The sequence below is a fragment of the Pangasianodon hypophthalmus genome, chromosome 21 (assembly GCF_027358585.1).
Source record: "Pangasianodon hypophthalmus isolate fPanHyp1 chromosome 21, fPanHyp1.pri, whole genome shotgun sequence".
NCBI lineage: Eukaryota > Metazoa > Chordata > Actinopteri > Siluriformes > Pangasiidae > Pangasianodon > Pangasianodon hypophthalmus.
In genome coordinates, this window is record NC_069730.1 from 2664896 (window position 1) to 2809074 (window position 144179).

The window sequence follows — 144179 nt, forward strand, 5'->3', positions numbered from 1 at the left end:
ACGAGCTTGTGTGTGAAAGCGATGTCATGGCATTCCTTGCTAATACTAACTCTAGCATGCTAACTCTAATTGAACCACCCTTAAGGAGTAAAAAAACCTTCACCTAATTAACCATTAGCTACCCAATCTTGCTCAATATCGACAAATCTTGCCTAATGCTCCTTTAATTTCTCAGTTTATAAGCTATTAGACGTCTGTAAAATAAACTCTGGGTAGACTTTCATTTAAAGTCCACAGTGCTAAAGGCGAAGACGAGTTGCTTCCTTTCCAAATCAATCCCAATTTGGCAGCTTTCATTATGAACTGCTCGATCGTGATGTTTTACTGCGACTACAAACACCGTAACAGATTGTCAGATTTAATGTAAGTACTTTATTGCAAAATTTGTCTTGGCAATTAGGCTTTCACTCCATGCCAAGCGGTAATTCCTTTGCCAAGCGTAAATGGAAAATTATGTTCAATATCACTCGTTCATCATCATAAAATCGCAACGTGTCGAAGATGTTCTGCGAAGAGGCCGTTTCAGGAATCGATAGACGCCGTTGCTTTTATTCCTCTTCCGTCAAAAAAAAAAATGTGGAGAGTCACTGGAGATGGAGACGGTGAAAAGTTCAGAAAGTTACTTTGAGTCGTTCTCATGAATCAGCTGAAACTTGAGATAAATGAAGAAAAAAAGATAAATTCAGACCTCCTTGCGTATTCATCACAGCGCTGATTAAACATCTGCGCAGGTCACGCATCTCATCTGCCAACAAAAACAAGAGCATGGAGTGACATTTCGATATGAGAGTCCTATTTTAAGAAGGCTGGTTAAGAGAAATCAAAAGTGCTTCGGTGATATCACACGATTCGAGTTAAAGCGAAGAAAATGCAGATTTATTTCACTAATCTAATTTTAAACAATCATCATTCAACCCGCTCTCATTCCCTTATTATTCCTCTCTGCCCTTCATTTTTCTTCTCTGTCTACTTGAGAGAAAAAAAAGAGGCCTAATCTTTATCCTTAATCTAGCTGCTTTTCAGACACCCACTGGATTCACAGGATACACAACATTATTTTTTTACAAATTATATTTTGTGTTTGTGTTATTTTTTCCCCTCAGGAGACGTTCTCCTCGACACCTTTAGTGCTCTTTTCTGGTGCGCTCTCTTCATCGGTGCCAGCGTGCGATATTTCCGGACTGCTTAAATGCCTGCTGCGACCTCGGAGCGTGTCTTCTTTTCAAGTCGACGCCTCGAAGCGCTGCTGCTGCTGCTGCTGCTGCTGTTGCTGCGTCAGAGATGGCAGAGTTCAAAAATATAACGTAGAATGCAAAAAAAAAAAAAATGGTGGAAGATCTCAGAAGAATGGAGAATGCCGCTATCTTTTTTGAGTAGTAAAAAAAAAAAACACCTCGATCCTTATATTGCCAAATCACTTTCTGAACAAACGTGGTGTCATACTGGTACGATTTATCTTTTTTTTTTCTTTTTTTTTTTTTTCAGTGCCCTGTTTTATTCCATCCTTGCAGGAGCCGCTTATTTTCAGATGTTAATGTATGCATTATAAAGAGTCTCCGTGCGTTTGAAGCGTGCAGGGGTTACACACACAGAGACTGTTTGAAGTGAGCACACTCCTCCTCTTCTATATTCTATTTATATGCAGGAATATATTAACCACATATCACAATATAGTTCATTTCCATATGGGTTATAACTATGAATTATGGATTACAGCATAGGGGATTCATAACGCTCTTGTTTTCACCTCATTCTTTCTTTGAGTATATACCTGTGTTGGCCTGAAAATGAAAAAAAATCATTATAATTGTGGGTATTTCGAAGGCTGAGAGCTTTCAGAGAGGTTCTAGAGGTCACTTAAGTTCAAGTGAAGCTTAAATTCAGGTGAAAGGAACGAGCCGTCTTTATCTCTAATCTTGTCAGAATACTCTGAATTCAAAATGTGATGTGGCAGGATTTTATTCGATTTCACACGAATTAAGAAAAAAGAAAGGCCACAGAAGCTGACCCCGCCCCTAATGTTTTAACATCGTGCTTGTATTTTTATCAGAATTGAATCATGTAAAAATTGTTTCAGATTTGCAAACATACAAAATGATAAATCAAAATAAATCTTCTTTATTGCCATTATGCTACCCAAAGAATCAGGATAACTGTCTGAAAGCGTTAGCATTACACTGTGCGTGCTAGATGTAGTGCTAGATCCAGCTTCCCTATCAGATAAACACATTTTGGTAAAGTGTTACCTTTGATACTTCAAAAGGCCAAGCTACTGTAGAGACAATTTTCTTACAATGACAAATTCTACTAAGAAAGCTAGCTAAATATTAGCTAAATTAGCATTACATGCTCCAAACTGAGCACCGGATCCTAGCTAGCTCCTAGCTTGCCAAAATGATGTTGCGTTAACGTCACGTTACTTTATGGCTTACTCTAGATTTGTCATCTGTAACTCCACCACTTCCCGCAATTCTGCTTCCTCTTTTCTCTTGTCTTCTTGTTTTCTTTTTCTTTTCTGGCTTCCAGACAGGTAACTTCTCTTCATTTTGAAAACAGCGACAACTCAAAATAGGATGTAGCTGCGTCTTATTGTTGGTTTTTTATGTTTTATCGTTTATGTACTGTTTTAAAGGAACGATTAGCCGAAAAATCAAATGTAAACAAGTGTAGCTGATTATCTGTTATGGTTTAGTGTCTGACAGGAGTTTGCGTTGTTTTATCACTTGAGCTATAAGGCTAACAAGTAACGTAACAATCCAATGTACTCGAAACGAAGAAAATTCCAAGTCAATTTTCTCTAGTTCCAATCTAAAAGCTTTGCTCGGAAAAACAGGGATTCCCAGAGCAAGGTCATGTTACTCTGAATTTGATAAACATATAAAGAAGATTGTGAATTATAATGTTGTATAATGTGAATTGGAATGTAGGATAAGTGATACAGAAAATGGATGTTGCTATAAAAGGATAAAAATTACAATGTGTCATACTTTTATTTAATAAAAAAATGTAATCGCTGGCAAATTGCTATGGTATAAAAAAAATGAAACATTTTAACACTATAACCGGACATGCTGCTATAGGAAAATAATCAACTTTGGAGTTGTAACTCTGCTTCATCACACTTTATTAAAAATAGCTGTTCAAATCTTACGTGAATTTCACTGCCGCACGTGAGCTCTGGGCGTATCCCATACTCCACTGTCTGTGACTTTATTCCTTTCATATTGTAGCGGCACTCCGTCAGTAATTTCTTTCAGTAACATTGCTGCTGGAGACACAGTAATTGTGCATCATATAAGTGCAAGAATGTTCATGTTGAAGATTTACTGAAGTGAATAAATTCTTTTTACAAACCGTTCAGGCATATGGTCAAAAACCTGTGTTGCTCCCAGGCCTCACAGCTCTGTACTGGTAGTAGCTAGGTGACATCGCTACAACTAAAGCGGCATCTAACTAATTAACATTAAAATATATGTTAATATTTTAATCTACTGAATTGTGGCACCTACACATCTTAATTTAAGGGTAGAGTTTTAATTATGGCTAGATACAGCTGTTTTTATTTTGTCCACTATCAACAAATGAATCCAGAATACACATTAATCAACATGCTAGTTAATCAACATGCTGGCTTTTAGAACTTGTTTATCTTCTCTGTTAGGATTGGACTCTCACTTGTCTAGACGGCAAAAGAATAAATATAAGTATCTCCATAGCTAACGTATAAACCAGACAAGCATGTGTAAGACTTGTATTATGCACTGGGAGAGAGAGAGAGAGAGAGAAATAAAAGCCAAACAAGCAATTTGTTTGTTCAGTTCTTTATGCTGTACCTCTTTGTGATTTATGTTGCTGGCTGTTTGGGTTAAAAAAAAAAAAAAGAGCTGCAGCTGCAGCCAGAGTGGCTCGGTGCCGGAGCTGAACTCGGCAATGAGGCACTGTCAGAGTGTTCACGCTCGGCAGGAGGTTTCGTCAGAGACAGGAAGAGCTGCTGCTTAACGCGTCTGCAGAGGTGCTGCGAGCCGCTTTCATACCCAAATCTCTGTCACAGGTTGTGCTGCTTCCTGTGAACAAATTGAGAAGTCACAGAGACAGAATTATAAAGACACTTCAGTCAGGGGAACGTTACGGCTCTTGAGATTTAGCTAAGGGGGAATATCCGGAGGGCATTTTTATTCGGATTGTCACCAAAATATGGTGGCGGTTGGCGGTTGCAAAAGGCACGATGACCTGCTGGTTCTGTTTCGGGTTTATTTCGTGAAAGAAACTGGAGACTTTCTGGTGTTTAAGAATTTACTTCAGCCACTAAAATGTCAAGCCAGGAAACTCAGGAGAAAAAAACATTTCTAACCTGTTAGACTTCATTTGAATAAAGTTAAACTATAAATAAACTATTTCCACAAGTTCACCACTGGAAGCTTTTTAAGCATTCATACAAATTTGTGTGAATTATCATAAATCTCGGCATCACTTATTATTCATAATGAAATGATAACATATCATAAAACATATACAGTGTAATACCTTACAATGCATCAAATAAATGTGTATAAATGCTCATGTAGGAACTCTATGGGTTAGTGAGGTCTTTTAAGTTTCTTTTTAAGGTTCAAATTAAAGTTTGCAAGAAAACTTTAACTTAGTTTAGAGCATTATTTACTGTTTGCCAGAATCTTCTATGGCTCAGAAAGTGTTTTTATTACACATGTCAAAAAAAAACAAAAACAATTTCAAATTCATCAGGAAATCTAAACAAGTCATCCACTGTTTCATATCTGTTCCATTATTTCTATCATACCTTCATTCAAGTATATAAGCTGTCACGGTGTTAAACTGTTCATCCACCTACACTAATGATGAACACAACTCACCATATGTTTCTGAAAAATATATATATATATATATATTCTGTTAGATGTCACTTAAAGCTTTGTGGTTTTAATCAGTTAAGTAAAACTCAATATGATCAACAAAAGTTTCAAAAAGAGAAAAACGGTTTAATATGGAAATTGAGTACATTGAAAAATAAAATGCAAATGATAGGATGCTGGATCAAGTGCTATTTTAAAAGCTGATGAATAATGAAGGTAGAAGCCATGTTGTTAAATTAATCCAAATTACACAGTGATGAATGTGCTAATTACAGCTAGGACAATTCACACAGCAATATATTGGCAATAAACTAGTTTCATAGTTTCCTAAATAAATTGTTGTTGCTTTTATGTTTGTGACCAGATGTATGACTGGTGTAGGGATTGAAAAACTAAACTGTATGATTGGAAAAATGGTTTAGTTTGAAAGCTGTGGGCTTTGAAAATCATACAACAAATATATAATAAGTAATCTAGATCATATATGTAATATATTAAATATTCATATTTTTATACATAACATACAAAATGTATAAATTAGATATAATATAAATATAAAATATATGAAATGTTTTTTGGAGTGCTGATTTACAATCCAAACAAAATAACAAAAAAAATAAATAAATCTGTCAAGCAGTATGTAAGACATGATTTTTCATGTTATTCATGGAATCACAACATTTTCTGGGTTAATATCAGTTTTCGTGGATTTTATGTTTCCAAGCCTGTATAGTTACTGCTAAACATGTAGACTAGCTAGATGGACAGCTACCTATTTAACTAGCTGTGCAGATGTCCACCTTTCGTTTCAGCTGTGTGATCCCTAGATGATTAGCATCATGTTAGCGCTTCTTAAGGTCAACCACGGTGAAGAGTCTGAAGAAAGAGGGTAAAATCAACAAAACGTTCTTCAGAGCGATTAGCTCGTTCTTGCTAACCTCTGTCAGGACTGCACTGTGCAGCTTATAAATATTTATTTGACCTCAGTGCAGTTCAGAGGCTGAACTGAAAGCACAAGACTGTTTTGGGGGCGTAAATACTAAATAAGCTAAATATGAAAAAATGATCATTTCATCACACGCATGAGTAAATGCAGTGTCTGCAACCCCGTCTGTTAAAGAAATGCGAAGTCATCCCTCTGGATGGTGGAGAGAAATAAAAATGGAAACCTATTCATCTGCACTGCCTCGTGCTCTCTCTCACACTCCCATCCTCTGTGAGCTCTAAATCCGCTACACAGCGATACGGACTCCCCCATGCAGGGAGGAGGAGAGCGAGGCCTTGCTGAGCCTGCGGTGTGTTATTGAAACGCGGCCGGCGCTCGCTCAAAGTCACGAGGCCCTAAATCTCCTCAACGCCAGGTCACGCAGGGCGAGAATGCAAAGAGAGCGAGAATGCGAAGAGAGCGAGAGCGCTCGACTGAGTCAGCACGGCCGGGGTGCGCGGGGGAGTCGCGGACAGATTTATTAAATTAATACAACACTCAGCAGATTACAACCCCGGGGAAGGGGGAGTTGATATTTATTCCATTCTTACATGTTTATTATTTGACAGAAAAGATGTAGGAGATTAGGAGGGCAGAAAGGAGACAGTTTTTTGTTTGTGGGTCACAAACTGTTCTAAGACTGTTGCTGAGAGCATGGAGGCATTTCAGGTTTGTTTTGCATTGTTTTTTTTTTTTTTTTGGAGAATATACTCATTAGCATTTGTTATTAATTCTGCAGGAAGCAAATTAAATTAATTGTTACTGTTATTCCAGTGCAGCTCTTTTAGTACTAGGCGGACGGAGGGAACGTGACCTTTGTACAGTCTCATAGAAGGAGATGTGGCCTTTGTACTTGGCTCTGTCAATGAAGAAGATGTGGTACTTGTACAAGTCAGTCTCAGTGAAGGAGGCGTGGCCTCTGTGTCTGTCAGTTTCAGTGAAGTAGGTGTGGTCTGAATGAAGTAGGTGTGGCCTTTGTACTTTTTAGTCGAAGTGATGGAGGCATGGCCTTTGAATATGTCAGTCTCATAAAAGCAGATGTGGCTGTTGTACTTGTCTCTCTCAGTGAAGAAGGCATAGCCTTTCTCAGGCATAGCATAGTCAGTCTCAATGAAGGAGGCGTGGCCTCTGTGTCTGTCAGTGAAGGAGGTGTGGCCTTTGTACATGTCCATACCAGTAAAGGAGGTGTAGTTTTTTATATGTCATTCTCACTGAAGGAGGCGTGACTTTTGTCTATGTCTGTTTCAGTGAAGATGGAGTGGCCTTTGTACATGTCAGTCTCAGAGAAGTAGGTGTGGCCTCATTGCATGTTAGTGTTAGTGAAGGAGGTGTGGTCTCTGTACGTCAGTCTCTGTGAAGGAGGTGTGGCCTTTGTACATGCCAGTCTCAGAGAAGTAGGTGTGGCCTTTGTACATGCCAGTCTCAGAGAAGGAGGTGTGGCCTTTGTACATGCCAGTCTCAGAGAAGTAGGTGTGGACTTTGTACATGCCAGTGTCAGAGAAGTAGGTGTGGACTTTGTACATGCCAGTGTCAGAGAAGTAGGTGTGGACTTTGTACATGCCAGTGTCAGAGAAGGAGGTGTGGCCTTTGTACATGCCAGTCTCAGAGAAGGAGGTGTGGCCTTTGTACATGCCAGTCTCAGAGAAGGAGGTGTGGACTTTGTACATGCCAGTCTCTGTGAAGGAGGTGTGGCCTTTGTACATGCCAGTGTCTGTGAAGGAGGTGTGGCCTTTCTTCTTTGTGCATAATAGCTCTAAATTGTATTGTACCAAATTGTAGGTGACTTAAAATGCCTTAAAAATCTTACATTGTATCATTGATTACTTATTGAAGAGTGCATTGTGTCACTGAGGAGAGACACCTGTAGTGTAAAGCACATGATAAAAGTAGTGTACAAAACTGCAGTTTCACGAGAACATTATGAGGATCTACAGGAGCAGTGTTGAGATAAACAGGACATCATTAATAACTGTTAACTGTACAAATTGCAATGTAGATCATCATAAGTACCATCATATGAATGCATCTATAGTTTATTGTGCTCATATAATCTGCAGCATTACGTCTAATTCATGGATAAGTCAACATCATTAAAAATGAAAAATATAAAGAAAGCAAGCAGCACCAAGTATGAAACATGAAATAAGGCTTCTAATTCATTCCTGCCACCGCCTTTACAGTCCACAGTCATTAATGATAATTGAAGGGAACACTTTTTAGCTTCGCATTCCATTTGTGGGGAAAAAGCCACATGATACTGCATGAGGGCCGGGGAATTTACCAGAGCAAAGCGTTTTATTTTCCCCCAACACATGTGGAGCTTAGAACTTTAAATATATCCTTATGGTCTCAGAAGTCAAATGTGTGACTTTGTGATCTCACTCTTCCTCACACACGCTTTCTTTCTCAAGCTGTAAGTGCATCATCAACACAGATGCAAATTCATAGTAACTTGTGTTATGAAAATTTTTAGCTGGTTAAAATTAGGGACAAGGGCAGGTTTAGTGGTCAGAGCTGACTGAAATGCATGAAACCCGGCAAAATGTCTCTTGTTTTTTTTTTTTCGTAGAATTTAGAGCAACTACATGACCATGGTCTGGATGCAAGTACTTAAAAAACTACTGTATCAGACCCAATAAACCTATTTTTTTTTTAAAACTGTCCATAGTTCAGTGACTCTAGTTTTCTAAACATGAACCAGCTTGGCTTCTATAGCAGATCCTCTGCTGCGGTTTATCCAATCACATGCATTTATGTCAATTATTTAGCTGAAGGCAGCTCATCAGACCAGAGACTAGCTACATGGCTAGAGACGGTACGTCACGGAGGGGAGAAATTTCTCCAAGGCAACAACATGGTTTGTTTAATAAAGTCAAAGCCAAACAGCATATTTAAAGACAAAAATGTTTATTCTCCTTGCATCAAATTCTAAACAGGTATCTCATCTGTTCAGTGTCTATGGCGCTAGTCAAAAGTGGTAACTCGAAGCATCACTACAGAGCAAATCATAACAATTTCAAATTTTCTTGTTTATAATTTTGAACAAATCATGACTTGTTAAGAAAGAGAAGTTAACTGTGTTCACCATTCAGCCATGATATATGTTTAAATAAAAGAAATTTAATGTAAATGAATCATTATGAACATTTCGTTTTTGTGTGAGATCACGTTGGTATGTCATTTGGTATAAATGATGTGCCAAAACTGGATATCAGAAGATTTTCTGACCAGTGCGAGTCTTTGTTTGAACACCAAGTGTAAAAGAGAACGTGAACTGTCCTGAAGACCTCTAAGGACACGCTGACCAATTAGTAGCTCAGATTGTGAACTGGAAGCACAGACCCTCTGAGTGCTAAAGACTCAGATCCTTTTCCCAACCGAATGTTAAGCATTTGCAGGATTTCTCCACATGTCTTGAGCATCTTTGATCATCAACTTGCAATCTGAATCTCAGTCCTCATTCCGACTGATCTTGTCTAAACCACATCAGAGGCTGGCACATGTAAAACATCTGGATCTTTGTGGCGCACGTTTCCCCTCATGTTACTTTTTATGTTAGCTGGTGTAATACCGAGCATGCTCTACAAGCTTGGCGAATGTACACATTTTTTTTTTAAAGATACGTGACTGGACTTCCACCCAGAGTTTTCTAACGTAAGAGAGGCAGCAACACAGTCTCTGTTTCTCTGATCCCCTCCAATCCTGGCGCGCTCTGATCACAGTGTGCTCTTTGTATTAATAAAAATAGCCTGCTTTTTTCTTTTTGTAGTCTGTTTCATCCAAAAACAGTCCCGGGATTTGTACTAATAACCTTTCAGTCACTAACACAGAACCTTAGCCACTGAGCTTACATTGTCCACACCAATAATTGTACCTCTTTCATCAGATAACATTTTATCATACCATGGACATTCAGTGCATTTTAATATGGTTTAAGCTCAGCACTATTGTAGCACATCTAATGATATATTCTCCTCCCCACACACACACACACACTTACCTTAACTCCTTGAATTTAAACTGGTATTGTTGTTTTCAGCCATTAATCACAGCTAAGCACTTACATTACCTCTGTTCATACATATACATATATTTGAACTCAATACGCCAACTTGATGAATTCATTATTCCACTAAAATCCAAGAACAGAAGGACTCTTATATTTTTGGAATGTTGCTTTGCATAACTTCTCAAAGAAACTCTGTCTTCCGTGCTCATCATAAGACTATTATTGTCAATATGCTCATACCTTCAACACACTTACTGTTTGTCATTACTCTTCTACACCTGTACACTGTAATGATTTATAATCCCACTACGCAATGTCACCCAGAAGAGGATAGCTTCCCTTTTCAGCCTGGTTCCTTTCAAAGTTTCTTGTCATCTCAGGGAGGTTTTCCTCGCCACTGTCTCCACTGGCTTGCTCATTAGGGATCTAAATCTACATCTGAATTTCTGTAAAGCTGCTTTGTGACAATGTCCACTGTCATACAAATAAATTGAATTATAACATGATACAGTGACTGACCTCCCAATGGAGAAAATATGGGCTATGCAGAATCAAGCTTTTTACATTCAATGATTTGTAGGTGCATTAATTCAAATTAAATGAGAATATAATCCAAACCCAAGGCCTTAGGACCCAGCAGTAACCAAATTCCATGAGACACTGAACTCTCTGTTTGAAAACCACTTTTTTTTTCTCAACAAATGTCACCTTGAAATGTGGAGCCATTTATAAATGACTGGAAATGCGAAAATAAATAAATGAATCAATAAAACTGTCGGTCTAGTTGCCCTTCATATCATATTGTGCGCTGGTTGATATTTGCCTGCACAAATATTTTCCAACATACCGATGACTGCCTAGTTGTTTTAGCACTTGGATATAGGCCATTCAATGCTGACCCGAGAGCAAGCAAATATACAAGATAAATCTGATTCTAAACAAGAGTGCTGAGCCTGCGTCGTTATACCTCCAGCAAATTATCAGACACAATCAGACCTCCTGAAATATAATCAATAGCTTCCGCCGTTTGGTCTTCGGACCCCCAGCCTCTTACATCCACGTCTCACTTTGACATTAAGCATTCAAAACACAACAGTCTGGTCCATATATCCGTCTGCTTAACCTTTTCCTTCTCGGCCCCTAAGTGAAGAGGGACGTGTGTTGGAGACACAGGCGCAAAGCCTAAGGAGGTAAAGCATCTCCAATTAAAATGGATTACAAAATCAATCCACCCTTCTCACTCTGCACAAGGAGAATGGATTAAGTAGACCTATAGAGAGCTGAACCAAGGGGATTTCTACCATGCAATAGATGTGCAAAAACAATGAGGTGATAAAACGCTTAAATGGTTCCAATCGATGTCCATTATGGTTTTAGAATTTATAGGCCATGGGGGAATTCATGAAGTGTAACCATTTTCTTTTAAATAAAGCATTTTACGTCACTTTAAAGGGGAGCATGTGGTTATTACAATGCATCTCAATCCTTTCCGCCTAAATTACTGGAAGGGCTTCAAATAAAGTGAACTCATCTCTGAAACAAATAATGGTGATTAAAAAAACTGTGAAATCATACAGAAATAAAATATTCCATTTTTTACAAACTTCAGCTTGTTAAACTGTTCCCATCTCTCACATAAAAATCTCACAGTTGGTCTGATATCAGTCAAACAACTGTGTATTGCATTGTGTGTTTTTAGTTTATATCAATACTTCAAGGTTTGAACATGAAATATACAGATATATACAGCATATCATCATATCATCACTGTCAACAATGCTGTACATCTGTATTCTTTTTACAGAAGCATATGTATCTTTACCTACCCAATTGTTTATAATAATATTTATACCACAGCCCTGTTGAATGCTCAATTCTTATTGGTCAGAAGGTGTTTTGGAAGGAGTCTCCAGTGTCAGTGCTTAGTGACTTTGTAAGGTAAAGCTGTGACTTTAAGTTTTCTCACACTGAAAAGTCTTCAGGACAGAGGAAGCGTTCAGTTTTTCAGTAAGACGACAAGCTGCGGTTTATTTGTCTTATTATCTTTAGAGCTAAACATTACTATAAATGAATAAAAAATATGTGTCATTCTTTAATCAATAAAATTCTAATTGTTGGCAAATTGCCATGGTATAAGAACAATAAAACACTTTGTGATATGCTGTTATTGGAAAATAAGTGGGGTGGTAACTAAAGGAACTAGAAGAAATGTGACCCAGAAGGGTTTCCCATGGGATCTTTGTGCGGTGAACAGTTCTAGTTTCCTAAAAGTGTTCTTCTTTGAATCTTTTATGAAAGGGAAATGGTTCTACAGAGAATGTTTAACACTTCCAATAGAGGAATCCTTTACAAATTAAGGAATCCTTTAGGGTGCCAGATATACAAGAGTGGAGAGGAACAAGAACTAGGTGATCTAGAGCTAGGAACTAGAGGAAACAGGAACTAGCAGTACTAGTAGAGCTAGGAATAGGGGTCTAAAACTCCAGACCTGGACAACCTTTTACTGCAAACCCAAACAGCATAAAGCACATACTCAAAAGAGAAAAGAAGAAACAATGGTTTATTTATTTGGCATTTTTGTTTCTCTTGCCCCAGACTTCTTCAGGGTGATGAAAAAGAATGTTAGCTCTATGGTCTAGTATCACAATCAGTCTAGCAATGCTACTGAACTGCAAAGTTCTATTCAGTGTTCTGCCTCATTTACCACTCTTTTATACTCACTAACTAATTACCACAGTTGTTTTGGGATAAATTTTCTGTCTGCATTGAGAAATCCCAAATTTGTAGGACCTCCAGAAAGTGCAGAACTAGAGAAGAATCAGGAACCAGTTCATGCATACCATGAAATATGTACTTTGCAATACCCAAGACAAAGAAAGAGATATGTAGATGACAGGTTTATGGTACTGATCCAGGGGGATATGCAAACACTGATCAGAGGGCCAATAAACAGGAAGTTAGTGTTGAGGAAACCAGGTCAACTCAACATGAAGCCATGCTGCAGGGTTTTATGTTAAAACGGCATGCTTTCAGAGAAACAGTCCTGGAAGAGTTAATGTGCGGCTGCAGATGGACTGCTGCTGAGGGCCTGATGCTAAATGCGCTGTGGCAGTCCGGAGTTTCACCAGGGCGTCTCCGCTCCTCCATCCACCCCATGGTGAAAGCAGCGAGTGCAGACCAGGGCTGCCCACCAGCTCTCATTACAAGACTGCAAATCATTATGGATCTCCTCTCTGTCCGCGTGGTTCTTCTGAACCTCTGGCGGATCACGACTGTGAGCAATCATTAGCAGATGACAAACCCCATTACCCAGACCCCCGTGCTGGACTTGAGTGGATCTGACAAGTCCTCTTTTGGATCAAAGGCTCAATAAAACACACTCTTGTTGGATAAACACACAAACGTGCACAAGGTCAGGCCTGGATGCACACGCTTGAACTCCCTTCCCTGGACATGGGGTTTGATTTATTCTCTGTTTATTTCTAAATCCATGGTTCTCTGGAGAAAAATGGAGGAAACAATAAATATCGAGGTGAATTCTTGGTTAAATATGCTTCATGCAAGAGGAATGAACAGGCAACGACAATTTTTCATGTGGCTCTCCTTCGTCTGCTCTTTATTAGTTAGGGTTTTCATTTTTTCCCCCATCTGGTAAGCTCCCACATCACGGTTCCACCCTGGCTGCCAAAAGCCCTCCACCCAATATCAGGTTTTAATTACATCTCTTTGGTCTAGGCCATTAGCTTCACTTTGCACTTCAGTCTAAGACTTATGTTCCCACTAATTTAAAGGTCCATGGGACATTCAAATCCTTTCAGGCAGAGTGTGCATCATGCCTCAACTTTCATGTGGAGAAGCGTGCATGTGTGTGTATTTGACAAAGGCACTTAGCTACTATTAATGTCTCCACTGCTAAGCCTCGCTGAGGTTTTTAAATGGGCTGTCAGGCAACGATGGTCGCTTTGAACTTGCCATCAGGGTTGTGCTGCCAGACCAAGAAGCGGCAAAGGAAAAGCTGTGGTGCCTCTTCTGTCGATCTCCCTCTCTGCGGTCTTAAAATGCAGCTGGGGCGATTGCTCTCCATTTTTGTGAGCCTGATGATTCTGCACCGCCTCCAGAGTAAAGTGCACCGAGCGCCAGGGTAATGAAGTGTGCTTCTATTGTCTGGAAGTAGGGCAGTGGCACAATGTGCGCTAGACACACACTTGCACGCCATCGATAGAGTGAGCTATTATACTCCAGCCAGGTGATGCACACTTCACACTGAGAGACTTCACAAAGCTTTTTTGCAGAAGAAATGAAAAAAAAAAATTCCAATAGCCATGATTCAGACAACCGTGTTGCAGGAAAAGAGCTGCCTGAGACTCTGTAAAGTGTGTTTATAAGTACTCAGTCAACATAGAGTCACAAATGAAAAAGAGCAAGAATAAAGGACGTGTCGAAGTCACAAACAGTTAAAGTTATGGTTACAGGCAAGGTTGGGTTTTTTATGACTTTGTTTGTTGAGAAATACAACGAAAATGCTCTCACTTGTTAGAATTTTTCATTTGTTGATGGGGTCAGTGTCAGAGATTTGGCACTAAATTTGGCACCTTTCTTCAAACCCTTTAGCAACTTCATTTTTAAAAAGAGCATAGTGAAAAATCTAGTGACTTTTGAGCAGATGTTAGCGACTGTCCTGCTCACATCACAGCTGCTGGTTATATGAGGTGAGACAGCACTCGACTCACCACCAGTATGTAAAGTCTGATTAATTTCATGAACCGATGTTCCTAACAGCCAATTCCTGATCACTATTGTTCCCAAGAACGAGTAACTGATCACTGTTCTTCCCAAACTCCATTAACTGATCACTATTTTGATCATCACTGATCATCACTGTTTCCAAGGACCAGTAACTGATCACCATTGTTCCCACTGATCAGCAAACATGCAGTTCTTTATTCTTCTAACTCCTTTCTTGGTAATATTTACAATAATAAAAGAGAGTTACTCCATCCATTTTGCCATTGCTCTAGCCATTTTGTTTGTGTTTATTTCCTGGCTTTTTCATTTTGCCTGCGAATGATATCTTTCATATGCCTCATCTCATCACCTAAACATCGGGCAGTGACTTCATTTCATCATTTCTCCACTCCAAGAAAAAAAGGGAAAACAATGATCAAATTAGCAAATATCTTGAATAATCTGAAAGCTAGTTTTATTAACTGCACTCATCCCATAACCGTATGTGAGTATCCCTTCAGTGGAAAATCCCTACGATTTCAGTGTGGCTATTAAATCCTCCCTTCACTGTGCAGTAGTTTATGTTCTACTATCTCCTTACATTGACAGTATCGGCTTGGCAGATCCCTGTATCTTGTTTCTTTATTAAGTGCAGTGAGTGACTCAAACAGTTGTGCTCTATTTCTTGTCTTATGCTGCTCCCTACAACCTCCACTGACCCAACTTGTCTCTGTCTTGCAGAAAGACATCGACCCCGGTGTTCAATCTCCTATATATTTTGCCACAGTGCTCATATATTGTGCTTTATAATGACCTTCTTCCTCGCTGATAGTTACTGGCAATCCAACCTCTGGCCTTTTCAGACATTGTTTCTCCTCCTTATCTGCCATCTCATTCCCTTCCACCCCCACATGTGCTGGAGCACACATGGAAAGGAAAGTACGTGTTCTAAGACTAAATAGACTCTGGCAAATTTCCAATATGGGGTTTTGTCTAAATATTGATTGTCCTGACTGGAGTAGGGATGTAACCCAATATGAATACATTATTCAGATTGAACAGAATGTGTTTTAAACTGATACAAATTCTATTCACTACTCTGTTTTTTTGCCAGAAAGTTTCAAAGGCCTTGTTAAAACTAGATGTGCGCGTCAGGACTGGGATCCCATGAAAAGCAGCAAGAAGCGATTGAGACAAACAAAGACCATGTTGTGTAATGCATTTACAGCATTTATTTAGTCATCCTTAGTAACGGCCTGGTCCGGGTTGTGGTGGATTAAAAATAGGCTACTATTTTGTTTATAGTTTAGGAAATTTGTTAAACAATATCCTGTTTAGGCCACACCCACTTCAGCTTCACATCCACAAACAGATACTATTAATGACTTTCAGCTCAGTGTCATAGAGTCTATAAAAGTGTCGTGTTAATTCTTGAATCTGATTGTCAGAAGGTGCTGATTAATTTTCTACAACAGCAGCTCTGCCAGATTTGCCAGCTATGTTCTTTTTTATCGTTTGAATTATTATATCAATTAACCTAGAAACAAATATATAAAACAAAATAAAACACATTTTGGTTCTGAATATAGATTAAATACTTAGAGAAAAATGTGTTTAAATATACACAATGTCATCGTTTTTTTCATTTGTTTCCAAACTAGTAGGTGTGGTTTCTAAGTTTTGTAAAGCAAATTGACACGTCACATGTCAAAATGATGGATAAATTAGCATATATGGCAGGAAACAAACTTTTCAGCAATATATATATATATGACACAACAGGATTGTGCCAGTGTAATGATTTAGTAATAAATAGTACTGTAAATTGTTATTCATGTTCCTAATCAGAAAACTCATTTCCAGTGTGTGCCGGAGGAGACTCGACTGTCCCTGCTGAGTTTCCGATCCTGCCAGGAGTTTCTGTCTGTCGCTCTTGGCTTGTTAACTTTGTGGTATCTGTAAAGTGCATTGTATTAAAAAAGGCGTTATTAAAGTTCCAATTTGTGACATTCCATAAGATGCACAATATGCTTATTTCCTGCTGGAAATCACAAATGTTAATGTGGCACGGTAGTTATGCGTTAATCAATATGACAAATCATGTAATAATATACACTTGCCAGTCATTCCAGTGAAATAAGGAAAGAGAGAGAAGTCACCTAGGAAAAGATGAAAAAAAAAATGATTCAAACTTGCACATTTCCTTGTTTCTCATTTTTCAGGTTTCTTCTAGCATTTGAGTGGATCATAGAGCTTTCTCCTCTTGCTAACCTAAATCGATATAGAAATCGATTTCATTGCACTTCAGAGTCCTTTCTAACATTTACCTGGGCATCTGTAAATGTCATCAGATGTGTCTTTAGATTCTTGTGTTTGTTACAAAAAAATACACGTCTGAAACGAGCTAAAACATCCTCAAAACTAGACTAGCTCGAATGTAGGGTTTCTGTTCAGTTGCATCATCTCGTCATCCAGCCAGTTCACTCTGACAGAAAGCACGAAGCACCTTAGCAGCTATGTACTCCAAAAAACCATGTCAATACTTACAAATACAACATCAGGGAGGTTTAAGTCCAGCACATTCCTCCTGTGGTGGATCTGCAGGCTTTTTTCCCAACAATTCAGTACATGCCACAATGCCCCGAGCCTCTACACACTCAGAGGAGAACACTAAGCACAATAAGCCACAAGCAATTCTAGTGTTCTTATCCGTGTCACCATCTTAAGGGCCACTTTGCTGCTTTATTAGCTGTATGAAACTTATTAGCTGAGACCTCAGATGCCCAAGAGACCAGGCTAACACAACTACAGACTTACGGAACGGAACTTACCCTGAAGGCTTTGCAATCTGATGCAATATGCTTTTCAAAGCAGCAAGAGAATGATGGATGGTGTGTAAACATGAGAGATAAAATACTTAATTAAAAAATGCAGAGTGGGATTTATGTGACTAACTACAAGGCACGACGTCTGACGTATCGTCTAAACTTTATTACTTTGTTAAAGGAAGTACAAATGAGCCGAGCCATGACTTTCAGTGGTTATTGAAGGCTATTGAAACACTAATAAGGCTAACAATACATGAAAAAGTGAGTACAGCAGGTTAGCGGAATGCACTGGACATTTTCCACGTTAGTATTATGATCAAACTATCATGCTAGATACATGCTAGTCAATACAAAGGCTGCTTTCACACGTTTTTCTCATTCTAAGCAGCCATTTTAAACGGCACTATTTTTTATCTCAAATCACAGGTTTGGTTGGAGGTGGGAGTTGGGAAAGTGAGAATCACAACCATGGAGGACAAAGTGCTGGTGAAAACATAAAAGTGCTGATCTTGTTAGTGAGTGAATCTGAAGAGATTTGCAAGACATTTAATGGAAAATATTTCATTAACAATTTTTCAACGTTGCAATGTAACTACCAGAGTTACACCAATCTTAATTTTGTCTGCATTACTGAGAAGAATAACTGTAATCTAGTTAGCAGGCTAGGCTAGCTAGTTAGCTGATACTAGCTAGGTCTGGTAAGACCATTAATATGGATACAGTGTGTGCATCGCTTGAGCTGTTGTTTTTTTTTCCATAGCAAAAGGCGCTCTGAACACTAATTATTCTGAAAAAAAAACTGCCAAGTGTGATAGCATCCTAAGAGTTTATCCTTAGTTCCTGTTATTTCTTATGTTATAGCAGCTATAAACAGTCATTCCCTCACCAGCCTCGCCTTTTCTGTCTTGAAGTTAATAAAGCAAAAAAACGCAGCTTGTCATGTTACAAAGGCTCTGTTCACTCCTGCTATTAACATCCGTCTCGAGTGACCTGCATCACACAGCCGTTTACTGCAGCGACCACTTCTGATCAGATTGCGTACATTTTTTTTTCCGCAGGAGGAAGGGTGTCATGCACATTTATTACATCAGTCTTCAGTTGCTATTGTTTTCAGGCAGAAATGTCCTATGAATCATGTCTGATGAACCTGTATAGGCTGTTTCAAATGTTTTGATCACGTGGTCTGCTTTAAAGGAATGGTTAAATGAAGCTACACACAGCATCTGGTTTCATCTCTGTTGTTATAGTGTCACCTTCATCCATTAGCTTAGCGGCGGAGAACGCAGCCGTTCAGCATGACTTCCGGACAGTTTCACAATGATTACGGATTTAACGCTAGGGCAATGATGCAGTCCATCAGGTGGTCCTTCGTTGCTGTCCAGGATGCATCTGGACGCTCTTGTGTTCACACTACAAATAGGTCATATGCGTCCCACACCACCTCCGGAGGATCACAATGCGTGTCCAAGACACATCGGACCCCGTTCACACCTGTGCGTAGTGCTGTCTGTCCACTTATGATCGGATCACCCAGGATGCACATTAATGCTGGGTGTGAATGATTCCAGAGAAACCACAAAGCCTAAACTCCTCTGTCCTGAAGAATTTCCTGTAGAGGAAGACTTAAATGTGATTTGCCCATAACTCTGATACTTTTAAAATAGTCTTCTTTACATCATTAACAAGAGACCTACCCCAGATTCTGAACAATGTAGCTCAAGTATTGATTAGAAGCAACTAAACTGAATGGTATCGTATCGTTGCAGATTCAGTTGTATCGTCAAATATCGATTCATTACCTTAAAAAATAGTATCATATCGTATTGTGTGGAAGCCTGAGGTTTATAACTGTAATTGTTCCTATCTTCCCAAATGGAAGTTTTATTGCTTACCGGTTTATATTTAATACCTCAGGAATCTCATGTTTCATTTAGGTATCATATTTTGTGAAGGATGCCTTAATTTAGATTAAAAAACAGACACATGATGAGATAACTGCTGATATAGAGCACTGAAATGATGTGGATAATAATTATGACAGTAATTCATATCATCACTAGGAATTATATCTCCATTGCTCGTCTTGGATGAGAAATGTATAAGGCGATATTAAGAGCTCTGTCGTTTGCAGATAAACCTGAGAATCATTATCTTGGCAGCACACTGTGTCACTTCTCTCCTAATATCTCTGCTGAAACTCAGGAAGACCACACGTGTAAGATCACTCTGGTTTTAGCTCCAGGATGCTTGAATAAAAGAAAGAAAAAAAGAAAGAAAAATCTGCTTTTCCATTCTATCTGATCTTATTTGCTCTCTAGGAGAAACTATAGGTGATGTATGTAAGACTTTAGCCCTTTTTCCCCCAACAAGGACTTGTATCCGTTTCTTTCTGAGCCTCGGGCTGTGTTCAGGGTTGCCAGACTGAAAAGAGGGAATGCTTTGAATTATACACAAGGCGCGTACGTGTCTGATGGCCTCCACGCCACATTGAACCCCCATCAACTTTATGTCCCATCAACTATGCCAGTAAAGACCTGCTTGCCTTGGACCGCAGGGTAATAAACAGCAGATTGATTTTAAGACCTATAGTGACCCCTGCTGTCTTTCTCTTTTACAGTAGTGCAAAAGTTTTACCTCTGCGAAGAAAAGCAAATATTTTAGATGATTTAACGATATCCTATGCCATGTATCTTTTAATTAATAACCCATGTAGAAGGAAGTAGCAGTAGTAGTAGAAGAAGAAGAGCTTTATAGTTATTATAGGATTATATTATAGTAACATCATCATCATCAACAACAACAACAACAACAACAATAATAATAATAATAATGTAGTCATTTTAATTTTATTAAATTATTGTCAACACTTTTTTGCATTTTATGGATGAAAGTTGTAATAGTAATAGTAGTAGTAGTAGTAATAATAATAATAATAATAATAATAATTAAGTAGAAAAAGGATAAGGTGTATAGCACATTTCATTCATAAAATCCATAAAATTAAAATAATGTAAATTAAAAATGTATATTAAGAAAGCAAATAATACAAATAATATATTATTATTATTATCATTATTATTATTATTATTATTATTATTATTACACAAATCCTCACTCAGCTTCCATCCCAACAGTGGGCGGGTTTATTTCACCGCTGCTCAGTATCACTAATCTCACATTATTTCTACCCGGAAGTAAAGCTGTGCATCTTGCTCGCGTGTTATTTGCAGATCTAATCCCTGCGTCATTGTACGTAAAAACGCTTCAGAATGAGGCTACGCAGAAACCCGCGTACTTCCGCACTAGTTGAGTGTGTATAAATAGTACGCAGCGTGACGTCGTCACGTACTACCTAGTACGCTAGTATGGCTGCTTCGCCTTTACAGCTTCCCGGTGACGGAAAAGCAACAGAAAGTCGCTCATTAGCTGTCAACTTGGCGCTATGAGGGAACTTGTGGCTGTAGAGTTTCTGGACAGAACCTGACAGGGGTGTAAACTGCTACACGCAGTTTAGGAAGATACTGAAGTGTCAGAATGACTCGTGTGACTTCTGAGTTGGAGTTTAAAACGCTAGCAGAGGTACGCTTTCTGCTTCAACGTTATTTAGCAGGCTAGCTAGCTGGCTAGCTAACAAACATCCTACTTAGCTTTTAGCCGCATTTTGTTCGTTATTAAACAACAACCACTGAATAAACATGCAAGAATAATTTGGTTGGCTAAATAAGTTTGCAGGAAAGTCATTTAGGCTGTGCGTGTGTGTGTGTTTGAGTGTGTTTGAGTGTGTGTTTACTAACAGTATGGCATTACAGGGGGCGTGGCCAGATGGGTGGCACAGGGTGGCAGCTGCCCCCCTAAAATAATCAAATTAGCCTCTGAGCTCAAATAACAGCCCTGAGAGCTTTCTAATCGTCTACACCTCATGTTTATTCCATTATTGTTATTAGAGGTATTTTTGTAATGAGGTTATTTATTTCACCCCAAGTGATAAGTGAGTGCATAAGTTTACACCCCCTATGGTTTGGGTTTTTTGGGACCGGGACCGGGACCGGGACCGGGGGGGGGGGAGTGTTAATGTACCTGTATTTTTTAATTATTGAATTGTAAAATGTTGACAAATGAAATGTTGGCGTATCTCAGAACAAGAGAATAATCCATAATATAATATATTTTGTGTGTTATATAATAAGAGCCGAAAGAAAGACGTCGCTCAAAGTGCCTCTTAGTCTAAAGACATGAATTTGCTCAGAGGAAATAAAGGAGAGTAAATAATGTTATTAAAATAAATAGTGGACAAATATTTATATCACATTCTGAAGCGAAGATGAAAACTTTTTAACTTTTTTGTTCATTTTTGGTGTTTTTTTTTTTTTTTTTTTGCTATTAATATAACATACACTATCTGACCATTTTGTTAATAACAGTGAAGGAACATTTGTGAAACCGAACACTCTAAATGTCATGTTGCATCGATGCATTTTTGTAAACATGCCTACTCACTTCTCGCAGCGGTGACACACACCTCCAGAAGCAAGATTTTCCAGTTTGCACACTGCTGATGAGTAATCCTGCCTGAGTTGGAAGTAGATTTTGAAAAATTATAACTGTTAGGTTATGTTTTGTTTGGATAGATGGCTGTAACTCATTAGACTCTAAAGCTCGCAGGAAAGCACATAAAATATACAGGACGTCCCGAATAATCCTGATACAACCATATAATCATCTACATGGGTGACATGAAAGTTATCAAATGCTAGAGATATTAGTTTTAGCTAGCACTATTTGCAAAATGTATTGTAGTTAGACATTAGTCTCAAAATTTAGGGTCACTAAGCACTATTCGGAAAGTTTAGGGTCACTAAATTTATGGCTGGTAAGCATTATTTGTAAAGTTGCTGAGCACTTTTTGTAAAAAATGAAGCACTGTTCATAAACTTTACATTTGCTCAATATTATTTGTAAACTTTAGGGTTGCTAAATTTATGGTCGCTAAGCATTATTTGTAAAGTTTGCGATTACTAAGCACTATTCATAAAGTTTACAGTAGCTAAATTTATGGTTGCTAAGCACTATTTGTAAAGATTTCTAGTCACTAAGCACAATTTGTAAAGTTGGCCATCACTAAATTTATAGTCAGTAAGCATTATTCACAATTTGTAGGGTTGCTAAGCACAATTTGTAAAGTTTACTGGTGCAGAATGTATGGTTGTAAGCATTATTCATAAATTTTCCAGTTACTAAGCATTCTTTGTAAAGTTTACGGTCACTACATTTGTAATCAGTAAGTTTTATTCCCAAAGTTTACAGTTGTTAAACACTATTTGTAAAGTTTACAGCCACTACATTTGTAGTTAGTTAGCATTACTTGTAAAGTTTGCAGCCACCGAGCACTATTCGTAAAGTTTACAGTTGCTGAGTTTAAGCATTATTCATTGCATTATCATAGTCGAGATACTTCATTAACAATTCATCTGGACCTCAGACAACCATGAAAGTTTGAAAACCGTGAGATTATAGAGTTTTGTTATGATATTTATTCATTCATTAATAATTAAGAAATAATCGTAGCGTTTATAATCAGCTGTTGCTTTGTGTTTGTGGACAGTGTAACTACTGCTACCCAGCTGACGTCCTGGCAGAGGTCAGAGAGGTCACATCAGCGTTTCCTGACCTGCACCTCTACGTGGATTATTACTGTAAGTATTTTTTATTACACAGCAAAGTCCCGAAGTGTTTTACTCCTACATGCTTGTAAACATACCTAATGTTTCTGATGTTTATTTATTTTTTTATAGATTACTCCAACAATGACAGGAAGAAGCTGGTGTATTTGCGTGGCACCGTCCCTGTGCTTTACGAAGGTAACCTCAGCGACAATCACGCACAAATTATTCAGAGACTAAACACAAAGCAGCACAGAAAATGTGTGTGTGTGTGTGTTGGTCTGCAAGGTGTGCAGTACAACATCCCGGTGTGCATCTGGCTCCACAATACACACCCCCAGAACCCACCACGCTGCCTCGTCTGCCCGCTACGCAACATGGTGATCAACAGCAGGAGCAGCAGCGTGGACACTCAGGGTCACGTCCTCCTGCACTGCCTCAGCAACTGGAAGCACGTGAGTCAGGCCTTCATTATTACACAGCAGGACCAGGGGCACATTTACATTTTCAACAGAACAAAATTCATATTCCTAAAAGTTCTTCTGAAAAAGGAGATGCAAACAAAGAGCATGAAAAATAGATGATTTGAAATAAATGGTGCGCTTTTTTCCCCTAGTTATTCATATTTTTGTACATAGGGATAATACAATATGATAAAAAATATCATCTCACGATTCTTATTATTTTCACGATACCATGACATGCATCATGATAAGAAAAACTTTGAGTTTGATGATACTTTTATTTAACGTCTACAAAAATACATTATTGAACACTAAAAGGAGGAAAATTCTTTAAAAAAACTGTAAAAAATCGAGACTTTTAAAGATTCTTAAAGATTCAGTATAAAATTTTAACATCAAATCAGCTGCTTTCAATCATAGTGTGTAATTGTTGTTTAAAAATATTTTTTAAAAGTTGAAAAAAAAAAAAAACCAAGACATCTTGATATCTACTGCACACTATCTCAGAAAAGTGTTTTGCGATATTATTTATTAATTTATCACAATATAGGTATTATATTGTTATTTTACCCAACCATAATTATAGGCGCTGTTTTTATAATTTTAAAAACGTTTGTTTAACAAAAATAAATAATAAATTTAAGACTGAAAATGATCTAAAAATAATAGTTTTTACAATTTTAAAGATCCAGTGTGTTACATTTTTAACAAGACGCATCGATCATCACAGTGTGTAATTGTTATTAAAAAATTTAAATGTAAAAAAATATATCATGATATCTCTGAAAAGTGATGTTGTGTTTATCACAGTGTTGATGTTATATTGCCATGTTACCCAACTCTCTTTCTTTCTCCATCTCTCTCTCTTTAGGTGCTCTTTGTTTAATTTTCAACACTTATAATAAATTTTAATATTAAAGCAGAATAATTAAACAGAACAACTTGAACCTATATTAAATAAATCCTTGAAATAAAGTGACAAATCAAATTATAATTAATTGTAGCTTGTTTAGTGGTTAAACCCACAAGCTGCATGTTGTATTAAAAACTATGAGTAAAGTCTGTGAAATATTTAGAAACATATCTGTATTAAGCCGCTGTAAATATTTCCACATTTCTAACTTCATGTTATTTGATTCACAGGGTTGGTCCAACCTGTCCATCGTCCTGGAGGAGATGGTTGCTGCGTTTCAACGTGAGCCGCCTCTTTTCTCCACTTATCCAAACAGATCTCCAGCGAAACAGCATCCGCTGGTGGAGCAGCTTGATCATCGCAGATCTGATATAAACCCCACGAGGTCAGTGGAACAAACACAAGTACGAAATTTAGCTGTTTACAATCGTGTCTGTGTTTTTGGCTGCTTATCATTAGCTATCATCAAGAGTTCCATCGTGTTCTAGTTATGAACAGAAACTGAGCTTAGATTTAATACAGCAAAGCTATGTTGTTCTCCATTTTCTCCAAAATTTGGTCATCTCCCAATTCCCTCCCATCAGTCAGCTCTCCCCATTACACGACAGTGATCAGCGGGGAGAGTGAAGGCTAACACGAGCTTCCTCCGAGACGCATGAAGCCACACAACCACATCGTCAAAGAGCAGCGTAACACACTCAGGAGGAAAGCGCTGTCTGCCCTCTTCCGCATACATGAGCTCACAGACACACATGACTGGCTAGTGTCTCTGTGATTGACAGGAGAGAGAGTATACCATCAATCCCACCCTGAGTGCGATTGTTTACAATGTTCAGATTGTTTACAGTTTATTATTATTTTTACTATAGTACAGTAGTAGATTTATAATTTTGCACTATCCTTTGTCTGTTCAAAGTTTACAGGACTTTATTTTTGTACTAGTTAAGAGTTTATTTATAAATTTTGCACTGTGTCTTTGGACAATAAAACTTAACACTTGAAAACTTGAAACTGGAGAGCATGGCCATTTCTGCGCAGTTTTGATGGCTGGCTTTGATCAGGATTCGATCTCTCGATCTTACAACGACAGGGTGAGGGATTTTCTTTTGCGCCGCTCAGGAGCAATACTCGTACTTTATCTTTATTTGAACAAGTTTAGTAGATTTAATGGGTTCCGTATGAATTCAGAAAGATTGCATAGGGAAAATAGCAAAATGTACAAAACAGGTCTAAAACTCTGGGGTAGATGGAAAATGAAAATCTTTTGAATTTTTTCTCTGAGCTATCACTTTAAGCAGCCTAGAAGCCTTTTTGTTACAAGTGGGTTGGTTATTTAAACTTTTATATGATTTTTTTTTTAGACATCGCCACTGCCGGCTATTCTTCATGTCATAATGCTAATAAGCTCTAATATTTTGTTAGAAATGAGCTCCTGTAAGTTATTATTATCTGAGCTTAAGCTATTATAGTTTGGGTTTTTTAATGATTTAATGATTTTGGTAAACCACCCATTCCATACCATATTATTTATTCTTCTTGTATTATTACAAACCCCCAGAACTTGTGATTGTTAAAAACAGTATTTTGTTGTGAATCCTAGGAATTGAAAGTTCTCATATCAGCAATTCTTTTTTCCTGCAGTGGGAACTCCATGCACAGGAAGTTCTCCCACCCTGAAATGTCCTCCTCATCTATAGCCCAGTCAGCCAACAGCTGTAAGATCTCTCTATTCTGTATGGTGTTTAATGTATTAGATTATTTAAGATCTCTCTGCTCTCTGACTTGTGAGACGGACATTCTTTATTCATTTATTCATTTACGGCATTCTGCAGCCGTGTGGTGTTCTCATTTTCTCTGTAATGTGATCCTAGCTATGTGTGTGAAGGCGAGTCCGTCTCAGGACGGTGTAGGAGAGCTGAGCAGTGTGAAGAGGTCATACACACAGGAGCTGATGGATTACGGGATTTCGTTCAGAGCGACAAACCTCCAGAAAAACCCAACTAACCCCTTCATCACTGGTAAAAAGTCTTTGTTTGGATGATCCTTTGGACACATTGCTCTGTTTTTCAGACTAGTAGACTATAAGGTGGTATTGTAACAGACAGCAGTTAAAGTTTCAGCATTAAATATAATTATATATATTATATATAAATATGTAATTAAATATAACTAACGTAGATGATGACTTACTCGTACGGAAGCTGTAGCTGTAGATCATAGCTGTAGCTTTTTACGATCGTGGTTCAGCTTTTTTTTTTTTTAACATTTCTTCTGTTATTTTCAGCCCCAAATATGAACGCCTCAGACCCAGATGATATCAGCAACCTGTTTAAAAGCCTTCAGCTGGAAAGAATAGTCAACATGTACCAGCTCGACTACAAAGACAAGGGTACGAAGCGCATTCTCTTTACACAGTTCTCTTTACAGTACACTTTTTCACCCCAGTTTCTCTCAATTTGCTCATTTGTTAATTCGCAAAAAGCAGCTAGTTCTCCACTATCAGACAACCGTTAACAATCAGGGAGGAAAGGAAAGTGCTATCTGCCTTCTTCTGCACACATGACCTCACAGGCGTCTGTGATTGGCTTGTGTTGCCGTGATTGACAGGTGAGAGAGAGAGAGAGAGATAGAGAGAGAGTAATGTCATCCCTCCCACTCAGACAGCATGGCCAATCACTCTGTCTTGGACACCGCAGGCCAGATTTGGTTCTTTCAATGCAGTGCAATGAAATTCTTTGCTTTTTTTAAAAAGAAATTCTTAAACACACATTATCAAATGACTTGAGTGATCCATTGATTTTTTTTTATTGTTTAGAGATATTTTTACATATGTTATTGCAGAAATTCATGAAGAAATGAACAACCTCTTCTGGTCTGTTTCCTTCCAGACATTCCGCAGGCGTGGAGGCAGAGTCAGGGGCATGATGAGGGATCTTTGACCCAGCCGAAGTTGCTCGATGACGGACACAGAGTCTTGGTGAGCCACCTACCCGTGGGCGTCTCTCCTCAGAGGATGAAGAACAAACTGACCATTTACTTTCAGAGGAAGCAGAGCGGAGGCGGAGAGGTAGCGGCCATCACGTACCCTTCAGCTCAGCCGGACCAGGCGGTGATCACCTTCAGAAACTACAGAGGTAAAAACAACTGCAGTGTTGCTGTGAGTTTTACAGAGTCATGCAGAAGTGGTGTGAATGAACAAAAATAGGCAAGTCTATTTCACTTCTACCACAAAGGAAATAGCAACCATCACCATAGCAACCACAGCAAAACAGTGAATCCTATGAAGACACATTACAATAATAACAACAACAAAAACAACAATAATAATAATCGCCATCAGCAATGAAAGTGCTTAGACAATTATTTTATTATTTGTAAAATCAAACAAGAATGAGATTATAGAAAAATAGAAATATTAAAAACACAGTTTGTAACATGAAAACAAGGATGAAATTTAATACAAACAGAAGAAATAATAAAATTAGAATAATGTTCATAATTAATTAAATTGCATAGACAATACAAATTTAATTATTTATAAAATTAAAATTATATAAAATTTAATAAATGAAATGAAACCATATTTAATGAATTAAAGAATTTTAAGAAATTAAACAAAAACAGAAGAAATAAAATTAGAGTTTGTAAAAAAAAAAACATCACAATAATAATAATAATAATAATAATAATAATAATATTAATAATCAGTAAAACTTCTTAGACAATAAAAATTAAATTTTAGTTAACATCAAACAAGGATGAGAGTAAAATAAAAACAGAAGAAGTCAACAAATAAAATAAGAAGAAAAAGAAGAAATCTGTTCCATTCATTTAGGTCCTTGTTGTTGTTCAGTAAAATGTTTACAGATGTAAAAGACGCTGAAACTGTTGCTGTTGTGTAATTTTTCTGAACTTTTGACGCAGATGCCGCGCATGTCCTGAAAGAGCCACACAGGATCATCACAGTGGACGAGCATCAAGTTCTCATCCAGCTACAGAGCTTCAATAGCTCACAAGTGAGCAGATGTTAAATCATATCAGACCCTCTCAGATTCTCCCCCGTGTTTTCTCCTCACCCTGAGTTCTTCCCCGGCAGGTCCGCGTCCCGGAGGGCATCCAGGGCGAGAAAGCCGAGATGTTCAGCATCATCCTGAGTCAGGAGGGCTGCACTTTCACCCCCGCAGATGTGCTGGAGGCGGTTCAGGCGTGCCGAGACATCCCGTCTGCTCTCAAATACCTCTCTCACGACTGCCCCATCTGCCAGGAGCAGGCGTCCTTCAGTAAGGTCAGAGAACACTGCACCTTTTCTTCTCCACATCTGGTCTGAATCCAGTTCTCGAAGGAAGCTCGAACACAGTGCAGATCAGTCTTTCTCCTGCTTTAACACACATGATTCAACTCAACAGTTTGTCCAGGATTATTCAATTGCTCATTCTCAGCACAGGCCATAAGCACTGATCATGATCAAACACCTCTCCTGAAGGTCAGTGCTTATGAAACCTGAGCAATCACTCATGCTCGACGTCCATTTTGACCGAGCGAGGCCTTTAGATATGTCACTCCACACTCATGGAACTTTATAGCTGTAAATTGGTCCATTTTAACGCAATAAAATTATACAAGCTTGCTTCTATTGGCTAAAAAGTAATAAAAGGGTTACTTTTATTACTAAAAGTAGGTGTGGCTTAAGATTTTGAGTGAAACATACTTCAGTGATTGCTGCTACATTATCATTATACCGTCAATAAAATGCTAAAGAAACAAACATCAGACACCAAACACGTCTTTAATTTCTTCAGATTCTGTTTTCTAACCAGTAGGTAACTTGCCTCACCCTAATCTGTAAATAAAATGAAAGTAATGTAAAATGGACACAATTTTATGGCGAATCCAGTGCTATCATGGATCAGTGATTCCTAATCAGTTTTTGAATCAGATAAAGCTAAAGCAGGGAAAACACTGAGCACAGTCAGTTTAACACATGCTGCAATAAAATCCTCAGTCATGATAAATCCTGAATGAAAGTGCCGTCCTCAGATGATCACCATGACACACTGCTCGTGTACGTTCTGCGAAAGCTGCTTCAAGGCCTACTTCTCGTCTGTCATCAAAGAGAAGAGCATCGACTACGCGGTGTGTCCGATGTGTAACGAGCCAGACGTGCGCACAGCAGGACGCAGGGAGGAGTCCATGGAGTACTTCAACCTGCTCGACACGCAGGTCAGACTCACGCCACGACAACGTCATATCATTTAGATTATTATTAACTATTTATCATGTAGTGTGCAGTTATTTTTAGCTAACGTTATAAAGAATGATCCTAGTAGCATATGTGCATGAACATACATATGCACTTTTCATGGCCACTATGTAAACCAGGGAAGCATAAACAGAGCTCAATAAAATCTTCTGTGATTGAATAATACTAAGTAGGTTACTCATTTCAGTATCAATATTCATCTTAACGGATAATAAAACATATCTTTAAACAGGTTTAAGTTTTCTAACACAGTATCGTGATAGTATTTTAAAAGGAATTATTGTTAGTATGCACATTAAATATCAGCACTTCTCATTCTGCACACACAGATCAGGCACTATCTGGACACACAGACCCATGAGCTGTTTCAGAGGAAGCTGAGGGACCGGGCTCTGCAGGAGATGCCTAACTTCCGCTGGTGTGCTCATGTGAGGACTCGCATGTATTTCACATACAGATGTTAATATATTCAACACATACGTAGCAGAGAGTAGAATAAACCTAATGCTAGCTGTCCTGGTTACAGTGGGTATTACTCGCTGTTAGAAATGACAGGTGTGTATTTTGGTGAAGCGTAACTCTCTCTGTTCTCTGCAGTGTTCTTTCGGACTTCTTCACGAAGTGGACAGACTGAGGATGGACTGCCCCAGCTGCATGAAGAGCACATGCTTTAAATGCAAAAGCCCTGTAAGGAAAGCTTCTCCAAATCCAACACCGTGTACAGAGTGATCATTTAGAGGAGTTGTGTCAGCCATGTTTATTGGTCGAAATTTGACCTTTGGCCTTGCACTGAAGCAAAACTATATTAATAAGCACACGGTGTTGTACAAGATCAGGAAAGGAACATATTCAGCAAGTGGAACTTCTCAATTTCCACTTTAATTCCAACTTTAAATTATATTAAACTGCACTGTGGGAGAGTGATTTCTTTCGGTGAAGCTTTCTTCACGTTTATAGATTACAGTCAGGAATAAAACATGATAAGGTGTGCTGTTATAGGAAAATAATCAACACTGGGTTGATGCCAGATGAAGCAGGGTTGCTGTTACCACCACAAAGTTGTTTATTCCCCTTATACCACAGCAATTAGCCAACCATTATAATTTTTTAATAATAAAAGAATGATGTCATGCTGTTTATCCATTTATAGTTACGTTTAATGTTGTAGAACGTCCATGAAACACTTTAGTTATCACTTATGTTAGAGCAGCAATAAACAGTCGTTCCCTCACTTTCTCCTGAACAAGACAAAAAATGCAGCTCTTCATGTTCAAGTCCTGAAGTCTTTCCAACGGCAAAAACTGTTACAAAGCTCTGACACTGGAGACTTCTTCCATTAATGTTATTAAACATTTCCTCACAAAAAGCTTTACCATATCAATGATATACATTTTTTCTTTGTTAAATTACAACACATTGTTATATCATTTTATTATTAGGCTTAGATTATGTGGAGCATACAAGTCCCTGTGCATTAGGCGTTACTATAGAAACGATAATGTGTTAGAACGTGATTTGTAGCTGCACTACAAATCTGCTGTTATAGAAAATTCATCAGTACCTACTGACCAATCAGAACCGAGAATTAAACAGCGAGTTGAATCATCACTAAAGAATTGAATGTGTTTTAAGGAAGATAAATATTTTATGTGAGATAAAATAATTATTAGCTACATTAGCGTCATAACTCCAGTGCGTAACTAAAGCAAACTTCACACACCATGTGACACAATTTGTTCTTTTAATGTCCTTTAAAAAAGTCATTTTGTAAGCAATATGTGCTCTTAATTGTTTTCTCTGCTGTCTCCTTTCTGTCATCAGTGGGCTTCCCAGCATGAAGGACTTTCCTGTGAGAAGTTTAAGGAATGGTTGCAGCTCAACAGCCCCGAGTTCCAAAACTCGCGTCTGGAGCTCCTCCTCAGCAGGAACAAGATAGGTCTGACACGGAAACCTGATAATATTCCAGTTTAACTGCATTACTCAGATGAACTAGTTTGTAATGCGTAAATATGTCTTATCTACTGTATAGACACATCTCTGAGTATTTTAAGTAGTTTGTATTTTTGTTTTTTATTTTGCAGATTGCCCGAAATGCAAGTTTCGGTTCTTTCTGTCTAAAGGCGGCTGTTTACATTTTAAGTGCACTCAATGCCAGCACGAGTTCTGCGGAGGCTGCAGTCGGCCGTTCAGGATGGGCGCTGTGAGTCTTTCGCTCTCCGTCATGTTCTGTCTCTATGTCCGTTCCCAAGTTTTCCACTTTAGCTAAGTTCCTTACATGAACGGAAAACATCACAAGGCTTTCTTGCTTACTTATATTCACTGACAGTTCAGAGTAAACTGTAAAGGTCATGATCTGATTTTTCTCTCTCTCTGTTTGGACCGGGCAGGCGTGTGATTTCTCCGCCGAATGTGCTGCTAAGGGTTTACACGCCCATCACCCCAGGGACTGTCTGTACCACCTCAGAGACTGGAGTGTGGCCAGACTACACAGTCTACTGCAGGTGAGACTTAACTTACACATGTGTAAGAATCGGTTATACGATACATTTCGATATTTCACTTGCACAATTAGTGACGTCACAGTAACCACAATGTGATGAAACTATCACAATGTAATGAAACTGTCACAATGTGATGAAACTGTCACAATGTGATGAAACTGTCACAATGTGATGAAAGTTTCCATAAACTTTGCTTCAGTGGTGTGTGTTTTTGTTGTTGCTGATATCAGAATATCAAACAGTAATAAACTAATAACGACTATTTTATCAATGGATGGGTTAAAGCTTTTATACTTTGCTGTAGATGTGACTGATTTGCATATGAAGTAAGAAATAAAACACTTAGGGGTTTGCTGTTATAGGAAATAAATCAATGACAGGGTGCTGGGATGAAGTGAGTTGCTGTCACCAGAAAAGTGAAGTTGAATTTATGTTATATAATTTCTTCATTCATGATTTGCAAGATTTAATATTAACGCACGCCTCCTGCCAACTTCCTCCGTTTGATTCAGCGATTTCATTCTCCTCTGTCTTCTCTTTTCAGCACCATGGCGTGTCCCATCCGTTCGTGTCCAGACGGAGGGATGACAATGGCCAGAAGGGTCAGAAAGGTATCACTGCTGAGTATTTAAAAGCTTCTGAAAGACCAAAGGAGTGTTGGAATTGGTATTAAAACAGACAAAGCGCTCAAAAATGTGAATGAGCTTGTTTTGTTTTGCTCGTTAACAAGATTTAACGAGCAAAATCTTATATAAATCTAAAATAACAAGGTTGCATTATTTTTCACTAATATCAGTCATAAAAGACAGAAATGAAGGGACACGAGAACAGTTGACATTATGATTTATGTTTTAGGATACAAATGAAATGCATGTTAAAATATATTTTAAACAATAAGCAAACAGGATATTCAGAAAAAAATAAAATTGATAGGGGAAATTATTTTACAGCTTTATTTAAAAATGTTAAAATGGACACCTCTGTATCAGAGTCTAAACTAAACTAAACACAACGGAGCATTTGGCAAGAATTATGATTGTATCATGTAAATCGGGATTAATTGTATAATAATATAATTATCACTTTAGACTACACGTTTTAGTTTTTCTTTTGCTCAGAGTCCATAAGAGACCATACAGACATGAACACAGTTGGTCGAGCAACATCATCTTTGAGATTGGAGAGACAGAAGCTCATGCTAGTTTTACCCAAGATTAGCCTCACCTATTTTACATGAAAAGGGGAGATATTTTGGTAGACAGATTTTTGAAAGTCTGTCAGTGTTGCTTTGTGAGAAGAGTGTGTGTGTGTGTGTGTGTGTGTTCATGGCCTGAGCATAGTTCTGTCTGTCGTAGGTGTGTGTGGAGTAATGGAGCACAAAGAGACAGGCAGTGTAAAAGAAGAACCATGTGGACGCCCGGCTTTCCAAGAATATAACGGCTACTGCACGTAAGGCACACCTTCACTTACTTCACTTCCGTCCTTCACTTCTTGTTCAAGACCACACTTCTTCATTCAGCTTCCTGATTTTAACCTACACTCAGGAAATGATTCTTGACACACGTTCTGTACCAACCGTGACCAACTGCTGCTTATACCACAGCAATTTGCCAACGAATGGAAAGTCATACTTTTTATCAGTTTATAGCTACATTTAATGTTGTGGAATATCCACAGACAAGTTAGTTCCTGTTATCACTTACATTATAGCAGCTATAAACAGCATTATCTCCTCTGTCCTGAAGATGTCAGAAAACTTAAAGTTACAGCTTTAACTCTGACTGTTACAAAGCGCTGACACTGGAGACTCCTTCCATAAACATTAAACAAACACCTCCTTACAGAAAACGTCACTATATCAATGAATACACACATTAATGTGGTGCGTCCGCTGTTACTATAGAAACCTATTTATATTATATATTACGTACATACAATGTGCGCATTAATAAAAACTGATTTGGAGCAATCGAACTAATGTCAAAGCTGCTGTGATTAGAAAATGAATCAACACCTTCTGACCAATCAGAATGGAGAATCCAACAGCGCTGTGTGTATAAACTGTTCTTAAGAGTCACTGCCGAGGCACAGCGCACTGCATTGCTCTGCTTTAACACATCTGCAGTGTTACAAAACTCTGCGCAGCAAAAAGAATGTCCTGTTTATGGCTCTTTTTTTTTTCAAGCCTTCATTATAAGGAGTGTCTAGTGGAGCTGGTTAACCAGAACCGCCTCGATCCGGTGGTGCTGCTCGAGGGACCCGAACTGCGTGCCGAACTGGACCGCTGGAAGATCCCAGCCCCGGAGAAGCAACCCCTGGAGTCAGACAAGATGTACCACGAGCGCCTCAGACAGGTCAGACAGGATCACTACGTCCATCAGTGTAGATACAGTGATAAATTAATTTGGTACGGATAAAAGTCTGATTGGTCGTCCAGTTGATTTCAATAAAATACCCTAAACCACAACAAAGGCAACTGATCAATTTAGGAACGGTACTTTTTCCAAAAACGCTGCACGCACCACTGATTTAGAGCTGATTCATAATTTTGGCATTGAGTGTCATGTGATCGTCTCTGGCAACGTGTGATTAAAAAAAAAAACCTACTTGCAGTAATGAACATGTTTGTGACATGGTGACCAACAGTGACCAGGGCCAGAGGACTAACAAAAACAGCACAGGTCTCTAAGAATACACACAACAAACAGCATGGCTGAAAAAGTCTACGTGTTGTAGTTGCTTTTTTAAATGGGATTTTAGTGGGACTTTAAGAGTATTTTCATTCATTTTTTATATTTTATTAATCTGTTTAATATGCAGGATATATGAGTGTTTTAATTTTTAAAAAATCTTGGTGATACATTATGGTTTTAAAAAGTTTCTAAAACTCCACTGAGTAAACTTATAGAATATAAATTTTTTTTTTTAATTAGCTTATATAGCTGTATTGTTAGCTTTTTAATGCTGCATTCGACTAGAGGTCGTAACTCATGATTCCTGACCTCTGACCAGGAAAAACCAAAGAAAACGCCCCCTTAACTCGGAATTCCTTCTGAGGAACTCGGAGAGGTCTCCTCAGCCCCGAGTTCAGCAAGCAACATCAAATCAACACATCAGTAAACACAGCAGCACTTCTTACCTTTAAATGAGTTATGAGATACTGTATATACAGGTATTTTGCACACTGCTTGAAGAACTTTCCGTACATTCAGAGCACTTATTACCTGCTTTTCCTTCACTGTGTCATGAAATTAATCCAAAGATAAGGAGTAACATACATTCATACGTTTCAATCCGGTGTGTGTAAGACAGTAGGCAATGAATGATGAATATACGGTACATTGGAGAAATACAGAGCTAGTGAACTGAGTTATTAAAGTGTCTCTTGTTTTATCAGATGTTGATCGAGAGGGTGGGTTTGTCCACGAGCGTCACTTCGAGGTCAAACCCGGCTGCTCCACCCACACCGTCGCCTTCACCCACCTCCCCAATGCTCGCCGCCGCTCCCTGGTACTCGGTGCTGAACCCGGGCAGAGCCAAAGCTGAAGACTCGCAACTGCTGCTGCTGCTCAATGATTGAGGAGAGACTTCAAATCAAACTCGCACACTGAGGAAGATCCTGTAGATCTCCATCTTATCCAGTGTGTATCCACAGTGCCCTGAGGTAGCACACCTGATCCACTCGCAGGTACGCTCCTGAAACAGGACTTTTCTATCAGCTGTTGCTGTTAGTTGGAGCTTCAGCACCTCCAGCCTTTTTGTTTAGAAGACTTCCGTTCCTGTAGAGATGGCTCTCTATGCAGCTCTGCACAATGAAGTCTGTAAGTATTTACGCAGTGACTCAGTTTTGCTTTTGGCTCTGTAACACAGCACAACATTTATGAGCACTTTATACTCGAGTAGGAAGAGCTGCCTCTGACCCTCTGACCGTTCTCTCAAGCCTCATGTTCATCCATGTTTATCTCTCACTCTCTAGCCTGATGTTAAATGTGACGTTTCTTCTGAACTGCAGATCCATTTTAAACCAGTACAATTTTTTTTTTTTTTTTGCCGAATGGGAGATAATTACTACAACCTGCTATTGTTTGTATATTTGTATTTAATTGTTATTAATGTTTTGTTTATTTATTGTGTTTTTATGGTTTGAATTGTAGGTTTTAATTTTTTTTTGCTTCACAAATCTCATTGCATTCTTTCTCTAATTGACAACACAAACAGGAAGTAAGAATACAAGATGAACCGATCACTTTCAGACACCACAGGTACGAAAAAGCTCAACTCTGAAGGTTAAATTACATTCTGTTGGTTTATTATGTTTTTAAATTATGTTTTTCTGTAAGGAGATGTTTTAACTTTTTTTTTTTTTTTTTTTGAAGGAGTCACCAGTCTCAGTTTACACTTTCTGGTTTCTTGTTTACATGACAAGCTGCATTTTTTGCCTTATTAACTTCAAGAGGGAGAAAAAAGAGGCTGGTGAAGGAACGACTGTTTTAGATGCTATAACAGACATTCCACGACATTAAGTGTAACTATAAACAGATAAAAATTGTAATCCTTGCTGTGGTGTAAGAGGAATAAAACACTTTGTAATGTGCTGTTATAGGAAAATAATCAACTTTAGAAAAGGAAAAATATTAACCCTGCTTCACCACACCACCGCATCGCTGATTATCTTTCCTATAACAGCACAACAGAGTTTTATGAAAATATTTCATATGCATTAAAGTGTGTTACAGAGCCAAAACAAATGCTAACAGACTGCACTGAATTTTATCTGAAGTTATGCTCTCACTCGTGTGATTTATTTTTTTGATATAAGTGTGAGACTTGTCTAAACCATGCTGTGTTCATTCCTAGCACTCCACACCACACTAAAACACTGACCACGTTACCGTGTCTCCTCCTCCTTCTTTTTCTCCACAGTGCATTAATTTAAAAATAGTTTAGTGTGAATAACCATCATGTCTCACGGTTCTGATTTAAAGAGCACAGGAATGCAGTTTTTATTGATTGTGAAGTGAGCATTAAACACAGATGTGACATTGTGAATAACTGGGATAATAAAATATTTTTCTATCATGTCCTTGTTTGAATTTTCAATATATAGGACTATCTAATATAAAGCATTTATAACATGGTAGAACAAATATAAATATCACAAAACCAAAGTACATCAGATTTACGATGTAAACAAATCTACGCAAAATAAACACCATTATAACATTACAGAGAAATTCAAACGTCAGAGGTGCCGATATTTACGGTTTAGCCATAGCATTTGAGATTTTTGAGTTCTTGCTATGGCGATTCTTGAGACACTTGGTATTTAAAAAAAAAAAAAAAAAAAGGAAAATTGTTCTGAATCCTTTACCAGGATGTATAACTTCCTAAAGAAAAAAAGGGCATCATAAATAAACTTAAACTCGTCATTGTTTAGTCTGCAGAGGGGCATCGTCCCTCACAGCAGGAAACGGCTCGATCTCTTTAATAACTCTCTCAGCGATGGTTTGGTTATTCGCTGCGACGATTCTTCTGGACATCAGGTCCATCGGTCCACCTGCACGTTAAACGCACACTAGCATGAGCACGACAGTCTCATTTACAACGTAAGCATCAAACTATCAGGTTACAGCCGTAACGAATCAGATTCATCTTCTCTCACCCTCAAAGTCCATGAGAACTCCTCCTGCCTCCTCCACGATGACCGCGGCAGCCGCCACGTCCCAGCAGTGGATCCCCATCTCGTAATACGCCTCCACGCAACCGGCCGCCACCAGACACATGTTCAACGCAGCAGAACCCACACCACGGATCCTTACAGAGAGACAGAGGAGAGCAGAGAGACACAAGAGTTCAGAGAGACACAGGAGAGCAGAGAGACAGAGGAGAGCAGAGAGACACAAGAGACAGAAGAGTGCAGAGAGACACAGGAGAGCAGAGAGACAGAGGAGAGCAGAGAGACACAAGAGACAGAAGAGTGCAGAGAGACAGAGGAGAGCAGAGAGATACAAGAGAGCAGAGAGACAGAGGAGAGCAGAGAGACACAAGAGACAGAGGAGAGCAGAGAGATACAAGAGAGCAGAGAGACACAGGAGAGCAGAGAGACACAAGAGACAGAGGAGAGCAGAGAGATACAAGAGAGCAGAGAGACAGAGGAGAGCAGAGAGACACAAGAGACAGAGGAGAGCAGAGAGATACAAGAGAGCAGAGAGACAGAGGAGAGCAGAGAGACAGAGGAGAGCAGAGAGATACAAGAGAGCAGAGAGACACAGGAGAGCAGAGAGACAGACTTTATATTAAAAGTCACTAGTCCATTATTTCAGAGTGTGATAATGGAGTTAAGCGTTAGCCTGCCTCCCTTCTTCTTTATTTTCTTTTCCTTCTTATCTCCTTTCCTTTCCTCCACTTCCCTTTCTTTTGTTTATTCCTCTTCTTTACTTTCTCCTTTACTGTCCCTTGCCTTCTTCCTTTCCCTTCCTTTTTTCTTTTCGTCCCTCCTTTCCAGTCTTCCTTCCATCCAGTTCCTTTCCTTTTATTCCCTCCTGTCTTTTCTTTCCCTTTTCTTTGTTTCTTCTTTCTCTGTGTGTTGCTTTTTCCAAAATTGTAACGCTTCCTTGGATAAGAGAAAGGGTACCAGTGAGGTCCTCTCTCTCTCTCTCTCTCTCTCTCTCCCTCTGTGTGTGTGTGAGTGAGTGTGTGTGTGTGTGTGTGTGTACCCGTGCACTGGCAGACAGAGGATCTTCCTCATGTTGGAGAAAATCTTGTCGACGAGTTCAGGATCTCGGTTTGAGCCGAACTCGGTGGCGATGATGGACTGATTAATCTCTGAAACGGGATTTAGACGGATCAGGATCAAAGTCGAAAACATCTGTTGTGTTTTTCCTCATCAGCTGTATTAATAATAATAATAATAATAATATTTTCAAGAAGATGTTTAATTTAAATCTATCTGAGTTTCTGGTTTACGCTCTGTTTGCTTCATTAACTGATGAAATAAATAAATACTGATCATCTGCATCAGCTATTATTTCCTCCAGCTGTGACTCCGCGGTGTGAAAATGGAAATAAATGAAAGGATGAAGATGAAGCGTGATGAAGTGTGTAACCTTTCTGAGGGGAGACTTGTAGAGGTTCTCCGTTACAGAACGCTCCTTTCCCCCTGCGGGCTGCGTACATCTTATCCTCTATACAGCTGTACACCACGCCAAACTCTAACTGCAACACACACACACACACACACACACACACACACACACACACACACACACACCTGCGTTAAAGCTGAAGGAAGAAGAGTGTAGATTAAAGAAAGTGGTATGAAGTCTCTCACCTTCTTCTCGACTGCAAACCCGATACACACAGCGATGAACGGATATCTGAATAAAAACATCAACACTGATAATGAACACGGATCATTATTCTTCTACAGCCGTTTATACATCAGCTTCCTGCATTCGAGACGATTTAGAGGTGAATCCAATCCGAACACTGAGCACCGCAATGTCATTATTTATGTATTTGTTTGTTTATTTGTTTGTTAGATGATTTTAAGGCGTGGCCAGGATTTTAATGATTAACTGACCCGTGTACGAAGTTGGTGGTGCCGTCCACCGGGTCGATGATCCAGGTGGGATTTTCAGACAGAACGCAGGGCTGACCATCAGCTACTGACTCCTCACCAATAAAACTGAAGCCCACACACACACACACACACACACACACACACACAAAGGGATTTAAAATGTGGTGTTTATACCAAATGTAATTATTTGTTTATTTATTTATTTATTTTCCAGTCATTATTTTAGCAGGCAATGCAATCTAGAAAATCTATTTAATTATAAATAATTACAAATAATATTTTATTGCTATTGCAGCAGTAATGAACTTTGAGAAAATGGAATGTAAAATAAACTGGAAGAAAACTGAAAATGTTAAAAAAAATAAATAAAGTAAAGTAAAAAAAAGTACAAATGAGTAAATAAATAAAATGTATAAAACACATTTTATGTATATTAAATATGATGTAAATAAATGAGTAAATAAATAACTAGGTAAATATAAGTAATTGATTATACAATGAAAAGTACATTTCAATAAGTAAATTTATTTATTTATTTATTTATTTATTTAGTTAGTAAGTAAATTAGCAGGACAGATGCCATGTAGCTAAATAAGGAAAAAATAATTAAATAAGTGAATAAATAAATAATTAAGCAAAATAAGTAAGCATTTAAAGAAAGAAAGAAAGAAAGAAAGAAAGAAAGAAATAAATAAATGAGTGGTTTTAAAAGAGAAATGTGACATGTTTTGGGATGGAGTCAGTGGGTGACTGTTGGTGGGTGTGATTTTATTTATTTATTATTTATTTCTGATACCTGTGTGTAGGAAACTTCTCCTTGACTGAAGCGATAATGAGCTGCTCCACTTTCTGGTCGGTTTGAGTCACCAGGTCCACCGACGTGCTCTTACACATCACCTTCCTTTCATTCTGCAGAGCCTCCCGTACGACCTGCAGCACACAGCAGCACACATCTTTACATCATGAGGATGATGATGATGAAGCAGATACAAAAACACACACACACAGAGCGAGAGAGAAAGAGAAAGAGAGAGTGAGAAAGAGAAAGAGAGAGTGAGAGAGAAACTACTATTTCAGTAGTTTTAGAGTGTATTTCTGTAGTTATTTTCTAATTTATTCCAAGTCGGTATCCAAGCTTTGGCAGTACAAATGTTAATATTTGTCATAGCAATAAAGCAACCTTTTGACTTTGACTTTGAGAGAGAGAGAGAGAGAGAGAGAGAGAAAGAGAATGAGAAAGAGACAAAGTGAGTGAGAGAGAGAGAGAGTGTGTGAGAGAGAGAGAGAGAGAGAGAGAGTGAGTGAGTGAGAGAGAGAGAGAGAGAGAGAGAGAGACAGACCTCTCCTGCTTTTCTGGCCACAGCCACAGCGTGGTCCATGGCTTCCTGCCAGAGATCAGGCATCTCTCCTCAATGCAAATTCTCTCTCGGAGACCTGCGCTGAAACACACAGAGCAGACGCGCTGCAGAGAATCACACAGGAGCACTAATCACAGCACAATAACCTGCTGGAAAAGATCAACCTGTCTATCAGCAGCTGAAGAGCTTCTTCTAAAGAAATCTGTGACGGGGTCACAGCTGGTTCTCTTTCTTAACCCTTTCATGCACTGTGCTCAAAATTCACGCTGTTTTTAGGAGAATATAAGACAGAAATCAGCTCCAGATCAGTCGAGAGTGTTACTGTAATATCACGTGACTCATTATCCTGAAGTCTGTTTCTGTCGTCTCAGTGCAGCACATCTGCATGCGTCTCGTTCACATCTGCAAACTGGAAAAAACTGAAAAAATTCATTTTGTGCCAGACTCCAACCAAAGCCTTAGCTTTTTTAAAACAAGTTTTTTGTGTGTTTTGTTCTTGTTCTTTTTAAATAACTGAAGATTATTTTTACCTGCAAAATCATCCTTAACTGTCCACATAAACTTTCCACATGTCAAGAATTTTGCTATATTTTGTTTTTACAAAAATGGTCCTTTCTATCATTTTTTCCAACATTAAATATCTTAGACCTGAATTACAAACTATGTTTTTATCATAGACCTGTTTACTAAATATAATGGATGACTATTTTTCATTTTTGTAATTAGTTTTATGCTTTTGTACTCATATTTCTACATATGGACAACCCATTTATTTTTTTTTTTATTTAAGTGATATTTAAAAAACCTAAATCCACATGACATGTCATTTTAAGTAATAAAAAGAAAATCTAAAGAATAATATATGCGTGAAAGGGTTAACAGACTTACATCACCTCTAATTAACACTAATAACAGCTGAATTAATATTAATAACAAATATTCAGTATCTGTATAGTGCACTACACTAGGGCCCTTATTTCATTTCCCCTCAGTGCATCATTTTATACAGGAAGCAGGAAACTAGTTATCATTTTAGATATAAACGTTGATTATATTTAATCCAGGATAAAATGCTCAGGAGCCCTGATCAGATGCAGAGAAATCAATGACACTCAATCTACTAATTACAGTCATTTTCTATCCCGGAAGTTGAATTAAACGATTAGTAATGCAGGTTGACACAGACTGCAGTAACACAACATGATCATATTGTCCAAAATTAACAAAAAAATTATGATAATAATGAAAATAATAACTGGAAAGACATAAGTGGAAAAATCACTAACCGATCAAATAAAAGCTCCTACAGGAAGACAGAAGCTCCGCGCTCTTCTTCTGCGGTGAAATGAAAGACCGCTCAGGATGCATGAGGATAAACGTCGGCGCTCGCCGCCATCTAGCGGACAGATGCGGTACTACAACAAGCGCTTTTTTTTTTTTTTTTTTTTTTTTTTTTTAACCCCTCCTTTTTTTTTTAATTAAATGCTCTGTAAAAACGCAACACAACTCCAGGAAGAGGTACACACACTTGCACTTAATCAGCACACAAACACACACAGAGCAACACATATTAAAACATAAAAAAGAAGAAAGAAAAAAGTAAATAGTGTAATCTGACACCAGGGGGCGCTGCGCGTGTCAGCGGATGTGGCAGTCAAACTGTGTAAAATTGTAATTCTTAAAATGATTAAAATGTAATTTAATAATATTATATAATACTAATAATACAATACTTTGACTTTATTGAGCTTTTGAGAATATACATTATTATATTATTTATAAATCAGCTAGATAATAACTATGATTTGTATTTCTGTTGTAAAGAGACTTCATTTATTTGATTTAAATTAATTTATAGACCTTATGTGGTATGGTTTTTTTAATCATATTTAAAGTTATTTGTTATTTCAAATGCTTTTAAATAATAGAATATCTACTGTTATCATACAAGTACAATGAAATTTGGTTTGCAGCTCCATGCAGAAAAGTCCTGAAATACTCAAAAGTAGAAATAAAATCACGGGTGTATATAATACTATAAGTAATAAGTACAATTAGTTCAACCTTTAGGAAATACCAGAGCTAATGATGTGCTATGAAGGATTATTAACCATTCTGTAGTATGGTCAGGTCCATAAATATTTGGATATTGACAAAGTTATTGTTATTTTAGCGGTCTACTACAATATCCTGGAGTTCAGAGATATAGCAGAAACATTAGGCGTGGCCAAATCAGCCATTTGGTACATTCTAAAAAGGAAAGAATGCACAGGTGAGGTCAGAAATACCAAAAGGGATGGAAGACCATGGAAAACAACCATGGAGGATGACAGAAGAATTCTTTCACTGGTGGAGAAAAACTCTTTCACAACAGCTGGTGAGATTACAAACACGCTCCTGGAGGTTGATGTATCTGTGTCAAAGTCAAAAATCAAGAGAAGGCTTCACCTGAGTAAATACAGACGGTTTACCACAAGATGTACACCTCAGTAAGCCACAAAAAGAGTTTGCTAAAAAAAAAAAAAAAAGCTTATGGAACAACATCTACTGGACAGATGAGACAAAGATCAACTTGTAGCAGAATGATGTGAAGAGAAGAGTATGGAGAAAGAGAGAAACTGCTCATGATCTGAAATGTACCACCTCATCATACGGTTTCAGCCAAATTCAGCCAAATGCTTCAAAACCCACCAAGCTGCGCTTCACAGTGCAGATGGACAATAATGTCCTGAAGCTTACTTTAAAAACAACCCAAGACTTTTTAAGGCAAAGAAGTGGTATGTTCTGCAACGGTCAAGTCATTCACCTGAGCTGAATCCAACTGAGCTGCATTGCACTTGCTGAAGACAAAACTGAAGACAAGACATCTCAAGAATGAGCAGGAAGTGAAGACAGCTGCAGTAAAGACCTGGCAGAGCTTCACCAGGAAACAAACCCAGTGTCTGGTGATGTCTGTGAGTTCCAGACTTCAGGCACTGACTGCAAACGACTTGCAACCAAGTATTAAAAATGACAATTTATGATTACATTAGTTCGTCAAATTACTTTTGCCTGCATATAAAAAGTGCTGTAATTCCTACACTGTTCACTTGATTTGGATGTAAATTCCCTCAGATTATTGCTGAAAGTCTGCACTTTGAGCTCATATTCATTATTTAATTGTTATAATATCCTGTTGTAGACAGCTACAAATAACGATAACTTCGTCAGCGTCAAATATTTATAGACCTGACTGTATATGCAAAAAAAGAAAGACATGAAAGACACAAAGAAACATGATTGTTTTTTTTTAATATGGCTTTGATATCTTTATTTCACCGTTATGTTCGCACCTGAAACAAACATTCTGACTGTTATTACGTGGTGAAAATGGCACTGTGGTGAATTACAGGTTCACTGGTAGTCAAACAGCCGCAATGTCAAGGAGCAACTGATCAAATGCTGGGAACTGGGAAACGCTTCTAAAAGCTTTGTTATAAAAATCCATTATTGTGATATGAAGTGGAATACTGGTACATGTCTACTTGTTATCTGGAACAGGGAAAGGAAATAATCCAAATAATCCAAATATTGAATCTGTCACTAATAGACTGTCATACGTTCATACTTCAATGTCGTTGTCGTGTAATACTGCTATCTCTTCAGCGATATTAAGTTTAATGAAACGTGCATCATGTCGGATCTGCGTATGCATCGTTAAATAACAAACCTAACAGAGCGAGTATTCAGCACAAATGTGTGTGAACAGTGTGTAATATTAAACCGTAGACTACCGGATCAGCTTCATGGATTATTGCTTAAATTATGCTTCTGTGTCTCAAAGGGAAACTGCATGTCTGATTGTTCATTCCCTTACAAATTCATTCCCTTTCCAAAAAGAGAAAATACACTTCTGTACATGATCGCTGTAATATAATTAAACACGTGTAGGGGGAAAGTATGAGAAAATACAGATGAAGCATAAATATGGGTTAAACACATAAAAACGAGTCCTTGGTTTAAAAACAAAACAGTCATATAAAATGTGTTGAGAGTGTAAAAAAAAAACCATGAAAAATCGAACTGTACCCAATTTCAGTTTCCTCCTTCGGTAAATGTCGTCGATGTGGCAAGATATGTTTGGTGTTTTGTACTGAAGCTATGAGGTTAATATGTCGAAGAATATACTCAAATCTTTTCCACTAATGTTAAATAAATACATGTGTAAACCAGTAGGGAATTTAGACGTTTTAACCTGCCTAACATCTAGCTTTCTGCTCTAATTCTGTCTTCAAACTTTCAGAGGCGGGGCTTTGAGGACCAAATGATAACAAAATGGCCGTCGCTGTTTCCAGAATTCAGCCACACAGTGAATTTTTGCTTATAGTCCAATTGTGTCCTAAACCACAACAGCAACTCTGCGACACAACTCAACATCTGGATGAGGTTTTACGCAGACAATTCGTTAGCTAGATAGATGAATTCGTTAGCTACTTTAGCCTAATAGTTCCAGTGCAAAACTGAATACCAGAAATCAAACATATCTTCACTGATGGACTGCATTTGAGGTCAGGAGGAAACTTTGCATATATAATCTCTTTCTTTAAGGTCTGGATACATTAAGCTAATTTCGTCTCAACAACAAGGACACAATTAATATTCAATCCAGAGAACTTGGAGATCTGTAATGACAGTAATCAAGATGATCAGATCGATCTTTGGCACTTAGTTGTAAATACATTTTTACTACGCTGTCATGTGGATTGTGACGTTCTCTTAATGTATAGAGACCTCACGTACTGGAATACAACCCAAAAGTGCTAGAATTGCTAACAATGAATAGAAACAGAGCTTGTTAGCATTATGCGTATGAGATTGTCATCGTAGCTGCAGCCGAATGGACTCTTTAAAAAAGAAACTGACATGTTCTTGTGTATCAGACTGTCTATTTCGTTGTAGCTTTCAGAAGAAGGCGGGGTTGGTGTGTTCGATGATGCAGCGCTTGCAGTGGCGCTTGACGAAGCGCAGCGCCTCGAGAGACACATCGCAGTCCTGCACGTTAAGCAGCTGCAGGTCGAAACAGTTGGCCGCCACCACTTGCAGCCCGCGGCCCGTGATGCTCTCGCACGCCTTCAGGCTCAGGCGCTTCAGATTGAAGCAGTTGAGCGCGAGCACTTCCAGCCCGGCATCCGACACCAGTGGGCACTTGCCGATGTCCAGGCTCTTGAGCTTGGGACAGCTCTTGGCCAGGTGCTCGATGCCGTGGTCCGTGAGGCCCTCGCAGCCTCGGGCATTCAGATAACGTAGCCTGGAGCAGTACTTAGCGATGTAGCGCACTCCTACGTCAGTGATGCGGCCACAGTGCGCTATGCTCAGGTAGCGCAGGTGACCCTCCAGCTTGGCGATCTCTCGCAGCCCGAAGTCGCTGATGAAGCGGCAGTCACTAACGCTCAGCTCACGCACCGCCGGGCAGTAGATGACGAGGAAGCGCAGACCCTCGTCGGTCAGGCGCACGCAGCGGCGCAGGTACAGGTGCGTGAGCTGCGTGCAGTGAGCCGCGATGATGTGCAGACCCTCATCCTCCAGCGCAAAGCAATCGCTCATGTCCAGGTAGCGGATGGAGATCTGCTGGCCGTGCAGAGGAGAGAGTTTGATGGACGCTTCCCGCGTCAGACTGATGCACGTCACCTTCGAGCATCCTGCACATGAGGACGAGACAGAAAAGAGATCATCAGGAAGGGTCTTTGATAAACTAATTAACTGTTAGCTCATGAGCCTAGTCTAATGTGAGACACCAAACAAAATCGGAAAGAATTTTATTGGTCTCACGTTGGTAGTTGCTCCTTTAACACAGACTGAATTGAAACAGTGAATTAGACAGTTAAGTTTAAAAAAGTTTACGAACTTCCCCTCGGGGTGCACGGCGTGGTTCCATGTGTGGCTTGTGCATGGTCTCTGTTCTATATGTGCCAGTGTTTATGTGTTGCCATGTGCTTTCGTTTTGGTCTTGTCCTGACTCTGCCCCGTCTTGTCAGTAGTTTGTTACTCAAATGTGTGCGTCCGTTCTGTGTTTAGTCCTCAATTAGTTTGTCTATGTATACTCTGCAGTTTCTGTGTTTCACTGCAAAATCTCATCGTGCAATCTTTATTTTTAAGGTCCAAGTGTTGTTTTTGTCTGTTTTTTTTTTTTTTCAACTTTGGTTCTGAATTCCAGTTTATTGTCTCCTACATGTTGCCTATGGACTACAACCATTGTTATTCTGGTATACTCTAATCACACACTGAGTGCACACATGTGCATCCTTCAAACACCACATTACAATATATAGAGATAAACATGTGAAGATAAATAAACGGCAAGTTAGCAAATTAGCTGATTAACTGATCAACTATATTTGGTTTAAGTGAAAAGCTTTTTTTTATGTCCCATTCATTCCTAAACTTGTATAAAGGTACCACATTTACCAAATCTAAATTATGGAAATTTCTGTAATATAAATCATTTTTAAAAGCATAATTCAACCAAGCACAAATGACTAAAAAATCATTTAAAATATTGTGCCACTTTAAAGATAATAATAAAATGGATATTTTTGACCTGAAAAGAGCATGAGCATTAAAAGAAGCATGTCACCTAACAAAATGCTAACGAGGCAAATGACCTTTATACATGGAGAGCATGCTGTTATTGCTATCTTTGATGAATTGATAGTCATCGTAATGGCTTATTGGAGGAGCTGAAAGGAATACTTCACCCTGCTTACAGACTTTTTGTGTCAGACAAGGTTTGTTAGGAAGGAAACGATAGATCCCAACTCTTCTGCAATCTGGGTTCGTTCAGGGTTGAATTAGCTTTCATAATCAGGTCAGAATATTCCAGATGTTTCAGTTTGAATCGTTCCTTACACAAATCACTGGAGGCTATTGTTGGAAAGCCATAATGTAATACATGCGTTCTGAGACATCAGCCACCTCTGCATTGTTTCAGTTTAATTTACCATATGAAATCTGTCTGCATAGAAAGGTTCAGTCGGGAGTGGATTATACGAAGCCCACCAAGGGTTAACTCTGTGTTAAAAAATTCGCCTTAAACGTTGAAGAAGAGAAACATCTGAAAGGAGTTATTTTTTTGTAGGTTAGGATGGGGGGATGAAGGGGGGGATCTCTCAGCCAGGGTTAGAACACAGAAATGGTATTATTCAACAGAGGGCGCCATGCTGCATTAATTCTCTGGGAGAGCATTAGCTTGTGGAAATGACGCCACTTGTTCCTCGCACTCCAACAGGAAGTGCAGGAAGTCTGAAATAAAACACCAGGAAAGGGTTTGACGGAGGAGGAGGAAGATTTTCTGAATTTCTGACTGGACAGGGATTATAAATCCCATCTTTAGAGTCATATTGTTTCAAGTCTGCAAACGAAAGATGGATGGCCTGGAGGATTTATCTGAACCACAAAATAGAATAAATAAGAAGAGATAAAGCTGACAGTTGTTCTGCTGCAGACTGCAGCCAATAACATGCTCCAAAAAAACACGGAAGCAACTCAGCCTAGTTTTAATTTCTCTTCATCACAAAATCATTCATGTGAGAAATTTTTTAAATGAGTCATTTCACTTAATGAGCAGAGCAGACGATCCCAAAGCACCTTGAGGTCAGAGGTCATGGTCGTGCATGGGCTTATTTTTCCTCTCAGAGAATAAAGCATGCAGGACGGAAAGAGCTATTAATATATTTCCCAGGTCCAAGAGGAAGTCACGGATATTTCAGAATAATCTGTCAGTAAGAAAGACCCCTGCAGCTGTTTTACATGATGAGCAGTAAATGGAGGAGAAACAGTGATCTGTTTGGACCAGACTCTTTTTGGCTGTGTGTACACTTAGCTGTTTTTAAACTTGAGTCAGATTCTGTTTTGGTTAAGCAGTACTTGGCTCAGGATGTGTTTGGGTCAAGCTGAATTCTGTGTAGTGTTTAGTTCATCATATGCTAGACAGAGTCAAACAGTGCTTAGACCAGATAGTATTTGATTCGGGCCATATTTGAGCCAGATAGCTTCTGATCTGTGCTGTATATGGGCCAGATAATATTTTAATCTGGCTATATTTGGTCCAGGTAGCATTCGATTTGGACCAGACAGTATTTGGTTCAGTCCAAATTTGGGACAGATTATATTTTATTTGGGTAATATTTGGCCAAGTAGTGTTTGGTTCAGGCCTAATTTAGGTCAGGTAGTATTTCCTTCAGACCATATTTGGGCCAAGTAGTATTTTGATTCAAACCATATTTGGGACAGATAGTACTTGATTTGGGTAATATTTGGCCAGGTAGTATTTTGGAAATATTTGGCCACATAGTGTTTGGTTCAGGCCTAATTTGGGTCAAGTACTATTTGATTTGGGTAATATTTGGCCAGGTAGTATTTGGTTCAGGCCAAATTTGGGTCAGGTAGTATTTCATCCAGACCATATTTGGGCCAGATAGTATTTGATTTGAGCCATATTTGGGTCAGGTAGTATTTGACTCAGGCTATATTTGGGCCAGGTATTATTTGTTTGAGTTAAAGTTTGACTAAATTTTAAAGGTAAATTTTGGGATTTTCAAACTGCATTTGAGTGAGGATGTATTGTTTTTACCATTATTCAGTCAGTGTTTAAGCATGACTGTGTTTGGGCCTCTGTATTTGGGCCAAGTTGTGTTTTATATTGAAGTATTATGTGCTTCTGACTCACAAAGTCAGGCAAGTAAGTACGTTCACAGGGTTGCCGCAGGTCAGTAAGTTTTTAAAAATATTTCTGATTTTACACGGTTGCATTCCTGGCTTATCAGCTTCAAGGAATTTCAAATTCAGTTAAGAGCAGGCATAAGGAACTTGGAAAATGGTTAATAAATGTTATTCTCTTTAATTACAAGAATTTATGTGAGGATTAAACTTAAAACATAGCCTTCTATCATTTCAGACAGCTACAGGAGACATTTTTTGGTTGTTTTGTTCTGTCTCTGTGGGAAGCTGATTATCCACATACCCTGCTTTTTTTCTTGTGTAAGTAACTTTCCTGTAGGTTTTCACTCAAAGACATCTGTAAATCCCCAAACTCTTAGAACATGTAATTTCTTGCCACAGAAGGACATCAAGGACTATAGACACATTAAATGAGTCCCACGGGCGTGTGTGATGTCTGTTTGATGGATACATTCACTCCTACAACAGCAGACACAGTGGCTAACGTTAGGGAAGAGTTGGACCTAGGCAGTTTATTTTCATTTCAAAGACAAAGGAAGCTTATTTAAAAATAATACAAGGACAACAAAATAATTACATATACGACACTAAGACACAAAAAAGCAAAAAAAAAAAAAAAAAACCTTATAACATATTTACCTGAGACATCCAGGTGTTCCAGGTTAGGGCATCGTGAGACCACCTCGAATACAGCCTCATTGGACACATTGTAGCAGCCGGCGAGGTCGAGGCGCCGCAGCTCGGGGCAGCACTGTGCCACCGTGTAAAGGCCACGGTCGGTAAGTCTGCGACAGCCATTCAACACCACCATCTCCACGGTTAAACATACGTTGGGTGTGTCCTGACATAGACGACGCGTAAGCACCCGCAACGCCCGGTCCACATGTGCCACATCACCCGTCAGACGCACTGTCCTCCAGAGCCGTGGGTCCCATGCCAGGTTGTACCATCGGCGGCATACGCGGGCGCAACGACACAGCTGGTTGGTGGGCAGATGGGCGAAGATCTGCAGAAAGGCGTGGTCAGGCAGCATGTCGATGGGTGCCCCCTGATGATGGTCTTTGGATTGGCACATGCCACGCTGAGGATAAGTGAGACCAACAGTCTCAGGAGCGAAGGACAACGAGGAGCCATTGAAGAGGGCAGGTGAAGAACGAGGAAGGATGAGAGCAGGACTGGGCGTACTCAGAGTGCGCATGCTCACGTCCGAGTCTGAGGAGAGAGATAAAGGAAGGGGAAGAGATTAATTGGGAGTAAGACGGATACAGTGTATTATGATCACGAAGAGAGCTACTTGCATGTAACACAGCTCTATAACACACTATATCAGCATGCGTCTATAACACACTAAGTGCACGCGTTCCATGACCGTCATCTCACATGGCCACTAAAGCCATGGCTGACTGCAAAGGTGCATGCACTCCTGAAAACACTATGGGTGAAAAGGCATCCTTTAAGGACAGCAAGAACCAATGCTCCCCAGGTCCTCAGAAAGGCAAAGAAACCTGATCACTTTGTAGATACCAAAGATAAATACCATATGTGGCAGGTTATCAGGCCATCACTGACTAGAAAATAACACCATGTGTCTGTGGCAGTAATGTTTCCCTCTTTGATGAATGACTTCTACACTGGGTTTCATAGCACAGAACAAGAAGCCTGGAAAGAACACCCCCTCCCCCTATTTCCAATAACCAGGTGATATCTCTTTTCATTGAAGACTTTAAAAGAACTCTTGAGTTCTACAGAGAAGACAGAGTCAGAAAAAATGCCACCTACCCCAAATTTGGCAGGAATCAAATACTACCTTGCCCAAATATGGTCTGAATCAAATATTTGTCCCAAATACGACCCCATTCAACTATTACCTGGCCCAAATATAGCCAAAATCATATTCAGGAATGCAGATAGTGCTTTCCTCCGAGTGTGTTACACCACTCCCAGTTCAAAAAGCTGCTCTGAGGAAGCATGTGAAGCACAAGGACAGTAGCTTACCTGCTTGGTAGTTGTTGTGTGATGGGGAAGAGATGCCTGAGGTATGGGAATTGGCTACATTAGGGAGAAAATTTTGCTTGCTATTGCATATCCAGCAAAAACACTAGCTTGTTTTTCATGTGCACATACACAGTGCAAAACCAACTTACTCACCAGTGTGAGTGTCCATTTACTACAAAGTGTTTCCTCAAGGGTTGTTAGGACCCTCTGTTTTAGGTTTCTGCATTTACTTTACTTTAGAGAACTTTAGACAATAGACTGTAAAAATCACGACATGGAAAATGAAAATGGCTGAGAACACCATCCTGGCCTCTTTTCACTTCATTGAAGACATTCACCGCAGACACTTCATCCGTAAGGCGGTGTTTGTAGTAGGGCTAACAGCATAGCGGATGACCTTTACCACACCTCTGACGGAAATTTTACTCCTCTGCCATCTGGCAGAAGGTACAGGAGCATCTGGTGCTTTTGTGTAAAATCTTCTTCCTTCAGGCTGTCAGGCTCCTCAACACCCAGTTACTCCCCAAAACACAAGGCTTAAATACCATCATGAGTTTCAACCCTCTGAAATTCATTATGTACAAGAGACAAGTTGTTGAAATAATTCAAACTAATGTTGGCTCTTGTCTTCTTGAGTCATTTCCTCAGTAAATCTATTAGCTGTCCTCGCCACCTACTTGCTAGTCTTTGTCGTGTATTAATGGCTTAGACTTCAGGAAATGCCACCAGTTCACTGTGGGCTGTACGGAAGCCATACACACCAACATTAATCTCCAAAGACAGGCGCTACGTTTCCTGAGCCTGCCTGGCCTGTCCACTCCATTCACGTCCCCCCAGCTGGACACACTGACCCAGGCTTTAAACCCCACACAATACACACTGCTTTCCAGTGTGTGGTGGGAATGAAGTCTTTGACACTTAAACTCTGCATGCCATCTATTCCTAGTCGGGTCGAAAAGGGAAGGACCATGACCAAGAACTGTTTTTATTAAACGTTGTTAAAACAATTTTGTCAAATTCTATTTCTTAAACAAGATTATTATTATTATTCAACTTCATTTGAAGTCATTATACCACAGTGATGTTGAATTACTCAAATCCAATTGGTCAGAAAGTGCTGATTAATTTTCTATGACAGCAGTTCTGACAAGTAGTGCCACCAAATCCTAGGTTTATATTATTGCGCTCTCTTTAATACGTTATCATTTCTATAGGAACAGCACATTTACTGGGACGTGTATGATCAATGTTGCACATAATCTAAGATTAATAATAAATACACTTTGTGGTTATTTTACAAAGAAAAACACTAATTTTTGATATGGTGAAGCTTTCTGTAAGGATACTTTTATCTAACGTTTATGGAAGGAGTCTCCAGTGCCAGTAAGTTTTCCAACACAGGAATATTCTCCAGGATAAAGGATGTTGCACTTTATGGTTCTTGGCAACATGTCCAGCTGCGTTTTTGTGTTATTAAATATACTTCAAAAAAGAAACAAAAAGTCTGTTGAGAGAATGACTGTTTACAGCCATTATAACATAAGTGATAACAGGAACTAACTTGTTTTGTGGACCTTGCGTAACTATAAACAGATAAAACATCTTTCTTTAATAAAAAAAAAATGGTTGTCACAGCAATTTGCCAATTTGTTACTGTTACAACACCAAAGTGGATTATTTTCCTAAAACAGTCCACTTTGGTGTGGGAACAGTAACTTCGCTTCATTATACCAGCTCATTGTTGATTATTTTCCTATAACAGCATGCACTGAGTGTTATTTTCTCTATATAACAGACAGCATTGTGTGTTGCAGTGTGTTACTATTAGAACTAAAAGTATGATGCCACAACAACTTTAAAATAAATTAAGCAAGTGGTGTGCTTATAGAATACTCGGATATATTTTATTATTGAACTGCTAAAAAAATCCCAGTTCTGAACAATGTAGTCTTAAACAGGTAATGACTATTGAATGAGTAATGAAATAAAAACAGTTCTCGGTAATGGACTCAGACTTTTGGCTTACACTTTACTTGTAGCTGGATCACAAGAAGCTAAACTGCTATTTCCATGCACATAGCCACAATATTGTTCTCTGCAGCAGATGTTTTTTTGTCCCAAACAGTTATAATAATAAAAGCGGAAAGTATTCGGATTTAGAGAGGAAGCTTGTTTTGTCCCAATAAGTAGTGTTTCCCATCATGTGGCACGCTGGCATGTTGGCGGCTGGGTTTCCAGTTCAGTGCCACCGAGCGTCCCCATATGGAAACCACATCGCTATAAAAACAGCAGTCATGCTAGGCAAGCCCACTCCGGTAGACTGTTTAATACATTTTAAAACGGGACCAGAGATAAGAAACAAGACCATCAAGTCTAAATGTAAAAGCCAGAACATGACGAGAAATGTTAAATACAGATATACGACATATAAGCTTAGTGCCTGTCAGAAAGACAGACAAAACCACACAGCTTTAAAAATTCTGGAAGGGAATGAAGCTAACATATAGTTTTGAGTGTAAGGCAGCACGGCAGTGCAATTCTACGAGGTGTGTATTGTAGCTAGTGTGTGGGACGACATGCTGTGAATCCTGACTGCAGCTGGCAGACGAAGCTTAACCCAGTTACACTTTCAACGCCACCACTGCTGATGCTGCAGGAGAGTGGATGTGGTGGCCGTCGCTTCAGCCTCACACGCTACAATACCACTCTTTCTGTAAGCACAGCTAGGCCACAGTTTCTAAAGGAACTCCTGAAATGCAATTACTGGGAAGTTTTTCGACCCCAAGGGAGCGTGCAGTCGCCTTTATTTTCAGCATGCTAGTCCACCCTGGCGTCTTGGAAACAATAACAAGTTAAAAACAAAGCAAGGCTGGAGAATCAAAGCGTAACATTATAGGGAATATATTGTTTGGAGCATGTTGTAAAATTGTTGCCTGGAGCCCCTCTCAGGGAAAAAAAAAAGCGCCGTGTTGGGGTACACACTAAGGGATGACCTTAATTCACCTCATTTAATAAATGCTGAGAAGAATAAAGAAGGACCGTTAGTTAAGAATCCACTAATCCCCTTTCAGTGGCCCAAACATCCTCAGGGCTACTGTTGGGCCCCTAATGACCTTAAACACACGAAGAGTTCTGACCTGTTAACTCAAGTTTCCTACTGAGAGCCTGAATTTAAAGGAAATGAGCAGCATGTCTCATACAAGAGCTTCGTCTAATGCTATCTGAGCATCTGGATAGTACTTGAAGTCATCTTATGTTTTTTATCAGTTGAAGCTGAATGTCTTGATGGAAAATCTGACTTTGTGTTGAATATGTGACATGCAAGTGTTATTGCATCATAAAGTATAACAGCCTATCGTGTTCCATGTGTCCCGAACGCAGGTCATGCAACACCAGTGTGTATGGTTGGTGGTGTGGCTAATTTAATATATTCAATAGAATCTGGATTTCTGGAGTTTTTTTTTTTTTTACAAAGGTAGAAGTATGTATGTCGCATGTTTGTCAAAAGCAGGGTTTCCCAATCGGGGGTTCATGGTGCCATTGCAGCAGGTTTCATAAGATTGTAACAGAAGTGTCAAGGTTACATTAAAGTTAAAATTGTAATAATAAACTTACAAAAATTTGTGAACATGTTAATATTTCACAAACTGAAAAAGAAACAAATTTTGCCATTCATTGCAAAGGTGGAACCCCTTGGGAAAACTGGGAACCCCTGGTCTAAAAGAATGATCAAGGTTTAATGACTTTAATGAACAAAGATAGTAACTGAGATGAATAAGGGTGCTTTCACACAATTTGTCACACAATTAAATGAATCAAAAAGCAAGCAATGTTGACGTGTAGGGCTGAAAACCTCCTCATAAACCTCATAAAAAATACGGTGGTGGAAAAAGATTAGCAAACATTTACCAGGTTGTTGTAGTAATCACAAAAATAATTACTAGATAGTTATATAAATAGCTAGTTCAAAACATTTGTGAGTTCAATCCAGTGTTTTTGTTCATCAGTCTACATCACCTGACGTACGTATGTGCAGTTTTACAGCTCTGTCCTTTGGCTCCGCTTATCAGCTCGCCTCTAAAAAACAAGCTGGAATCCAAAGTACAAATGTTTGATTCACGTCTTGTGGTTGAATCGATTCAGAGTCAAATCATTTCCTTACTGTGCTAGAGTTTGACAGGAATCTTGCTCATACAGTCTCGGAAAGCAACCTTAAAATAACTACTACCTCAACTAACTTATGAGGTCACAACTGGATTCCTACAAGAACAACCTGAACTTTTTCAAAACCAAACTAACTCCAACAACAGAAAAAAAAGCACTCCAGTCTAAAGACTTTTCATTAAGCCTCTGGTTTTATCGTCCTCCTCTAAGCCTGCCTGCAGTGCATTATGGGTTGTAAATTAGTATTCCAGACAGGTATGATGAAGAATTCAGACATGCCACCCGTCTTTGGATCCCATTCCACCCGAACGTTAACCCTTCCATGTAATCTACATCCGACTGTAGCGTGGTAGAAAGGAAACATTTTTCTTAAAAACTTCTCATCACTCAATCCTTTTCGAGGCGTAAACCTACGATAAGCTGCGATTTTGTAGCAGCACACTTAATCTGTCATGCACAAATGAAGTTTCACATTCCCAGCTCTACATAGCTCATGCAAAATCCTGTGTGATGTCATTTTGGCTTGGCTCACTGGATTGACCTCTTCGCTCTCTGGCTCACAATAGAATACCAGCACAGCGGGAAAAAAAAGCTTAGTTATCCCTAATGCTCTGGTGTTATTTTTAAACATTTTTCACTTCATTTCTTTCTATAGTCTCCTATAACTATAATTACAAGATGTTGTTATACATGTCATGCTTTTTTTCTTGTCCATCTTGTGTTACCATCTCATTCTAACATCCTTTAATTAATCAAAATTGCTTCATGTATCTTTCAGTTTTAAATATTTAGCTTGAAAATCTAAAATCTAAATAAAATAAAATATCTAATATCACCAGGCATTTGACAATCACTGGTTGTACAATATATCATGAAATTCAACGCACACATTGTTCATATCATGGACCGTGTGTAATGTCATTAATTGACATGATGTGACTTTGTACATTTACACAATATTTTGTTATGGTCCTGCACTAAACCAGCAGTATTTTTTAAACACAATACTGTGATAATATCATAAACCATGATCCAGTGTTAGGCAATTATTGTAGATTATAAGAAATTATAAGAGAATTTAATACATTTTGCAAACTTGAAAAAAAAAAACATTTAATTGAATACAATTCTGCAGTGAAACAGTCATGAAATAATGAATATATCACTTTAGTGTCATGCTGTTATAGAAAAATAATCAATGATCAAGTGGAGTTACCGTTACCATCCCAACATTGATAATTTTGGAAAAGTTTAAGCGTTTTATTCTTCTTATACCACAGCAATTTTCCTACAACTACAATTGTTTGTTTATTTAAGAATGATGCCATACTTTTTGTCCATTTCTATTTACATTTAATGTTGTGCAACATCCATTAAAAACATTCTAACTTACATTATAGCAGCTATAAACAGCCACCAGCCCCTCTGTTTTTTCTCAAAAAACAAAACAAACAAAAAAAAAAACCACAGCTTGTCATATTAGCAAGAAACCGCAAAGTGTAAACTCCTCCTTCCTGAAGATTTCGGAAAACCAAAAGTTACAGCTTTACCTCTAACTTTTACAAAGCGCTGATACTGGAGACTCCTTCCATAAATATTAAATAAACGTCTCCTTATCTAAAATGTGTTACACCTGTCATAGAGTGAGCATGCTAACATAAGCCTTGCAGCTGGAACTACTGTCTGCTGCTGTTACAGAAAATGAATCAACACCTTCTGACCAATCAGATTCAAGGATTCAACAGCACTGTGGTATAAACATTAACATTCAGTGATTGTAGATTTGAAAAAATACAAGGTGTCCATCATGAGCAGCACAGGAGCTCACGGTTCAGCTTCATAAAATCAGTGAAGACATTTAAGCCTGTATGTCGGGGTTTTCCCATCTCATATGAGAGAGAAGGATTTTGGGGTGTTATAGGATTTACCACACAGTCCACTGTTATCCTATTTAATACACTCTCCCATACATTCTTTGGGATTAAAACAATCCAGGTCTAGAAAAAAAAAATCACTTTCTGAGTCATTACACAGTTAAATTTCCTCAATATGAACTAGTTCTACTGTATATCTTTAAGCTTTGCCAATTAGTGTGTATTTACTGCTATGATTAGCAGTACTAATGAGCTAGTGACTATAACTGTACTTCATTTAGCACAACTAAATGAGAATTTACCATAAATTATCGTTAACATTCAGTATTTATGAAACAAGAAACATCAGTCTTTAACTGCAGAAAATGGGAAGTAATTTGTGGAATTTTTAACAAATACCTTTTTTTTTCAAAATACCTCACATTAAAACCTCATTGTGTGTTCTTGGTCAATTGCGTGTGCTTGGTCTTTGTGTGTTCTTGCTCACTGCGTGCTATTGGTCATTATGTGTTCTTGGGCATTGTGTGTCCATGTTTCTTGCGGTCCTAGTCACCTTAGTGTTTTCTCCAGTTTTTTAAAGTCTTTGTGTATTTGTATCCATGGTTCTCTTACTTCCATGTTTTGAGCTGTCACTATGAAACACGGACTTTAGACCCTAGCCTGCAGTCATATGAAGAAACCTGCTCACCTCTTCCAACATCACCAGCACCTTCCATTAGAGATGGTTGAGGCAGCAACAATTCTGCTAGTGTTGGTGCTTTCGAGTTTATATCACTGCAACTGGAGCATGACCTGACTCAGCATTTTCTGCTCAATGATATTATTATGATACCTACATACACACACATATGTATACAATTTTAAACCCTAGGCCATTTAGTGGAAGATTACAGCACTTTAGTGGAAGATTACTGTCAAGTATTACTGAATTTTGTCTTTTAAGTGATTAGTGCAGATGAATCATGCTTGATCTAATCAGGGCAATGAGCTTACAATGTTAAAGTAAAAGTCAGTTTGATATAAGGTTGTCTTGAAATACAGTCAAATATATCTAACTAATCATCGCTAGCTTGTACCATATAGTCAGCCTCTATATCATGATATATGGTCTTGCTGATAATCAGTACAGGCCTAGCAAGAATTGATGGATATCAGAGTGACCCATTCCAGCTCCTCTGTCATTAAGATAAGCGATGAAACTGAAGTCGTACTGAGGGAATGTATGGAATGCCATTTAGCCATTTAGCCTGTTTCAAACGGTGCTCCTCCAGCAGCTACATCGATAAAGCATCCAGTTACCGAACCATCTACTGTTAACGACACTGATGTAATGCAGATTCATCATCTTTACTACAGAAATACAGGAAAATGCACGGCACATTTTAAGTAGTTTCATCTCAGGAGAGTTTCAGGGATAATTGCTCTGAAATACGCACGTCGGTGCTTATCTTTAACTCAGACTCTTAAACCCAATCTGAGCAGAAAATCTCTCTTTTGAAGGACGCAAGTGAGATGTGTGGAGCCCACAGTAAGTCTCAGCCGACTACTGAATGCTTGGATTGCAGGTGAAATGGAGGTCACAGACACACACACACACACACACACACACACACATACACACACACACATATTCCCCCATGTTGTTTACTATTTCTCTGATACAACATCAGAGGGTCATGTTTTCTGTGTTTAACAGAGGATATGCCAAAAATATGCAAAAATGTTTTTACCTACAAAATATATTAGTTTAGCAATTTTAGCTAAATTTTAGCTAACTAAGATTGCTAACAAGCTAGGTTATTTTAACACCAGTACCTAAGTTTTCTAGCAAGCTAGCTAACACTCTAGCTAATTACAAACTTGTCCCCAGCAGCAGTTCTTTATTTGTACTTTGTCATTTTAATGTAACACCTCACATAAAACACTGGTTTTAACTACACAATATAATAGTTTAGCAACATTGGCAATGCTAGTCAGCTTCTTAACTTCCCCAGCAGTAGCTGCTTCCAAGCTAGCTAAACATTTTTAAAGTAAACTATTTATTGCATAATTAGAACTTGTAGAGAAGGTTGTTAGCAAGCTGGTTAAGGATAACTGAATTGTATTATTATGTGATTAACACCAATACGTACAATTGCTAGCAAGCTAACAATAGCTAGCATTATCTATTTTAATGCGTAGCCTAAATTTAATACCAAGTTTGCTAGCATGATGGGTAATGTTACCTAAATTATTTCATTGTGTGTTTAACACCAGCAGCCAAGTTTCCTAGCAAGCTAACTAAAATACATTATATTGTGTGATCTAAATTAGTATCCATGTTTGCTAGCAAGCTAATTAACATTATATATTATCTTGTGTTATCTAAATCAGTAGCCACGTTTACTAGCAAGTTAGCAAGCATTATATATTATATTGTGTATACTAACACAAATTACTAGCCTAAGTAGCAGCTAGCAAATTGGCTAACCAGTATACTAATCCCAACTTGGGTAAAAAAAAGGCTAATGATGATGTCACATAATCAATTTTGTCATTATCAAGTGATCAGAATTAATTTATGCTCTGTCCTGGTTGATTTAAATATGTCTGTCACTCAGGAAAGACGAAATAATCGCCTTCTCTACACATTGATAAATTCTTGTGAAAGCCCTCTGGTATTTATTTCAGCTTAAATAAGCAGGATGCGATGTCATGAAGACAGTCTCCCGTTCTGACCCTGGTTCTGACCTCTGGCGGCAGACAGTAACCCGATCTCCCTCCGAGACATGAAGAACTTGTCACATTTCACTGCTAGGGGCCAAAACACAAGACCCCTGCATTTTGATGCACTCAAATCCAATGTCCTGCATCGGAGGAATTCAATAGGATGAAAATGCTACTGTGCGTGGGAAGTAAAGCTGACAAAACGATGGACTCCAAGGTGAAAAATTTGCATGGAGGCGGCCTATGGAGCTGGTGACAGACCTGCTTGAGGCTGACAAACACGCTAGTCCTGCACTGTTTTGCCCCGTGCAGCTTCCAGAAGGGCATCTTGCTTTGATTAAAATACCTTCAGTGCTTCTCATGCGAAAGTCTTCGAGCTGGGCGGCAGCTTGCACTAATGCGCTTGGAAGCAGCTGCGATCAACCAGCCGTCAGCGGGCCCACATGGACAAATCGTTCACAGACATCTATGCTCTGACAACGCCAGCCATACAAACACTCGCTATGTCAGATGTGTTTACGACGAGCTGTGTTAAGTACTCAAAAATGTAAAAGTTAATCATCACGCAGGGGGGAATGCATCAAAACAAATCAAGAACTCTTTATATTCGCTGGCAACACAGCAGTAAATCTTCAGAGGTACAGTAGCAAGATTGTTGTTCTCCAAGTGAACAAAAACCAGAAGGAATCGTTTGGATGAACATCCTGCTGGTGCTAACAGTAAATTAAATGTAGTGTGGCTAGTTCATGTTGTGGAAAAGTCACGCTAACTTACAGATTTTCTAACTTAGAAATTTTTGATTTAAAGTTGTCTTCAATTAGCCATCATTCTAACAAGCAAAGATAGCTAATGAATTTTTGCTAGCTAGCAAGTCACAAACACCGATTTTAACTAGCGCCATGGACTCAACTTGATTAAATGTGTACTTCTCTGTTTTTACTGTCAACATTTTTTTTTTATTAAATGTAGTATGGCTAGTTCATGTAATAGAAAAATCATGCTGACTTATAGTTTGCGATTATCATTAGCTACAGTACCATTTCTGGTCAAACAGGATGAAAGTCATCAGAGACATGAGCTAACAAGGTTTTGATTTAAGGTTGTCTTCAAACAGTGTTAGCTCTTCTAGCAAGCTAAGATAGCAAGTTACCAATTATCGCTTGCTATCCAGTGAGAAACACTTAGTGTTTTTGACTAGCACCAAGTACTCTAAACTTGACTAAACATTTATTTCTCTGTCCAGTTGTGTTTAAACACAAAATTTTCACCATCTACATTTTTTTTCTTACTGTAATTACCAATAGTATGACTAGCAGATGTTATGAAAAAGTCATGCTAACCTATAGCCTGTGACTGTCCTTAGCTCCAGTATCAATTCAGGTCAAACGACGTATCTCATCAGGGAAATAAGGTAACGAGGTTAAAGTTATGATTTAAGGTTCTCTTCAAATAATGTTAGCTCTTGTAACAAGCTAAGATAGCTACCTATTTATCGCTAGCTAGCAAATCACGAACACCACTTTTGACTAGCACCATGGACTAGTCAAGAAAATAAACACATACTTCTCTGTCTAGTCATCTTTAAACATTCTGTTTTTAAAACCAACTTTGTATTTTAATTGAAAATATTATAGCTAGTTCATGTTATGGGAAAGTCCTGCTAACTTAAAGTTTGTGGATATTATTAGCTAGAGTATCATTTCTGGTCAAACTTAAAAAAAAAAACACTGCATGTCATTTCAGGTGTCAAAGTGATCAGGGCTACAAAGCAGAGTGGAATAGGATAGGAAGTAGAAAAACAAGCACTTGTTTGTTAGTTTTTTTCTATCTGCATTTGATCATTACAGAATACTTAAAGGTCAGAATTCCCTCCCCTGCCTAATCCTTGAAGTTTCCGTGTTCTAGCTAATTATGGCAAAAAAAAAATGTATAACAGTGGTGTCACTATAAATGTCAGAGTTCCCCTGACTGTTCAGTGACTCACTCCTTCGAGACCAGGATTCGTTTTATTAAATCAAGGACATCATAAAGGAAATATTCAAACATCTGGTCCATAAACTAGGTCTTTGCCACAGTAAAGGAGGCAAAAGAAAGGGGTTTCCATGTCCCTACCCGGCCTGCTTTGCCCCCCCGCCTTCTCTCCCCCCTCCGCGGGTTCAGGGGAGCCTCGCTCGTGATGTATAAAGCAGAAAGGATCTGGAGAAACAGTCTGAAGCCTGATCGCTCAGCATGTCCCGAACTGAGCCTCTGTGCATTCAAATTAACTGAACACATATTAAGAAAATTAAGAAAATCCAAAAAACAGAAAGGAGAAAATAACATGGAGCTCATGTGGTTTTAATATTCATTCCACCGCTGGTGAGGGTTGCAACAATAACATCAAGTCACTCGACAAGTGTCTAATAAGTAAAACATCCAGGACATTGTTGTCCAAGCTACTCTTGGAACTCAGCTATTAAGCTAAATACAAAGAGTTGATTACTTTAGGAGTGTTACACATTGACACAATCTGTATTTGTCTAGCTATACAAATATTTGTATCTGTATTCAATTTAAGTCTGAAGTGGGCGTGGCCTTTTTTCTAGCTCTGACAGTTCCTCAGCCTCAGCTACCTCATGCAAGTTCATAATAGGTCTCACCTAGACATGTGCGTGGGATTTTTTTAATCAATCTGATTAATGTATTTGTAGTTACATTCCTAATTTACATCTACATGCTAATCTAACCCTTCCCTAAATCAGCACAACCATGAAGCTCATTATTTAAAACACTGTAAAGATGCAACAAATTTTAATTTGCAAACTGGACAACAACAGAGTGTCAACCCAAAGACTGAGAGCTCTCAGGGTTCCTGTGATCTTAAATTCAACACGGTTAAAAGCTATGAGTTCAATGCTAACCCCTTCCCCCTCTCTGGAACACATGGGAACTTAAATAGTCCTTCTCTAGTTTCATTGAATTCCATGTAAAGCCCACCAACTAGCTATCCCTTGGTGGCCACTCTTTAGCTGTCATTTCAATGTTCACTGTGACTTTGTAAAAAGTGATTCTCGGCTGCGTTTTATGTCACAAGTGCATAACACAATCTCACATCAAAGATAACGAGCAGCTCGTGATGCAGCGCAGGGCAGCGGTGGCCTCCTCGAGGAAAACGATTACATCATAGGATCCGTTTGGGCACAATGGAACAGGCTGCCCATTGACTTCCTGTTCTCTCCTCTCTGTTCCACCATACAGGAAACCGCCACAGAGACAAAGGCGCTCATGTTGACCACAAGAGTGTCCAAGTGTTCTGGGAGTTCTGTTCCAAGGGAACTCTATATACACTCTCGGAGAACCCCGTAAATGTTCCATGTAGATCCTGAACCCTTTACTACTTTCAACTAAGGTTCCAAATAGGGCAACAATTTGCACGACTCAATTCATTTGAAAAGTTACAAAGGTGAATTTTAGCAGACCTGCCAACCTTCACACATTTTGCATAGGAGCTCTGAATTGTAATACAGGAGTATCCTGGTACGAGTTATCACTCAAAAATACACCAAAAGAGCAGTTTTCTTTTTCCAGACATATAAATCTGGAATGACCTACAGTTGTGATGTGTTTTGAGGTCTCTGATATTACTCGACAGTGGAAGCCCCGCCCACACCACCAAAAGTCTCCATACAATTACCACTTTTTAGCTTTAATTTTATTTACAAAATATCCTCTATATGATATCCATTTCTTTGTAACCACACATGAAGTCGTCTCTCCCACTCATGATGTACTCGTGTGAGCACAGCTGGTGTTATGCATGTAATTGCATGTCCATTGCAACCTTGTGACAGCTTCCTGATCCGGCCATCAGAATGATTTCAATATGTTCTTCTTTTGTCAATGGCAATCTTAAAGGCTATCTGAAAAAAATATATAATATAAACTATAAAGTACGAAAAATTTTGGAAGACATTTTGCTAAAAAGTGATAATTTCCCCTATGTATGGAGAATATTGGGAGACACTGTACAGAAATTTTGGTCACTGAATATTTTTGTCCAAAAATGGCCAAAAACAACATGGTTTTGTGCACTGAAGAAAGATTAAACAATCCTGTGGAAGTATTTTTATGGTTTCTACCAGTTACATTAGACTTGCACTATTTGTGAAAATGTACTGTATGTTTTTACTCCCTGTCTTTCCCAGGACTACTCATTATTCCTCTGGTCTGGGTTCTGATTAGGTGTTTGGAACTATTTCTTATAACTTCCTATGATATTCATATGAACTCTTAGAAAATCCAGCTGCAACAACCTTGCCCTTTTGAATTCATCAGAATATTCAAGAGATCAGGTTGATGTAAGTGGACACTTGTGCGGTCAGTTGCTTCTTTCGACAGCTGTGTGTTCCTGCATCATTACTTCATCCACAAGAACGCGAACAAAATATCTAGAGTCGATTCCAGATGTGGCATTTGCTGGCGTTTGCTGCTGAAGTCTGCTGCTGTCATCTGTCAACATGAGACCCTAAAAAGTGTAAATGGCAGCAAAATGGTGCATTCTTAAGAAGTAGGAATGCAATGATGAGATCATTCATTGCAAAAAGACCACAGAAGCACACAGAAGACCACAGTAGTCAGATGACGGAAGAATAATTTCAATCAAGAACAAAAGAAAAGCTGGTGAACAAATCCAAAACACTCCCCAGGATGTGGCATAGATGTACCAAAGAGAAAATACACCGGCATAACCTCAAGAGGGTTTACCACAAGCTAATAACTTCAAGGCCAGTGATTTTGTTGGATATGGGTGTAGGATATGGGAACTAAACATGTTGTTGGGAGGTAATTTAAACATATCCTTTCTTTATAACATATAAAAAGTTGTCCAGGCTCTAACAGCGGTGTTCTTATGGTAGTGGTTGCTCACTATTTCACTCAGTTTCACTCATCTGGTTGTGGAAATAAATCCTTACATCCTATCTTTTATGAGTGATAAACAAGCAAGTGAAGAACTGAAACACTTTGTGAAACTACCCCAGCTATGTTAGCTAAGTTAAACAGTTTTGCTTATAGTTCATCAACAAAACATTGGCAACAGTTAAAAATTACTGTTAATCTGTTAAAGTCTCCAAGTAGTTTGAGAGTCATGATTTGATTCTGTATGTTGACATATTTCCTTTTGAAACAGGAAGTCAGAGTGACGGTGTGTTGAAGTTCTGGACTGATTTACACAACAGCCAGTAGCTTCGAGATACAGAACATAAACATAACATGTAGCTTAGCGAACTAGCTAAATATGGACAACAGCAAAAAAGTTTAGCAAGAGCCTTTTTCAACTGTGGAGGTTTTCTCACCACCTCCTTCACCATACCTGTTAGCGATATCCTAGGCAAGGAAATGCAGTTTTTTTTAGCGTTATCCAAGGACAAGGTCCAAGAGTCCATTAATGGTGATGCATAGCCACAGGGAGACATCTGGTGCATCTGTACGGTAGGCTTGTAGCTAAAATGTTAGGGTTAGTTAAATACGGTGTTACTTAATAATTGATATTACTGATTGAGAAGCCTTGACAGTGTACAAAGACGGAATTGTGTTCACCATCAATCTGAGGTAGTTGCATTCTAGCACTGAACAGTCCCCAGTTGGTAAAATGCTCCTCTGAAAAGTCACATAGCTCAAACATGGTTGAAAAAGGGAATAGTGTGCAGGAAGATGCACAGCTGAAAACATATTGATGGACAATGTTTGCAACTAACAAGCTGGTACTGTAGAGCAAGATACTGAGGGGGCGGGACATACTAGAGAGCAATCATTGGACGAACCCAAGACTAGCACAGAATGAATCCTAAAAAAAAAATACATAAACATGGCAAACTATAAAATTATATTAAATGTATTGGTGTCTATATAGAATCTATAGAGACAGGTACATATAACTCTAAACACTAATTTTGGGCTTTTAAGACTCGTTTGAGTACAAGGTCCACAAAGGTCATCACCCAGTCATCACCCAGTGTACACCCAGATACTAGTATGAAATGACCTTCACAACATGATGCTGACATATTTATTGGAACGTATTCATCATTTTTGGGAATCTATACACAAGATCCAGTAAACTGCTCGAGCGTAGAGCTCATGTGGTGCGTCACATCTAAAATCTGGCCGAGTTCTCGGACAAAGTCTTACAGACAGCTGAGATTAAGATTAACCACTACCAGAATGATGGAAAGAGGAAAGTATGGATGGAAAAGAAGGAACCGCTCACGATCCAAAGCAAACCACCTCATCTGTGGAACACGGGCTGCCAGTGAAACCGGAGCATTCGTCTTTATTGATGAGGTGACTAGAGATGACAGCAGCAGGATGAATTCTGAACTGAACAGAAGCATGTGAACAACTAATATCTAAGGAAAAGCTTCAAAACTAGATGGCACATCATGGTGGAAGAGGGGAAAGACCCCAACGTAAAACCAAATATGGAATTTCAGAACCAAAAGGTGACAGACTGAATTCAAGAGTTCATTGTAGAAAGCAGATTAGAAATTTCTGTGTAGGCTTGTTGTCGTTTTCCAAGCTAGCATAACATTGATTAGTTAGCAGACAGCATTATTATCTAGCTAGCTGGCTATTTACTGAAAATCTGCTATGTTTTTGTTTCAGATTTCTATACCAAAATCTTTTCACGTGTTAGATATCATATAAATGTTTTAGTATTATGTACTGTTTTTGGAAAACTAATGTAACTATCAACTTGGCTAGTTTTCAGACTCGCTTAAAAACTTAAAAAGCATTCGTAGCATTTCAACTAACATAGCATTTAAAATTTCATCTTCTTGCTATTAAATTGATTGTTACACAATAGCAATCATACTTTAAGCCTTGAGAAGAGGTTTTGGGAAGTTCTAATCATAAAAGAATTTCGATTTAGCAACTTTGTCATCAAAGATGGCTGACAAAACAGTTCTGGCAGTGAAGCAAAATCTTGGAACATGAATGCTGCTACAGCGAGCATCTAAAACGTCACACTATCATAAACTCTTTTTGAGCAAATTTGAGCAAATTTTATTGGTTTCATCTCATACAGTGTGACACGGAATAACCTTATAAGACCGCTAGTGTAAAGTAACATAAATGAAATCCTAATGGACCAGTATTCCAAAGAAGAACTATTATTTTCCATTAAGAATCACCTCATTGCTTGTAATATCCACTTTTGTAGCTCCAGAACCAAGCGCTAAATCATTGTGTCAACTTGCATAACATAAATGTAAAAAAAATAATAATAAATTAAGGAAAAATTAAAGCTCTAACCACACCAAGGACCGAATCCTGACCGCACAGCTACTACACTTTCCAAACCCAAAAGCTCCTGAGCCTCGGGGTCTGATAAAATCTTTAGAGAGCCACATTTAGGCTGAATGGATGGATGGAGAGTGTCCATGTCATTCCAGAAGAAGTGCATGCTGGGAAGTAGTTTCTCTGTCCCCACTACATCCCTCATCCGGTCTGATCCGATCTAACTAGGCCTCTTTTTCCCTAAGCAGTTATATAATATGGATTCTCTCATTTTTTTTTACAAGGTGTCACATCATATTAGGTGTGTCCAGTGATTTAGTATTCATCCAATCAGTTTTTGTTAAATAGGACTGAATGACTGAGTCACTACATTGAAAAGCTGTCATTATTTTCAGGCTCGAGACTCTCTCTCAGAGTGCGTGAGCATGTTCTGAATCGTACTTTTCCATGGCAGATTTAACGATGACAGACTTCAGCCCTCATTCTCAGTAGGAAAATCTCTCTCGATTCTGAATAGAAGAGAAACGGCTACACAAAAGGCAAAACTGCAGGAGAAACCACACTAAACAGCTCAATAAAAATGACAAAAGTATAAACGGTAACAACAACAAAAAAATCTATAAATTGCTGTGTTCCAAGATTCCACTGAGTCTTGTTCCTAAATGTTCCAGGAAAAATATGTACTTTATAACTTACTTGTTGTACCATGCTTCCCAAGTTTCTCATGGAAAGCAAATGTTGCTTCCTGAAAAAATATCTGGGTTTGAGATACTTGCTGTATCAATGTATCTTCACTAGATACTTTTTCTAAAGGATCTGTAATGGCTAGATTTAAAAAAAAAAAAAAAAAGAAAGAAAAAAACAGCTGAGATTTCATTATACATCTCCAGGCATCAAAAACAGCTTTCTCTTTTTAAACCTCATTAAGGAAACACAGTTGTGCAACAAAGTGGGCTTGCAATAATACTCCAACAATTCAATCAGTATGTAGTTTTGGACCTCTAAAGTTTCGTCTTGTGTAAAACTCCTAACCCTACATTCACACTAGCAAGCAATAAAGCAACAAGAGACTGTTTATTTTTCTATATATGTATGTAGCTCAGCGACAAGAGGCATTTTAACTGAGATTTTCTCAAATCAGTTCAAGCGACAAATCCAAACAACTGGCTTGAACGATTCCTCGGACGAATCATATGGCACGTGTGGTCAGATGTTTCTTTAGTTCCCTATTCATAAGTTTAATTCCTCCCTTTAACTGGCCCCTATTTCACAAATGGAAAAAACGTATAACCATAGTTCCTGTCAACTGAAAGTGTATAGAGACATTACGAAGAAAAATAAAGCTTGGAAAGAAGTAACAGAGATCATTGGTCTCTCGGGTGAGTGTACACAGCCTGTACTGTTAATTTGCATTGCTAATCTACCACCAAACTTGTATGAAGCCCAGCTGAAAATAAAACAATAGTGGCTATACATTTAGCTAATATTGTTTCACAGGGACTAAATAAAACCTCTGGACAGTGCACATCCACAAGCAACAACAGTACTGGTCCATATACATCCACAAGCGACATATTACAAGCAATGCGAATGGCTTGTTGCTTGCTAGTGTGAATGTAGGGTAAGGATTAATAAAGGTAGGCGAAACTATTGCTAGATGATCAGATATGTTCTTGATCTAGTGAGCTGTAATCCCCAATTTTTTTGTTTGTTTGTTTCTGCCAATATCTACTAATCAACACAACATGTGAAGGATGTGTTAAGGCTGAATCCACTGCCAATCCAGAAGCCTTGAGAAATCCATATTCCAGTCCAGACATTATCTCACACTCACTCACTTGCCTATAGAACTAACCTGTTTCCTGTTAACCCTCATTTACTCCAACCTATTTATACCGGTTCACTCAGCACTGAGCTTTCTGAGGTTTTGTCATTCCTGTGTGTAATTCTGGGCATTGGTTGTGCTTGATGTGATTCCTGGGTCTGAAATTCTTGTTTATGCCCTTCATTTTGATTGACAGTTTTTGTTGATTTGGATTTTTAATAAATGACTTGGTCACACTCAAATGACATACTGAAATCCATCTGCCTCCACCTCATTACACCAATATCATTTTTACCATGCCCTCCCTGTTGCCCTCTTTTTTTTTTTGGCTTAAGTGACATTTGTCAGATGACTCCTTTAAGACCAGAGGCCTGAAGCAAATTTTTCTAGAAGATATTGTGGTTTCTTTATCAAGCCTGCAAATAATAGTGCGTAAAGGTGTTTATAAGCTGTTCTCAGTTTGGGTTTTTTTGTACCTAAATGCACCAAATGCAAATGTATGTCACAGATGACTGGATTTCTATGTGGCTCAAGCTAGCTACTAGACATGCAGACTTAATTCTGCTAGCTAGTAAACCACCTTGTTGGTATTCTAGCTAGTTAAACAAGCAAGAGTGTATACTGTTTTAAAAATTTCCTCAAAAATCATTTAAACAACATTATAGTTGTCCATTTGCCGTCTCTACCCACTGTGCTGCAAGTGGCCACGTGTGATGTCAGTGTTGCACACTTCCCAGTGGTGAAGGGAAAGATGTTAGATGAGAAACCTGGGTTATATCTCGTCAGTATATCTTGTGAACAGTGAGAGCATTAATGTTAATGGGTGATTCGCTCTGCAGGTGTTTGGGACCTTCTCACCCCTGCTGTAGCTATTTATTGGTCTCTTCCTTCCACCTGTTTCCTCCAGGAAGCATCAACACTTTTTTCACATGTTACGCTAGGACAGGACTGCTTTTACCTGAAACCACAGCATTGGAGAGTGTCCAAAGTGTTTGGATAAACAAGCCAATAGACTTCGAAGTCACTGAAACACCAACACTTGAACATTGAATGTTTCCCTTTGCAAATATCGTGGTTTCCTTCTGCAGCTGGATGGCTTTCAACACCCATGGAACACGGACCGAACAGCGGTGCAAAGGAAATCTCCTCATATGAGGAATAGCTGTCATACTTCTATCATGAAACCGTGCAGCTCAGCTGTAATTGATAAAACACTGTACCTCTCGGAAAACAAGACCCAGGAGACAAAAAATCTAAAAAGAAAACATCAGCAGGAATTCGAGTACAGCTAGGTTTCATTCTTGGGGATCATTTAAGGGGTTTCAAATCCCACTCGGGTGAATCCAGTGCAGTTTGCATGGACCTGTGACATGAATCTTGGCCTTTGATAGCACAGAGAGAGATGATCCATCCTACAAGCATGAATCTCACTGCGTTTTGATGGAGAGTTAACCACCATTACTACAATTTGAAACCTCTCTCTCTGTCAGCACTTGTTTTCGGAAAATGCATGAAGCCGAGGTCCTGAGCTCACACATCTGATTCTGACCTTCTTCTGAACAAGGCATGGATGAGTTCACGATGCAGCATTTTCAAACACAACACAGATGAGATTTATTCAGCACACGGCGTTGAACCAGTGCTCTGGGTGGAACCTCACAAAGCCTATCGAATTGCGCCGCATACCTCTTTACCCATGATTCTTTTCCAAAACAAATGGCACGTGGAGCCAAAGAAAATTTGCCCAGACCTGGCTTTCCAGAGCCCAGATAATATAAAACCAGTCCGGCCTTTTCAGAACCCGCAGAATATTGAAGTAGAGCCGGCATTCCCGAAGTCTGCCTGATATTAGGCCAGGTTTTCCATATGCAGGAGAAAATGAAGCTAAATGTTTTATGCAGAGGGAGGACTGAGAAAAGAGGGGTTTAATCGGGTATGCAGATTGTCTAGAACACAGGCAGGGAATCAATTTCAGAACCGTGACCGTCATTATGTGATAGTAGTGTTCTTTTTAGACCACACTTTCTAGGCAATAAGTCACAAACCTCTAAATTACGACTGCTTAGGGGGGAAAAATCAGTATGCACACTGTACCAGGCATTTATAATTTACATAATGCTTGTACTGCATTCTTAACTGTTATTTCATTGCTTCCTATTTATACTGTTTAGTATTTGTTGCCATAGGGTACTTTTGAGACTCTTCTTTTTCCAGAAAATTCACTGGCCAAAGTGCGTTTTCTGCTAATATTAAAAAAGTAATATCAGTAGCTAATTAACTAGCTTAACATGCTCTCTAGATTAGATTTCTTATGCAGATGAAAGAAACTGGTGTAGCTCGATGAGGCAGTGAGGAGGTTGTTTCCCCTGCACCGTAGCTTTGAAGGCAAGAGAATCCGAGACACTTGTGCAGCTTGACTGTATGCAGCCACAGTTAAAGTGGGACGTCACATCACGTACCAGTGAGCACTCAGTCCTCCACGTTTGTTTTTCTTGGTTGACACACAACTTACAACCCGATTGGTTGAGAGGTAAAAAAGCACCTTGTGTCACTCAGGTTTTTTCTAAAAAGATGTACTTTTTCACTTTTGGAAGCTCCACTGTGATAAATACGCCAGCAACAGCTCTTTTTAAAATGGCCGCTTCTTTTAAAATGTAAAAAGTATGCTGGAGTGTGAGGGGGAAAAAACACAAGTGTGAAAGTGTGAAAGCACAATTTCAGCCCAGCACTGTATTGTTTCCTAAGTTGAAGTCTTTGCTCCATGCCTGCTGTCAGTCTCATAGTTAATGCAAAAACAGAATTTTCTGCTATGATGATTGTCATTTCCATTAGCATGCTGAGAGGATTTTCATTGTTATGTTGAGGTAATTCAATCAAAGCCTTTTTTGCCGCACAAGTTACACCACTGTTCACAGACTACGTCATAAGGTCACATCGCAGATAAGGTCACGTTGTAATATGATAGTCTGACAGACAGAATTAAGGGATTTCTCTCAATGAGAAGGATCCATGCAATGCTGCTCTCAAATTTGTCCAAAATAAGGAACATTTCATACACATTTTGTAATTTCCCAATGCTGTCATCACACTTTTGCGCTCAGGTTTACATAAATCCAAAAAAAAAAAAAAACTACATCCATGTTATTTTGCGACTACATTTGGTCATGAAAGCTAAAAAAGACCCAAAGTGTCTGTTTATAGCACCGAGTAAACAAAGCCAGGCTTTGCAGGGCAAGCTTTGACATAATAAATCTAGCAAAGCAATAAAACATAAAGGAATGCATAAAGGAAACGCATTGTTTTATACATGTTCTCTGCTCTTCTTGAGAAAGTTCATGCCTTATTCCAAAAGTATTACACCATGAATTGCATAACCTCCAAAGCTCACAAAAACGGGATTATACTCCGTGGAGGAGCTGGCTAGTTCTTCATATAAACGAAATTATCTTTGCAGTATGACAAATAATAAATTTTGCTCCTTTAATGGAACAAGGGGTTTGGAAAAACCCTTTAAAATCCTCATCTAACTTCCAATAACACTATGGGATGTTTGGGTAAACCGAGCTCCGAAGAGTCAAATGAAAGGCTTCGTCCATAAATCCGCAGCGTTAAACTTGACACGAGGAAGAAAGCGGAGACCTCTAGCAAGATATCGTACTAGAAAAGTTCTCATTGTGTTCCACATGTGGCTTTTTTTAACTGATACTTTCCATAAATGCTCTCTGTGAACACATTCCCAAATAAAAACAATGGAATAATATGCAGAGATACTTGTGAAATCTACAATGCATTCATGTATGCGTGTGTGTGTGTGTGTGTGTGTGTGTGTGTGTGTGTGTGTGTAAAATCCCTTGCTGCCTCTCGCAGCATGCAAATGTGTGTGTTTGAGTGAACTGCAGTTCAACCCTGACTCCCCCTCTCCAGCAAGCTCCAGACACAGAGCTCAGATTTCCATTAGGAAGCTCGGAGAGCAACACAACACAACGCTCGATCGGTCCACTTTTAGAGAAACACACAACACATGGCTGGAAATACACACAAACTAAAATGATATTTGTGCTTGTGCTACAATGCGTGCTGAGCTCTCGTCAAATCTAATAAAGGCCCGTAATGAGTGCTTCTCCTATTGGGAGGCAGCTTGTGCTCCCTTTAAATCCGTTCGGATAGGGAGAGTGAATTCCACTCGCCTGACGCACACACACGAGCTCAATCACCAAGAGCTGACCGAGAGGCCCAGAAGCTTCTTACAGAGTCATAAATACTGGAGCTCAATCCAGTTTTATCATGTGTACCATAGTGTAGATGCAAATATATTTCTAGCTCAGTGGTTTCCAACTAACAAGTGGCAACCCAGATGACCAACCACAAAAATTTCTGCAAGCCACAACAGATCGAAATTAGCCGACTAATAAAAATGCCATTACAATGAGCGACATTTGTAATCCACGAAGCTAAAATTCAGCTTCTCAGGTTATAAAAACATGTCTGCCACACTTCTAAACAAGTGTAATAAATGGTCCCACATTACAACTATGGAGCAGAAGAGTATTAAACTGGGGTCTTCTGTCTAATTAGTCTGATCTCAAGTGTATATTGTAATATATAATATAATAGAGGTAACTTCTGTAATGCACAATTCTCAATGGTATATGTAGTTGTATGAGTTAAATATGTATTAGTCACAGCCATCTGTGGCCGGGAGTCCAAGACAGCAAAAGTGGCCATGCTTTCTGGGGGGGGTGTGGCATACTGTTTCTGTGCCCTGTCAATCAAATCAACACTAGCCAATCGTGGGTGCCTGTTAGCTCTGCATGCAGAAGAGGGTGGATTCACCTCCCCCTTTGGTAGCTGTCGTAGGATAGAGGAGACCTAACTGATGGGTTGGAATATATATATATATATATATATATATATATAATGTATATAATTTTTTTCTTTTTAAAAAGTGTTAGTGTTGGGGTCAAGATTTACATGACATTAACGGAAATTGTGCTACTTTGTCACTCACTGTCCTTCAATAGCAAAACATTACAAAAACATTCACACTAGGCACGTAACAAACACGAACCCATTATACAGAATGTGTTCTATTCATATCTGTATTCGTTTAGGAGGTGCAATAGTTAGTGCCAGAAAGGCTTGTTATCCAATGAGATGCAACAAAAAAGTTGCGCAAGCAGGAAATTGTTTTTACTTTCACATTGGCGTTGTCTCTCAGATTAACATGAATGTGCTGCAGTCCTTAGTAACTGCCTGGTCAGGGTTGTTGTGTTTTTAAATTTAGCTACAAGTCCATTTATATTATGGGAAATAGAACCAAATAAATTTATTCGGAAATAGACAGAACTCTGATCAGATATTCAGAACTCTAAACAGATACAGATAGTGTCATTACGTTATGCATGCTTTCAGCCAGTCCTCCTAGCCAACGACAAGCTTGCTGGCTCACACCACAAGCTTATCTGCTAATACTAACAGAGACGGTCCTGGGTTGGCGTCTCCGTCACTTCATTATCTCGTTTATCAAGATTCAGAAACAAAACATCTGTGAGGATCCAGGCTCATTGTTTAAGAGTCTCATTTTACGGTTACATATTGCTTAAAGATGTAGCTAGTATGGAGGTAATGATTGCTTCCAGCACTGAGCTAACTGCATCTGATAAAATCACGCAGCTTGAGTATTACGTTTCAGTGCGCCCTTGAAAGACGTCTGGCAGAGAACATAAAAATAAGTGCGAACACACCCTACACAGGCAAATAAGAACCTGCCATGCCTCTAAACAAGTGCACTGAATGCTCTGGATGTTCTAATTAGTCAGCTCTTATGTGGATACTGTTAATATAAAGTAGGCTAGGCTAATAATGCAACTCATTATTGCATGTATTCACATTCTATTAATGGAAACGATTCAGTATTGCTCACTAACAAACAGTTACACATGTACACTGCATGAGGGGTATAAAAACAGACTGCAGACACACCAGCATGACCGTCATGAAGGAAAATTCCCAGTTAAGGACTTCCTTAGGATTTGGTCCATCATTCTATCTAGTAGCCAGATCATCTGGACTACGACAAAAATATCATCACGTTGCTTCGGGACATTTCTGCAGTATACATTATGTATCGAGGCTTCCTAACAAACTGCCAGCAGGATAGTAGTGTTGAATTTAAAAAACAAAATTTCAAAATAATTAGTTTGACACTTTTATTTAATGTGCACAAAAATAAATTGACACTGAAAGGAAGTAAAAATCTACAAAAACTAACAACTTTAAAGATTGAAAACGTGATCAAATCTGCTTTGAGTTTCTAACTCCAATTTTTAAAAAAAACATATTTATAAAAATATATCATGATATAATCTGGACTTGTGTTTTAATCTTGGTGTTCATCTAAAGCACTTTGGAAATTCTGATAATTCAATATTTTTATTTACTTGGAAGCCTGAAAACATTTAGAAAGTCTCAATGCTGTTCACAGCGACTCATGGTGTAAACTCGCCCACCACATCAGAATCACTTTCACAACATCCTTGGGAGGTTATCGCTAAGGAAATGGTGGGAAAGGCCTCAATCTTGGAACAATGCTATCTTCAAAAGCTGAAAGCTAAACTGTCCCACGCTCTCAGACAGGCTATCAGATGGCACAACTGCCTGCTAGGCATGACTCTGTGTTCAAGTTTCATTTCACAATCATTGCTGAAGCTAGATAATATTTTTTGGAAAAAAAAAGTAGGGTAACCGTGGTACAATTGTTATACGTACATACTAAGTGGAAAAAGCCCTTGTGTGCTGTTCATTGTCTTCTTCCAGTCTGTTAAACCTTATTATACCATGGAACTGCTGACTTCTCATATCTGATCGGTCAGAAGGTGTTGATTAATTTTCTGTAACAGCAGCTCTGACCGCAGTGCAGCTGCAAATCACAGGTTTATATTCATGCACTCATTCTAATAAATGATCGTTTCTGTAGTAACAACTTGCACAGGAACCTGTATGGCGAATTTGAAAAAATGAGTTGTTCTTTAACATAGAAAATATAATCATTGATCTGGTGAAGCATTCTCTAAGGAGATGTTTATTTAATAGTTAAGGAAGGAGTCTCTAGTGTCAGCGGTTTGTAACAAGTTTTCCGCAACTTAGCGCTTTGTCGTTTCTCTGTAACATGACAAGCTTTGGGGTTTTTTGGTGGTGAGGTGAGAGAACGACTGTTTGTAGCTGCTGTAACGTAAGTGAAAACAGGAACCAACTTGTTCACTGACATTCCACAACATTAAACGCAATTATAAAAGTATAAGGACTATGATTTGTTGTTCTACAATAAAAAAAATTGGATGTGTAGGCAAACTGCTGTGGTTTAAGAAGGGGTGTGGTAACAGTAACTCTACTTCATCACACTGCCCTGTCGAAGATTTTCCAATAGCAGCACGTCCCGAGTTTTTTATTCCTTACGTATTGTATAACCAAATGTCGTCCCACAGTAGCGAGTTTCGCTCAGCGTGCTTTTTAGTATTGAGTAAGGCCAGATGAGTCATCTCGAAAGCGAACAAACTCTCCGATTTTTCCAGCAGCAGCAGACGCACTTTAAACCAGTCTGACTCTCTGTATTAATAAACAGAAGGTTTCCTCAGTCTGTCTGCGCACACGCAAGCTCCACATTTTCCACATTTATTGTTTATCCTTATTGCACTAAGCTGCATCCTTTTATTTACAACTCGTCAAGCTATCTAATTTCACGTGTCAGAAATGGAAGAGGTGGCTTTCAGGCGAGTTAGCACATGAACAAGTGTTTCTCATTTCACAGCTGTTTGGGTAGCAGTGTTGGTGCTTAAAAAGCAACATTTTGCTCTGCAGAGATTGAGGCATTGGATGGGAGTTTTACTTGATTGAATTCAGGAGTGGAGTGGAGCAGAAACAGATTGGTACTGACCAGCACGACCATGCAGCAGTAGCCAAACATGACTGGCTGACGGGTGTAAATTCATGTCTCCTGCAAGGATTTCTGTAAGCGAGGGTTGCCAGGTTTTAGCAAACTTTCCAGCTCAACTACATCTCAAAAAATGCACAAAAACACCTGAAACTTCAGGCAGACACATTTCTCTCTTTTTCCCAGCTTTCTTCGTGGGAAACAAGTTAACTGTGGTGTGCATGCATTTTTTATCACCTGGAATGTGTGTCATCTGCTCAAAATATAAGTGTTGCTTGTATGTATATACAATCCCTCTTTTCCTCTCCCAACCTTAGAAATATGTCGTAAATCAGAAATACTTTTGTACATCATAGATACACTGCCTGCAGTTACGCTTTCCCTTTGTTTGCCACAATGTTTTTTTGTGTAAACTGATCAGATTTAATTCTGATTATTTGATTTAAAACAAGATCTTGGCAGCCACAAAGTATTTGTAAACTAACCCAAAAGAAATTCTACACACGGACTTGATTTTTCCACCAGCAACACTGTTTAAAACTAGCCCAATTTGGTGTAAAATATTATAAATCTCAAAACGCTAGCTGTGAGGGACGTATACCACAGTGCTGTCGAAATCTGATTGGCCAGAAGGTACTGAATGGCGTCGAAGGTGGTAAGTGTTAGCATTTTGTAACAGTCAGAGGTAAAGCTTTAACTTTCTGACACGTGAAAGTCTTCAGAACAGAGGGTTTAATATATTTTTTTGTCTTTTTTCATTCTTCTGAAGTTAATAAGAGAGGCTGGTGAGGGATAAACTGTATAAAGTTGCTATAACATAAGTGATAACAGGAACTAAATTGTTTTGTGGACATTCCACAAGGAAGAAAGGCCATTAGCACCATGAAGTTAAATAATGTTTCGCAAAAATGTTATCCAAACGTTATTAAATGGACAACAAGGAGAATAATTTGTGTGAATTTGCTCAATGTTTGATATTTCACCGACATGCAGTAGCAAGGAACAAAATGCATACAGTATTCATTGCTAAAGCAGATATCTTGCCTTGTTTATCTTTCAACATTCAAAACCATAGACTAGGAATAACTACGCAACTTCACACATATTTTGTAATAAATTAAAATGTGTAACATTACAACCTAATCTTTTAAAAATATTTTGTTAAGCATCCTGACCAGGTTTCTCAGTGAGCTGGATTTCCCCAGTCACTCCTCGCTCCATCATTCGAATTTAATCCTCTTTTGCTGTTTTTCTGCACAAACACACGAGCAGCAAGCTGTCAAGCTGCACTTCAGTAAAGTCGCATGAGGAGAAACAGACACTTCATTCATGTGTTTCATGAGACAGCAGAGTTTAAGTATTTGCCCCTCTGGCAGGTTGCAAATCCCACCAGGTCCAAGAACTTGGAATATGTAAACGTTGTGTGTGACTGATGGCGTGGTGTGTGTGCACTCTGACATGACGTGAGCCATACAGGAAATCTGGGACCTTGAAAGCTTAGCTTAACTTGGATTATTAGCTGAGCTAATGATTACTTATTGGGACAGTTGGTAGTATAATGTATCAGCTCACCAAATAGGGTTGTTACGGCATCACAGGTTCATGGATTGTCATGAAGTATGACCACTGATTTTTTCAAAACACTAAATGCACTTCTGTCTTTGTTTTTTGTCTCAGCGTTCTACTTTTCCTCACAACCACGCTCTTTCATTTTCAAGTTTCAAATGCAAGACAATAAAATATAGATGTCATGTGACCTACTAATCGTCAGCTCTGGCCAGAAATCCTACAGGAAGTGCTTACAAAAGCGATCAATTTGTATCACGGCAACCGTCGAGAAGCTCCGCCCATTTCTGTGATTTCTCTTACGGCATTACTTAACAGAATATAATGTGTCTGAAAATCGTATCTTCTTGTTATCTTTTGTTTTTTGTTACATATTGAAAATGTGCAGAGAGCTGTTTGTAAAAAAAAAAAATAAAATAAATAAATAAATAAATATTTCCTTTCCAGCTACCTTTTTATATCACTTTGGTTTCCTTTATATCACTTAACACCACTACCTCGTGTGTTGTTTTTGTGGTTGATTAATACTGCAAAACAGGGATATTTTTAGACTATGGTGACAATTTCAAACTGTAACACCGCTATCACCAAACATAGGATTCATGCTCCATTGTAGCTGATTCACTTTGCATTGGAACTTGTACGTTAATCCTTGAACTTTGATGACTGGCACATGGTGACTGTGTCATGGCTACACCCCAGTGTATCCGGATCACACAATGCCACAGGACGCAAGATAAAGTGTTTTCTCTTCCTTGTCGCTGATGCAAGAATGCGCAGGGACGGGTCAGCGTCTCCGAGGCCGTAGCGCTACTCTGCCATTACTGTGGAGAGACTAGAACAGGCCCCGCAACCACACACACATAAACACACCGCAGCCTGGCTCCGAGCTGGGCCTCCCTGGAGAACAAACCTTCCACAGTCCTCACACACACACTCTCTCCACCCCCTGCAGGCTCTCTCCAGCCTCCCAGCGTCCCGTCCACATGTGCCAGCCTGCTGTTATTGTCTCAGAGAGGACAAAATAGAAGTCTCTAATGACAACGCACTGAGTGTGGCTATAGTTTCTCTCCAGTTTTCTTACCAGTCATGCATAGAGGACTCGGGTCCAAAATACTAATCCATCACAATCGGATTTGAAGCTAGAATTTTGACCAGATTCAATAGAGTCAAGCAATTTTTCTGACTGAGAGATTTCCAGAATCACAATAGCAAACGTAAACCCGTCCAGTGAGTCCCTAAAAAAACTCTCTGACCAACGTTCACTTTGTTCTCATCACAAAGCAGCTCGGAAAAAGGCCTTGGGTTTTTCCAAAAATAGTCAATAAGACAAAAAGGAGGGGTGGGTGAGTGGGGGGGGAGGAAAGGCAGGCCAGTGACAGCTAATGAGGACCAGATGCCCTACCTTCACTGGTAGCCACATTCTTCGGAGCTTTGGTCGACGTCTGATCCGTACTTGAACTCAGGTCGGAGGAAATGCTGGAACTGCCCTTCCCTGCAATCAGAGGAATACGTGAGGGCAAGGCAAGCTTGAAAAATGGCGCAGCATGTGTTAAGTCATCATAATAAATGAGACAAAGAAAGAGAGACGTGTGTGTGTGTGAGGGAGAGAGAGAGACAAAGATTGGGTTTTGGACAAACAGTAGCCCAGAATGCTATCACTACCCTCAATAACATTAAGGAAAATTTAGTAATAATCATTCTGCGTACATTTTCAGAAACTTTGATGATAATCCAGATCTTTTCACTAAACGCAGAAAGTCTGACTCAAACTGGACTCTGGAACTACTACATGAGCTGGAACTGATTAATCATCCTCCACTGACACGGTGCTTAAAGTTTCACGGCTGTGCAACAAGACCTCTAAGGTTTCACCGATGCTTATAGGGCGTTCGTTATTACTGATGATTAAGTGGCATTCTCGAGAAATGCACAGATCAAGAAGTGTTTACAACATTTCCTACAAGTGCAATCACAAGTAGAGCATTTTATTTTACCATACAAGGCCGTTCCAGCGTGCTGTGCTGTGTAAACCAGCTTGTTTTTCAGTAAATAGTTTTGCACTGATATCAATTTGACGAGCTTGTGTTTAGCGTGTAGCAGAATTTCAACATGGCCCCTTTAATGTAACGTCTGGTTGCATCACCACTATTGTTTATTGTCTATTGTCTGAGAAGAATGTGGGCTTCACTGTAAGTGAGATTAATTGGCTAAACACATTGTGATGATGGATTCTGGATAGGTCTGAGTTCATTCCCATGGATGATCTACAAGCGGAGTTCATCGTTAGGTTCAGATTTAGGTCACGGCGCTAAAGGTTAAGAATGCAAAGTCACAGATGAAATTATTATAAATACAGCAAAGGCCTTATTAAGCCATGTATGCTTTTATTATTTCAGCAAATATCGTACTTCAATTTAGACCACATTTGTTACATTAGATTTTATACCATAGTGCTATTGGATTCTCAACTGTGACTGGTCAGAAGGTGATGGTTAACTTTCTAGGAGTTGATAGAGATTCCAACTGTAACACCAATCACAAGTTTATTATATTAATGCACTGGTTCTAATACATTAGCATTTCTATAGTAACGGCTTATTCACAGGGACGTGTTATTTAACAGTCGCTGAAATGGTGAAGTTTTCTGTAAGGAGATGTTTACTTAATCTATGGAAGGAGTCTCCAGTTTCAGAATGTTGTAACAAATGGTAGGTTTTCCTCCATGGGAAAGTCTTCAGGACTGAGGAGTTTATTCTTTGTGGTTTCTTGGTAACATAACAGGAGAGTTTTTAAAGAAAAAAAACACTACATTTTACTACACAATTTTTACAACTTATTATAATAAATAAATCTTACTCTTATTTACTGTATTATATATACAACACAGTGCAGCACATCATGATGTTTTGTTCCTCTTATACCAGCGCAATTTGCCAATGATTACAATTTTAAATATATTAATTAACTTTTTACCCATTTATTGTTACATTTAATGTTATGGAACATTCATGAAACAAGTTACTTCCTGTTATCACTTATGTTATTCCTTCACCAGCCTCTCTTTCTTCTCTCTTGAGCATAAAAAGACAAAAAACTCAGCGTGTCATTTTACAGAGAAACAGGGAAGCGTAAACTCCTCTGTCCTCAAGACTTTCTCGACTGTTTCTGACTGTTACAAAGCACTGACACCGGAGACTCCTTCCATAAAGGTTATAAACATCTCCTTGCAGAAAACATCTCCATAATCACACGTTTTTGTTAAATAACAGCATGTTTTTTAATCCGTTTGTTATTAGATTATGTGGAGTGTCCACTATACAATACCCTGTGAATGAGTTGTTACTATAGAAACGATAAGGTATAAGACTGAGAGCACAAGTGCATGAATTACAGCCGGAAACTGCTGTTACTGTTATATAACATTTATTAGAATAAGGGCAAAATAGGTCCAAAAATGCTGAGCAGTGCACAAAGCAGAGTGAAATTCTTGGTTGATTTTGTATTTAAACCTTACACCTGAACAAAGCTTCTTTGATACATCTTGCGATGTGTTTCAATACCAGAGCTAAGCTGTTAGTACTTTTGGGGTTTGTGGGGTGAAAAAACTTTCAAATGACTTTTTTTTGTCTCCAGAATGTTCCGTTCGTGGCTCATGAAACTCTGTTCTCTCTTCAGCGTGGCACATTTGGCTAAAGTAAAGAGAAGCGAGTCATCCTTATGGTCAGAGAGGTGAACTGCTTCAGTCTCCACCTGTCAACAGGGAAATCAGCTGGAAGGCTCGCTTTCCTCTTAGCGGATTATGGAACGCCAGCGCGCTTTGGATGCAGCTGCCAGGTCTAAAAGGAAGCTGCAACAGAGAGGACTGATCAGCTGGAGAAAAATCCTTGCTATGCGGATAGAGTTCCAAACAAATGACGGACGGTTGTGGGTTCAAATAGCAGGACTGCAATTGAGCCAATGACCTCATTCTGTCTTTGGATAAAAGTATGATTAATCAAATGATCTGGAAAGGAAACATCCACCCTGAACGACTTAACGTGTGATCTTCAACAGCTTCTAAGATTTTCTGTAATGAGCTGACCTTTAAAATAAGCTTCTTTCATTGACATGTTGCTCTAGTTTCACTGTGATTAATGGCTTCCTTCGTTACTCGCAATGCAGTTCTACCTGCTTCATCTCTGCTTAAAGAGAGCGATGCGGCAGCGCTTTAGTCCTTTAGTCTTTCCAGCTCTCTCACCTCCTCATCTGTACACTCTGCTCAAACAGATCAGCTTCCAAAGCTTCAACTTTTATGCTAAACAGCGTTGTATGACTGCATTGAATTCTGGGACCTTGAGTCCAGCATTTGCGCCACCGTCTCCACTACGTCTGTGCTGGGTTATTTTTCATTAATTTGACGAACGTCGCTGGAAAATACTGCGCAACAAAAGAAGCTCTTTTTTTTATATTTGAACTTTTTTTTCCTATTAGACACCATTGTAACTGTGCTAGCAATAATAATAATGTCTCCCTGTGACCTCAGCATGGCACACAACCACTAGCTTCTCACAGCAATAATGAAAATATAAAACAAACCAACAAATTAGCACCAGAATCACTAAACACAGGAGAAATATTTCAATATAAACACACTACTGTGTTTCAGTGTGGACTTCTCCTTTAAGGCTCTGAATTGAACTGAACCTTTGGATTATACCCTCTAAATTGCTCGGGATAAAATCTGCCAGATGAATAAAATGTAAAAGTAATCCCTCCCATCCAAAAGTGTTTAAATCTTAAAACTGCACATCTGCTCGAGCGCCGCAAATTGTGGAAAGATAGATGTGAACTTTGAAAATTCCAAAGCCGTGCTACCATCTCTGTGGAAATTTATTGAAGTGCCAGTTTTAAACACGAGCCAACCCTTGAACCTTCCCAAGAATTATGGCGTGCTTGGGCACACCACAAGACTCTGACACAGCCAACATCTCATTCAGTGGACGAGAGGTCTCTGGCACGAGCGCTGATAATTATGAAACGGTCCAAACACCATCTCGGCCAAAATGCCAGTCATCAGTACGTTAGTGTTTAATGAGTCAGGGCCTGGCTGTGCTTACTGAACTGTACATGACGACCGGTCGGATTTACGCTTGACCTAGTGATGGAGAGCACCAGGCCTGGATTTATTTTATTTCAGCTTATAACACACCTGATCCAGGTAAATCAGTGCTCTACAGTACTCCTTAAGGGTTCTTAGCTTGTTCCTCTGGAACTAAGTCTTTAAAAGTTCTACATATGTTCTGATTTATTTTGGCTTGATCTAAACCAAAATGATATTTTTTATGTCCCTGCTCCAGCATTCCATGTCCTCTCTTTATTTTGAAATTGGAGCAAAGTAAAAGTATGGTTAATAAATTCTATACATATGATAGCCTACTCTGCTTATAGGAAGCCTAGCATATAAATAAAACCAAACACTGCATTTAACCAGAAATGTTTATTTGTAACATTTCAGGCCATCCTTCTATTTTGCAGTGTGATCTTTTGTGTGCAGAATCGTAGGAAAAATACTTTGTACACAGAGTTTTTCCCCCATTTCCCATCTTCAAAAACCTGGCTACAGCGGCTATCTAACATCGTATCTTCCTGTAGCGTCCTGTAGGTGTGCAGGAAGTGACCAATCAGGGCCTTGTTAGGTCTATTAGGGAAATGTTTCGTTTTAGGCTGTATGTTCTTAATCACTGTGGAATGAAAAAATAACAACAAAATAACGTTATTAACTCGCTAAGCTCTTGTAGAAAATAATGTTTTCACTCTGGAACAATTTAGAGTGATTTTGTTATCGTTTTCAAATACGCTCAGTGAATTTTGTTTGTTTTCAGTTTTCATTTCCTGTATCGTTTCCAATCCTTGGTTCCACATGAAACGTTTTTAGTAAGCTAAGAAGCCTTATTTATCGAAGAAACCCCTCTCTGTGCATCTTAAAGGTACACTAATTTCAAGTGAAAATGTAACCATTCCAATCAAAGCTGTAAATAATTGTGAATGTTTTTCCCCATGATCAGCAGGGATGATTAAACATGTGCACAGCAAATCTGAGAGGATTTTGCATTGCAAATATTTAATATTTAAATCATTTACATATTTAAATTGTGTTTAAATTTAAAGGTGTTACCCTACAGTAAATAAATAACACAAGCTGTGTGTCCTTTTTGTCCCGTGTGTGAGAATATAGTGGATTTGACACTAGTGTTCTGACTCTTCAGGCTGTTGGACACGCGGGTTCCTGTGGTAGAACAGCGCCAGAGTTTTGAGTCAAGCATGTAAACAAGTGATTCACTCGGCCTGCTTACCCAGCGCTGCTGGATCTGTCCTTTAATTCAGCAAGAAATGGGGAAATGTGCACATGTCAGCAACTAAATTCTGAAATATGACTACTATGACTGAGCTGAATTTACAGCTGGCTGAGGAAGAAAGCATGTTAGTGAGCATCTTGAGCACAGTATAGAACAAAACGCGTCTTTTTTTCTAGATAACATTGCAAGAAAACAGATTTATTCATCAGACTATCTCTTAATACATTTAATCAGGGTATTTTAGTGTTGTGATTTTTTTTTTAATCTTCGTCAGATATGTTAGGAGCCGAAACGAGAAACACAGACTGGTTGATTTTACTTCATTCCTCTGTCCATGCTACATGTGCTATAAATAAATGCACGTTTAGACATGAGATACGATGCTTATAAAGTGCTTATAATGCAGATAATCCGCCGAGTCCAATGAAACTGTACGAGGAAAAGTACATAAGAAATTCAGTCCCGGAAGAAATCTTCAGTCTGTTCCAGCTCCTAACACACTGAATGATCTCAATCACTCTTAGAAGAAAAAGCGGTTCTTTAAGCGGTTCTTCTCTAAGGCAGGGTTCTCAACCTTTTTGCAACCCTCTCATTATTTAACTAATGTACTTATTACAGCCTTTTTATTCCTTTGGAATTCCATTATAACTTTCCACCAGAAGAACATAGTATGCTTTTTATCCTGGTCAGGATCATGGTGGATCCAGAATCTATCCTGGGAACGCTAGGAGTGACCCGGGAATACACCCTGGATGGGACACCAGTCCATCACTGGGTACCAAACACACACATTCACACCTACGGGCAATTTAGATTCGCTAGTGCACCTACTGGCATGTTTTTGGGAGGTGGGAGGAAACCGGAGAACCCGGAGGAATCCCACATGGACACGAGGAGAACATGCGAAACTCCAGTCAGACAGTAACCCGAGGTCAAAGGGTTTACTTGATAATTAAGGGTTCTTAGCTTTGAAGAGCACTTCATGCACACTACAGGTACTAAAGATGTCCTCTTGATGGCACCACATGAGTGACAGCAAAATGTACAGTTTAGTACCCTTTCTGTTTGACCTTGAACTTAAACACTGATCATATTTTCAAAATAATATTCTGAAGCACGAGGCTGTTTGTGGTGAAATCCACACCTTTGTGGAACCATGTAGGTTGCATAAGTTTTGGGTTCTGGTGTTGCTGCTATACAGATGTGGAGAAAATCCATCTCGTGCACGGTGCTGATGCGTTTGAGCACGCACACTTCAGATCACATGCACAGTTTGCACATATGGGGTTAGTCGAAGTTTCTTTTCTGATCAGTGAGCACGATGATGCATGCGTTACAGAGAGGACACGTCGCGTTAAAGCCCCCGTGCAGAACGCACGCACGCGCGCGGCGTCATCTGCGAGAGAATAAGCAGGAATAATAGGAGGCTGACCCGAGCATGGCCGCGGCGCGCGCCTGTGTTAGGAGAAAAAAAAAAAAAAAAAAAGAAGAACACCGGCGCCGAGGCGCTCGCGCTGCCGCCGCCGCCGCCGCCACTCACCTTCACTCCCGCTCTGCTTGCCCTGGCTCGCTCCCATCCCGCGGAGCGCGCGATCTTACCGACGACCCATGCACACCAAAAGATGGATAAAAAGAGAGGGAGAGAGAGAACCGAAGAATACCGAGAAGAAGAAATAAACTCCAAACTCCACAGTTCTGTTCGGCTCGCGCGTTAATAAATCTCCTAACGGGACATAACGATCCTCCAAACTCGGCGTTTCTTTTTCTTTTGCGCTTTTATTCTCCAACTTTTCACTTTCACCCTTAACGTCTTCGCTTGTTCTCCATGTTGCACCGAATTTCGGAACTCCTTACCGACCAAACACGCGCGTGATCGTGCAAAAGGAAAAAAAAAAAAAAAAAAAAAAAAAAGACAGAAAGAGAGAAAGAAAGAAGAACTGTAGATGGAAGATACTTGTTGTTCCGGGAGCGCGCACTCGCTCCTGTCCAAGCTGAGGCGCGTGCACGAAAGGGAACGCGCATTTGCCCTAGACTGAATATGCACCGCTCTCATCTCATCCCCCGCAGTTATTATTTTAGGTTTAATAACGCGCAGGAGTAAATCTGAGACACATTCATACACTCTCAGTCAGAAAGAGTACTAAACTCTACCCTTCCTTATGGTGCCCTTGACAGGTGGTACCTTTAGTGTAGATTTTACATGCAGCGAATGTTTAAAATGTGAGTAATTGCACTTTAAGCAGCACTTGTAGAGCTGTCAGAGTAATCCCTTACAGGTGTGCACATGTCATGCACTTTTCCAGGTAAAAGATACACACTAAAAGCACAGAAGACCCCAGTGACAAGGACAGGTAGATTTTAGTACCCTTTTATTCTGAGAGTGTGTGGATATATGGATCAGAGTAATGTATTATCTGCCCAAATAAAATGACAAACTTGATTATAAATGAGCTTGTGCAGGAAAAAGAGATGTCTGGCAGCTTCACAAGTCACTTCAAGATCTTAAATGTGTGTGTGTGTGTGTGTATTAAAATGAGAGACTGATCTCAACTGGGCCCTCTGCTGACATGTTGGACTGAATGCAGCACTACAGAGCAAAATGAAAAGCAACTGATCTCCAGGTCAGTGAGAGAGCCAACAAGACCATCATCCACCACTGATTCTTTCATGTGCACTTAGAAGTATTGTATGTGATCAGTCTTTAAAAAAAAAAAACTTGTATGTTTTCATTGCTGTAGGTCTTCTCACTCCTCTCCATCAGTTCTTTCGTATGTTTCTGATGGAGACTACAAAGCCATTCTGGATAAGAATGTGTAAAGAGCTTGTCAATCTAAAAGCTATCACAGAATGTAAAACAGAAAAATGCTGACCTTTCACAGAGCTGGAGAAGAGCGCAAGAAAACTGTAAAGTGTTTATGGAGACCATATGGAGAAATGAAAGAGACACAAAGAACGGAAGAGAAATAAAAAATCCTCAAACGCAGGTGGAATAAAAGTTCATTCAGAAATACAATAATACAATAAAATAATTGTATTGTTTCATTATTAATGTACAGAAAAAGGACTACATTATTGCTGTTGTAGGTTGTTGTGGGTTGATTGTGCAGTTCCCTGTCAAACTGTTACATTATTAAATAAAAGAAAAAGTAAAGAATAAAAAGATTAGATGGAAATATATGAAATTCTAAATATTATAATATAATTGTGTGCATATCTTGTAGTGCAAATAATACAGCGCAATATATTATTTATATATGTCAGTATAGGGCATGGATATCTGACAGCTTTGATCATGTGGGGTAAACTTTTTTTTTTCCCCCAAAAAAAATTAAAAAGACAAAATTTTTCCTTTTTGTTACTGGGGTTAAGGTTAGAGTTAGGTTTGGGTGTGGCATAGAATTATTCAACTGCATTAATAATTATGTTAATGGAAGGTCCTCGCAATTATAATAAGAAAATGGTTATGTGTTTGTGTGTGTGCAGGTGTTCAATCCAGATGTGTGAGTGCACTGAGAGGATGTTTTGAATTTATAGATGATGAGTGTAGCTGGACTTGACCTGAGAGGGTTCAGATAGCTGGAGACTGTCAGGTTCACGCTGTTCACTTTTGACCACTTTCTTTAAAAATACTGTTTATGTTCTTCTGAAAAAAAAAGAAAGAACATCTGTAATATCCATCCATCCATCCATCCATCCATCCGTTTTCTGTACCGCTTATCCTACAGAGGGTCGCAGGGAGCCTGGAGCCCATCCCAGGGGACTCGGGGCACAAGGTGGGGGACACCCTGGACGGGGTGCCAGTCCACCACAGGGCACAATCACACACACACACTCACACACACACACACACACACACTGCGGACAATTTAGAGATTCCAGTCAGCCTACGATGCATGTCTTGGGACTGGGGGAGGAAACCGGAGTACCCGGAGGAAACCCCGCATCACAGGGGAAGAACATGCAAGCTCCACACACACACAGGGCGGAGGAGGGAATCGAGCCTAACTGCTAAGCCACCGTGCCACAACCCCAATCTGTAATATAAAAACTTGAATATTGTTCTAGTTATTTTATGAAGGAAGGATGTGAAAAGTTGCATTTAACTGTAAATAAACCCATTTTTTGTTGCTGTTCAGTTGTGTTGTAATGTCCGGTCTCAAACACAGGGGGCAGTAAACGCTATCAATAACACAGCAAGAACAGTTCTATCGACGAAGAAGAAGAACTCACACGACGTAAACTGCTGCTAAAGCAGCGTAGAAGAAGTCGACTGTCGCTAATAGCTACAGGGCAGTGCCGAATTTTCTGGCTGTAAGTGCTTCCTATGGAGGCAAATCATTTTATTTATTATTTTCTTCAGACTCTAATAATCTGCTGTCTGTCTTTCTGACTGTGACATATTTTATTTCTTTTATTTATTTAGCGCGTTTGCTCACGTGGCTAACTGACGTCTTACTACAGAGATTTACAGCCAGGGTTTGTGTAATGAGGTCTTCTGTAGTCACTCAGTCTCTTTAAATACCAGAGTTTCTGCTTTTTATTCACACAAAGGTCCTGCACTGGTACTAATAAGGAATAAAATAAGGAATAAAACCCTCGATGTCGTGCTGTTGGAGGAAAACAATCAGTGATGGGTTGTGTATTATTTACAGCACATCCTGAAGGGTTTTATTCCTCTTGTACCACAGCAATTTGCCAAAACTAACATTTTTTAAATTTACTAAATGAACAAGTGTACTTTTTATCCATTTAGAGTTACATTTAATGTTAAGGTTCTACAGTATAGCAGCTGTAAACAGTCGGTCCTCATCTCCAGCTTCTGCTTTTCTTGAATAGGAGACAACATTCATCTCTCTTAAAGACGGGAAAGATAATTACAGTACCCTGATTGTTGATTATTTTCCTGTAACAGAACATGTCGTGTTTTATTCCTTACTATCCTTACTTACAATTATAAAACTTTTGCTTGTCATCATGCAGACACTTTTTCTTTTTAATCTAATCAACGTTTTCCCTCATAAGCTTAATTTTAGTGTAAAAATTCATCGAGCGCTTTAAGAGTGTTAAAGTGGGTTAAATAAATGTGAAGATACTAGCTAGTGATGAAAAGTTATTTTTGTGCAATAGAGAGATGAGGCAAGAACTCATGAAGAAAGAAAGAGGAAGTGATGGCGAGGCATGTCTAGATCAAGAATCTTGTCACGCTCAAGTGAAATGATTATTTATTTTAAAAAAAACTAGCACTAACGTTAGCGGCGAGTCTTATTGTGGCCGTGGAGCTCACCCTGGCTAATGGTTTTGGTAACCATTGGTAATGGGTTTTTTAGTAGGAAAAAAAAAATAAAATAATGAAAACAAGTGGGTTCCAAGCACTCCACGTGTTTGGCCCTCTAATTATACCATTTCTGTGGATGAACTTTTTTAAAAGACATTATAGATTTTTTTTAACCTCATTGCTACAGTATTTTCATTTGCATTGCACTTGCAAATTTTCTAATCAAAAAAGTTAACAAAAAAAAAATCACAGTTCACAAAACATTGCATCAGTATGATACACAGTATATTGTCACACTGGCAGTGTTGTGCTGGTGCTGATAACGGCCTTCATTTTTTCTTTTTTTTTTTACCCTCCTTGTTTTAGGAGTAAAGTCACAGCGATGGCCACCAGCCCGATGCTCCAAGAATGCATCCAAACAGCTGAGGACCTGCTGAAGCGAGTGGATCTACTGTGCAGCCGCCAGAACCAGGAAGTAGAAGGTCGTGCCAAACTGTGCAGCAAACTCCGCGCTGAGCTCAAATTCCTGCAGAAAGTGAAAGCCGGACAAGTCGCAGTCAAAGAGTCTCACCTGCAAAGCACCAACCTGACTCACCTGAAAGCCGTCGTCGAGTCGGCCGAGAGCCTTGAGAACGTCATCAGCGTTTTGCACGTGTTCGCGTATGAGGGTCCGGACGGACGGAAGCAGACACTGGTGGTGGACGTGGTGGCAAACGGAGGGCACACGTGGGTGAAGGCCATCGGGCGCAAAGCGGAGGCGTTGCACAACATATGGCAGGGCCGAGGGCAGTACGGCGACAAAAGCGTGATCCGGCAGGCGGAGGATTACCTGGAGGCCAGTCGCCAGCAGCCCATTCAGTACAGCAACCCGCACATCATCTTCGCCTTCTATAACGGCGTCTCCAGTCCGATGGCCGACAGACTCAAAGAGATGGGCATCTCTGTTAAAGGTGACATCGTTGCTGTGAACACGGTGGTCGGATCAGATGAGGATGAAGACGAGGATGAAGAGGACGGCGATTTCGCACCGAACGAGCAGGACGTTGAGGACGGCGCTGAGGACGATGATGAGGAAGTGCAACTCATGCACACCCGTGTGGACCGAGACACTGTCGTAGCGAGCCTGGCGTTCCCCACCGACGTCAAGGTAGCCGAGTGTCCACGCGTAAACGTCGACATCACCACGCTCATCACGTACGTGTCGTCTCTGAGTCACGGGAACTGCCACTTCACCTTCAGGGAGTATGTGCTGACTGAGCAGGCTGCTCAGGAGCGCCAGGACAAGGTGCTGCCCAAGCTCGACGCCTTCATGGAGGGGAAGGAGCTTTTCGCGTGCCACTCGGCCGTGCAGGACTTTCGCACCATCCTCGACACGCTGGGTGGCCCTGGCGAACGCGAACGAGCCGAGAAGCTCCTCGCCAGGCTCACCGTAGTTCCCGATCAGCCCTCGGAGCGCACGCAGCGCCTCGTAGCCAGCTCCAAGGTCAACCATAGGTCGCTTATGATCTTCGGTACTGGTGATACTCTCCGCGCTGTCACTATGACCGCTAACAGCGGGTTTGTTCGCGCTGCTGCTAACCAAGGCGTGCGCTACAGCGTGTTCATCCATCAACCTCGAGCGCTGACGGAAGGCAAAGAATGGAGAGCCACACCCATATGACGGACCTGAAAGTACAGACAGACATCCTAACGTGAACTCAAACGACTGAACGCGTCAGAAGTGTGTGGAGTTACAGTAGCACTTTAAACGATGCCTGATTTATTCAAAACACTTGCAAGAGGCATTTTTATTTTCATGGTTTCATACAGCTGTGCACAAGCTACACAGCTGGGCTGCTAATACAGACAGCATCTATGCTGCGTTTAAGTTTTTTTTTTTTTTTTTTTAAATCTCTTGCAGCTTGATTTATTTTTTTTTTTCTGAACTCAGTGCCTCGATCTCAGCCTGCAAACCAAATGACACGGTTGTGGTGGAAATATAACGTCAAACACAGAACCACAGATATCGTATACTACATTTGTATCCTGTCTGAAGAAATAATGAGACATTGTTTGAATATTTGTTTTGCAATCTGTATGCTTGGATGTGCATCATGAAAGGCACAATGTGCTTTTTTTTTTTTGTTCTGCACAAAGTTCAAATAAACATCCAAAAAAATGTCTTGCTTGTGTTTTTAAATGAAGTAAATATTCCTGAGGAGTGTGTGTGTGTGTGTGTGTGTGTGTATATGTGTGTGTGTGTAAGTTCGTCACAAACCTCCCACCACCTCTTTGTTCTCATGTGAGCACATTAGGGATGTGTGTACGCTGAAATGCTTGTGGCAAGGTCATTTAAAATAAATTCTACAATAAATAAGAGCTTTTTTCCTCCAGCAGATGCTTTAGATCAACGTGTCTCAAAAACACCAAACGTTGGAAAATCTTTCCTTGAGCCCAAACATGCTGACTGAGTCATTGTGTTTTCACAGCAGTTGTCTTGTACTACCACCAGTGCTGTCTATGTCCTTGTCTTTGTTGCATTATTGTAATGTGTAATGTCTAGAAACACAACGAGAGCTCAACAACCTTGTAGTTCCTTGTATACTCTAATGTACTTGGTCAATAAAGCACAAGCAACAAATATCAACCAAAATAAACAGGTAAATATGAGTATGATAAATAATATCCAAGTACTAGGAGATAAGAAGAATGTAAAAAAAGAAAGTGTGGATAAAGTTTTCCAGCCCTGCTTTAATGTCCTAGAGGGAGCGCCTACGTGTGCAGAGCTTACGTCACGAGCTTGTGACGTCACTGGGACCGAATCCAGGCATGTTGGAGTCGACTCCGATTCTGATTCAGTTACCTTAGAATCGATTCACGGTTCAAGAAACTAAAATGGAAGAGGAAATATTTTGAAATATCAATTAAATACGACACATAAGGCACTGTTGGGGTGCCATAATACATTGATGGTATTATGCACGACACTTATGATCCTTTGATAAATTGTATAGAAAAAAAAATCTACACATTTTACATGTGATTTGCCATAATGGCAATTATTTGTCGTACATATTGCGTACGTTTTTATTTTTATTTTTATGTTTCCAAAGAAAATACTAACAGACTGCTCGTATTTATGGTGTATTTAGATTAAATTTCTGGCTGATGAACTCTTTTTTCACTGAATCGATTCCAAGATTCTAGAGTCGACTCCTGTTGCTCAAAGCTCGAAATAAGAGAATCGACTCTTTTTTTTTTTTAAGGATCAACTCCCAGTTCTGTACAAAACAAAGATGTCAAACTTGTCTCATAGCGAAGGGACAGGAAAATCAGAAAATATTGTCATTTGGGATATTTTTACACGTTGTAGCTCTTGTGTATGTTCTGAGTAAATCTTATTTACACCGTTGTGTTTGGTATCTGGACTCTGGGGATATTTGGTTAGCCCTGGAGCTAAGTTTACACAAGAAGAATTAGGACGCAGGGGTTAGTTTGGCGCTTTTTAACAGACATTTCTTTAGCGTGTTAGCTCCTGGTACGAGCAGGGACGGGTTTTGGTGACGGATGAAACACTAAACAGTGTGAGTAAGCAGCTCTGGGCTTTACTGACTCATCTGTTTCTGATGTAAAAGAAGAAAATTACCGGCACCAGCAGCGGTTCTGACCGGACATCATCGGCGCGTGACACTTGGTAAGCTAACCCTGGTGCTAACTATTTACTTTTTCTCATATGCGAAAAAAAAACAGTAATTAAGATAGCTAGCTAACAAGTTTTAGTATATTCAGAGGGATTAAACTTTACATTTGGGTGCTATGTATGCATGTAAGTTAATTTATGTATTGTATACGCGATAACTCGCTGGTTCAAGCTAACCGTGTAGAGCAATAATACAATGTTTATTATGGTTCATACAGTTCGTGCGATGCGCGCCCTGTTTTGGGCTTTGCTAGCCAATGCTAACTAGCTAACAGTTAGCTGACGGTCTAGTAAAAGCAGAGAAACATAAAGCTTCCGTTTATAGGAAGGAATTTCCTTTAGGTTGCTTCTGTAGCTAAATATAAGTGTAAAACAGTCCCATATGTCATGATCAGTGGCTCAATGGCTTTAGGTTCAGACCAGAAAAGCAGTGAATAGAATATCAGCACCACACCCAAGCTACAGACTGGATACACACACACACACACACACTCTTCATTAACTCGACTCCGAGCCAGACTGTACACACACTTGTTATAATATCATCACTTGCTATGTGCCTGACGCCATTTTCCCCTTGCTGCGAGATCAGACTTGATTCAGGGTCACAGAAATCCACTTGTAGTACTTTTCTTCCCAGGACGCAGCTGCTTTCCTTCATTTCCATCATCAGTGAGGAGTTGTTGTCTGTATCATATTCAGGCCTTCCTACAGTCTGGATTCATCAGTAAGTAATTTAAGCCCTGTTCGGATGGGATTCGTTTTCCCTGCATGTGTTAAGTTCTGTAATGATTCGCACAGAATAAGTGATCTCTGTAGAAATCACAGAGATGGGCGTGTCTTCAAGATCTACACATACTGCATACACCTCATTTTAATACAAACGGACTGTTTTGTCCTTTATTACAAGCTCGCTCTTACTCTTATTACAAGTTACTTGTAGATCACATGACTAACACATGTAATGAGGCTAATACCTGTGATAGGGAATCAATAACGTACCTGAAATCCTGCAGAAACGCAGCGTCTGACATGCCTTTTTAAACGACATGTTATATTGTTCTGCGTTTGAAATTCAGCCAGTGCCTGGCTCCGGTTTGGATTCTGTGGCAGCTTCCTGGAGTGTCTTTATACTGATGTATTACTGACATGACCGATTCGGACCGGACTAAGATCCCGGAGTGTTAATTACATTTCTGCACCACCGCATGTAAAACTAATCCACGGCTCGCAAGATCTTAACAATGGCAGGAGGAAGCCAGGAGAGCAAAATCGGCTGTGCTGTCAGGGTGGGAGGGGCTTTACTCTGTCCCCCCCGTCAATCACAGTGACAGCAGCCAATCATTAGAATCTGTGAGCTCATGTATGTGGAAGACGGCGGATAGCGTGTGTGCCTCGTGACGCAATACGAGCAGCAGGTTGGCTGGCTTCACGTGTAAATAGAGCAAATACAGAAAACATTTAGTACCTGATGTACAAACTCCTAAAGTCTAAGAGCGTTCCTCGTTGCAAGTCTAGCATTTTTCTAACCCTATAATCAAATTTTTTGTTTGGCCACTGCAGTGTTCAGACTCTAAATGTGAATTATAGATAACGTGATATTGGGTTGTACAGTTACATCGTGAAGCTATAATACGTTTCTCTCATCTCCAAGTTTCTCTACTGGCTCACAGTGAGACGTGAAATCAGCCGGTTGGGGTTTCAGACTCTGTTCAGTTGAGCTGTAAGGTAGATTACTGATGAGATGTGAATTCAGGAACTGAAAAGATGTGTTTTAGGAAGTGTTATAACTATTGAGGTGTGATTTAATCCTTCCCCAGATAACCTGTGCTGATTACAGTATCCAGTGCCACATCAGCGTGATGCAAGTATTGCACTCAAATTACAGAATTTCAGCAGTTTAGGAATGAAAAAAGGTTTTGCAAACGATGCGAACACAGAGACGTGCAGGTTGAGAAACAGAGCTGCTGCTGAATTTTCAAAAAATCCTAAAACTGTATAACTATTCTCTTGTATCTGAAAACTGAACATCGTGTCCTTCTAATGAAACTGACCGAAGTTTTCCAGGCGGATTTACCTTTCACAGCACACACAGCCAGCATCCGGCAGCTGGATAGAATGACAAGTGATGGAACAGCTGGAATAAACATTATCCCTAATTTATTTTTTTTTTTAACCTCTGAAGGCAGATGGAGTATTTTAGGAAATGGCGAGTCTCACTAAATGACCTTGCTTACAAAATGGTGTTCTTGGGAAGAGGTTTAATCACGTTTCACAACGCATTGGCTGAAGGTCTCCTTGAAAGCTGCTTTTTTTTAAAGGCTCATTAAGATTGAGCACATTTTATTAAACATGAACTCAGCAGCAGGTTTGTGCTGATAATCCGGCGACACTCGGCTGAATGAAACAAAACAGCTCCAGGTAAATAGATCACAACAGGATGTTAAATGGTTAATATTCCACTCTTCCGTGACTTTGTCATGTGTAAGTTTTGCATATAGAGAACATGCTGGGTTTAATGTTTAGACAGGCCTCCCTCGCCCGTCCTGGAAGTGTGTCCTCTGACCTTGGTGTGTTTATGGAGGAACAGAAAGGCCTATTTTTTTATGCCACCGGTCTTGTCCCAAACCAAAGTTTTCAGTCTGTGACTTGCTCCTGAATGTGCGTTTATCTGCCCTGCTGTGGATCAGTGAAAGAAATAGACAAGAAGTTGTCGTCACTTGAAACCAGTTTCACATGTGACTCATTTGTTTTTTTGCTGTTGTGACGCTGTTGTGGTGTTTTGCGACGAGGCCTCTATAGGACATAAATAAAGGTTACATAATAAGGGAGTATTTATCATTTGTGACGCTCCCTCTACATGACATTGTGCTGCCGTAATTACGCACTTTGTGGGGTTAGTTGCAATTTTCGTGAAGAATTTTGGGCATTCACATGCTCTGTATATGTGAATATGTCTAGGTTTCCTGTTACTTTTGGTTTTTTTAGTTTAACACTTAATATATACGACCCTAATTGATATATGTATAGTTTTTATATCATTAGACCTTTCAACTAAAAAGCATACCAAAAAGCTAAAATCCAGTAAAAAGAGAAGAAATTCTGTTCTTTACAGTACAACAAACTTCTATCAGCCTCCATGGGGTGCTTGTTTATAATCTGGAAAAATTATCCAAAAAGGAGGAGGAAAAAACACAAAACTTTTTTTTTTTCACCAATTTGGAGCAAGTCTATGCCAAATAATTCTTAACTTATTGAGTATTTTGTAAATTATCGTAAATTATGGAGTAACCTCACAAGTGACGTCACAGATTTTAGTAGAGATTAACTAAAACTATAAACAAACGGTGCATATTGAGCATCGCAGAAATGTCTTCGAGTATAATGATATGATATTTTTGTGATATTGCCCATCCGTATTTTAATCCCTCAGCATGAACTCTGGAGAGAAAGAATATCCAGTGTATATATATATAAAGATGGCAGTAAAAAAATAATTACACAGTACAAGCGCCTGGGGTTTTCTTTCATTATCAGCCATTACTGTTAGAATGCAGTGTTTTCCTCCCGAATCTGCCGTGTGTCTCGGTTTTACTGCGTGATGTTACTGCATGATGTCAGAGTCAGTGAGTGAATAACAAGTGCTATTGTTTAGTGCCTGACACATCGGGAGCAGCACGTCGTCATGTTCCCATAATGCATTGTAAACACTGAGCATTTCAGTGCACTACACACTAGCTGCATTACAGTAAACTGGTGTTTATTTCTTTCCTTCCTCAGATTTCCTTCGCTAGGCTGAGTAAGCTGAGTAAATCCCACCTCCTGTCTGGTTTACCTCCTTTGGCTTGTTTTTGGAAAAATGGCAGCTAATAAACCCAAAGCGCCGAACTCTCTGGCCCTCCACAAAGTGATAATGGTGGGCAGCGGCGGAGTGGGCAAATCCGCGCTCACACTCCAGTTCATGTACGACGAGGTAGGACTTCAGTCTCGAAGATACGCATGATAATCCACACGCTGTATCGTTACCACAGACATTTCAAATTATTGTTACTCCCCCCGTGTCTTTGCAGTAAAGTGTAAAGTCAAATTCAACAAGTCAGATGTGTTCAACAGTGAGTAAATAAAAAAAAACCTTACTCACAAAATTGTCACTATATAAAAGGATTTTTCATTAATCTAGTAAAATACAGTCTTGCTATAACATCATAAATCATCTTAAAAGTTTTGTGGGGTTTCCACAATTAGCTTGAAGTTCCTTAAATCTGTGAAGCATAGCTGCAGGGTGCGAGATATTTTTGTTTTGTTACGTTGGTGGAAATCACAACCCATCATCATCATTACCAAGTTATTATACTGAATGAACACAATGAATGAACACAAATCCCTACAGCCACGCTCCAAAATCTAGTGGAAAGCCTTCCCAGAAGAGTGGAGCTTATAATAACAGAAACGGGGGAATAAATCTGAAATGAGATGTTCAACAAGCACATATGGGTGTGATGGTCAGGTGTCCACATAATACTGACTGTTGTAGGAAAATCTAAGGTTGATCATTTCCCTTATTTTATTTATTTATGTATTTTTTAAAATTAATGAAGTGTTTTGCTTGTTTACTTACTTGGTCATGGTGTGTGGCTCTCTCTGCCTCTCTCGCTCAGTTTGTGGAAGACTACGAGCCCACTAAAGCTGACAGCTACAGGAAGAAAGTGGTGCTGGATGGAGAGGAGGTGCAGATTGATATTCTGGACACGGCAGGGCAGGAAGACTACGCTGCCATTCGGGATAACTACTTCCGCAGCGGAGAGGGCTTCCTCTGTGTGTTCTCTATCACTGAACCCGAGTCTTTCGCTGCTACTGCTGACTTCAGGTTAGAAACATACCTGCGTTTAGGAACTCATATGAAAAAATGTGCTTGGTCTCTGTTTAATTCAGTTTTTCTTTTGTACGCTTCTATTAGATCGTGTACTGCTTTTACGATCCTTTTGTAACTAATTAGCAGCGCACAATAAAACATTGAATGATGAATATCTGTGTCCGTGTTGTAGAGAGCAGATCCTCAGAGTAAAGGAGGACGAGAACGTGCCCTTCCTGCTGGTCGGAAATAAGTCCGACCTGGAGGACCGGAGGCAGGTGGGAGCGGAGGAAGCCAAAGCCCGAGCCGATCAGTGGGGCGTCAGCTACGTGGAGACGTCCGCCAAAACCCGGGCCAACGTGGACAAGGTTCACAGATTTCATTTCACTCCTCGCCTGCGTCGTGCTGTAGATTCTGTCTGGATAATAATCATCTGTTAATGCTTCCTTTCAGGTGTTTTTTGACCTCATGCGAGGAATCAGAGCCAGGAAAATGGAGGAGGGAAAGGAGAACGGGAAAAATAAAAGGAAGAGCTTAATGAAGAGGATTCGGGAGAGATGTTGTATTTTATAATGACTGACTTTTTGCACTGTGATGTCACTTCCTCTCATTTCCAGTGTCTGTCTAATTACAGCTCATATTATTTGACTTCTCTTTTTTGAAGGGTAACAAGGGACAGAAAATCAGGTATGTACACGTGTATGTACGTAGGACTTGGAACAAGTCTTAATGAACGTAAGACTGATATGAAGCTATTTCATTTCATTATTTAAATGTAAATAGGTTGAGTCATATGACACTACTGTGTTGTTTTTTTTTTTGTTTGTTTGTTTTTTCATGCACACTGAGGACCCAGCACTACCATGAAATAATCAGTTAGGCTGCTTTCACATTTGGCATGTTTTCCTAAACGTCAGTGCACAATTTACCTGTACTCCTACAGGAAGTGGATGCAAGGCAGGCGGAATGTGGACGCTTTTAAAAAGCAGTCCAGTCTACAGCTGTTTCCGAACTTTCCAGAAAAGCGCAGAATGACACAAAGAGGCTTTTATTTTTATTTTTTTTAACTTCCTGACCAATCAGGCTGCAGGTAAGGCAAGCAAGAAAAACAAACATGGAGGACAGAATGCAGGAGGAAAAAACTTGTTGGCAAGTGAATATAAGGAGCACAATGGAAAATAATTCCTTCCTAATATTCCAACGTGTCTATTTTTAGGATGTTCATCAGTATGCATTGTGACGTCCCAGTTTAACTCTGGATGCAGTCACATCACACAATTAGCACCTCAAGTTCTCTTGAGTTTCTACCTCCAAAGCTACAGCGAACACAAACAACCTCCTCATCGCTAGAGTCACACCAGTCTTTATTTTATCTGTGATACTGATCATAATAAATCTAATCTAGATCGCTGATTCTAGATATATTATATATATCTTGTATATTAGCTCTGGAATACACTTCTTGTGGGAAAAACAAATAGAACTCGACGACAACGGAGCCAACAAGTCTTCGTTCTTGTTACAGATTTGTATGCCTGAAATACCCTTAAAATATCCCTTGACCATGTTTGGATCAATGCCAAAATGTAATCAGTTCATCAAGTGGTAGCAAGTATACAAATCCTAGATTTTAACCATTCTTTTTTGAGGTATTACACTGACAAGAATTTCCTAAGGAAGGATCGATGGCAAAAATCCAGAAAACAGCTGTCGAGTTCCTGAGCACGAAGGCGTACTTAATGTCTCTGTATGCCAAAGAGGAAGGATGCTGTTGGAAGTAAAACTATTTGATCTTGCTGTGACCTTGACTCTGCTGGGATCAATTCCAAAATCTAATCAGTTCATCTGCTGGAGGCAGGAAAAAAAAAAAAAAAACACACACACACCAAGTGTGAACGCAGCCTTAGTCCACTACATGGGTTTTTAGGTTATTTGGGTTCTGTGTGCACTTTAGAGAAAGGTATACAACAAACACAAGCATCCTCCTTACATGAGCTTTTAAAAAGCTGGTATTCATTTAAGTAAAGCTTTCTAACTGGAAAATCTATTCTCCAAAGTTTGATCCGTCACAAAGTCAAGGTTATGGGTGAAATATAAATTTGATAAAGATCAGTGAACTAGAACGAGTGCCTTGACTTAACACTTACGAAGTTCCTATTAGTGGTTTTTAAGAAGTGACACTAATTAAAGTTTGGGGTAGATCACTTATTACACGTTTCTGCTCACTTGCACACACTCGATTGGACACGCTTTAGTTGTGGATCACCGTATTCAGCACCAAGCTTTTCTAAACCTTACTTACCTCAGCACACTCAGAGTGAGGTTAATGTGATAGGCGTACCTCGTGTGTGTTTGTGTGTGCAAAGACAACAACCCTAACACTACATACATATATATGGTGTAAACACACTACTTCATTAAATTAAATAGATCCCTTGGAAACAGTAAACATATGCTGGGCCTGTGGGTCTCGGAGACAGTGGTGGATATCACAAGCAACAATTATCAAAATTTTTATAGCTATTAGTCTGTTTGACTGAATCATTTTAATCCGAATCTCAATAACTCAAAAACAAATAGAATATTTATTTAGAAAGCAGTATGTTTCTCTAAATCTGTACCGAGAGGGTCCGTGGAAATAATTTTACAGTTAGGGTATGAAAAGTTTGAGAGCCGCTACTCTAGCTCATGCCTTAATATTATACAGTATATATACAGTACTGTGCAAAAGTCTTGGGCATGTGTAAAGAAATGCTGTAAAGCAATGATTCCTTCAAAAATAATGAACGTTTCTAAAAATAAAAATCTAACACAGAGCAGTAAACAGTAATAAACTGAACAAAGTCAATATTACATGTGACAAATCTTTTTCGTTTTAAAAATGCACCAGTAGTCTCAGGTATTTGTGCAGTTTTATAATGAAATTATCTGTTGAGTTTTACTGAGCATCTTAGAGATTCTGCCACGGTTCTTCTCTGACTGACTGTTTTTGCAGATAATCCCCGACAGCCTTCATTATGTTTTTTTGGTTGAAAAGTGGTGTTTTATGTAATATGTAACTTTCTTCACTGACATACAAAAATATTTCTGTATTATAGAATTTTTTGTTGGAAAACTAAAAAAAATTACTGACTTAATCCTGCAGAAGTCATAAAATAAACATCTAAGACAAAATTTGTATTTAAAAAATAAGGATGACTTTTGCACAGTACTGTTCGAACCATCAGACTTTACCAGATTTTAACAGATTAGTTGTCTTCCCTGGAAAAAAAAAAAGCCTGTATCAGTATGACTTAGAGGAATTTACCTAATACTCGTAATACTGATGCTAGTTAAAAGAGGAAACACAGTGACTGATTTTTTAATTATTCAGTCTTTTTCATTATTAACCGCTTTAGTCAAATCATATTTTTAAAGTGCATTTCAATTTCTTTGTCTATGTAATGGAAAGGGCTGTTTTGTTTTCTTCTTTTCCAAAATTGTGTGCAGGCTTTAAAGTTGCATCGCATGAGCTTATAATGAACTTTAAAAAAAAAAAACAGAAAGAAAGAAAGTAAGGAAAAGTGCTGCAGACCTCAGAACACCATCATCTCACAACATCCTCAACAGACTGATCTGGTTTTGAATGAGTGTTTATCTGTGGAATATATAATTACATGCGTCACGTGGGTCCGTCGTAACACGATGTACAGCTCTATATATTGAAAATTTGAATGATTTGAACGATCGTTTCTTGCTAACTGCGATTCACTAACAGTCCTGTATCGTTAGCGATGTTGGCACTTCAGCGTGGATTATTCCTGTAACCTGTGGATTGAACTTTTTCTAGCGTAATAACTTTGCTGTGTGGTAACTGGTACTCGGGGTAATGACGCTGAAACACAGTGTGCTCTGCTGAAGCCCTTAGCTACTTTTTGTTCTGAAATGTTGTGTTAATTTATGCATCTGTCTAACCCAGAGCCAAAAAAATTAAAATACAAGAGATTTTATTATAATATTTTGTGGCTGGTGTTGTTCTTGTGTATCTGTCTAGTCTGAATATTCAGCTCAGTGTTCATTCTGGATTGTGTAGGTGCTGATTAATTTTCTATACCAGCAGATCAGATATCAACACTACTGTTAAACTAAAGCAGTTTTCAACAAAGAGGCAGACGTTTTGCATTACTGAAATATTAATGGATTATATTTATGACTGGTGAAAGAAATTACAGAAAGAAATTAGATCTCACTTTTTAAAAAACATTTAAAGATATAAAACTTAATGAGACAGTCTGCTTATTGACTGTGGAACACAGACACCTCCAACACTACCAGTTCAGTAAATCATATCGGAGGAAAAACATCAACAAAGGGTTTACATACAGTGTCTTTTTGTCCATAAACTTTTTTTTTTCTTTTTTTCAAATAAACTCATTTCAAAGCTGAGTTAGGAGTAACTCGATTGAGGTACCTAAGCATTTAGAAAATCCTGAGAATGTTTAAAAAAAATTATACATTGCTAACTTTCTTTCTTTTTAACAAAACAAAAAAAAAATGACAGGTCTGAAATAAAATTAAAGACAAAGTCAAAAAAATATTTTACAGAATGTACAAAATTAGAATAAAATGTCTAAAAAAGGTTGTGCTGGTTGAGTTGATTAACAGCATCGGGTCAGAGGTAGATTAGACCTCTTAATGCTGTTCACACACACAGCAACACGTCAATCAGCGACTCCGGCGACGATTATTCATCCCGAATAATTATTAGATTATTAATAATTATATCCCCAATAATTCCCTAATGAGGAAGCTCAGACGTGATCCAGTTTGCACGGTGTGTTTTTTCCTGATTTAAAACACACATTTTAGTGTGTAATGAAAACACTACAATGGGAATCTAATAAACTGATGAAATGAATGTGTTTGAGGAGGAAAAGCACAGCCGTGCTAGTGTGTGTATGCGCCTGTCTGGATCCTATACTCAAAAGTAACGTACAAAAAGTACAACAGGATAGAGATATCCAGGATATAAAATCTAAAAGAAAATGCTGTAAACAGTGAGCATTGGAAGTGTTATTGCTGCTGGCATGTCCAAGTCCGGGTTTTTGTGTGTCCAAACTCTGAGCAACTGCAGAGTTGGCCAATGAAATATTCTTTTAAAAAAAAGAAAGAAAGAAAAAGCTAAAAAGTCTGTTTGTTTAAGCGGTAGAGTTTTTGTTGTAGTACCTCCCTGTCCTGCCTGTGTGTGTGGCCTGCTGGGAGCTGCATTTGGACTGGGTCTGGGTCACTGAAACGGGCTGGAGGTTAGCCCACGGGTCCTGAAGCATGGACGCTTTGTAATACTTATCCATATCGTTTGAGCCTCTCTCCCTGCCGTACGGCGTGGATGTCCGCGGAGAACCCTTTAGGAGACAATTTACTTCATGTAAAAATAGGACAAAGAGAAATCTGCTGCGTCTGTGGCACAGTATAGTGTTGCAAATTATTAAGCACATTTTATAGCGATCATTATTTGTAATTATGCAGGTTTAACTCAGGCTCAAATCTGAGTTACTAAGTTAATCAAGTCTGATTTAATAGCTACACTCGTAGAAAAAAGGGAACTAAACTGTACCTCATCACTGTAGTAGGAACGTTTGTTTTGCACAGTTTCATCCAACAATTTTGTTCAACTATTTTTAAATATACAAAATAATGACCATCACAGTTCTACAACATACTACCAAACTAAATAAAATAGATGATTTATTAGTGCTAAGAGCTGTACTATTGTTCTTCATATGAAACCAATTCACTGGGACATTTTCAATGTGTTAAAATAGGCAATGAAAAATAATTAAATTATGCTTCTCCTGTGTGCTGCTTCAATATGGAGTCAATTCATTGTAATGTTTAAAGAAATATAAAAGCAAACTTCTGAAAAAGCTTTAAGAAACTATAATATGTATTATATGTAAACCAAAAACTAAACTAAAAATTAAAACTGGAGTCAGAGTAGTTTATGGAAGAATGAGAAGATAAACAATTTTTTAAAATCTGAAACCTCTGTAATACTGACACTGACTGTGACAGTGTGGACCTCAGTGAATGTGTATGTAGTAAACCTTTTAAAATAATTACTCTAAACACGAATTATTTACCTTAAATCATTCTACCTGCACTACATTCACATTCCCAGGTCAGAAATATATACAGAGAGTAAATGTGCCAAACATGTCCGTGTGAGAGGAAGCAGGCCAGTGATGAGGAAGGTACAGTTAGTACCCTTTTGCTCTGAGAGTGTGTAATGGCCTTCCAGGCTCTGGGTCTCTACCTGATATCCGCTGTGTGCTCCGGGACTCTGATAAGGCGACTGTCTGTAAGTGGGGCTACCGTTCGACCTGCGCGGTGTGTGTCCCGCGGATTTGCCGTTATATATCCCGCTACCACCGCCTCTATTACCGCTAAACTCTCTGGGCGGGGTGTGTGTCCCCGGAGAGCCGCCGTACGACCCGAATCTGGGTCCATACGGCCCGTTAGGGAAAGCCCAGGGCGGCGAGGGGAACCTGCCACCCGCTGCCCTGTCCAAAGCGGCCGGAGGGGTCCGAAATCCGCCGCCTCTCGCGCCAGCTGCTGGATGCGGAGCTCGGAAATGTGGTCGCTGCATTTGGGCTATAGAAATAGCTTAAAATTTCAGAAAAGGTTTTTTTTTATCAGATAGCTTCACAAGTCCGATAAATAATCACACGCCGTTTTGGAATAGAAACCAAAATACCCAAGCTGACCCGGAACAGGAAGTTGCAACTAGCTGCTTTATCCGCGACGGAAAATCATAAACCTTTTTAGTCAGTGCTCCTGTCTAAAATGTTCTTAAATTAAATTCTGAATTCAATGCTCGTTTAGTAGTCCATTTTGATATTTAATATATTTTAACTTTCTTCCTAATTGGCCATTTTCACAGTTCCGGGTTTGTCGCGAACTGTACCAACGGTACAACAAAAAAAAGAGTCCGACCTAAACACAACCCAAGTACAAATCAGTTCCGCAGACCAACCGCTGTAATCCGCTTCTCAAACGTTTCTTATTTTCTGCGGTTATTTGGCTCTTCAAGCGACCCCAGTGCCTCCGAATAATATGAACTTTACATTTCTAGAAAGAAATTTCCATGCTGTCTTTCCACATGAAGATGTCCTTCGGTCCAGATCCCCGCTGTGAACGCACGAACCACGCAAATCATCTGCGCGTCTCGCGCTGCAGTTCCGCCGTTTAACAGACTGCGAGGAAACCGCGCGGCATTGTGGGTAATGTAGGATTTGCTTTACATTATCCAAATCCATCATATCATTAGGAATCTTATTTTATTACAAGTATCTTAAAATAGTAAAATAGAATATCCAACAGTTTGTAGAGAACTGGGAGTAGCTACAGAGTGCAAATTTAGAAAAAGTTTTTAATAAACAAATCACAAATAATGTCATTTTACATGAACTAGTATGGATTTTTGCACTCTCAGGAAAAAGGGTACTACACTGTACATTTACTTGTCAGAGAAAGTGTACATTTTTGTACCTTTTACCTAGAATAGTGTGTGTGCATGTGTACTGTACTTTACTGGAGTAAGCATTACTCTAATTACAGATAATTAGTCCATTTATACACTTTTAAAGGTATTCTATATCCATGTTTCCAGGCAAAAGATAAATATTAAAAGTATAAAAGAGGTATGCTTGATGATACCACCTCAGTGACAACGAAAAGTACAATTTAGAGAGTGTACTTTTATTTTTCAGAGAGTGTACTTTTATTTTGATCTATATCCCCTTCTGTTATCTATTATCTTAAACAGTTTTTTAAAAATGCACTAAGAGAATACAGTGTAACTTTAAAACTGTTCCTGTATTTATGTTTAATTATACTGAACATCTTTTTGAACAACCAAATGCAAAAAAAAAAAAAAAAAAAAAGCTCAGTGGTCAGTAAAAACAAATTTATTCATCTTTATAAATACATATAATCTTATATATGATATCTTATATATGATAGCTGATATTTTTAATGTACACAGTAAATAAGTGAATGAGAAATGTTTCAGCAGAAAACTGAGAACAAGACACAGTTTCTGTACAACAAAGAAAAGCCATATTCACTGCTGAAAGGAAGCTATCAGTGAATGTTAACAGGCCCATTACCACCTCACAGGCACAGAGAGCTGAGGAACGCCACACCTATACTCCTGCCCTAACCTCAACCCATTCACACCTCAGTGTTTCACCGAAACAAACTGTAATGCAATCAAACAGACACAGAATTCTGCCCATGCAACAAGATTTCATTAGGCAAAAATACTCACCAGGCTTTTAAAATAAAGATAAACAAGACAAATGCTGCACTAAAATACAAAATAGGCTATTTATGCAGGTTATTGTAATACCACACATTCACCATTAGGGGCCGCTATTGCCTGAAGAATTCTGACTCTTTTCAGTGAGTCAAATCATTTGTTTCATTTGAGTCGATTCTTTCGTCTCACAAACGACTCATTGCTATTTTTTCTGACCCGGACAAAGTTTTGCTAAATTATAATCAGTTATTGTTGTTCTTGGACTAAATGCGCTTCTTGAAATCTTATTCTACCTTCAAATTAACAAAAATAACATACAAAAATCACCCTCGTGTCATTAGCAGGGATGCTAACCACCTTTTTCTAATTTAGATTTAAACTCAACTCTGTTCCTCATTTGAGAGCAAAACATGGCCAAGAAACCTCATAAAAATGAGACTGTGGTCTGAGATGGATTAACACACATACTGATGTTTAAAAAAACTGCTTTAAATAGTTACCAAGGCGCCACAACTGTGGAATCAACCCTTCACAGTTTACTGTTCATTTTCATTCAGTCATTCATCAGCAGTAGCTGCTTTATCCTGGTCAGACTAGCTAGCTCCATGTTAGTCCATCGCAGGGCCTCACACACACTATTACACATTTACATTTATGGCATTTGGCAGAGACCCTTATCCAGGACGACTTACAATTATCTCATTTTTATACAACTGAGCAGGTGAGGGTTATGGTGCTGGGATTTGAACTCGTTTTTGGGAGGTTGGAGGAAACTGGAGAACACAGAGGAAACCCGCACAGACACGATAAGAACACGTAAAACTCCATACAGACAGAAACCCGAGGCCATGATAGAACGCTGGAGCTTTGAGTTTTATATACTGTAATGTGCACCATGTGAATAAGGACTGGCAGTATTCTCGAAGTCGCACTCTATTCACTACATAATTCATTATTTGGGATTTTTTTTTTTTGCCATTTTCTGTAGTCTTAAAAGGGGGAAACATACAATCAGCATATGAATTCCCATCACAACAATCCAAATCTTCCCTATCTGTTAGTGAATACCCACGATGACCCATGATTGATTTGTTTTTATGTAGCTAGTAAATCCCCACACCAAAAAAATTGCTCTAATCTCACAACAATGTGAAGAACTCTGTCTCCAAGTGACCCAATTAAATTTCGTTCTTACTTATATGAGGGTCAGCAGCTCTCACATCACTGTTCTCATTAACAGAGAACGGCTTAATCACAACCGTGACTGGTGCCACAAAGGCACGGCTAAAGTAAGTACACCCAAAAACAAAGCACTGACACAGTTCAGCCTGGATTTGTGCTTCGTCATGGCCTTGTTGTGGATGTGACCTAGGGGTTTATGGGACAGAAAAGTAGGAGTGAAGTCATGGACTGAAGTCATGGACCAATGGACAGTACAGACAAGCTGTATTGTCTCATCAGTGTTCCAGACAGTGACCTCTTTCCTGTTTCCCTTGGGTTTCAGACAACCAGGATTTGCCAAACACAAGAATGACACCCAATACACCTACTCTCACTCCAAAATCTCCCAGTTGGGTTGAGATCTGGTGAGTCGAAAGGTCGTAGCATATGATTTTAAATCATTTCCATCCTCATCAATCCCTTGAGTGAGAGCTCGAGCACAGTGGATGAGGGCGGGGTCATCCTGGAAGAGACCACGCCCATCAGGATGGAAATATTTCATCATAGGGTAAAGGTGATTAGTCAGATCTTTCCTCCCTTCTACACAGGCAAGTTCAGCCAAAGCATATCCCCCTAAGTATTACATAGCAACTGTTTATTTTTTCTTTTAATTTGTTCTTAAGGTTTGTTTCTAAGTGTGGTGTAAAGCTGTCGGTTCAGTGCTGAATAGTTCGTAGGTATAAATATTAAAATGACTATTGCTTAATTTTTCATAGTTTCAATGCTGTCAGTGTCTGTGTTGGTTTCCTCTGGGTCTAAATTAACTCTAGGTGTGTGAACAGGTGCTTGTGTGTTGCCCTTCAGTGAGCTGGCGTCACATCCAGGGTGTATTCCCGGATCGCTCCCAGTGTTCCTGGGATGGGTTCCGGCTCCACCATGACCTTGACAGGGATAAAACACTTACTTAGGATGAACTAATGAGTGAATGAATGAACAACATGAGTGAACTTTAAAGTCGTTGATGTAGGCTAATAGCAAACTACAGTGAATGAATGTGGTCAGTGTTACAGATTTAACACTACTAACATCTAAATGTAAAGAAGTTCTATTTTACACTGCTGACAGGGTGAGCAGCCATGTTGCCATGACTTCATAAGCTGAACTCGAGTTTGAGAACATCATCATGACTTTCCAAGCAGAAATTCCATGTTGAAGTCTTTGGATTTTCCTAGTTAAAGGTTGGAAATTCTGAATTATGAGTTTTACTTGAATGCAGCATAATGAGTCAGTAAATTAAGGGGTTGAGCACTTGAGTGTGAGTCTGAGACTTGTGTCCCAAATCTGATCTCAGCAACTTCAAGTTTTCTGTAATTTATGTATTTTATCAGAACATCTAGTAACGTTTCTCTATCTGTCTCTGTTTCTCGCTCTCTGCTATTCACACTATGCTTTTTGTCACTTCTTTTTAATAGAACACAAACCTCTAATGAACCTGAGCCAGTGTCTCATCAGTAAAACAGTGTGTGTGTGTGTGTGTGTGTGTGTGTGCGCAGAGACCTGTGTCTGGGTACAGTCATGCTCTAATAAATAATCAGATCTTGTGACCAGGCTTCATGCTTCGCTGCTCTCATGCTATTCACACTCAGTACTGTGGGGTTTCACACTTTTCTCTTTTGAGCAGTTTGAAGTGAGAATTACTCATTCCTTGTTGCAAACACACTTTTATTGATTTCTTATATTAAAACATGCAGGGCTGATATTTCAAGACATGATGAAATATTCTGTGAGGAAACATTTATTTAGCATAGTTGGAAGGAGTCTCCAGTGTTAGCAGACAGACTGGTCAGTGAATGACTGTTTCTAGCTGCAATAACAGGAACTAACTTGTTCCGCAGATGTTGCACAACATTAAATGTAAACATGAAAATGTATAAAATGTACAACTCATCATTCTTCAGTTAATAAATAAATGTAAACAGTGGAGAATTCCTGTAGTATAAGTGTAATAAAACACTTCAGGGCATGCTGATATATGAAAATAATCAACTTCAGGGTGGTAACAGTAACTCCGCTTCCCATCATTAATTATTTTCCTATAACAGACCACCCCCTAGTGTTTTATTCCTTACTTAATGCTTAATAATTGTGTTATTGCTCAGTAATTATATCATCAAGGACACCGAAGGCTCTGTGCTGAACTCCTCAAGCTGTGCAGAGAAAACTGATTAAGGAAACTTCGCTTTCACTCCCTTAATACTCCAAAGGTGTGTATCTCTTCTCCATATGTCTGGCAAAGTGAAGAACCATCTGTTTGGGGATCAGACCCAGGAATGTCGTAATCTCATTTTAACGAAATATTCATCTTAATCAGACAGATGCCGACGATGATCCAACCGAGGATCTCAGGTGTTTGTCTGGCACACCTCGTCCTGAGACAGTTCCCTGCTGGACAAGATGGGCGGAAAGTGAATTGATGGATACAGCTATTATGCAAAACTACTCAAGAACGTGTGAAGCAAACGTGAGACAGCTCTGGATTTAAATCCTCTCAAGGTGCTAAATATTTCTTCTCCACGCATCATTTAGCCAAGCCGAGGAGGAAGTCGAACGTTCACACTTCAGCCGACGTTGAACTACAGCTCTATTGTGATTCAAATCGCCGCCTGGGGAACGTGAAGACTTAGAGCTTTTTTCACGGTTGAAAAGGAAAACAGAAAAATGACCGTGTGATCCAAATGACCTTAAGGATGAGACAGTTAAACTTGGTTCAACTCTTCAACTCAGGAAAACAGTACAGCATGTCATAACATGAAAATTCATCTTAGATCTGCCTTATCAATGAACTTTTCTGAAGATTTCTTCTTTTTTAGGTCACAGTGTAAAGCTACACAACACAGAAACATTTCTTAATTTTATATGATTTAGTTAAACCATTTTTAGCTTTGATGCACATGATGCACAGAGACATGCTAGCACGCAGTGCTCCTACGCGATAGCTACACATTGTGAGTATCTTCAGTGCTATTTGGGGCAGTCGTGGCCTAATGGATAGAGAGTCGGACTTGTAACCCGAAGGTGAACCTGAAGGTTGTGGGTTCGAGTCTCGGGTCCGGCAGGGATTGTAGGTGGGGGGAGTGAATGCTCTCTCAGCCACCCTCAATACCACTACTGAGGTGAGACCCTTGAGCAAGGCACCGAACCCCCAACTACTCCCCGGGCGCCACAGCAAAAAAGGCTGCCCACTGCTGGTGTGTGTTCACGGTGTGTGTGTGTGTGTTCACTACTGTGTGTGTGCACTTGAATGGGTTAAACGCAGAGCACAAATTCTGAGTATGGGTCACCATACTTGGCCACAAGTCACTTCACTTCACTTCACTATTCATGGGAACGCTGATCGGTTGGCTGGGAGGTGGATTCAAATTTATATTGTTTAAATCAATGCAATGCTTTTCAAAGTACATCTGAAGTGCAAACAAAATAAAGTGTAAACAATCAAATTTTCCCTCATCCAGTACTTTCCGACTTCTGTAGACAAGCTCATGCTCCGAACCTGCTTTGCGTAGTCCGTTAAAAACCTTAAAAGAGCTCGTGATAGAAATGGCTAAGAACACTAGCTAAATTGAAGTGCTTTGATACAAGAGTCGCTCCTACTGCTGAATACAGACGAGTTAAAACATTTCAGAAATACTTTCCATGAGAATTCACTTGGTTTATAATTAATCATGTGAGGTTGCTTTTTTTCCCAGCACTTTTCAAAACAAAATTGTGCCTTTGTTTTCTTCTATTTATTATTCCTATAGTGAAACACAGAACTCGCATCATTTTCAGCCCCTTTTTTGGGTGTATAATTCAGTAAATTCTGGTGTTGTTCATGGCCTCCTAGAGGAAACACTCACGTTACGTGGGAGTACTAATACTTCACCCTGTGTAGGTGTTGGCAGAGACACACACACACAATAGTTTACATCAGCCCTTTATACGGCACATCCTCCACAGAATTTTCTGTTTAAGTTGTTAGTATGGTAACAATAACTAATTATAACTAACTAATTATAATTATAACTGCTGTAATAGAAAATGAGTCAACATTTTCTGACCAATCAGAATCCAGAATTCAGCAGCGCTATGGCATAAGTCACTACTGGTTATTGTTTTGGGTGTCCCCCATTTTTGAGGATATGTAATCTATGAATATTTAAACCTCAAAGACCTGTTTTACCTCAAAGTATTAGGAATGAATTCGATTAATAGAAAAATAAAGATATCACAATCTCTTAAAACGCCTACATAGAATAATGTACAAAGAACTGTACATGTATGCAAGACAAATAGATATCTATTGACTTTGACACATCTTTTATCTTCAGTGTGAGCACTAAGAGACAAGGTTTTGCCAAAAATAGACTCCACAAAACCACATGAAATGGCTAGAAATTCCCAGATCATAAATTAGCAAAAAATAATTACATAACAAGCATTTTTGCTTCTTAATATGACTGTCATTCTTTCATATAATTATAGTACATAATAACTTGCTGGTATTATATTATGCCCAATATTTCATCTCTTTTTGCCCATCAACCAACAGCAGCTCATATTTTGGTTAATCACATGCTGATGACAACAAAACAAAGGGCACTCTGTGTTTTATACACAGAAAACTTTGTGGGTTTGTAATTGTTTTTTATTGCTCTTGAGTAAGTCGGGCGCTCTTGCACGGCGCATATGGACGGATGATTAATGCGTCGTTGCACTAAAATACGGAAAGGCCTTTCCAAAAATAAACCTCATTCTTGCTTAACACAGAGGAAAAGCAGTCTTTGTAACCCTTTATGTTCTCAAAACCCACCAGCTGGTCAGAATCTCACTCCTCACACTAGTAACTAGGTGCATACTTGTCCTATAGTTCCCATTAAAGCCAATTAAAAATTCCAATTAAAAATGCAAAACCAGGACATGAGGTTTGACACTCTACTATACAGAAGAAAAGAGATCTAATAATGCATGCATTCATTCTTAATCAGTAAGAACTTTACCCTGATCAGGGTCGTACATATTATGTACATCTAGGGGAATAACAGCGACATCCACTAGACTACAAGTCAGAACCAAAACATCCCTGTCCATCAGGTTTCTAAATAGAATTGTAAAATGTTCAGTGATTTCATGCACAGAAATGTTGACAAGCCTAAAAGGTTCCACTGTTGTCGTGATTGTTGTCATGAGCTGTGTCTCACATCAAAAAACGACACGTTTACTTTCAAAAGTATTTACTAGTCTAGAAGCGCCAGAAGACTGGTACGCAAAACAGAACTTTGAAGGCTACATGAGAGGTATTTAAAATTCACACACTAACTGTAATAGGAATACCTGTTGTGTTAGTACTCAATAACTGTCTAGAATCGTACATAATTATGCCATTTGAGACGCAATGCTAGTTTGTTTAGTTTGTTTGAACCCAGTGTCATGTAGTGTTATACTGCCCCCACTGTTTACGTTGGGATTACACCACATGGACGTTTAGCGTTTATTTCTGGCAATGTGCACAATGATGCTCACAATGACCGTCAGGTATTTTGGGGAATACTTACGGCAGTATGCATACTTATGGTGTGTTCAACTAAAAATTGCAAATCTGACTTATGACTAAGAAAAAGCAATGTAAACTCCCTCAAATTCCTGAATGGAAAGTCGGGAAGGTCTTCTCAACTCCGAGTTGCATCCGTCAAATCAACATGGCTGCTCACAGGATCAACAGTAAACAAAATAGCACTTCTTACGTTTACGCTACGAGTTGTATATGACGTAATTCCGTAAACAACAAGTTTCCAGTTTCCAGCACTTTTCTTGCTGTGAAGATTTCAATCATCCAAATCAAAAGCGCCTCACCAATCTCTCATCTGAGAAAGTTCATCAGTTCTTCATGCTCCAAATCAGTTTTTAGAACATAAATTCAGTCTTCAACTGAACTCTACAAATACCACTATGTAGAATTTGCACTCTAAAAGCTCCTGATGCCTTTGAGTTGGAAAAGTTTAGCGTGTTAGTTAAGGGTTGGAACTAAACGCAGGAGGGTGGATAGTTCCAGGAACATAGTTCAACACCTCTCCTGTAACATCTGGAGTGACTCCAGTCCTTATCTAAGTCTGATTTGATGACTTGTCGAACGTGGATCATACAGTAATAATACAATCTGTGTGAAACATTCGAGATAAGACATGATTACACAAAGTTTTGCTTCTCCTTCCTCCATTTCCAAAGCAGCATCAGTGTCCTGGACATAATCTTCATGTCATATTAGACAGGGTGGAGATTACGTCAGCTTTACAGACTCTAGGCTTATCCTGTATGTACGTTTTCACCTTCCTCATTACCCGCTCTGACAGTCTGAGGCTGTTTCTGTTGGATGGTAATTAGAGGGGTTTTGTCGAGTACATGACAGAAACACGCCTCTTGTGGAAGTTTATACTCACACACACCCTATTTACCTTGGACATGTCTTGTGGGAGTTATCTGACAGACAAATGGGGCGTCCCCTTTTCCTGCAACGGTACTGACAGGAATGTGCAGAAGGGGCATGAGAAACACATGAGCAAGAGAATACTACCCATAATGCTTTGCGGAAATGAACACAACATGTAAATGATGCATAGTTGTTGGTACCCCAAAGTATTTGTAATAGTTATTACAGATAGAAGCTAAAATTACTGAAGCTCTGCTATATGTCAAAAATCAGGATGATAAAATAATGGAAATGAAATGAAAAATGAAAAAAAGGAAGACGAGGTTTATTTGCTGCTTCAGTAGCTATGCAGTAACGTTCTTTAATACAGTCTAATCTGCAGGACTGTGAATATTTTCCCAGAATAACAGACTTATTTCTGTTGGTGTAGAAATGACTGACTTTTTATTACAGTGTAACCAAAGATTTTCCCGAATGTTTTTACTAGTGCGTAGCGATGTAGTTTTTTATTTTTCCATTTTAATGTGTTATACTGGAAAAGCCTTTGTACTCTTTGTTAACCACATTTCTGACCTTATTTTTCTTTTCCGTGCATAAAATCGTAATTTAACATGCCTGATTTTGCTTTTAGGAGTAAAAAGATGAGTAACAGGTACACACATTCAGGGATGTAATTAAAAAAACTGAAATAAAGATTTAGGAATTACACTTTAGTCACAATTGAATTTTAAAGGGTGCTTTCACACTTTCTTTTTTTTTTTCCCAGAAAAAGCACTGACTGGAGCACTTTTGCATTTTTGCTCACTGTAACTATAACAACGCTCTTACCAAATGTCTTAGCTAGTATCAGCTAACTTCCTAGCCTAGCTTATACATTAGATTTGATTTATTATTATCAGAAATGCAGATGAAATAAAGACTGGTATAGCTATGGCAATGAGGAGGTTGTTTGATTTCACTGTAGCTTCGGAGGCAGAAAATCAAGAGAATTTGAGCTGCTTGTGTGACGACTGTATGCAGTCACAGTTAAAGTGGGACATCACATCGCGTACACACATTCTTAATTTTAGTTACATTGCAATGTTGGAATATTGGCAATGAAATATATTTGATTCAACATGTCGTAAATCTCCTCATATTTGCTCAGTAAAAAGAGTCTTTTTTTTTTTTTAACCAACAGTTTATCCTCCATTTTGTTTTTACTTACTTGGCACCTCCTGACTTGCAGCCTGATTGGTCAGGAGGTAAAAAAGCTCATCACATCGCTTTGTGCTTTATGTAGGATTACATGTAAAATATGCACTGGTGTCTTAGTGTCTTAGTGGTTTTCGTTAGAATGATCACACTCTATTGCTTTTCTGCATTTTCCCACTTGTATCTGTTTAGACTTTTTGAACGATGGACTTACAATACAGTCTCCTCTTGTTTATTACAAAGCTACATAAGAAGAGCCCTGAAGTTCAGATGATTAATGGGAAGACTGATCAGCACACAAGCAGGGGAGCATAACATCGCCAAAGGATCAACTTTTCCAATTTTCCTTCATTTGCTGCCGCAGTTTGATTCAGTCTGACCGTCAGTGCAACCTGACCTCATGAATTACTCTCAGTGATTGTAATGAGTGACGGCGGTTTTATTGGCTGCTGTACACATGAAGCCCTAGGAGATGCTCTGACAGGCAGTCCTCAACCATTTGTAACTTTTCAAAAAAATGTGCTCGTACAGTTTTTTTTCATTGCGAAGAAGTTGTAAGGTCATTTTGTGGGAAGACAGGAATTGTAATGGAAAATGGGCTGGTAAACATTCAAGCTGTACTGATGCAAAAATAAAAAGAAGTGTCAAACAAATGTCATGTGAAGAAAAGTAGTTGGATAGTAACGAGACAGAGAGACAGTAAGGAGAGGAAAAACAAGAGGAAAAAGTCACACTGTTGGCTGGATGGTAAATTGGTTAAATGGTAAATTGAATGGAATAAAGTTTGGGTTATAAGACCATAAATAATATATTCTACTAATTATAGAGTCTCTAAAGATATTGCTCAGAGAATATAGCTTACATTTATGTATGAATAGTTATAGTATTTTAATACTTATTTATTAAGGGAGAAACCATGAAGGGATGGTCATTACCACCCCAAAGATTATTTTCCTATAACAGCATGTCTTGAAGGGTTTTATTCCTCTTATACCACAGTAATGTTCCAATGATGACATTTTTTATTAATTAAATAACGACTGGTCATACTGAAGACTTTCCCATACCACAAAACATAAATTTGGCTGTTACAAAGCGCTGACACTGGAGACTCCTTCCATACATGTTAAATAAACATCTCCTTACCGAAAATCTTTTCTTTATTAAATGACAAGCACTATAAATCTATTTATTACTCGACTAAATTATCTCCATGTGAATGAGCTGCTACTATAGAAACAATAACGTATTGGAACAAGCACATTAACATCAGAGCTGCTGGTGTAGAAAATTTATCAACACCTTCTGCCCAATCATATTCAAGAACTCAGAAGTGCTGTGGTCTAAATAATTATAACTTTATTATTGCAGTTTTATTACTACAGTAATTATAACAGTTATACTGTATGTACACAGTTATTTTATAGTTATGGAGATGTACAGATGTATTATAGTTGTAACTATAATTATTTCATGATTTTATTTAGTAATAAACAAATGTCCTCTGAGCCAGGGAAGCATTTATTGTATATTCTAAAGCCAAAAATGTCATTTAGAAATTATTCTAGGAATTATAGTAATTTGTGTTCCTATATATCTAAATAGGACAATATAGCATTTATACTATAAATTCTAAATAGGTATACTATTATTCCATTACAATTTTGAAATATCATTTTAGGTCTGTAATTAACACAGTATATAATATATATAATATGATATGATTCTGTGAGGATCAAAAAAGTTAATACTTGAATTTATTTTTTAATACCCATAATACCTGATTTTGGTTTTTAGAATTTACTAATCATGAGTCAGAGTTGTATTTATACTTTAAAATCTGTAATTTAGTAATCATTTTAAATACAGTACTACAGTTACAATATATTATTTAACTGTAATTTAACTGTAAGTTATAGTCATTCTTTGGGAATTTTGTGTTATTTCCCAAATCAGCCGCCCTGCTTATATAAACCTCTATAAATACACACAATCAAGTGCTTCCATGCGAAGCCACACACAAATCTATAGACACATCCACACATACACAAACACAAAACAGCAATTAAAGAAAGAATTCAGAGCACAATAAAGTCTGGACCGCTCAGACTGTTCCAGCTCTAATTGACCGAGTCGTAACGGCCCAATTCTGCCACATCTCCACTGTGTGAGCTTGGGTCAGAGTGTGTGAACTCGGATTTTCCCCACCAGCTGCTCCTTTGTTTCTATATTCAAAGGCTAAGCGTTCACTTTTTTATATTTCACAGTGGATTAAAAAAAAAAAAAAAAAAAAGTCACAAATCGACACACTATTGATGCTGCGCAGAAGACAACATGGTCCTGTTATGGATCAGCAGACCCCAGACCCTTCACCGTATCTGCTTCTCCTCAGTCCTCACCATTATACTGCCAGCCAGTGGTGGGAATGAAGGGGTAAATGAGGGTCGTCTGTGTTAGAGCACTTCCATTTTGGGAGGTTTCCTGTCAAAGGAAGATCGATGAAACTGACTCTAAGAACAAAGAGCATGTGCTGAGAAGAGCAAAGTTTAGGAGAGGGAGGTATCATGAGCAGAATGGGTGGAAATAGGCTAGGTTTGGCATGGACTGCCACAAAAAATCCTGAAGATATGTGAAACTGTTCTTAGGTTCTTTCTGTTCATCTCAACTAGCTATTATAACAATCATATTACAGACAGGGGCTTGGATGCAAATGCAGGATTATTGATGAAGAAATCCAAAGGGCAAGTCAGATGTTGAAGTCAAAACATGCAAGGGTCCAGGCGATCAACAAACAACCAAACAGATTAGCGTGCGCTCAAATATTCAGGCTTGATAAGCCAGGAGCGGTACTTCGCCATGAGCAGAGGTTTGACATAATCTAATTCTAAGAATAAATGGATTATAAAACATATTATTATTTAACAATGAACAATGTATAATTGTTGATATGGTGAAGTTCATTGTCAGGAAATGTTTGTTTAACCTTAAAGGAAGGAGTCTCCAGTGTCAGTGGAAAACTTCAGGACTTTGTGCTCTCAGGTTTCTTGGTAACATGACAAAATGTGTTGTTTGTTTTATTAACTTTAAGAATAAAAAATTGAGGCTGGTGAGGGAACTACTGTTTGTGGCTGCTATAACATGAGAATGGGAAAAAAAACTTGTTTCACAGACTTTCCACAACATGAAATGTAACTATAAATGGATAAAAAGTGTCATGTCATTCTTTAATGAATCAAAACACACTTAGTATTGGCAAATGAATGTGGTAAAAGAGAAATAAAATACTTTGGGAGGTGCTGTTTAGGAAGAAAATCTCTCTCTGTGTTATAGGAAAAAGTAACTCCACTTTATTTTTCTATAATAGCACATCTTAAGGTGTTTTATTCCTTACTCAGCAGTATTGTTACTGTTATTGACTCTTTATGTCAGTGCTCTGATATGGTGATTTGTGCTGCACTTTCAATTCCTCTAGCAAAAAGTACAGCTAGTCTCCTCGATATGAGCTATCTTAAATGTTCAAATATTTATAGTCATTATTTTAATACTAAAAGGTAAATTTCACTCCAACCATAACCTTAAACTTACCTCTACACTAAGCCCAACTTTACCTCCAGCTGTTATCCAGAGCAAGACATTTATCCTGAAAGTAGGAACCTGCAGTAAATCTAAAGAGAACTTTCCAAATGTAGCGGAACCCATATACAATATTACAGCCGTGTTCTTATATTATACCAGATCTCTGCCTGTCCCATGATGGTTATAATGTCAAGTTTTCCTTTTTAGCGTTTCTAGGGATGAGGACTTTTGGATAACACCAGACCTTTTGTAGAGAAACCACACAAAAACGTATCCAGACTGCCATACCTGCACTGTTGAACCAGAGAAGTCAGGAAGAGAGCCAGAGACGGAAATTTATAGATCTGGCCATGAAGCCATGGGAACTGCTTTTGTTCTTATCCTCGCCTCGCAGGTGTGGGATCTGTGAGGGGAAAAATGAGGCAAGGATAAGAACACCCAACGTTAGTGCACGTTATCCAGTACGGTTCAAAAGTCTAATATAAAACAAATGCTTTTGTCACATGTTTCTCAATCAAGACTAAATATGTATGTGCGAATATGAATCTAGGAAGTTTGACTGAAAGCAGTAAGGATGATAAAAGATAATGCAGGATTTTGGCAAACAAATAAAATTTATTTATTTATATTTGCTGTAACCCCAAATATAGTCAGGTTTGCTCGTTAACTAGCTAACTAGTTGACAATATGTTATTGTTATTACATTAATGTTATTACATGTTATTACATTACGTTAGATACCACTAATTTTGGCTTAGTCAGTTAGATAACCAGTAACCAAAACATGGGACTGGGCACGCTGAAGTTTTCACTTGCCTGATTGGCTAGCTAACACATTTTTTTATTTTACCACCCTGATATTCAGTTACGACAGTGAGATTATAGTTAGTGGAAGTGTGTAATTATGAAAAAGAGGAGTGTAAATCTGCAGGAGAGCTGGATGATGGGTGGGAATTGGCAGGTGATCAACCAAACTGGGGAAAATGGAGAAATAAAGTAAGCAGTGAAGAACAAAATGGATTCCTTTCAGTTAAAATCCGAATACAGATACAGACAATAGCATTATGTTACTTGAATGTTAAATTTCTGTACATGGAATAGGAAGGTGAGAGAGAAAAACTTACTGTTTTTGACTGTTTTTATAGACTGTTTTTAAGAAAAAGACATTTTCACGCTTTATATCCTTAACGATTTCATTTGTTGTCCGGATGAAAGCGAGTGACTCAGCGTGGCTCTGAGCTGGGCTGAAACTCTTCCTGTATGTTTTTTCCCTCCTTTCTTCATGTTCTCTGTGGAGGGAATTTGGTTTTCCAAGACTCTGGGTTTGGCTTTAGTAAGGAAGGAGAAATCCCCTCTCACATCCTTACATCCTGTCAGCTCTGACTTTTCCATCATGACCACTGGCACTGAGGGCGTTCATTATTTTACAAAAAGGTTGACGGTCCGAGCAGTGTAACAAGGTAGTGGAGCGGCTAATACACTCCAGTGATGGCTGGTTTGTGTTAGTTAGACGCCGGGGGTGATCCGTGGAAACAATGGCAAGGATGGGGGTGTAGCTGGGGCACAACTTCTCCCAAATTATGAGACTTCTTCCCAAGGTAATGAGAGAGATTCAAAATGATTAAAATGATGTAAAATGATTTTAATTCTTAAAAGAATAATGTTTTACACCCAAAATCATTGACACTTCCTTTCTGAAATGTGGATGGAATTAAAAAATAAAAATAACCTTTTAATGGTCTACAGATATTCCTGCCTGTATTAGTAGTAATAACTCAGCAGTAATTTGGTGTGTGTGCTAGATTTTCAGCAGATGTTTGGGATATGACAAGGTCTCAAACATCGTCCAACTGCCTTTGGTGTAGCTGCAGGCGTCTTGGATCAGATGTGTGTATGTCATATTCCAGACAGACATACACACACTTTATTCCATTGTAGGATCAGACAATGTTTTCCGTCCTCCCCCGGTGCTTGGCCCGCACACAGCGGATTTAATAACCTCTCTAATCCAGAACTATAACTGTTTTTATTTCAGCAGTTATGATAAATTAAAAACATTTGTCACATTATATTTCCAAAAAAAGTATTGTTCAGTAACTTAGGAATGAAACATGACTGGGTGTGCTGTTGGAGGAAGTTGGTTATTTTTCAATAAGAGGAAATTCTGAAGTGTTTTATTACTCTTGTACTTTTTATCCGTTTGTAGTTACACGTAGCAAGTTTGTCGACGGAGTATTTTTTTCTTTTTCTGCATCTTGTCATGTTACTGAGAAATCGCAAAGCGTAAACTCTTCTGTTCTGAACACTTTCTCAAGTTACAGCTTTACCTCTGACTGTTGCAAAGCGCTGACACTGGAGACTCCTTCCATAAATGTTACATAAACTCTCCTTAAAGAGCACATCAATGACTACAAGCATTTGTTATATTTGTTTAAGTGAACAAGTGACTAAAGGAGCATTTTCAGACAAGCTAAATGTTGCCAGATCTTTAAGAATTTGTCCATCTTTAGTTATTCATTTCTAATATGATTTTGTTAGGGAAATAATTTTCTTAACCACAGTGAAAGCTACATCAGTTACAGAGTTTCCACTGATATTTAAATTACTGACGTTCCCTAACAGACAGAAGTATGGATCCAGGGAGAATGAATGTCAAAGGATCATATACAGTCAGGTTCAAATGTCTGAAAACACTAATAAAAATGCCTCTAGTTTGCATTCTTTTGTGTTTAATACACAAGGTTTCAGTAGAAATGATATAATCAGCAGCAACATGAGTGAAAAGTAGAAGCAGACTCAACAAGCTTGTAAAACCTGACGATCCGTATTAGACCAAATCCATCAGAGTGTGGACTCAAGGAAAATCTGAACTTTTATACAAAGGAGTTAACATGGTCAATGTGACAAATTTGCTTAAATGTGAATAATGACCTAGAAATAGTGCAGAATCTTGAATCTAGAATATGAAATATTCAATATACTGAACAGTTTTAAATTTAAAAAAAATCCCAGCTTTAGTGAGGAAGAAATTTTCAGTGTGGTCTCAGAAATGTAGGTTGCACTGTTTATCACAGCCAAATGTTTTGACCAGCATTGACTGTGATTCTCTAAATACTGACCAAAATGTTGAATATGTTTTTGATAAATGATTAAATAAAATCTGTGGATCGAGAGCTTTGAATTTAACCCCTGAATCCCTACAGTCACTACTGTCTTCATCATCATCATCCACAGCAGCTACATCATTGACGTTCCAAATGGGCCTGTAGTTTCCTGTCAAGCAGGAAACAGATCACACACCCGAGTCCTTTAATGGCAGATATCTTCACACTCATGACAGCTGCACTGCTAGGTCTGGTGTTTTCTCTCCTCTATGACTCCCTGTAGTACTTTATTTCTAGTCATCTTTCAGTTTAAGGATGAAACCAAACTCACAGATGGTGTTACAGTACACTCCTGTTTGCATTTTGCTTTTCTCTTCTTTCTCCAGCTCCATGCTGATGAAAATAGGGTGTATCCAAAACACTAGGGTTTGAAACTTTATATTAAACTGTGTCACAATGTAGAGTTGCTCAGAAACATAGCAGCATATTCACTGGCTAGTTAAACCCTGTTAGCTAAATAGGTTAATTAGCCTTTGTACGAGATACCGCTCCACATAATTTGACCTGACAGACAGACCACGAACAATAAGTAAGGAATAAAACATGACACAATGTGCTGTGAGGAAAATATTCAGTGACAGGATGGAAAAGTTGATTGCATTTAGTTAGTTACATTTAATGCTGTGGAACGTTCATGATTTTATGTGATGATGTTTTTAGCGAGATAATAAATCTCACAATATATTATCAATTTCTCTTGGTTTAGTACTGGTTTGGTAAAAGTATGGTAAAAGTCCTAAATCCAAAATTTCTATTTATTTAATTAAAAGTTTAACATTAGTTTAATGTTAGTTTAATATTTAATCAAGTTACAGGCATGTGAGCCGATTTTCTTCTCCCCTGAGATAAACATGCAAACATTCTGCAGCCAAACGTTCGTATTATGCTGGAGTACATAAGTACTATTTTGGATGATTTATACTTTACTCGAGTATTATTGACATTAAATATTTGTACTATTAAAAAACTAAGTAAATTTTCAAGATACAAAACCATACTTTTTACTCCTTACAACATGAGATTTATCTTTTTTTCTTAGTAAAAATGAAAAATCCGCCTTTAAGATTCACCGTTAAATCTAACGAGTCTTGAGTTAAATAAGTTTTGCTGGTGAAGTTTTGCAAATTAGTTTGTATAATTAACTAGCTACCGTAGTTAAGTTTTAAAAATTAGCTTATTAAATTAGCTAGCTAGTGAAATTTTGTAAATTAGTTCATTACTACATTAGCTAGCTAGTTAGGTTTTGTAAATTATTTTGTTAAATTAGCTAGCTAGTGAAATTTCGTAAATTAGTTCATTACAACATTAGCTAACTAGTTAGGTTTTGTAAATTAGCTTGTTAAATTAGTTAGCGAGAAATGTTTTGTAAATTAGCTTGTTAAATTTGCTATTTGTTTAAGTTTTGTAAATTAGCTAGATAGATAGGTTTTGCAAATTAACTCATTGAATTACTAGATAATTAAGTTTGTGTTTTGTTCCTAATGTGCGTTAGCATTCTTTCCAAAAAGGTAATTAAAAGTCCGAGTTAGCATAAAATTTTCCATCGGGCATGATAAACTTGTGGTCAGTTCTTTTCATCTTTTTCAACTTTTTACACTTGAGTACTTGAGTATGTTTCAACGTAGATACTTTTAGGTAATTTCTGCCTCCATTCTCCTACTTTTAATGGAGTAAGAGTTTGACACACAACCCAACCTTTTACTTAAGTACAGTTTCTCTGTCCATCCCTGGTATTATATGATAAAACTCCAAAAACAAAGCAGTATTCAGTACACATGATTCTCATTTTGCTTTGGATTTCAGATTAAATACCGTCTTACCATCCTGATAATAGCTTAAACCTTAAAACCAGTGCTTTATTCTAACCACAAGATGGCATTCTTATTTTTTTTAAAACCACTCACATGCTTCATTTCCAACACAAACCACGTTTTCTACAGTGATATAGTGGAAAATATTTTATTTTCAGGAAGTTCAGAGAGGCCGTTGATGCTCACCAGGTGTCCATGAAGGGCACATTTTGTTTACATGTGCAGATCTTCAGATGCGTTTAAGGTTCCTCTAAGGTTCATGGACTGCCAGATACATTGTTGAACTCTTGAGGAAACAAAACATTAACCCTCAGTCTGGATCGTGTGATACAGAAAAGTCACGAATTTCTAAAACGTTTTTATACACCTGACGTTTCACACAATTTTCACATGTAGAGTATGTGATTTTATTTTTCACATAATTTTTACATACACAATTTATTTTCACATGTTAGTTTTTGTAGAGCATGTAGAGCATGTGGTTTTAATTTTCAAATGTGATTTTTCACATTTCTTTTTACACATATGGTTATATTTAATATTTTTCCCATTAAATTTCCCATTAATTACCTGCTAATTTTCACATTAATCTTTTACATATGTGTGGTTTTATTTTTCACGTGATTTTCTTACATCAATAATAAGTTTTTTGCATGTGATCACATATTGTTCACATGATGTTCCATGGCATAACATATTGAAATGCACATTCATATTTTTTTGTGAAATATATGTGATTTTTCCATAAGGATTGCTTTCTGCCAAATGAATGAAGTTCTTTGGTTCTTTATAGCCTCTATACGTATACTGACTTTACAATACAAATGTCTGGCATAAATCAATGATTACACTATATCTGACAAATTGAACACTTAAAAAAATCCAAAATTTGGGAATTTTCCTATTTTCTGAAGTGCTATAAATCAGTTAAATCACTCTGTCAGAAACTCACGAGCCTCCAGTTGGTGTACGTAGACATTTTTCAGGTTTCCTAATTAAGGGCCACGTTGGCTCACACCTGACATCTATTATTACCGTACAAACAAAGTAGTTAAAGCTTAAAAACATGTTTCTTCAGGTTATTCTGATTACTGACTGCTGCGAGGGGCAATTTTAGCGTACGGTTAAATAGTAAATGATATGTCAGGCACTACACTCACACTACACTCGCTCTAAAGTCATCGACTGCACCTTTAACCTTGAAAAAAACAAAATGTATTAAGGTATTTCTCTCGAATGGGAAATTGAATCATAAAAGCTAAAGAATTTTATTGTCCTGTGGAAGATGAATGGTGGATGGATTTGGGATGGAAATGACATTTCCTGAGTAACAAAAGCGCTCAGGATAGTGCTTTTGAAAAAAAAAAAAAAAAAAACGGACAATGCGCATACTTTGGCCTGACTGAAACCACATGTCTGATGGTCAGATTCGGCTGTTTTCACATATGCTGCACAGAAAAGGCCTGAGAAAATTAGCGTCCATTCGAGTTTCCGGGTAAAGTAGGATGCGAAAAAGAGGAACCTGTTTACAGCAGCAGAAATGACCGCTTGAGCTTTATTTTGGATGTTTAATTATCACGTTGATGAAGATTAGCATCTGAGAAGACGTTACAGCATCCATGGTCTATGGCCTATGGTTAAATCACAAGCTCCGAACTTTTAAAGCGTTTAGTCTCTTTTATTTTTAATAAACAGCATAAAAAACTATACAAAGACCCTTACAGAAGAATCATATGAAGTTGACTCACTTGTGGCATTTAGACACTTCATATGTTATGTTTCACATTTTTTACACTTGTCTTGTGTTTTTATTTTTAACATGTGACTTATGTCATTTATTAATTCAATTTCACATTTGATCTAAATGATTCATTTTTCACGTGTTCTTTACAAGTGATTCTTTTATTTTCACGTGATTTTTTTTATACAATTAATTTATTTTCTTGTGCAATATTCACATGATTTTCACATGACTTTTCACACGATTCATTATTTCTTTATGTAATTTTTTACCCACGATTCATTTATATTTAGTTGTGATTTTTACACTTCATTCATTTATTTTGTAATGTAATGTAATTTTTTTTACCCAATTCATTTACTTTCTTATGTAATTTTTACAATTCATTTATTTCCTCATGTGATTTTCACATTTCATTATTTCCTTATGTATTTTTTTTTTTACACATCACACATTTATTTTCTAATGTTAAGTTTCCACATGTAGGGAATGTGGTTTATTTTTACAGATTCTCTCACGTGGATTTTTAACATTGTCACATGGTGAAATACACCTTCACCTGTTTTTCACACAGTGTTCACACAGAAAAGGAGTAAGATTTTGGATTTTGGTTTGGATTACAATAGTATTTTGTCCTAACAGATGCTAATTTACAGAGGCACGTTAATACCTGTAAATTACACCACTATGTATGTTATATGATACATAAAGGTAGCATTTTACTAATGGTCCTAAAACAAGGGATGAAATTTTGTGATGAAAACTTCGAACAAATTACTGCTATACATTCCTGTAATTTGACAAATGTAAGGACTAATTTAACCCTGCTGTACTGAACATTTATGATGAAGCGAGCACCAGGGAACAAGGGGTTCATGCCCTAGAGGTCACCTTGATGTTGCAGTCAGCGTGTCGCCCGTTGGACGTCAGCATGCTGCAACATGAAAAAGCCCCTTAACCCAAAGAGCTTCCTCTGATGCCTCTCTGACTCATTCCAGTCGAGGAGGAGAGCAACAGGAGTCACACCAGATCAAGGAGAATACAAACACGCCATCAAACCAATGGCCACAGGGCAGTCTTTAGTTGTGGAGGCCCAATCAGACACTTCCGATACAGCACCAAATCATTAAAATCTTGCTGATCAACGAAAACTAGACAGGAGGAAAATACATCAAGTAAATCATTTACAGGTTCATAATTAAAAAATACAAATTGTGTAATAAGTGCAATATCCCAGAGTTCCTTTGAACTTGATTCCAGCTGTGTGGACTGCTGTATATTTCCTACATATGACGGACCCCGGGGTACCAAAAGCACAAAGAGTGACTAAAGAATAAAGGGGATTATATTAAGGCAACTTGGGCAGAAAATTGCGTAGCGGCCTGGAAAAACCCTTCGCATGCTGAAATTTTGACATTTTCTTATATATTCTGAACTACAGACTATCCTGAACTGAAATTGGAGACTTATTTGTACATACCTGAAACACAAGTAACATTATGTAAGGAATAACACACTTGGGGCGTGATGTTATATGAAAATAATCAAGAGGATGGTGTGAGTCGAAGCGGCGTTCCTGTTACCACGGCAAAGGTAACTATTTTCCATTAACAGCACGTCCCAAATTGTTTTAGTTCTCTTACACCACAGCAATTTGCCCAGAATTACAATTTGTAATATAATAATGAATGACATCATACTTTTTATCTGTTTATAGTTACATTTAATCATGTGGAATGTCTGAACTTACAAGTGAATGTTATTTCCTTGCCAGTCTTTCTCTCGTTTCTTTCTCTTGAACTTAATAAACCTAAAAACGCAGCTTGTCGTGTTACCGAGAAACCGGAAAGAATTTCCCATGTCGGAAAACTTACTGACATTTGCAAAGCACCAACACTGGAGACTCCTTCCATAAATGTTACATAAACACGTCGTTACAGAAAACATATCAACAATATCAACGCCATATAAACATTTACATACTTTTCTTTGCCAGATAACATGTTTTTAAAAATCTGTTTATTATTAGCATTAGAATATGTGGAGCATCCACAGGTATTAGAACGAGCGCATTAATATAAACCTGCGATTTTCTGCTGCACTACTGTCAGAGCTGCTGTTATAGAAAATGTATCAGCACCTTCTGACCAATCAGGTTCAAGAATTCAGCAGCATAGGTGGTAAATGATTTTGGTCTGGTTACACCCAAAAAGGAGAAAACTGGATTTAAAGATTCATTTTGACACCAGCACACTGCTATTTTTTAATTAATTTGCATTTAATCTAATATGTAATAAATAAGATAATATACTATAATAATGTAATAATAATAATAATGTAATATGACCATAAAAATTTATTTATTAGCAGCCTTTATTCATAGCCTACAGACTGACAGGATTTTTCAGACGCCCCGCCCATCCAACTGTCATTGCAAGTTTAATAATAATATTGTATTTTATCCAAAAGGGCACGTAATTTAGATTATTAGAAATCATAATAGTTATATCAAAACAAAGAGTGCTTAATAACTCTTAATAACCCTGTTATTATCAGAATTATCTTAATCTGATTTAATATTATAGTGAACAGACAGCAAGTAAATGCCCCGCCTTCATACTTCTTGTAACCTACGTATGGAAACATTATTGCCAAATTTGTAAGAAGTTTCCAAAGGTGAAATGAGTTCATGCTTTGATCCACGTCAGTCTCTGTCTCATCACCTGAGGCAAAAATCACTTAGTGTTTAAACATGAGCCTCATCATCATCTCTACATGGGATTCAGTCATTTCTTTTTTTTTTTGCCAAAATTTTTTGTTATTAATGTCTTTATTAAGTGATTATTAGGTGACACAAAAGTTAGCATGCTAGCAATTGTTAGCTAGCTAACAGCCAAAGTTAGCTGCTAGGAATTTGGCTATTTCGAAGTAGAACTTATGATTCACCTCATTATGTTTCATATTTCATGTTTCATATCTTCCATTTTTGACTCCACTTCACTCTAATCCACCTCTTTTCACTTCACTTCAGGGACGTGATCCTGACAGACAACTAGCTAAATGCTAGAGTTCGTCCACTCTGAAAGTGTCTACTTTTCTCTGGTAATTTCCAACAAATCTTTTTTTTTTTTTAAGATTTGAATTTTTGCGATTTATATTTAGGGCTTTGATTTCTCAAAATCGTAACCTGCAATTTTTAATTCTATTTTTTAAAGGTAAATCTTACTGCTAACAAGTTCAAAACAAAGAAATATACGAAATTCATATTCAAATACATTTGTCATCTTCCAAGGTTTTTATTTGTGTTTGGTCTGACTGTGGCTTTAGCTGAAAAAGCAGAAAGTGTAGTTTTCAAGGGGTCAAATATGCTACGGCTAAAACGTGTCACGTCTGAGGCAGATACTATGGTAATACAGTTGTGCAAGAAAATAATTACAGTTATACATTATAGGTATTAAATATTGCCTCATTTTGTATGATCTTACAAAAGTAATAGCATTCAACCAGTTACACCATTTTTTTAATTGTGAAAATAAAAGAAAATATATTGGATACTGGATTGCCGTCAGATTGAGTTGGCGATCCTCCTTATAAACATTGTTATGGACCAGATTATGAAGTGTGAACAATAAACAGCATCAAGAATATTAGGAAGGCAGCATGTCTGTAAAAGCTCTGCATCCATCACAGTTTTGGTCAAATTTTACCGCATCTCGAAGAGTGAATCACTCCTGCCAACAGCTCCAGATGGGCTTCAGGGAATTATTAAAGAACTATGTCTATGGACCATGTACAGCTCCCAGATGCATTGTGGGATACATCCCTAAACTGGCTGAGTTTAGTGATCAATCATGGCATCTAGACACTTTTGGAGCTCACCGGACCATGCAACTATTGTTGTATTTGCGGGTTAAAGATGGCTACAACAAAGAGCATTTGGGAAATTTGTGCTGTTGCAAAGAAGCATTAGGAATGAAGGAATGATTCATCCTTTTTAGGAATGTGCACATGATTAGTGTGTGTTCTAATGGCACATTTTTCTATAACCTGGCCAGGTTCCACACCTCAGACCCTCCCAGCTGTTACTCATATCCGTTTAGGTTATATAGATGATTGATACAGAGGTAATGAAAAAATTTATGGAGAACAGGTGGACATGAAATGACTTCTACAGCACTGGACATGTGTCTCAGGTGTAGTTTGATAGAAATGGGGGAAGACAATATATCATTTGAAGCATGAACTTTGATCCTTGTCATTTTTTTTCTTATATTGTTAGTTCTGGAAACAATGATGAAACAAATCAAACACCCAGGTCCTCTAGAAATCCGTGCTTGGTTGACAAGTGCATTGAAAAGCTGGATACTTTCTCTCCTCTCTGTTCTACTTCCTGAAGTACCCCTTTGTTCCTAGTGGTCCTTCAGTTTATGGATGTGACAGAACTGACAGATGGGGATGAGCCAGGTTTAAAAGTCTACACATCTTCATTCAACTTCTGTAACTGCTTTATCCTAGTCAGAGTTATGGCGGATCCAGAGCCAATCATGGGAACAGTGAAAGCGAGACAAGAATTCACCCTGGATGGGACGCAAGTGAATACACACAAAAACCATGCATAATTCCACACAAACTGTAGCTCAAGCACAGGATCAACTCAGTGACCCTGGACCTGTGAGGCAGCAACACTACAACCGATGCGTCTTCCTGCCACCAGTCACAACATGCAATTTACTTCCATGTGAAACCATTTCTACCACCCTGGAGACAAGATGTGAAACACCTTGATGTACTAAATGCATAAGGAACCTGCCAATTTCCATTATAAGGGTGTCCGTCCGAGTCCATCTGAGACTGTCCATCGCATATATGCTGCCCAACCATTCATCTTGTAGCCCACAAGGTGCCATTTTGGGCTAAACCCAGCCATGTTTACCAGGCACTTGGCTGTGGACACCACTCCCCCAGGCCTGGCTCCAGGGGTGGGTCCTGGTCACTCTGATCTGGGCAGGGTACAGGCTGTCTTTTTTGCACCTTTGATGGAACGAGACTGAGACCACATCTCTCAGAAACTCTTGAATCAATTCTCAATTGCCCAACCATGTTCATCCCAAAGGTGTTCAGTGGGGTTGAGGTCAGGGCTCTATGCAGGCCACTCGAGTTCTTCCACTCCAACTTTGGCAAACCATGTCATCATGGAGCTCACACTGTGCACAGGAGCATTGTCATATTGGAACACGTTTGGGTCTCTTAGATCCAGTGAAGGAAAACTGTAATGCTACAGCATACAAAGACATTCTCTACAATTGTGTGCTTCCAACTTTGTGGCAACAGTTTGGAGAAGAACCACATATGGGTGTGATGGTCAGGCATCCACAAACTTTTGGCCATATAGTGTAGTTCTAGTTCTCCAATAAATAAGCATAAATCTTGCTAGACAGTGTACTGTCAGTTCTAGAAATATTTTGCTGACTAATTCAAACTAGAGGGTACGTATGATCAGCAGAGCTGGTCCTGACCTATTTGACCCTCTAAGCACACCTGCACCAATTCACCCTAAATCAGTTCTTGCTGTAGCAGGCTACTATTCTATTTCACCCTACTGGCTTTTTAGTTATTGCCTCACATACTGAAAAATGATTTCAAACTCAAAAAAGAAGTTATTATTATTATTATTATTATTATTATTTTAGCAAGTGTTGACTAAGACCCTTTCTGAAATCCCCTGAGGCACAATACTTAATTATACAACTAGTGGGTTTGGATTTTATCTTGCAGCTCAGCTGGTCTTCATAGAGTTTGTTCTGCTCTGACACACACACAGTGGTTGTTATATCACATGGTTGCAAGGCACACACTGGCGACGCTGACCTGTGTGTAGTTCAGTGCTTCCTAAACCAGTCTTTGTGAACTCAGGAATGTCAACTTTTCTGCTCTTTCCCAAGTAATCCAAGCTCTCAGGAACACTGAATACCTGATACAGGTACGTTAGGAGCTGGATGACCACAGAAATGTCAGCCATCTGGAAAAAAAACTGTTTAGTTTATTTTCACACTTAAGTTTTTATCCAGATTCAATATGTTTGGTTGAGTGTGAGTTTTCAAACCGGGCTTGCAGTACAGAGAGCCAATGTCCGGTCCACCTGAACTCTGGTCCACTGCCTTTCTGGGTTTTACTTTAAATAAACTTGGATGTGGCCAGCACCATCTGCAAGAGCGATCTGCCCTCAAGGCTCGGGGTTCAATGACATGATTGGATGAACGTGTCACGTAATGTCCTGTTTCACGTTTTACAACTGGGGGGAAAAGGTATGTTGTGGTCTGAGATGAAAACCTTTTTCTATATTGAGAAGGAAAGAAGGCAATGCAAAATATTATCTCTTAGCAAATTAAACAATATTTCTAATATAGGCAGACTGATCTAATATTTTTCATTTTAAGATTACTATAATATTATTTATATCTTATTTTAAAATTAATATTATTTTAATACCTATTCTAAGGTTATTATGCCTATTTAAAAAACAATTCTAGCTTCTTATTCTGTAAGCAGATATATTAGCTCATTTTATACATTTATTTCTCAAAATAGAATAATTAATATCAATAATATCAATACTGTATAGGATTAAAAATAGTAATTGTATATATTCATATTATTAATATACTAATATTAATAATTTTATGAATTTGGCTCCTTTCAAGCATTTATTTCTAGAAAGAAGCAAAGTTATAATAGTCATATATTTGTTTGACAAGAATTTCATAATTAGAAATATTACATGTAATTATGAGATATAACTAATTACAACTTTGTAACCACACTGAATTATTTTTATACCTCAAGGATTTCAGTCAAACCATAAATCTGTCGAGCAAAAATAAAAAAACACTAACACTGCAGCACTACAGAAGTAAAACAGTTCGTAAAGAGCATATCTATGCTGATGGCTCACATCCCTTAAACAAGCCCCTAATCAATCATGGAAATTTGAAGAAGGCAATCAACAAACAAACAAAAATTATTTATCAGGACACACTGCAATTTCAGCACAATTTTCATCAGGAACCTGTTGTGCTGTTGCCATCCCTGGCACGAGGCCATGTAAAGTTGCCAATTTCAAGGACAATTACCAGTTAAAATAAAAAAAAAACAAACCACTACATTTATTTTGTGTATTATTTGTTAAAGTGCTGTACAGTAATAAATCGTTCATCACAATGAGAATGGTTTTAATGTTCTGACTGTGAAGAGAAGTGTGGATCAAAGAATTAAAAGTATTGGAATTCTCTCATACCGCTCTTTACATCCTGTTTTATGAAAGTAAGCGGTGAACAGTAGAGTTACTGTGTGCGTGTGTGTGTGTGTGTGTGTGTGTGTGTGTCTGTGTGCGTGCATGTGTAAAACTTTACATTATGCGTATCTTATCATTTGTGTGTGTGTGTTTGTGTGTGTGTCTGAGCGGGAGCGTGCAATTTTACATGCCGCATGTATTATTAATGTGTGTGTGTGTGTAAGTGTGCGACTTTACATAACGCATGTCTTCTTAATTATGTGTGTGTGTATGTGTGTGTGACACAGACTATGACGGAGAAAAACTGCAAGTCACATCTATCTCTGGTTTAATGTTATACATAAAATATTCCTCACCACTCTAAGTGGGCATCATCATCATCATCATCATCATCATCATCATCCTCTGTGAGTGATGGAATAGACCACGGGGTGTAGGTACACACAGTGTGAGAGCCACTAATATGAGAATGACACCTCTGCGCCCACACATGGCCTGTTCCTCACCAATCAGAGTCACTCACCGAGGCCTGGCAGGTGGGCGGACGCATCACGCAGGCGAAGTAATGAAGGTGTTGATGGAGAACACCACCGTTTTTCACACGTCACACTGGGAAGATTGGTCATAACGCTGAAAAAAAAGAAATAAATAAAACACAGTAAATCAGTAAATACAGACAGAAATAGTAATGATTCGCCTGAGACACATTTTAATTAACGAACATGTTCCCCCTCAGATTTGCTGCCCACATTTTTCCAAAGCTCTTGCGGCCTTTTTGAGGACCAAGTCTCTGTTTCTAGTGATTCATCTGTTCCCTGAACCACACAAACATACACTCTGGCTCACAGAGGAACTACATCCTCAAAAGGAATCTGCATTTCCAGTTCCTAATGAACGAAGCCCTGAGGTGTATCTTTAGAACTATTCACATGGGGTGTATATCTCACCAAAACTGGAAAACACTTGTCTGCTTTTTTCCTCTCTTCAACTGTCCAGTTTTGGTGAGTCAGTGCCCACTGTAGCTTCAGATTCCTGCTGACAGAAGTGCTGCTGTTGTAGCCCATTCGACCTGACGTGTTGCGAGTTCTGAAATGCTTTTGATGTCAAGTCAAGTCAAGTGGCTTTATTGTCATTTCAACCATATACAGCTAGTACAGTACACAGTGAAACGAAACATTCCTCCAGGACCCTGGTGCTACGTAAAACAAGAGACTACACATTACTACATAAAGTGCATATGCGGTACAGCACAAGACAGTACAATAACTACTAAAACAGGACAATAGGCCCAGTGCAGCACCGACCAGTACACAGTTCTAGTGTGAAAGTGTCAGGTATAACAGGTAGTGCAAAAGAATAACAATATAATAAAATGCTGTGAATATAAACATAACATGACATAGTATTCCGCAGATAAGCTCACACCATATATGGACATAGCAGTTATTGTGGTAGCATCCAGGTAGAGAGTATAGTAATGACAGCTTTTCTGCTCAACATGGCTGTAAAGAGTGGTTATTTAAGTTACTATAGCCTTCCTGTCAGCTTGAACCAGTCTGACCATTCTCCTCTGACCTCTCTCATCAACAAGCATTGTGCAGAACTCCTGTTCACTGCGTGCTTTTTTGTTTTTCGCACCAGAGACTGTTGTGCGTGAAAACCCCAGGAGATCATCAGTTTCTGAAATATTCAACAACCATGCCATGGTCAAAGTAAGAGAGATCATGTTTGACGTGAACATGAACTGAAGCTCTTGACCTGTATCTGCATGATTTTATGCATTGTGCTGCTGCCACATGATTGGCTGATTGGATAATTGCATGAACCAGCAGGTGTACAGGTGTTCCTACTGAAAGTGGATGGTGAGTGTATATTACCTGGGGTTATTTCAATTGGTTATTTTATAGATGGGCAAATAGGGTGTAATCTTTCCATACATGTTCACTTGCAGTCTGTAAAATGATGGATTTGGATGAGACGAAAATCCCAGAGATACTCCGGTATCATTACATTACCCACCTCCTCATATAAACCTAATCCAGGATATATATTACCAGGATTATTTCTTACTGGTCATGATACATACTTGACTAAATTGATCAATAAATGTTTGAGATTCTCCAGTTCCCTTACTGTCACTTAAAAATAACTTTCTCCACTGTAGCTTTAGTAGATTCAGAAATTGTTTTCTTTGACTTACCAGCTGGTCTACCAGCTTGACCAGCTCGGCCTGTGTTTTTGGCAGCTGGTCAGAACGAGCTGCATTTTTCAGCAGGGAAAAACTAATCGAACAAGATTTCTGAAAGTGTTTTAAGTCATATTCACTGTCAATTGCTAACACTAGATAAATAGCTAGAATTTCTAGAAAGCTTTGTAAGTCATATTCACAAATGTTCATTATCCTCATTCCTAACATTAGTTAATTGGCATAAGCTGATCTGTCAGGATATCTGATAAACCTTACCTTTTTGACTCCATCAATTAAACCACTTTTGAGGGCTGGGCGCTTCTCAGAAATATTTGAAGGGCGTGTTTTTGAGGTCATGTACAGGACACGCCCACCGGCTTGCAGTCTGCAGAAAGACACTCCTTGAGCAAATGAGGGTTAACAGCAGCAGAATTTTAATTCCAATATCATATACTATACTAAAAAGGGTGGTTTGTTTGGTTTATGAGATTTGGATCCTCCCAAGATTTCTTCCTCAGGGAGTTTTCGGTTGCTCACCCTACTGAAAAATCCAGCTTGGTCTGCCCAGATACCAAAACACAGGCCAAGGTGGAAGACCATTTGGGAGAAAGGAAATAGTTTTTGAATTGCTGCTACTAATTATTTTTAGGAAAATAATACAATCGTAAGTAAGGCAATAAGAAAATCTCGTTAATTTAATTCTCGTCAAGTGATAAGGAAGCTGGGAAATAAACTGCATTAAGCAGTTTACAGCTCCAAGACAATGTCTAACAACACAAAAACCATTAAAACAAACAATGTGCAACCCATACTATTACAATTTTGTGACATTAATGGCAATGGTTGCTGAAAGTAGCAAAACTCTTTCCATTAGGCACCCGACCAATCAGCTTTTGGCTGGCTGAAACTTGCTCGAACAGATTTTGTGAAGTTCCATAGTGGAACAAATGTGTGTAATCGATGACATGCTGAGGTTTTCTCTGAGATGTTTATTTAACATTTTTGGAAGGTGTCTCAGAGGTAAAGTCCGAGGTAAAACTTCAAGTTTTCCAACATCAGAAAATCTTCAGGTCAGAGGGATTTGTGGTTTTTGCGGGTTCTTTGTAACATGACAAGCCTTACATATTTTATATAACTGCATGTATTATAACTGTAAAAGAAATAAAAAAGATAAACCCGTGAGGGAACAAATATAGCTGCTATTATAGCCACTATAATGGACATTCCACAACATGAACTGTAATTATAAAGAAGTAAAAAGTACTGTGTCGTTCTTTCATATATTACAAAGTGGCAAATTATTGTGGTATAGGAGGAATGAAACAAAACAGGACCTGCTATTAAATACTATGGGCTGGTAACACTAATTTTGATCTCTGTTGTTGATCATTTATAAGAGCATGCCCCATCATGCCCAATCATGACATCATTGTTAGGATTCATACCTGTCAGTAATTTCCTTAAGTTGAATAATTTCTAAAAAAAAAAAAAAACAAAAAACAAAAACCCTTATTGTCTCCACCAGCCAAGGTAACATATTAGCTAACACTAATGATGTTTTTTTGGCATTCCATGGAAAGACTAAAAGTGTGTCATCTGCAGCTGTAAACCACCCAATAAACAAGTCGCAAAGATCAAAAGAATGCCTGATTAGCCATATCCACTTTGCAAGGCAAGCATATGTGCCTTAATAAGGGGGCTAAGGGGAAGAATTGTTCTGTTCTTTCTGAGGTGTTTCTTAAATGAAACTAAGCCAGTGACTCATACGCTGACAACAAACACTCAGACACCTTGAGACGCCAGAATCAAATCACGGCTCACCTGGCTATACACTAGACACTGCGTCACGGCAGCGTCCTCAAACACAAAGACAACCTCAGCCACAAAACCACTGACACCAGCTTATACCTAGCTAAATCTTTCTCACACATCTATACACACTCCAGGAAACAATAAACACAATAAAAGCCAGTGTATTATCTTTCATTTTGCCTCTTGAATATCTTTGGCAGGACGTTGAGATCATATGTGCATGCGTGGTTATGGGTCGTGAATGGAACTGATGTCACATGCCATATATTCTTATTATAGATGTGCACTGTGTATAGAGTGTATAAAGCAGACAGCTAATTTTGCAGCACTAAGTAATGAATGAGCTCCTCTAGAGCCCACTCTGTGATCTCAGTGAACTATGTAGGAGTGCATTTAACACCGGTGACTCAACTGTGCATCTATATTTTTCCATTAACCTTTACTTTTTAAATGCATTACAAGTGAAGAGTAGTCAGAAAGCTTATTGTATAGAAGCCCAGTATTATAAGTTCTTCTAGTTTGGTTGCTTGATTATCTAATATAGAGACCAGATATGTAGGTTAAATCTAAAATGATAAAAACTCTTACAGACTTGCCAACTTTCACACATTTTGCATTGGAGCTCCACGTTTTAACATCACAGTACTCTCAAAAATATGGCTCTACCCCCCAAATAAAAATGACAGATGAGACAATCGACATATGAATCCGGAATCATTGACAATTATTATTTTAAACTGAGCCCCTGGAAGCCACACCCCCTTCCCCATCTCACATCATTTACGTTTTGCACAGTGCTCTCATCACGACACGAGTTTCTTGCTTGAAATTTGGCGCCAAGATAAAATAGAGAATTCATTAACGTGAAATGTGAAATAAAACCAATCAAAGTATGTCAGACTTAGCTAATATTAGACAAGTATTGTTAACATTACTTATTTATTACTGATGGCACCGAGATTTTGGACAATGAAAAAAGTCCACCATTTGGAAACATTTTGTGGTTTCTACAAGGGACATTTTGTGAAAGGACTATACCAAAATTGTACTGCATGTTTATTTTACAGTTTACTGTATTTGTATCCCTCCTTCCCAGAACTACACATTATTCCTCTTCAGGGTTAGCCAGTCTCCTTGAATAATAATCCTTCATCAATATTCTGTGGACTTCTGTATTAAATTTAACTCCAAGTTCCATCCAACGGCCATTCCTTTATTTCTATCGAGCACTTAGAGAATACTGGGTACCGGATGGCTCCGTGTCTCTCTGGTTGGGCCACAGTTGCTCTGATGTGGCCACTATCACATCATCATCCACAAACAGCCAAAACCACTCCACCCAGAGGCCATGGCAGAGATGTCAGAAGTGCGTGATAGTCCTTAATTAGCAAAGATTTGAGAAGGGAAAGCAGCTCCAGGACATTTAAGACTTCTTTTTTATTCTTTCCTATTTTTCTCTTCTTCTTAGTCCCTGCATAATCCCTTAGAAACCACTGAGACTCTACAACTGCCATATCCAACAGAAAGATACATGCTTGCACTGTATGAGATAATCATCTTTTGAGTCTATTGATTCAATCATATAGAACATCTATCGATTGTTCTTTTCTTTCATTCCTTCATCACAAAGAATTGATTTTCTTCCTTCTGATATTCTCCAGATGGTTCCATCAAGGTGGCTAGAAAAGATTCCTGATGCTAGCTCAATGGATGTGATTGCTCTAAAGATTTTCCCTTTGTATTGTCAAATCACTCAACTCTAGTTTTAGCATTTTCAGTTAAGCCGAGATCACACAGACATTTTGGCATCCATCAGCAAACGCAGTGATGGGCAGTTTTTACACACAGTCCTAAAGGACAGTGGAGGGAATGTGGCAGGTTTTTAACAGCGCTGCCACTGGAGTTTTTTTCACCATGTCACATAAAGTGCATTTTCTTTTCCAACCAATCAGGTCACAGGTCTGAGGGCAAACGAGAAAAATGAACATGGAGGACAGTGATGGTAAAAGAAAATAGCTTACCAATATGTTCAATCAGAGATTTAGCAACATTTTATCCCAGCAACATATCTAGACACAACAAATTTATTCATTTTGAAATGTTCGTTAGTATTCGGGATCATGGCCAGGTCACAACTCCAGCTACATAAATGCTGTCTAGTCACACAAGCACTCCTCTTTGCCCTAATTAGAATAAATATTGATAAATAATAATAATAATAATAATAATAATAATAATAATAATAATAATAATAATAATAAGTGCTCTGGCCTTCCAGCTCTTTTTCTGTAGAAAGAAATGCCTAGCAATTTAAACAGCCATGTGCATACTTGATATGTTGAAGTTCTTGGCAAGGATTCATGTTTTTGGGAAATTTGTAAAGATAAATTAATTCAAACATGGATGCTCCCCTCCAGGCTGCACATGGCTACATTAAACGACTGTTTGTCTTCTGTTTTGACTTCCATCATGTTTTAGTGGCTGCTATCCATCAACACGTTGTTCTTATTGAAATCAATAGCAGAAGGTGACTTTTTTCTGTCCATGACAGAGTGAACCTAAGACTCGACTTAAAGCGTCAGGAAAAACAATCAACTGCAATGAAACATACTAAACAGGATGTCCTCAAAGACTTTCCCCAATATTGCGTGAAAATGTTATTTGGATCAGTTTGTCTTTCGCAGGGAAAACATGTGTCTGGAAGTCTGCATGGTAAAACGGCTTAAATGTTCATCACCTCAACCACATAATCTGTTTTGCAGTTCTTTGGTGGATATTTTTCAGGCCAACCTTTCGTTTACTATAGAAACCAGGAAACATACTCAAACATACGGAAGGATAGCCAAACCCAAGAACGAATCACTTCTTTTTCTAAGTGGCTGCTGAAGTGAGTGGTAGTACGCAGGCAGTTCAGTGACGTGGTCAAAAAACAGGAGTTCCATACAAAGCCAGAAATTTAGATAAACTCAACATCTATAAGAAAATATTTAAGTGGTCATTCCCATCAACTGTGAATGGTCAAAAGGTGTCGATTCATTTTCTGAAACAGCAGCTTTGTCAGTGGTTTCAACAGAAGTTCGTCACAAAGTCAAAAACATTCACACATTATTTGCTAGACTGTGAAGGTTCTTTGCAATGCTTCAGCTACAAAATTTGTCCTTTCACAAAGGGTTATTAGAGTTTTAACACTGGCCATTCCCATCCACATGGGACGAAGCTGAACAAAGGTTGATCCTCCATTATAAGAGCTGGTTGCTGGTGCTCCATGATCTTCTTTATCCAAAACTATGGTCAGAAATTTTGAGGAAAATGCTGAACATTGTGTACCTATTGACACATCCAAAAAATGAAAGAATATCTTATGCCTAAGGCATATTTATCTGAGAATCCACTCTGTGGTCTGTTCCACTAGAGATTTTTCACATAGCTGTGAATCTGAATACCTTCACGTAAAGTCTCCTTATTAAACTGTCAACAAATCAGGACAAGTGAGAGTTATTTGCAATGATCCGGCTTCAATATGTGCACAATTTCTTTAAAAAAAATCCACACACACAAGGCCTTAAGAGAGTGTTTCAGAGCAAACTATCACTGCATAGGGGAATCTGTCAAAAAGCTAGTCAAGCCAACACTGGACCAGTGTGACAAGAAGTATACAAATGCAGAGATAAAATAAGGTTTTTAGATAAGTCTGCCTGTGAGAAAAAAAGAGACACTAAAGACAAGTTAATAATTCAAAAATACACCACTTGTTACATAGAAACCACAAACCACAGCATCCTCAAGACTTTCCCATGGCAGAAAACATGCAACAAAAAAAGCAATAAATAATTGCAGTTTTACTGTAGATTGTTAAAAAAGCACCGACACAGGAGACTCCTTCTATAAATAGTAAATAAAGAGGAAACTTCACCCTGTCAGTGATTAGTGATTTTAAATCTGTTTACCTGGGATGTCCATCACACAAGTCCTCACTATAGAAATGATAATATATGAGAACAAATGCATTAATATAAACATGTGATTTGCCTTTCAGCCAGAGCTGCTGTTCTAGAAAAGTAATCGAAACCTTCTGACCAATCAGACAGTGCTGTGCTCTAAAGAATTATATTCATATTCTCCAAATCACTCTTTCCGAATTTTACATTTCTAAACAGAGAATTGTTGAATGCCACAGAGTGGCTAAAAACAATCCAGGCTTCCACGGCTGTGAGTTTCTTTTCTTCCGGTCATTCCAAGATGACTTAAATGCTGAAGCCTCCCACACTTTAAGTGGAGTAATAGACTCGAATCAGTGAAGGTGTTTACTGACAGTAGGTCCAACCCTGCAGTCGCTCGTGTATGACTATGAGCAAGAAGCATCAGCACATAATACACCCAGCTGGAAGTGTGGGAGGGGTAATAGGTGGAGGGGAGCTGAGGGCAACCTTCCAAGGGCAGATCTGTAATGATGTTATTATTTTTCCTCTCTCTTAGGAGCGTAGTGGGCAGAACTGACAGAGAGAGAGAAAGAGAGAGAGACAGTGAGTGAGAGAGAGAGAGAGAGAGAGCCCGGGCTTTAAGTGGGTTGCACTTGAGGGTGTGTATGTGGGGGTTAGGGCAGCACCAGAGGGACAGCGAGGATGAGGAGAGGCATGTTGCTGCCTCGTGACGGATGTGTCATCATCGCCTCAGCCAATGGCAATACTGCACTCATCGTCAACCTCTTCAACAAGTAAATATCTCCTCTAAGGCATTGTTTAAGGTTCAGAATTTAGCAACATATAGCAAAATCAGATTTTGGCTCATGTCATTACAAGAGCTGAGTTCTCAGGATATGGTATTTGCATGTACGCATACATCTCTCATGCAACAACCCAATAAAACTAGGCAAAAAATAGCAAAGGACTAATTGTACCTCTTCAGCTTGGCACATACTTGAGTATCTAATAAACACTGAGATTTCCTGAAACAGTCAGAACAACATGTTCAAGCACTAGTCTTGTACAGCGGTTAACCTTTTTAAATTCTACAAAAGGAGATTTCATTTGCCCTTAAACCAATAACTGCTTGTTAAAAAAAAACTGTAAATGTTTAAATGCATTATTCACATATATTGTAACCAAACTAAATCATGTGCTATTGGGATTCGTGTTTAGAATTGCAGGGCTTTATTCTCATTACTCATCTGACACATCCTTAAACAGAGCAAGTCTAAACTACAAACACGCTCGCAATAACACTTTAGCCATTATTAATGAGCTCCCACACACCACGTGCTCCATGATAATGGCTGGGTGTAATTTGCCACGGAGAGAGAAGTGTGATGCACATTAGTGTACTTTGATTTAACTGACCTATAAAAATGGCAATGCGTTTACAGGAATATGACAGACATAGCCTGTAATACAGGATGTGCTCACTGTATACGTGTTCTTTTAGAGGATATGCACTGTTGTATGTATGATCGAGTGTGCTTCCTGGCCTGGCACATGTGTGTGTGTGTGTGTGTGTGCATAGTATGTGGAGGTGGCACACATGGCATTTACACTTTAATCACCCACAATTGCTGTGCGAGTGAGTCAGCATCTCCAGGACGATCAGAGGAAAAATGCATGTGAGGCCAACACACCATGTGCAACTCACCATAATCACTTTACTCTTTCCCTTATTCACTGCCATTCAGTCTTCTTGTACTCTGAATTCATTGATTCATTGCATTTCAAATTTAATAATTGCAAATCGCAGGCAAAAATGCATCAGATATTAAGGAAAAGATCATCATAGAAACTACTTGAATTTCTTGTATTTTTGTTTCATAATGCAGGAACAGCACTGTGTAGATACCCATTTAGGAAAGCATTCTAAAGTCTACACATTATCACTAAAATAAGCACTAGAATAATTTTGTCTTGGTAGCCAAAAATTTGCTACACAGAAAAATAAATTAAAGCCATGCAAACTGGTTATTAAGCTATCTAGTCAGTCATACATCTTTGCAACTGTAAGTGTCTGAGATTGAGGAAAAAAATCAAACACATATTCAGTGAATGAAAGGTAAAAAGAAAAAAAAAATCAAAAACACATCAAGTTACAGATAGTGTATTCAAATCATATTCAAAGGTTTTGTGGAATAGCTACATTAAT

The 144179-nt window shown here is 38.6% G+C and overlaps 6 protein-coding genes and 1 long non-coding RNA gene across 12 annotated transcripts; 4 read left to right on the forward strand and 3 right to left on the reverse strand.

Annotated features, from left to right (window-relative positions):
- Positions 1-20758: 20758 nt before the first annotated feature.
- Positions 20759-37569, forward strand: si:dkey-181m9.8 (uncharacterized). Of its 4 annotated transcripts, XR_008300677.1 has the most exons (23): positions 20759-20997; positions 23021-23111; positions 23211-23276; positions 23367-23533; positions 24686-24840; positions 26097-26170; positions 26327-26473; positions 26740-26844; positions 27344-27589; positions 28380-28471; positions 28552-28740; positions 29493-29675; positions 30045-30143; positions 30313-30402; positions 31537-31651; positions 31797-31915; positions 32103-32216; positions 32761-32827; positions 33572-33665; positions 34402-34570; positions 35614-36037; positions 36435-36478; positions 36593-37569. XR_008300677.1 is itself a non-coding variant. In XM_034297694.2 (21 exons), exons 1-21 carry the CDS (start codon positions 20953-20955, stop codon positions 35794-35796), a joined length of 2610 nt encoding a protein of 869 aa, XP_034153585.2. In that variant the 5' UTR covers positions 20759-20952; the 3' UTR covers positions 35797-37569. The 4 variants fall into 4 exon arrangements, 1 of the variants encoding a protein (XP_034153585.2); XR_008300675.1 differs by having other exon boundaries at positions 35614-36478; XR_008300676.1 differs by having other exon boundaries at positions 36435-37569.
- On the reverse strand, positions 37189-42549 carry impa1 (inositol monophosphatase 1). Of its 2 annotated transcripts, none has more exons than XM_034314887.2 (9): positions 42443-42549; positions 41139-41237; positions 40595-40728; positions 39799-39903; positions 39547-39592; positions 39323-39431; positions 38933-39041; positions 37879-38030; positions 37189-37773 (listed from the first exon to the last, which is right to left on the reverse strand). In XM_034314887.2, the coding sequence occupies exons 2-9, from the start codon at positions 41199-41201 to the stop codon at positions 37643-37645; spliced, it is 849 nt and encodes a 282-aa protein (XP_034170778.1). In that variant the 5' UTR covers positions 41202-41237; positions 42443-42549; the 3' UTR covers positions 37189-37642. The 2 variants fall into 2 exon arrangements, with proteins under 2 accessions (XP_034170778.1, XP_034170779.1); XM_034314888.2 differs by having other exon boundaries at positions 41139-41232; positions 42443-42545.
- Positions 42550-43304: 755 nt separating this feature from the next.
- On the reverse strand, positions 43305-87437 carry fbxl7 (F-box and leucine-rich repeat protein 7). Its single transcript, XM_034297783.2, has 4 exons — positions 87088-87437; positions 80615-80704; positions 50511-51083; positions 43305-46834 (listed from the first exon to the last, which is right to left on the reverse strand). Exons 1-4 carry the CDS (start codon positions 87122-87124, stop codon positions 46098-46100), a joined length of 1437 nt encoding a protein of 478 aa, XP_034153674.1. The 5' UTR covers positions 87125-87437; the 3' UTR covers positions 43305-46097.
- Positions 87438-89546: 2109 nt separating this feature from the next.
- On the forward strand, positions 89547-92984 carry c21h7orf25 (chromosome 21 C7orf25 homolog). The gene is made up of 2 exons (XM_026940928.3): positions 89547-89858; positions 91189-92984. Exon 2 carries the CDS (start codon positions 91205-91207, stop codon positions 92480-92482), a length of 1278 nt encoding a protein of 425 aa, XP_026796729.2. The 5' UTR covers positions 89547-89858; positions 91189-91204; the 3' UTR covers positions 92483-92984.
- Positions 92985-94054: 1070 nt separating this feature from the next.
- Positions 94055-103350, forward strand: ralab (v-ral simian leukemia viral oncogene homolog Ab (ras related)). Of its 2 annotated transcripts, XM_026941137.3 has the most exons (6): positions 94055-94495; positions 95142-95228; positions 98282-98474; positions 99160-99368; positions 99547-99721; positions 99807-103350. In XM_026941137.3, the coding sequence occupies exons 3-6, from the start codon at positions 98361-98363 to the stop codon at positions 99924-99926; spliced, it is 618 nt and encodes a 205-aa protein (XP_026796938.1). In that variant the 5' UTR covers positions 94055-94495; positions 95142-95228; positions 98282-98360; the 3' UTR covers positions 99927-103350. The 2 variants fall into 2 exon arrangements, with proteins under 2 accessions (XP_026796938.1, XP_026796937.1); XM_026941136.3 differs by lacking the exon at positions 95142-95228.
- Positions 103351-103518: 168 nt separating this feature from the next.
- On the reverse strand, positions 103519-106521 carry mplkip (M-phase specific PLK1 interacting protein). Its single transcript, XM_026941531.3, has 2 exons — positions 105646-106521; positions 103519-104734 (listed from the first exon to the last, which is right to left on the reverse strand). Exons 1-2 carry the CDS (start codon positions 105976-105978, stop codon positions 104531-104533), a joined length of 537 nt encoding a protein of 178 aa, XP_026797332.1. The 5' UTR covers positions 105979-106521; the 3' UTR covers positions 103519-104530.
- Positions 106476-112216, forward strand: LOC117599939 (uncharacterized). The gene is made up of 3 exons (XR_004580285.2): positions 106476-106612; positions 110973-111077; positions 111185-112216. It is a non-coding gene; the product is annotated as an uncharacterized LOC117599939 (long non-coding RNA).
- The last annotated feature ends 31963 nt before the right edge of the window (positions 112217-144179 follow it).

What these genes read in the sequence shown, in the direction of transcription:
- si:dkey-181m9.8 (XM_034297694.2), top strand. Translation starts at nt 20,953, where the DNA reads ATGACTCGTGTGACTTCTGAGTTGGAGTTTAAAACGCTAGCAGAG. An exon ending in CGTCCCTGTGCTTTACGAAG is followed by an intron (nt 23,277 to 23,366) that starts GTAACCTCAGCG and finishes TTGGTCTGCAAG; the next exon opens with GTGTGCAGTACAACATCCCG. An exon ending in ACCACGAGCGCCTCAGACAG is followed by an intron (nt 34,571 to 35,613) that starts GTCAGACAGGAT and finishes TTGTTTTATCAG; the next exon opens with ATGTTGATCGAGAGGGTGGG.
- mplkip (XM_026941531.3), bottom strand. Translation starts at nt 105,978, where the DNA reads ATGCAGCGACCACATTTCCGAGCTCCGCATCCAGCAGCTGGCGCGAGA. An exon ending in GAGCACACAGCGGATATCAG is followed by an intron (nt 104,735 to 105,645) that starts GTAGAGACCCAG and finishes TGTCTCCTAAAG; the next exon opens with GGTTCTCCGCGGACATCCAC.
- fbxl7 (XM_034297783.2), bottom strand. Translation starts at nt 87,124, where the DNA reads ATGGGAGCGAGCCAGGGCAAGCAGAGCGGGAGTGAAG. An exon ending in CAAGCAGAGCGGGAGTGAAG is followed by an intron (nt 80,705 to 87,087) that starts GTGAGTGGCGGC and finishes CTCTGATTGCAG; the next exon opens with GGAAGGGCAGTTCCAGCATT. An exon ending in GAATGTGGCTACCAGTGAAG is followed by an intron (nt 51,084 to 80,614) that starts GTAGGGCATCTG and finishes CTCTCTCCTCAG; the next exon opens with ACTCGGACGTGAGCATGCGC.
- impa1 (XM_034314887.2), bottom strand. Translation starts at nt 41,201, where the DNA reads ATGCCTGATCTCTGGCAGGAAGCCATGGACCACGCTGTGGCTGTGGCC. An exon ending in GAGAAGTTTCCTACACACAG is followed by an intron (nt 39,904 to 40,594) that starts GTATCAGAAATA and finishes TGTGGGCTTCAG; the next exon opens with TTTTATTGGTGAGGAGTCAG. An exon ending in ACCACCAACTTCGTACACGG is followed by an intron (nt 39,593 to 39,798) that starts GTCAGTTAATCA and finishes GTTTTTATTCAG; the next exon opens with ATATCCGTTCATCGCTGTGT.
- c21h7orf25 (XM_026940928.3), top strand. Translation starts at nt 91,205, where the DNA reads ATGGCCACCAGCCCGATGCTCCAAGAATGCATCCAAACAGCTGAGGAC.
- ralab (XM_026941137.3), top strand. Translation starts at nt 98,361, where the DNA reads ATGGCAGCTAATAAACCCAAAGCGCCGAACTCTCTGGCCCTCCACAAA. An exon ending in GCTGCTACTGCTGACTTCAG is followed by an intron (nt 99,369 to 99,546) that starts GTTAGAAACATA and finishes TCCGTGTTGTAG; the next exon opens with AGAGCAGATCCTCAGAGTAA. An exon ending in CCCGGGCCAACGTGGACAAG is followed by an intron (nt 99,722 to 99,806) that starts GTTCACAGATTT and finishes GCTTCCTTTCAG; the next exon opens with GTGTTTTTTGACCTCATGCG.